The sequence below is a fragment of the Corapipo altera genome, unplaced genomic scaffold (assembly GCF_003945725.1).
Source record: "Corapipo altera isolate COAL_440 unplaced genomic scaffold, ASM394572v1 1, whole genome shotgun sequence".
NCBI classification, from domain to species: domain Eukaryota; kingdom Metazoa; phylum Chordata; class Aves; order Passeriformes; family Pipridae; genus Corapipo; species Corapipo altera.
Window position 1 is genome coordinate 17,378,816 of NW_020884873.1, and position 125,771 is coordinate 17,504,586.

At 41.6% G+C, this 125,771-nt stretch overlaps 4 protein-coding genes across 8 annotated transcripts; 2 read left to right on the forward strand and 2 right to left on the reverse strand.

Moving 5' to 3' along the window:
- Nucleotides 1–7,474: 7,474 nt before the first annotated feature.
- On the reverse strand, nucleotides 7,475–30,312 carry SLC25A17 (solute carrier family 25 member 17). Of its 3 annotated transcripts, XM_027663182.1 has the most exons (11): nucleotides 30,194–30,312; nucleotides 29,391–29,521; nucleotides 28,165–28,195; nucleotides 20,303–20,363; nucleotides 19,187–19,253; nucleotides 16,571–16,722; nucleotides 15,423–15,539; nucleotides 14,592–14,737; nucleotides 12,612–12,707; nucleotides 8,584–8,666; nucleotides 7,475–8,121 (listed from the first exon to the last, which is right to left on the reverse strand). In XM_027663182.1, the coding sequence occupies exons 2-11, from the start codon at nucleotides 29,438–29,440 to the stop codon at nucleotides 7,974–7,976; spliced, it is 951 nt and encodes a 316-aa protein (XP_027518983.1). In that variant the 5' UTR covers nucleotides 29,441–29,521; nucleotides 30,194–30,312; the 3' UTR covers nucleotides 7,475–7,973. The 3 variants fall into 3 exon arrangements, with proteins under 3 accessions (XP_027518983.1, XP_027518973.1, XP_027518992.1); XM_027663172.1 differs by lacking the exons at nucleotides 28,165–28,195; nucleotides 29,391–29,521; nucleotides 30,194–30,312 and adding an exon at nucleotides 24,659–24,789; XM_027663191.1 differs by lacking the exons at nucleotides 28,165–28,195; nucleotides 29,391–29,521; nucleotides 30,194–30,312 and adding an exon at nucleotides 21,597–21,829.
- A 2,813-nt stretch (nucleotides 30,313–33,125) lies between these two features.
- Nucleotides 33,126–57,483, reverse strand: ST13 (ST13, Hsp70 interacting protein). 3 transcript variants are annotated; one of them, XM_027663150.1, is made up of 12 exons: nucleotides 57,403–57,483; nucleotides 50,263–50,320; nucleotides 48,966–49,035; nucleotides 48,790–48,860; nucleotides 48,205–48,271; nucleotides 47,544–47,628; nucleotides 45,001–45,111; nucleotides 43,679–43,781; nucleotides 40,329–40,445; nucleotides 39,588–39,651; nucleotides 38,348–38,448; nucleotides 33,126–34,924 (listed from the first exon to the last, which is right to left on the reverse strand). In XM_027663150.1, exons 1-12 carry the CDS (start codon nucleotides 57,477–57,479, stop codon nucleotides 34,796–34,798), a joined length of 1,053 nt encoding a protein of 350 aa, XP_027518951.1. In that variant the 5' UTR covers nucleotides 57,480–57,483; the 3' UTR covers nucleotides 33,126–34,795. The 3 variants fall into 3 exon arrangements, with proteins under 3 accessions (XP_027518951.1, XP_027518942.1, XP_027518961.1); XM_027663141.1 differs by lacking the exon at nucleotides 57,403–57,483 and adding an exon at nucleotides 54,851–55,014; XM_027663160.1 differs by lacking the exon at nucleotides 57,403–57,483 and adding an exon at nucleotides 54,410–54,568.
- XPNPEP3 (X-prolyl aminopeptidase 3) lies at nucleotides 55,517–73,038 on the forward strand. The gene is made up of 10 exons (XM_027663130.1): nucleotides 55,517–55,610; nucleotides 57,077–57,193; nucleotides 59,745–60,152; nucleotides 62,031–62,233; nucleotides 63,079–63,141; nucleotides 64,480–64,593; nucleotides 66,907–66,992; nucleotides 67,637–67,820; nucleotides 69,281–69,401; nucleotides 70,190–73,038. Exons 1-10 carry the CDS (start codon nucleotides 55,523–55,525, stop codon nucleotides 70,354–70,356), a joined length of 1,551 nt encoding a protein of 516 aa, XP_027518931.1. The 5' UTR covers nucleotides 55,517–55,522; the 3' UTR covers nucleotides 70,357–73,038.
- An 18,000-nt stretch (nucleotides 73,039–91,038) lies between these two features.
- RBX1 (ring-box 1) lies at nucleotides 91,039–102,832 on the forward strand. The gene is made up of 5 exons (XM_027663203.1): nucleotides 91,039–91,170; nucleotides 93,477–93,555; nucleotides 99,877–99,947; nucleotides 101,237–101,322; nucleotides 102,654–102,832. The coding sequence occupies exons 1-5, from the start codon at nucleotides 91,093–91,095 to the stop codon at nucleotides 102,664–102,666; spliced, it is 327 nt and encodes a 108-aa protein (XP_027519004.1). The 5' UTR covers nucleotides 91,039–91,092; the 3' UTR covers nucleotides 102,667–102,832.
- The last annotated feature ends 22,939 nt before the right edge of the window (nucleotides 102,833–125,771 follow it).

Sequence of the window (125,771 nt, forward strand, 5' to 3'; positions counted from 1 at the left end):
AACTAGAAAGCAAACTCCTCAGAATAAAAAAAAAAAAAAAAAAAAGATTATTTCTAGGCAGGATGAGAGCTGTGGTGTAGTTTTAGCTGGGCAGAGGAAGGATGGCTCAAGGCTCAGGTCATCGTCAGGGACTCAAATTGCATAAACCAGAGACTGAAATCACAGATGTTGGCTGCACCGTGAAATTATTTGGTGACATCTTTAAGCCAAGAGCTAGTAACAAAACTGTCCAAAATGCAAACAAGCACAGCAACAATATCTACTTTTGCCAGCCCAAGTAATTCACTCTGCCTCACAAAATCATGTCAAATCTGTGAAATAAACATGACACTGGCAGGTTTTGTGTTGGTGGCAGCAATGTGAAAATATCATCTTACCATATCCCAGGGATGGTCTGAATTCAGACAACCTTTTGCCACAATCACAGTACAAATTCTTCCTTCTTGCAATTTAATTTTTTCATTCCATGTAACTTCATGGATTCCACTCTCCCCTCTGAAATATCTTGCACTGAAACATACCACTTGACTATTTCTTTTTCTTCCCACCAAACTAACTCTCACTTGATTCAACGTGTATTTTTCCAGCTAGTGAACTTTTTTTCCCCAGCAGCATTCAAGGCAATAGGCAGCACATTCAATTCATTAACATTTTGACATGGTAACAAACAAAAATTTTGCCTGTATTAAAACAAAGGCCTGAGGTTCACCTAGGGTTTTAATTCACCACAATGATAAAATGACATCAAGGAAAAAAATTAACCCCACCAATGTGTACAAGCAGTGTTGGATGCACAGCACAGTCCAAAGGCAAGCACCCCCACACCCAGCAAGGGGATGCAGCCTTTCTATGCAGAATAACATCAGCCCTATCCTCATTTCCACCTTCTGGTGTGCCCTCCCTCCAGGCTAAGGTTTCAAATCTTCAGACTGTAATTTGATTTCTTTTGGCTCACAGAAAAGTCCCTCTGCTTCAGTTGTTGGAAGCGAGGGAGAGTAGGGCAGGGCAGCAGGGCTTGGCTGCCACCTCCTGGCGTCTAGCCTCCTTCCTCTGCTGGACACACACCAAACCCCAACGAAAACAGAATACTCCAAAAATACAAATAATACCGGCACTGCCCTCTGGCTTCCTGAATTGAGCCCTTTCTAACTCAGCAGGAATAAAAGAGACTCCTAAAGGAGAAAGGGTATGAGATCAAGTTGCTGAGCTTAAGGGAGCCGAGTTTCACAAATTAATATAGTTTTTACGTATATGAATATGTGTATGTTTATAGTTTGCAATAATATGAAAGCTTGTGGCACGCTACAGGAGCAGTTAACATCTTGCAGACAGAAGCTCAGAGTCAGTTTTCATTTCTAAAAGGTTAGTCAAACAAAATACACATTCTCAAAGGTGAGGTCAATATGCCACTCCATTACAAAAAGGCTTCCATGAATGTTTCTGCTTCAGCTTTAGATAAAACTTACGTTGATTTGCTCCAGAGAAAAGCAACAAGGAAATAATTCTTATTAATTCTTTCTCCGTTTCTTTGTCTTCTTCCCTGCTTATGAGAAAAAGAGAAATTTTCCTCACTTTATCCTCTAAAGATGAATATATCCACTAAACACAATGTTTCTGTTTTCTTGCAACATTCTGTTTATTCTTGATAAATACTCTCAGAGTTTTGAAAGCATCATATGAAATCTCCAACTTGCATCTTTTAAGATATTACAGAAAGAGTACAAGAAAAGGCTGTTGTGTGAAAAAAATACAAAACCCTCATATGTTGCCTGCTGTAATCCTGAAAATCTCAAAACTAGAAAACTGTGGTGTCAAAGTATTCTTGATTCACGGCCACAAGGCAAGCCTAGAAGAAACAATTCAAAAGAAATTAAGACATTTGTTTTGTATGCAAAGGGTGGTTCCAAGGCTTGAGACTGTGTGGACATGTGCACGAGGAAAGATTATGAGAAAAATCCATCAAATTAGTTTTCTCACATCAGCATTCATGAAAGACAGGGCTTCATAAAACCTTCACATCAGCAAGTCACCACGGCTCCTCGAGGACATTAAAAGAACAATCAACTTCCCAAAACAACAGGACAAAGGAGAGTTGTTTTTTTTGTTCAAAACAGCATCTCCGGGCCTTGATGTGCCATCACTCAGTTGAGATAACGGAACATCTAAAGGGAGGTCCTATCATGTTTTTAATCCACCCAGACATGCTGAAATCTGTCCATCACAGATGAAGATCAGAAAGGCCAGGCCAAGAATTACAAAGTGACAATTTTCAGTAAGGAAGCCACAGTGAAGCCTGCCAAAGCCTGGTTGGCATTTGTCTCTAATTCCAAATAAATCCTATTGGGAAAAAAACCCCCAACCTCATGCTCCATATCTGGATGTAAGCGTACAGAAGAGATTAGCTGTTACTAAGAATAAGACCAACGTGCACTGTGACGACAGCTGGATAACAAGCACTAACAATTGCAATTCTCCCAGTGTGAGCTGAGCACTGGCTGAAGTCAGAAAAATGTTTTCCTATGGATAAACTGGGGCTGATACCACCACACCGAGCTGGTGGTGTTTAATCCTAGGCCTCTTCTGCACAGATATCCCTGCACCCAGCACATGTGCATCAATCTGGTGTTTGGCATTAGAGATAAAGCTACAAATACAACACTGTGAAGAGGATTTCCCTGTGGTTAAAATCTGCTTTTCTGAGGTGCTGCTCCCAGTGTGACCAATAACCGTGTGTCTTTTAAGTCCTTTCCAACTCTCTTACAATGCTCACAGCAAATTAAAAGTGCTGAGTAATGGGGTATTCAGCAAGAAAAAAAAAACTCTATCCAGACCATTCCAGCTCCAAAAGAATATACATCCAATTTTTCAGCCAGGGGTTGTAAAAATGAAGACTCAGTGCTGGTACAGCTGAGAGGATGATGTGACCCACGTAGCTCATTGGTGCTGCGATAGCACCCCAGTGAGTCAGGCCCCACCATGCAAGTTCTATGTCAGGATCTCTTCACATGCTGGAGATGGATGTCTGGGAACCTCTCACAGATAGATTTTGGCCTTGTTATCACTTGTACATCTCCATCACTGCAAGCCATGGGGGCAGACTCTTTTCTTGCTGGGCTTTCTGATCTGGACCACAACCAAATTGCTGCTCTTCTCTCTCCTCCAGCTGCAGTAACTGCACTGGTACTTCCCCAGCTGCAGAGGGAAATAAAATTCATCTCTTTGCAAGCTTCTGCCCCTTACCTTGAAGTGACCGTGCTGTCCTCCAGGTTGCTTTGACACATTCACTACATTGCTACGAACAGCAGAGAAAAATTTTTTCTGCCAAATAGAGAGGTGAATAGATCTCATTTTAGTTATTATTTTCCAGAAAGTTCTGGAGTCCATTTCTTTCAAGCACAAACCAAAGAAAGAATACAGAAGTTAAAATAATTCTGTAGAAGGCAGTTTATTGCATGGTGAAGTGCCAGCTCAAAATGAGCTCTTTTGCTGTTGTTCATTGAATCCTAAAACTATCCTATTTTATCTAGTGTTATGAAAATCTGTAAGCTATAAATATTATATAAATGATATATGATGTCTCACACTAGTAATGTTTTACACTGGGTCAGCACCAACAGCCCCCTACAGATCACACAGTCATGCACAGTTTTATTCATGCAAGACATGGACCCTCTCCATACCACAAAAACGTGCTTTGAAGAGGACTCAGCAGCCCACACACGCCACCACACTGTGCCTTAAAACCCCTCTGTTTCTGTTGTGGGAGACAGCAACTGCAAGAGGCAGAGAGAAGTTTATAATGCCAATGAAGCAGCCTTTGCAGATGCAGAATTCAGCCTTGTAGATTAGGTGATTAAACAATTCTATAAAAACACCTGCTTTAGATATCCATCTTCCTCATCTAACTCTTTGCTTTCAAAGTAATACTGACTAAAAAGAAAAAAAAAAAAAAGACATAAAACGCAACAATGGGCACAGGCCCTGAAGCACTGCAGGCCTCTCAAACAGCTCCCTCTCTCCCATGGCCCTGTGCCCTCCTGCAACACGCTCATCAGTTGAGAAATGTTTTTGACATGTGGTGGAACAATAATTCCACTGATGGCAATGAATACCTTTTTCAACAGAGCACTGTGCAGGAATATCTCAATCTTGAAAGCTCACCTGTTTTCTCCTCTGAATGGATTGTGTTTACCTGCCTTTACTACAAAAGTCCAGTAAGGCCCAGGGTCAGTACTCCCCTCTTCCTTCCTCAGCAGATGAGCAGTAAGATATGTAAGGAAAGGATTAATCTGGACAAGAAGCTTTGCAGCGCAGCACTGCAGCACACTCTATTCCTTTTGGACAGACTGGAGGTAAGTCTTAGTTTTTCCTCCCACATAGGGTATGCACCAGCTTTCAGGTTTTAATAACATTCTCCAGTGCAGCCAGAAAAGGAAAATCATTTGATGGGGAGACGCTTCCAGCAAAGTACAGCCTGCTCCGGCAGCAGACACTGTTATTTAGCAACACTCAGCAATTCAACAACATTACATAAGACAAAAAGAATATATTCTATCAGCTGTCATCCTCCTAACTGAGGCTTAGTGGATAACATTTCTGTTATACAATATTATATATATATATATATATATATATGCAAATAACACAGTGAATAAGTTAAAATGTGTTAAATACTGTCCTATTATAGAGGCAAACAATCTATAATCATGAGAAACATGGTTTGGAATACAAATAGGAGCAGAATTCATTCGAAACATCACAGATACATGAGATGCCACTTGTTTTGAAATCTCTAAGATGCCACAGGGATTTCCTACCTTCAGCCTAAGTGTGAGGTGGGGAAGAGAAAGAACAGTATAGGATTAAATTTAAATCTCCTAAATTGAGCCAAGGTCAGAATTATCCATGACGGAACTTGGCTAAGACGGACGATCCTCTCTGCTGCTGTCCTTTATAATCATCTTTCCTTTCTCTCTTCCCTCAAAAATAGTATTAAAAAATTAGGGAGAAGGTCTATTTTTCACCTGAGGATAAAAATATTTTTTGTTAGGTTCTCCAGAAGTGAATTGACACAATTTTTTGAATGGAACACACAGTTACGTACTGACTGCACAGCAGAAGTATAGTGCACTGGCAACTGAGGCTGCTGCTGCAGGTATTTGTGCATAGAGCTGCTGCTGCCACCCCACCTCATACTCTGTTTCCATGTCTGTTTCCAGCTTGAACTGACACAACCCTGTCTGCTAGGAGTCGTTTTTGTCCAAAAGAACACTTCCATATTTTGTGAAGTTTGACATGGAACTCTGTCATTAGTTCTCCTACAACTATTTTTTTCCAGTGAAATGACTACAGGGCTTAGCTGAATCATGTCTTTACACTACCCCCGGAAGTTATATGTTTGCTTGTGAGGGGAGACATCAGCAAACAACAATTTACATAAATATATTTTAAAATAGAGTAAAATTATTGTATTTCGGCTTTATTTCTGGACAGTATTCACCAAGGGTGACTTATAACTTCAGTACAAAGATTAGAAATAGTCTTTCACAGTTTACTTTGATAAATTATGCTTTTTTAATTTCAAAGATACTCACCTACACCTTCGAAGCCAGAAATAATTCTAGGCATTCCAAGAGAAACGTCATCATCTGTTCAAACTACACCAGAGAAAACTAAGGCAGAGGTACCAGCTGTAACGTGAACATTTGCCTGCTGATTGAATAAATGACTGAACAATTCCTCAACCATCTGTAGTTTGGCTCAGTCACACAAGGTTAAGTAGTCTTTCAGTTATTTCAGACTAATACCTAAATCAATACTGGAGAATGGAGAAGCAAAAAAAAGTTTCAAATGCCACATGTCTACCACTAAAAGGAGATCAAAGGTGCTCCTGGCTTCAGTAGCTTTTGCTTTCATTCTTTTATGAAACTGTTTCATTATAATTAGTCAGCAGAGCCAAGTAGAGAGTTAAGTGCAAAATGTCTGTTCCTTCCAGACTTGACAGTAATGCAGACACAGCCAAGGCCAGCACTCCTCTACATGGGGCTTCTGTATTCAGCTTTTTTGCAAAAATGAGATACTTTTTTATCCCTTTGAGTCCACACTGGCAGACAGACAAGTATTTTTTGGCTAGTAAATGCTATCAAGCATTTACTTTCTTCTTATAGGTATAGCAACCAAAAAAATATTTCTGTAGGAATTGCTCCTTTGTGCCACAGACCTCAGCAACCTGAGCTGCTAAATTACAGCTCCCAGAAGCCACATAGAGTTCAGCCAGAGTGGCATGAGAACCACTTTGCTACCCCACAATGATTCTGACACCAGGACTTTTGATGTGAGGTAGCTTTTCGAGAGCCATACCACCGATTCCAAATTTCTTACTAAAAACACCAAAAAGACAGCAAACTACCTTTCCACAGGGCACCTTGTTTCAGTCAGAGTATTTTCATGGAAATGTTCAGAACTGTGATTCATTCTTTTCCAGAGGTGAGGTCTCCAGTCTTTCATTAGGTTTCATCCTTTAACAAAGTATAATTACAGCTCATTGCACTTTTTCATTCTTACTTGTCATATGTAAATCCTACTTGGACTGAAAATCATCCAGTGTTGAACTGGATTCTTCTTGTATAGGTACTCTGAATATTCTTAAAAGAAGCAATTGGCCTTTATTCTTATTCAAAAGACAACATCCGCAGAATTGCTTTCCAATTTCATACTTAAAATTAAGACTCCAAAAAAAGGTGCCATTTTGTAATTCAGTAATGTATTTCTTGTAGCATTTAAGTCTTTTCCCATACATTCTTGGTGCTAAAACTGCCATGACATTTTTCAATACTTCAAATAGAAGACTGTTCTTCAGAACAATCATACTGCAAATTTAATGATGAACACTGCCATGACATTTTTCAATACTTCAAATAGAAGACTGTTCTTCAAAACAATCATACTGCAAATTTAATGATGAACATAGCGGGATTTAATGTGGATTTTATGGTCGAGGAGTACTGACCAAAACTATGCAAAAAGAACATACACATATACATTAACTGGGACAACAGTTATGACCTTTATGCTTTATAGTCTGGGAAGATCAGTGGAAAAATAATTAAAGCACATTTCTGAGATGGCATAGCAGTTCTGAAGCATAGGGCAGTGCCCCCTGTCTGCACGAGGATGTGTGAATTCACATATTCTCACAAGGAATGGGGTTACAAAACTTCGTGTATTTCTGCGTAGCAAGTCCATTTTCTTGAGGCAGCTTGAAGGAGCAACAGGTTGTGTTCCTTCTATGTAGCCAGTATCTGCATTCAAAATTTTCAAGATTTAAAACAGGTGGATTCAAGAAGACAGAATGTCCACTTGCTTGTAATGTACATTCTAGCAGTTCAGAGACCTCACCACCAGGTACTCGGGGCAATATCACATCCTGTGCCACAAACACACTTGAAGGTAAAAGAAAACTACGTCAAAAATCTTAATCTTTATGAATTATTTTAATGAACCAAATATGAAGTGACAAACACAGGTCAAGGAAAATAACACAATTGTTTGGGGGGGGTGTCTGAGGCACCCAAGGAAGATAAAACAAAACCAGCCCCACCAGATGCTGACAGAAGGTAAAGATACAGGAATAACTGAGGACTATTCGAGGGAGAACAAGAAAACATAGTGACAGAGATTAATTCTTGCCAAGAATGTCAACCAAATCATATAATCATTAAAATTTTATGTCAAGTGCTTAAATAAGGTGTCTTTGTTTCTTAAAGCAGTGAGTCCACAGAACAATAGGGAATAGGCTATCCCTGAATTTGTGGCAACAGGTCCTATAGAGCATATTCCAGATTCTCCAAATACTGGAGACAGAGGTGGCTAAAAAAAGAAGTAGAGGAAGTGAGGGCCCTTTGTTACCCAGCCTGGTCTCAAAAAAGGAATGTGTTTTCTAGACCCCATAATCTTTGGCATAGGCTCCTTTATCAATGTTTGCGTGAGTGCTTTAATCCCATGACTGTGAAGGTTGCAGCAGTCAGTTTCTCATATACCAGAAACATCAGAGCAGCAGTAAGGACTGTCTGCAGGAGCTTTGCTTCAAGGCCTTTGTAGAGTCCCACTAATCCAAAACGCCTAAGGAGGAGAAAAAAACAAACAAACAAGAAAACAAGTGTGAATAGCTTTCTATAAGTAAATCAGTACACCACAATGAAGAATTAATATCACGAGTTAAAGACAACTGTAGGAATCTTAAACCCATTCTTGATCTCCAGTGCCAGCTACCTTTAATAATATTTTAAAGAGAAAATTCTGCAGAAATTAAAGGTCTTTTGTGCAAGAAACCTGCTTTTCAAGATGAGAGTTGGAATGAATTGGTATCCATATGTATCCTTAATGCCACTTACTATACAGATATTTAGGAGAATTTGGGCTTGTGGACTTATTCTGCAAGATATTACAAAAACCAAGTTGACTGAAATGGTAAGTTTAAGGGAGGCAAAGAAACAAAATTCAGATCCAGCAACATTTTCACCATATTAGTAATGCCTAAGTCTTCTATATCATGGTAGGAGAAAAAAAAATGGGAAAGCTCACCTCACTCTCTGTTGAAGAAGGTAAAGAACATTTCTAAGACTGCCTAGTGTTCGGTTCTCTGGGTTCAACCTGTGGCGTCCAAACTGAAAAAAAAAATGAAGAGCATTTTCTTGTACTATTTCCCCACAGTGCCTGGCAGAGAATGCCACACATACACGAAATCTGGAGAGCCTATCTTAAACTTCTTTAAACATTTTCCATGTCATATGGCCATCAGCTCGGAACAGAGGCCAAAGCTCACAAAGCAAGCATTAAAACTGTATAGGTTACAATAATTTGTTTTAGTTTTAAGATGGATTCTAACAAAGTGTTACACATGGCTGTATCTCCTCTCTTTTGGTTGCTGTGGAAGAAAGAGTCTTCAAGATTTCAAAAGCATAATTTGCAGAGTCTTAGTAGGGATATGACATTCAAAGCAAGTTCCTTCTGGATTGCTCAGCTTTCACTTGACAAAGATTCACTCACACATCTTCAAACCATTACTACATTGAGATTGCACAGCCTAACACAAAATTTATCTGCCCAACAATGGTCTTGAAGCAAAACACTTATGTGTGGACTGCTGTGGAAGAATCTAAAATTGCTTGATCCACCTACCTGGTCTAAATAATATTTATTTTTTACTCACCGCACTTGCCTATCCCCAAACTGGTTTTCAGTAGGCAGAATAGCTGCTGCTGTAGTTTTGTGTCTCAGAGCTAAACTAGCAACTTCAGTAACTCCTTTTCTACATTCACTGATACTCTCATCTGATCCTGTCAGCAAGCTGTAACTATGAATTATTAATATACAAGAGTGGCACACTTTTGTATTTATAACAGCACAGCCTAATAGCTTTTGAAGCCTGCATAAAGCCTCTGTGCTAAGAAAGGTGAACTTGAACAACTGCAAATGGATGATTTTGTTCCCAAAACTTGCTGAAACAACTGCTGCATCTTAGGCATAAGACATTACCATTGACAGCAGGTGAAGTATGCAAGCTGACTTAGGCAGTTCAGAAACTTTAAGAAAATGCCAGGATGATACTGTGTGTCTCAACAACTCAGATGGAAACAGCAGCAAGAGAATGCTAGTGAAAATCTCCCTTTATTAGCTAAAATATGTGCTCAAAATCCACAGTCTTCTCACCAGCAACTAACTCATTTGGTATTGATTAATCAGTATTAAGAATTACTCTCAAAGGGTCAGACCCCCCCCCAAAAACCGCTAACTAGGTTCCTAGTTACAGTGTTAGTCACTGCCCAGATTACTCATAGCCTTCCAAACTATACCATGATTAGGTGCTTCATTCTCCTCTTTTCTCCACCACTGGACAATTTTTGTACTGCAAACAAAGATTCATCAAGAGAGAAAAAAACACATTAATTTCTCACTAGGATGTTAACAGTTCAGTGGTTACTGAAGGAGACTTCCCAAAGGGACTAGCATTCTCTATCAAAGAGAAAAGAGACTTTAAAGAGAACTTCAACCAGGATCACTAAGAACATTGTATTGCTATATCTCCAGAGGCAATTTTAATTTATCTGCTTTTTACTGACACATAGGTTAAAGAATAGTTTCACTGCATAATGAGTAAAACCAGTGTCATGTATGTCATGTGTCATCCTGAAAAGGAGATAGACATACGAAACAGCAAGGCTGGAAGCTGCTACTACTGCCAATTAATTACACAGGATAACTGTTCATTTTATCAAGAAGAGTGCTGTGCCAAACAGTTGAAAGCAAAGGTGCAGAACCTTCATTACAAAGAACCCCAATAACTTTCAAACAAAAGTAGGTTTCTAAAGGTTAAAGGCTGAAAAGGAAAAAAAGAGTCCTATACTTCTACTTTGATGACAGAATTTAGTTATGATGTGTAAGTTTATATGAATTACGTTGAGCTTGTATTAGCTTCTGTGTAAATCTGCTAAAACTGTTTCAAAAAACTCCCTACAACTATATAAAGCATACTGCATGCAGAATGCTATTTCTGAAAATACTAAACCTTTATTCATAGTCTTTTCCTTTAGCATCACTTAGTGTGAGTATTGAAAACTTCAAACAGAACAATGCTAGCTTTAGATTAGGAAAAGCATCATGAAGCAGAGCAAGTCTGAACTGGACAGCACAGGTACAAGAGATGCATATTTCCACTGTTCTCAGCAGATGTGTTCAGGGTTCCTGGCTATTCTTTCATAGAGCAAAGGGACCGAAGTCACACCTAGTGACTGCAGAACTAGAGAGAGTGTGCCTGTGTTCCTCACCATCAAAGGGAGAGGACGGTCCTGCATGGAGAAGTATCATATAGGCCACTTCATTTCACAGCGGGCCACTGTGAGAAAAATCCCCCCTCCCACCAGGACACTGATGGTTTAGCTGTGCTCCCACAGAAAGGCAACTCATCACTGCTTGGGAAGCCAGCAGGGAACTGGCTCACTGCAGCTGAGGTGAGCAGGAAGCTGCAGCTGGGCAGTACACCAAGCTGGCAGCACAACTTACCAAAGCTGTCGTCCTTCTGTCATCGTGAGACAGAAGAATTTCGTTCAAAAAGCTAAAAGGAGACAGATGAAACATGAAGCCACAAGACTGTAGCCACTTCTATAGCAACCATGGAAAGGAACAAGGGCTGAAGCTCTTATAGGGATGTAGCCCCAGGAAACCTGCACTGCCGTGCAATGCTCAGGCTAAAACAGAGCATTCCAACTTTCCTTCCAGTTCTCCTTTACACCAGCAGAAAAAGCATCACAAATTGAAAGCAGACTGATGTTGCAACTTATCCAAACAGAGCTATATTTACTTAAATACTTTTTGTGTCTGTCACTCCAGTAATAGAATTCTTGCTATTAGTTTAGCTTCTGAGGAGTGTCCAGGCTGTTAAAACAGGATAAGACATTGAATGAAAGCACCAGCTCAGCTGATCAAAAATTATGAAAATTTCAGGAAAGATGGCAACTGACAAAATTACACAGTAAACACACTCAAGTCCTGTTGCTTTGAAATACAGCATCCAAAGTATCTTTTTACAGGCTATGAAAAATCAAAATACATTTAGTTCATTCTAATTAGAGAGGAGAATAACTCAAATAATTAAAAAATTGCTTGAAAATTAGCTGAAAATTAATTCTTCCAGATGTACAATTAACAAGAAAATTCCTATATTAGAGAAGTCTGAAAAGTGATACCCTTAGCACAGAAGGCTCGTTTTCAATAATTCAACTAATTCTCAGAATTTATACAAGTTTTAGAACATAATGGCTTTACCATTAATTGAAGGCTTCTCCATACTTAGGAAAATAGCATCATATTTCATGTGGAAATGTTTATTAATATTTAACTGTTATAAAAACAGATTTAAAAGCACAGAAATTAAGGTACAATATGCTTATGCATGGCCAGGTCTCCTCCTTCCTCCCTGCTAACAAGTTTGGTCTTGTGTCAATATTCCAACAATATTGGTACATCCTGAAAGGAGCAGCATTATCCAGCATAGATATGAGCCAAAAGTAAGAAAAAGTGCAAGTGTTACCATTACCACTACAATTGGCCTACACAGCCAGGCAAGTGCTTAAAGATATTTATGAGGGACCTCAGCTTCCCCTGATGAATCACATTCTGGATACTGACAAGGTCAGACCATCATCCAAACAACAATGCCTATGAACAGAACATTTCTTTTATTACTCTAGGTCATCTGGAAACAGATTGGGTTTAGAAGATTTAAATTTAACTTCCCACTTGACGCATTTTCCTTTTATATTCAAAGAAGTAAATGTACGTTCTTGTAGTGCGTAAAAGCAGCGTAGTGCATCGGTTTCTGTACCGATGCACTATGCTGGCAATCCTACCAGCTACATGAAACAAATGTGCACCACTAACATCAAGTTCTATCAGAATCCAAGAGGAGAGACATCCTAATCACTGGCCTGCACCGTGCAAAAATACCTCCCAAAATGATGGGCCCATTAATTCAAATAAAAGCTAGCCACGTGAATAACACTTGCATGATACAGAACAAGTCAGAGTCACCCTGAAACAAAATTATTACTTACCCTCAGAATTGACTGTACTGTCTGCAGAGGATAAGTGAGGGTCGTGGCAACTGCTTTGGCTATTGCACCAATGACAAAAGCATCCAAAGATGTGAGCTGTTCAATAGATAAAGAACATATTTATTTCCACATGGTACCAAAACAGCCAGTTACCCATATATGTTTGGGGATTCAGTAGTGGTACCTGTTACCAGATTATCTAAGGATCTTTGGCATGAAGATTTAATGAAATCCCTAGATCTTCTCAATTTAAAGAGTTAGTTATAGTTCAACCAACTTACTTGCCCACAACTAAAGTTTATTTTTTTACTTCTACCTGCTTGTGCATTTATATAAGGCCATACAACTAGACCAATTTAAATCACCAAGAGTAGACAAAAGATAAGGAAGTATAATTTAAACATATCATCAATGGGCATTTCAGGTTTTGCAACTAAAACTAACAAGTCACACGGTGCTTGTGAAAAGGTGACAGTGAAAGACTCCTTGAACATCACCCTGTAATCCTGAGGCATAATTACTACACTCTCAGGCAGAATTTTAGTCTTGATGACATAGGCTGAAAATCTCATGCCCTATTACTTAAGAACACCTGCTGGAAGCCCATTCTCACTGCCAAAGCCCACACTGTTCCAGGATGCATCAAATATATTGTTATAACCTATACTGATTACAATGCATCTCAGTCTACCAGTGTGGATTAATCAAGGAAAATAAGTAGGTGCCCATATCAAAACGTGCTTGAAATTTCCAAAATATATTGATTGCAATCACAAAAATGCTTACACATGCACATCCTAAAAGGATCAATCTGATATATTTAAGACAATCAGGAAAAGACCAAACAGGAAGAAAAATATTGTCCAAAATAAAAATTACCATTGCTAGGGAAAAAAAGTATTTTCCTTCTCCACTGATCACGGATAAAGAAATGCCCTAATTTAAGGTGGAACTAAGGAATTTAAAAGAAACACAGGAAATAAATATATAAATAAATATGTCATTAGCCAAGAGGCAAACAGCAATGCAGAGGGAAGCTCAGCTCATCACACAAAAAATGTACTGTCCATAATGTAACTGTGTAGATCCATCAGGCACAAATGGAGTGCTACAGCTGCAGTACTAACTAAAGACAGTAAAAGTCTGAAGCCTCACTGATAGTGCAAAATCTCATGTAAAAATAATCTCACTATGTCTTGAGGAAAAACAAGACAGCTTTGAAACATACTGATATGACCTAATGTTTTAAATCAGACAATGCATCCTAAAATCATAAATTAACAGCAAAGAGCCAGAGCTTAAACATATATTATGTTATGACATTATCTGAAAATGTAACGCAAATGCTTTTCAGTTTGCCAGAACATAAAAATATCATGACTTCAGCTGAGATTCTACATCTGATATAGTGAAATACAACAGAATAAGAAAAAAGAAGGGAACTATAAATCAGGGACAGAAAAGTGATTATGCCTCTATTTAGAGAATCAGGAAGGTATGGTTGCAGTATGGTTCAATTCTAGTGTCCATCCATGGAAAAATTACACTGAAGAATTGAGGGCTTCAAGAAAAAAATGTTATTAAAATGACAGGGCCCAGAAAAAAACTGTGATACTTTGAAGGTTCTATATACTTGATTTACTGGAGAAAGTGTTAAAAGTAGACTTATAAAAAATATATTAGAATTGAAATCTCTAATTTAAATCTAGACTTGTGAACAAATGTAAACAAATGCGGACAAGAGGTGCAGTTCTATTGTTACAGGTAGAGGAATTAATCACAGGAATATCTTTCCTAAGGACATGAAAGACTGACACCTCATTTCATGATGCTAGATCCTTTTTAGATACACTAACTCAAAAAATCCCTCCAAAATACAAGAATGAAAACCAAACCTACACTTCTGAATTTGTTCAAGTATTGCATATCAAAGAACCTGTCTTAGAGCATGTTCACCATCTGGCCTCAAAACATACTCACTTGCAGCTGCTTTTTCAAAAGCTTTCGTTTAAAGCCTTCATAAAACATGAACTGTATGGCAGGATTGAAGACCAGAAGCAAGGAGGGGAAAGTACCGTTCCACAAAGCTAAGACTCCTTCATCTCTTATTATCTGATGAAAGGCATCTGAGACAAAAGGTGGGGGAAAAAAGATCATTAAAATTTTGAATACAAAACACCATAAAAGGTAAGAGAAGTTATACTTAAAGCCTAATACTCAAAGTGTATAAAAATTCACAGCAGACTTTTATGCAACTATTTTTACCTTCCATTTTAATCTGGAAGTTAACAGAAAGGTACTGACAAAGGAGGTTCTTGCTCACATCACCACCAACATAAAGCTTATCATCTGCAGAGACACCCTGCTCTTTTTAGTACAAGCACAACATCAACATTAAAGTCTTCTAAACCTTCTTCAAAATTACAACAATATTTATTTGGTTGGTTGGTTTTAAAAGGAAGGCAGCCTGAACATGTGGATGATTAAGAGATTAAGGTGAGTGAAGTTTAATTTGCAGATTGTCTGCCCAAACTCAGACTCCCAGCTATCACTTTACAAGGCTCACTACTGCTCCAGTATCTCTATGATAACATACAAAAGGCATTTTAGTCACAGGGGTGCATACTGCCAACTCTTAATTACCATTAGAAATAGCAAAGTCCAGTTTCCTGTAAAACTCAATGACTGCAAAGTGACAGAAGCATAGATATTACAGGGTGAAACCAGTTATATGAACAAAAGTCTTCAAAGTCCTTGATATATTTCATTTCATGAACTTTTCTTTGGTTGAAGACAACAACAGGTGCTTACCTATTATGCCTCTATAATTAGTTGGTACAATGTCTTCATTTCTGAATTTTGCTCCCTGCAGCTTCAGACGTGTGTTCACTACCCAAAGAGGAGTGGTCAAGAGTACATTCACTACACCTAATGCAAAACACAGCACAAAGAAAAATCAGCAAGAACCAGAAGATTTAAAATTTAAACCAGATACGATTTCATTATAAGGATATAAACTACAGACATTGAAGGAGAGCTAGACATTTAACTAACAAGCTGTCACTCTAATTCCTGTAGCCTTTGTTCAAAAATGCAATTACATGGCATTTTACCACAGTGATATAACCAACTTAAGAACTTCCTTACTTACTTCCGTCAACTTTTTAGCCAGTCACTGTGCCCACACTGAAAGAACAAGAAACTGCCAACTACTCACCCCTCCAAAAAATAAAAAAAAACCCAAATCAAAAATCCAAGACCTCAAGACCTTTTTTGCAGGTTTTTTTTTTAAATCAGCTTGTTTCTGTGTGGTCACATGTGCAATTGTTCCTAAAGAATATTACTGGCAAACACAAGCACACAGCGGTAATTTTTCACACTGGATTTGCTAGAAAGGTCTTTAATGTTATCATCCCTTCAAAGAAGCCACTGTACCATCCACACAGGAGGATGGAATGAAAAAAGAACATATGGTCCCACCGGACCTGCACGTTATCTAGGGACTTCCTGTCACTTTCAGGTGATAACCCAAAAACAAGTCTGAAAACTGACACCCAAATGCTTACAATAAAATTCCTTACCTAACTGAAAATATTTCAGAATTGCATATCTCTTTTTCTCTAAATAAAAAAAAAAAGCCAACTATTACCTCTCCCTGTCACTTATCTTCAACATCTTAGTGATGATGCTTAGATACTGGCAAACACCACATCAGACACAAATACTATACCAGACCACAACAGCATCGTGCTTTGTGTCAGAATTCACAACAGGAATGGTTTATGCATCTCCTTACGAGGTGGGAAGGACATAAAGGAGCAATCAGAATGAAGCAAGTCTGCATACACTGGGAGGTCTGAGCACTCAGCGTGACCTCCAGAAGACTTCATAAAGAAAAACATTAGACAGAATATACCAAAAAATACATTCTTGACAAAACGGAGATTTTTAAGTATTACCTGCAACAACCCCAAGAACCAAGTCTTTCCCAGTAGTTGAATGCTGACCTTTTACCCAGAGGGCTTTAAGACTATTAAATGTATAAAAATAAACAAAATTGGAGCAGCAAAGGCTGGAGATAACAGGGAACCATCCTCGATATGGTGCCAACCTAATGGAAAGCAAAAAGACACAGTAAGGATCAGCAAAGTATTTATGTGATCTGGTTGATCTTACATGTTGGTGGAGGATCCCAGAGATACAACACTGTATGTAACATAAAGTACAAAATAGATGTTTTTATATCAATGCTAACAAACCATACTAAATTAAGGAAAAAAGCAGTCCAGATTCTCACATAAAATTTAAAAATGGAAGACTAGTTACTGGAGTTGATATACTTCACCAAGAAGAGTTTTGGATACGACCTGGGGCACGAGATCCGCAGGCAGGAGGAATTTCTAACAGATGCCTGGCAGTAAATTCTGGAGAAAATTAGTCAGGTCAGTGAGAAAAAGACATCACACCTAGTTAACTTTAACTGTATTAATCACAGATGAAAACCCAAATATCATCTAAATCTGTCTTAAGAACGATTTCGTAACAGCTGACTAACAAAGCTCCCTTCTCTCACAGGCCTGATGAGCCTGTAAAACAGGGATACCTCAACAGCTGTCCTAGATTCCCAGCATGTTCTACAACACATCCAAAAAAAGATAATGATACACACCTTCACTGGAGTTGCACAGAACAGGTAGAGAACTGGTATCATGTTAAAAGCAAAATAAATCTCCTCCACAGCAGTAATTATGGAGGCTCTTTAGTATTCATTAAAATATTGGGAATACATAGAATATAAGGATCTCCAAGGAGGCTGTAAAAGATGCAAGGCTGGTAAACACACAAAAAAATCTGACTGATTTTAGAATGTAAATGCTAGTTTTTTGTCTCAAATCCATCCCTCCCATGTAGCTGGGAATACACCACATTATTAAGACTGCTTCTGAAGTTACAGCCTTAGCTATACATACAGTTATAATTTCAAATTAAATGACTACACAGTTATTCATAAGTCATATTAAAACAATTTTTATATTACCTATCTCTTCTGTGCTGGAAAAGAAAAAGAGAAATCTGCTGTGGGGACTATGCCCTCTAACTGAGCATGTTAGTTTGTTTTTTCTTGATCTATTAAAAACAATTTCTGAAGATTATCAAATGAAACATCTTGCAGTACAAAACATGAAACTAAAACAAAACCCATGAGTTTACTTAAATGACTTAAGTTGTCAGTGGTAGCATCTGTAATTCACACACAAATACTTCTGCACACAAAAAAACCCTAAGTTTGCATTCCAAACTGCAACTTTGAGAAAAACTCAAGTGTACGCCAACAAACACCTTTCAAATCACCCAGAAAAAGACAAAGTGTAAGTAAGAAAGCAAAGTTGGTGATAAACTTCTGCAGAAAGTCCATTAGCTAAACCTATTTGCTTTATCTAGATGAGAACAAGCAGCTCACAAAAGTACATTATGAGACAAGACTCTAAAGCTAATGTGACAATACGTTTATGATCTCACATCACATTTCAGTTTTGCTGTTGTTTGGTGTGTTTTTGTTACTCCAAACACATCTCTAAAATTAGTACCATTGCTTAGCCAGGCCTTCCCAATACCTTGGAAGAAGCGATGTCCTTCTCTTGCCAGAGTTACTGATTTTTCAGTTTCACAGGAAAAGTAGGATGACCACTTTTGCAGTCTCTCCACCCCAGTTAACTTCTTAATTTTTCTTTTTAACTGTTTTCCTTTCACCTTTTTTTAAATGAAGTTTATGACAAAAGCAAAAAAGTTGCATGACAAAAGCAACACAGGATCGTGAACAAGAGAGATCACCAACTGGCAGAGAACTCCTCATGCGTACAACTGCCAACTGCCCAAGTTCAAAGGTGGCAGAACATTATGGGCCAAGTTAAACTTTTGTCAAGTTTAATGTCCTAGAAGCTCTATTCTACTTAGGAGTTTCAAGGATTCCCTTAGGAAAATACTTCTAACAGGGACAGGCATACAACAGCTTTTCCCAGCCAGCTCACCTCAGACTGTGGCAAATACAAAAGTGCAGCACAGCTGAAAACTAACTGCTTTTAGACAGATCTTGAATCCCACCAGCATAGAGTCACGTGTTATTTACTTCTACATGTTTAGGAGCAGGAAAAAAACCTTCCAACTGGGAAATGTGTCTCAATTCTCCTTTTGAATATGGCTTGGCTGCCCAGGAGTTTCATCTTGGTGATGAGACATTGACACACCCCAGAATGCAGGCAGACAGAGCGGGTTGATCAGGTACGTGAAGGTACGTTTGCATTTCTGAGGAGGCACAGCTACCTCTCTAATGAAGGCACAGTTACATCACTGAACAGATCAATTGCATAAGGTGCTCAAGAAAGTTAATCCTAATTAGCTAAAGATGAACACATAAGATTATGCAAGTCATATCACACTTACATGGAGACATTTCGATTCAGAAAAAAAAATCTGTCCAGACAGATACGAGCTAACTAATCCACTTTAAAAGCAAAGTCAAATTAGTTTTAGAGCTTGTCTACACGGAGATAAGCAGAAAATCAGTATCTACTCACAAGCCTTCTTCTTTGATTATTTCCAAAAGAACTGCCGGTGTTGTCTTAGATTTCCGCTTCTCATCAACTGGAAAACAGAAGAATCAGACTTTTCGATTATTCCAATTTTTAGCACTATTTTTCAAGTCCTTATCCTTGTTATTCTGAATATACCCCAGAAGCACTTGTTTCGTCTTCCTCATACCGGATAGATGCTCCCTATTTCTGCAGCAATTCCATAAAACATCTCCTTATTTTCATTTGCTAGGTGAGCCTACTTCCTTTTTTAATTTTTTCCCAAACCAGCAGGTTCTGCTGTGCCCCAGAGTATCTGTAGTTACCAATTCCTGATAGTTGTGACATGAACTGAAGGTAGGCTTCCCCTAGGTAGGGGACTTGAATTGGGCCTGCCTAACTGCTCTCAGAATTGTTCCCTGGACACCAGACTAGCACCACTAGCAGAGCAGTCTCCTGCAAACAGGTGTTTGCCAACAGCCAAGCCTTAGCAAAACCCTGTCTCTTCCTGCACTGGGAGCCGTCCAACAGCAATATGGTGCTCGTTTCTCAGCCACATACTTCTGACAACCTGGCTGATGATCTCCCTCGGGTTCTTAACAGAGCTTTAGTCACAGTAATAAAATGCTTGGTGATTCTGTGACTTTTGACCAGAAGATAGAGAGTCAGAAAAAAGTTTATGCTCAGATGCATTTTTGTAAATATTGGATATTCCTAATCCCAGTTCTAATCCTGACTTTTTCCTTTAAACTATCCTCAGTAATAATTTCAGACTAGTTTTTCATTATAGTGCCCCTGCATTTTCAAGTGTTTTCATCAGCCAAAACCAACAACACACAAATATAATCCTGTGCAATCTCACATCTTTGTTTTTCTCTTTCGTCTTAGATAACCATTTAAAACCCATGTCTGGCCACGGATCACACAGCCTTTTCAGCTAATTAAAAGGTTGCCCAACACTTTCAAAAGGAAGAATTACCTTCAGCTGGAAAAATGGTGTTAGTGTTAGACACGTAGGATTCCCGTTCACGTAAAATATCCCCCTACAACCACCCTTACAAGCGCCCAAGTCAAGACGAACAGAAACGCCATTGTACAAAGAAACTAGAGTTTGACACTTACCCTGAAGTCTAAGCCTAGCTGTATCCAAAGGAAAAAATACAGTCATTGCAGTCATACTGCCCTGAAAAACAAAATAAACTGGCTATATGGTGTATCAGTTGCTTGTGCAGTGCCTGCTACACTCTTTGTAGCCCTTCACTTCTCACCCAGAAACCAGTCTGCTGAGCAAGTTTAAAAAGGGGATAAACTCCATATAGAACAATGTCTGTATGAAGCGGGTTTTGGTCCCATACTTACAAATCAGGGGTTTTTTTCTCTTGATTAGATCAAGCTATAATTAAAACCATTAAAAGCTTTTTGCCCAAGGAGGACGTTTTTGAAGTCCAAGAGCTGATAAAGTGAGCATCAGCAGACAAATACACTGCATTTTTTCTACCTCCCATTAGTCTCAATACCCAAATTCTAGTTTAAAAAACAAAAGAAGACTGACACAAACAACACTGTGTTACAATAACCTTGTTTTGAATAAGAAAACAACGACCAAACTGAAATTTCTGTTCATTAAAAAACTGATAGTACATGTTTTTCAGGACTTAATCTAGCTTTACACTAAATTCCAGTTTAGGCAATAAAGATCAGCTACCAAGACACTCTCAGTGGCATGAATTACATATAATGAATTCAATAAATCATGACCTAGATGTCACCAGATTCATGTCTTGGGAATCCAATGCCCTCTTCACTTCCTATGTGATCCAACCATTAAAGCCTCTAAATGGAGAAGCTATCAGACACCGTCCTTTACAAAAGGTTAAATACTGTATTTGCAAATACCCATATCTTCCAAACAAGCAGCTGTTCCCTTTCTCTCCCTGCCATCACTCACCTTCTTCAGTTTTTAATACTCCAGCAATAATATTGCACAGTTTTTGGAAAAGAGATCTAACAAAATAAAAAAATAGGCCCTGGCTTGGTGTAAACCTGTTTTCCATGCATCAGGTGATTGCTAAAGCTGTGGCACTCTTCCATTAGCAGTCATGCAAACTGTTTAAATGGTGGGAAGGTCTGGGATACAGCAAGGCACCCAAGTGCTGTGTTTAAAGCACAATGCACACTGTGACTTGAGCTCTTCTAGAGCTGTTACACTATATATATGTGAGCTTTGCCTCTGGAAACACTCCCGCTCCCGAGCAGGCTGCTCGGATTTATCTCTACTGCCAGCAACAGAGGATTATTTTTCGGGTGGTGTTTCCTCACTAGGGCAACTCTTGGTTGAAGTCTTAGCCAGATTTAGGTTTTCCCAATTTTCATAACACCAGGCAGCAGACGAAGGGAAACACTTGGCCACAATTACCTGGTTATTTTAACCCATTCAGTTTGGGCTCTTGCCAAAGCGGTTGGTTCTGCTCTCCCACGCACTTGTCCTGTGTCTGCTCATTCTCAGTACCTACCATGTACCCCGCTGGACAGCAAGTAGGATTAATGAACCCACCTGACTGAAAATTTATAAAAAATATATTTCAGTTAGGTTAGTGCCAGCACGAAAAAGCGCCAGAAAGAGCCAAAATACACCTCCTAATGATGGCTGCACTACCACAATTTCGAAGCCAACCTCAAAACTCAGTTACACACACCTACACACAGAATAAGACTGCACAGTCACTACAACTTCCAGCCTTCCCCTGCTCAATTTATCCTGCTTCCATCCTCATAAAGTGAGATCCATCCTGAATCCTACTCTCAATGCAATCCACCATACAGCAGCAACACACACACACACTTGCACTCAAAATCAGAAAATGGAAATGGGGAAATAGCTGGGCTAGTGTCACACAGGACAAACAGGTGGACGCAAGGCACAAAACAGACTACAGGAAGAGAACTACAGTGATCATCTAGTCCAGCTGCCTGACCGCCTCAGGGCTGACCAAAAGCTAAAGCACATTGTTTAAGTACATTTTCCAAACGCCTTAAACACTGACAGGTTTGGGCCATCAACCACTTCTCTAGGAAGCCTGTTCCAGTGTTTGACTGTCAAACTGGCTTAAAACTTACAGGAAGCTGTAGTTGAAGAGAAAGTCATGAGATAACTAAGCTGACCTAATAGACCACTGCAAATAAAAGACATTTCATACCCTCTTCCCTCCTTTGGCTAAATTGAGGGAAATAAACTCAGAAAAGCCAAGTTACTTTTCTCCTGGGCTGACAAATAGAACAAGGCAACTAAATGATGAGAAGGCTGCCAGAAGCATCATATGAAGAAGACAGGATTTCACAGCTAGAAGGAAGGAAAACGAGACGGATGAGCTGGACCAGTCCTTTCCCCAGCAACAAAAGCCCTCAAGATAAGAGTCAGATTCCTTGCTGAATCACACTTGAGACCAGCACGGAAAGTAAGTCATAGTACTGACTGCAGGAGCAGATGCTGACATGTATGACCCTGCACTGTTGGAAGGATGAGGCTTTGCTGTCAGCCTTCCCACCACCTTCCTGTCAGCCCTGAATCTTGGTAGTTTGCCAAGTCATTTTACTGCTGAATAATCACTAGGACAGGTACAGACTGGTTTATGTAATCCCAGGCTCTTGGTCAACTGTATCTGCACCCCTGCCTCCTCCAGTCTGGCAGCATAACTTTTCAGACACCTACACGATGGTGCGGACAAAGAAACTAATCCGGTTGAAAAACAATTTTTTTCCGCGGGGCTACATCTTCAGTCAGATCAGTTCAATGATCAGTCACAGTACCAGACAGACAACTGTACAGTAGCCAAGAGGTGGCCAGAACAAATGGCCCGAGGTGACTGCTGCCAAGAAGAGCTGCACAGGACCAAAGCCTGACATTCGGCTTTCTAAAAAACAGTAATAACAAAAAATTTAAAACATATACAAAGACTAAATACTATGTTTCAGACAACACTGAGAGTCAAACAAAGCAGCCTGACTACTGCTAAAACGCTCCTATAAAATTCACATCCCTATAGCTTTTGCAACAAGAAGGTTACATTTTAGCTACATGCAGAGTAAAGAATACTTATGTAATTCGATTAAAGTTTACAGGAAATCAAGCACTGATTTTTTTTTACTGCTCACAAAACTATTCCTTTGTCTCAAGTTTGACTAGGTAGCCTAGAAGGTATGCAAGCTTTCAGTATATTAGAAGATAAACAAAATTTATCATGTTGTGATCTGACATGTGCTTCTGACTCAGTACCTCAACACAGCTCTGTGTTTATGGCTGGATTTATGACTTTGGTTCACACCACAAACTTCATTCAGGGGCACAGCCTGATTACACCAATGTGTTTTCAAGGGTGAGAAGCTAACAGTGAGGGCTAAAGAGCACTACTGACTTCTGTAGAAGCCAGTAAAAGGAGTGAGTAGTATTTCAATAGCGAGATAATTCTGCTTTCATTTTTTGAAAGCAGAAACAAAATCCCCATTGCCTTTGATGCTTAAACAAGCTGACTTAAAACAATTGAAGGAGCAGACAAAAATCTCGTGTTTATTTATAATAAAAGCAAAACATCCTTTGGTCTTTTTTTCCTTTTAGAATCAGTCTTTATCACAGAATCACAGGATAGTTAGGACTGGAAGGGGCCTCTGGAGATCATCCAGTCCAACCCTCCTGCCAAGGCAGTCACCTAGAGCAGGTTATGCATCCAGGTGGGGTTTGAATGTCTCCAGAGAGGGAGACTCCACGACCCCCCTGGGCAGCCTGTTTCAGTGTTTATCTTTCAATAACATTTAGTGACTTTCACCCTACAGAAGACACGGAGAGTTCTTTCTATCCATCAGTATGCCCAACCAATATGCTACATGCACCAAAATCCCTAATCTGTTGCAAGTAGAAGGCTGATTTGCTTTTAAGATATTAAGATATTCTGAAAAGAAAAATCCAAGGGCTGGGCATACTAGGAAACCTACCAGAATTAAACACTACTTTCTAATTTACAAGTGTCGTGGGAAAAAAATTTAATTCAGTAACTGATACAAATCTCCTCGGGCTGCACTGCACTCGCCTCACATTTTGATTAACATCTGTGCGCTGCCTCACCCTTCGCAACTCTTAAGCATTTGTGAGGCCGTGGCAGGACGACGATGCCCGGTGCAGCTCTCGGACCGCACAGCTGAGGTGCTGCCCCTCTGCCTGAGCTCCTGGGAGGCTTCGATTCTCACCACCGCAGTGATGCTCAGCTCCCGACGCGCCTCGCCGGCTTTCTGAGGGGGCACCCCTGCAGCTCCTGCCGGCCTCAGCAGAGGCTCCGGCTGCTTGGGCCCAGCGCTGGCCCCGAGCTGCCCCGAACCCCGTGCCCGGTTCCCCGTCCCGCCGCAGCCCAACAAAGGCTGAGGGCGGCCCTCGCCCCCCGCCAGGCCGGCACGGCCCCCTCCCCGCCCGGCGCCGGCTCGCTCGCTCACCACGGCCCCGGACACGGCGTGCACCAGGCTCTCGTAGGAGGCGACGGAAGACATCGCGGCGGCTCTCGGGGTCTGCTCCGCCGCCCGGCCCTGCGGCCCCGCGGCCCCGGACAGGTCTCGGCTGCCGCCCACCGCCCCCGCGCCCGCCATGGCGCCCGCCCCCGTCACGTGCCGCCGCTCTGGCCCCGCCCCCCGCCGGGGCCCGCGATGGGCGGGCGGGCGGGCGGGAGGGAGGCGGAGGGGCCGCTTGGGGTGATTTCCGTGGCTTTTGAGAACAATATAGGACCAGGGGATCCGGGAAATGCATTGTTCTTCCTTCCTCTGAAACTACAATAACGCCTTTTCCCTTCACCACCAGCTTCGCTTCGAGAAGAGGCGGCTGGGCGGGGACCGCATCAGTGTCTATCAGTATCTGGAGGGAGGGTGCCAGGAGGATGGAGCCAGGCTCTTCTCGGTGGTGCCCAGCAATAGGACAAGAGGCAACGAGCAGAAATTCATGCACAGAAACAGGTTGTCCAGAGAGGTTGAAGAGCCTCCTCACTGGAGATATTCAAGAACTGTCTGGACTCGATCCTGTGCAATGTGCTCTAGGATGGCCCTGCTTGAGTAGGGAGGTTGCACAGATGACCCACTGTGGTCCTTTTCAGCTTGGCCCATTCGGTGATTCTCTTTCCCAAACATTTAACATAAGCATTTAATTACAAAGAGGAAGCAATATTTAACTTCACATTCTGATTCTGCATTTTTCTAACTGCAGCCCCTTCTACTTACATAAAGTCCGGTATCTCTAAAGTAACACTTTTTCAAGATGATAATTTCTTATTTCTTATTCCATGTGGACCAGTCAAGCCCAGTGCATTTTCTTACAGGGGTGGTTTAGCCTGGCGAAAAGGAGACTCTGGAGGGGGGACTCCATCACTCTCTGTAACTACCTGAAAGAAGATTGTAGCAAGGTGGGGGTTGGTCTCATCTCCCAAGTAACAAGCTACAGGAAAACACAGCCTCAATTTGCATCAGGGGAGGTTTATATCGGATATTGGGAAAAATTTTTTTCACTGGAAGGGTTGCCCAGCATTGGAACAGGCTGTCCAGGGAAGTGGTTGAGTCACTATCCCTGGAGGTATTTAAAAGACATGCAGATCTGGCACTTGGGGACATGGTTTAGTGGTGAATGTGGCAGTGCTGGGTTTGCTGTTGGACTCAATCTTAGAGTCTCTTCCAAACTAAACAATTCTGTGATTCTATTTTGTTTACTCCTTTTCCCTGTCTGCAAGTCCTCACTCCTCCTCCACTATCATGCCGAGAGACTGCTCAGGGCCTGCAGCCAAAGCACACCACTACAAACAGCCATCTCGGGCTCGTCACACCCTTTGGTGGCTGAGGATGGAATGAGAAGTCCTACCAAAACAGCACTAGACACAGGTAGCAAAGCCAAAGGACAGGGGAGCCACGGCTCACAGTAGTTAGTCAGGGCACACAGCGACAAGGCTATTAAGTACAGTTTGGGAAAATGTCAATAACCCTATAGCCTTCGCTTCACCTTTAATGTAGAAGAGGTTTCACAAGGTAGGAAGGATCTCAGAAAATTAAATGAGGTTGGACATGTCATAATTCATAAGGTCACTTGGGATGATACCTGTGTCTGTTCCTCTCCTTTTGGGTTTTTTCCCCATTCTCATGGGTTTCCAGATAGCTTCAAGGTTTTGCCTGTATTAATAACCCTTCCCCTTTTCTTAGCTTCACCTGTACTTCAGAAAAAAAAAACATAACTAAAGATAGGAAGGAATATTTTCTTTAGCTTTGTATCATGCTACTCCTGGGCTTTTTGGTTTTGGTTCTTACTCCCTCATCTTTTGTTCTCTCTTTCTGAAGAGAAAAACTAACTTCATAACTTGTTCTTCATATTTGCAATTCCTAGTTCTTCGACCTCAACTCTCCAGCTGCCTCTTGCTTGAGCTGCAAGAGCTCTTAGTGCTTACACCTGTGCCAGGAATCAGCATACCATCCATTACCTAAATAAGGACAGGGCAGTTGAAACATTACATGCTTCCCAAGAGTTTCTACCACACAGCTGGATGAGCCATTTCTTTTTGGGAAGATGTCCCTTCATCAGGTGGCTAACAGACCCCTTACCTTTACCCTTCTGTGGGGAAAACACCATTATCTTCTCTGAGAGACTGGGGATGTAAAGAACATGGGCTACGCTGCCCAAGGCAAGTTTAAGAAAAACATTTTTCCAGTGCAGTGTTCCAGCATCCCTGTGCTCAGACATTAGATGCCGATACCAGCAACCTAAGAGGCCACAATTCTTTTATTCAAGGTTGATCCCATTGGTAGTCCCCTTTTTTTTTAATGTAAGATGCCTATGATGGATGCACTCACTGATGAACAGTACCTTGCTACTTTGGTACCATCCCTGCAGTGCAAACCCAGAGAATCATCCTAAGCTGTATCTTACCCAGGAACAAAGGAGCTTAGGCCATGTCTTTTTAGAAGCCCACAGTACCAGTCTGAGCTGGAACTAGTTAGATCTGAAACTGCTATAGCTGCACACCTGCACATACACCAAAAGGGGGTTTGACTACAAGTCAATCACTTTAAATATCTGCAGCCCCATGAGGCCACTGAGCTCTCCCATATGGCAGTGGGCTGCTTGGCAATGATTTCGCCCTTGAGCAGGGATGCCTCTTAAGGTTAATTCTCAAGACTGAAAGATCCCTTTACCCAACATCTGATATCTATAATGTGGTAGTGACATTTTACATTAAACCTAAAAGTATAATGTATACCAGTGCCAGTTTTTTATATAGCCAGCTATAGCTTAATTATCAGAAGTGTAGCAAGCAGTAGACTGTTTGACTAGAGTCTGAATTATTGTTTATACAATCATTTAAAACACTGTCAAATCAGTTTAATTACCATTTAATTATTACTTTATAACAATTCTATCATCATCATATTTTTATTTAGTTGTCAATTAATTATCCTTTGATCATCATTTCATCATTAATAAAACCTTTTTAGGTAACCCCACACTGATGACTTAATTCACCTGTGACACCCTCCTACAAGCAAAAGACTCAAACCTTAGTTTAGAATTAAGACGTACACAGGTCACTAGCTATCTCCTGACACTAAAGCAGCCAGGAGCAGCTTAGGCTTTACAAAACCAGGGGACAATTACGCAAAGTGACTTTGCACAATCAGGTCCATGAGCTTTTGGGAGAAGTGCCTCAAACAGGACACAAACTCCCATTATTGCTGTTCTTTGTGATTCTGTCCCTCTTGTGTGGAGGGAAACTTTCACCAAAGAGTCAGTTTGTACTGCAGAGTGGATTTCCACCCTCATTGTGCACCCAAATAAATCTATACTATTATTATTCTGTTTAGCAATATTTTAAATACAACACTATGCCCTGTATGTATTGCAAAACAATATCAACAGATAATGTAACCTGAGTATTAACAGGTAATGCAACAACTGCAATATTCCAAAAGCAACTTACCTTATCGTTGGAACACATAGACCTAGTGAAGCTGTCCAAGAAATACAAGGGAAACAATACAGATTAAGTTAAACAAGATATGTCAGTGTGTTCTACAGTGAAAAAAAAAAAATGGAACCTATCTAAAAACCTAACTGCATAAAAAGTTTCGTGAAGACATGCCCTTAGGTCTTCACAGAAATACCACAAATTCAGCAGGTTCCCAGGCAAACACATAACACGCACAAGTGCGGTTTAAGGAAGGACAGAAGGTCCAAGTTACCTGCTTTTCCTCAAATCTGTCAATTCTACTAGAAAGCCTGGAAGAAGTGAACTAATTAAGCAACAACAAGTACAAACACATTCTCTGTACACGAACTGCATCTTAGTAATTTCTTGTTTGCGTAATTCTGTAGATTCCCATACAAGGAGGTAATTGGTCTTGAGAAACTTTATCCTTGGTGGATTTTGACTGGACCACAACTTTGTTTCTGATTCATGACAAAGAATGAGGACACTGTTGGTGACTACAGAGGTCATTTTACTGCCTCTGCACTGTGTCTTACCTTAGAAAGTACAGGAGAAACTCTGAACTTAAACTAATTCTACCCTACTACTCTCCTTTCTCCTAACATTAACTTAAAAAAAAAAAAGATTCAGAAATGCTTATGTCCTTTATTTTTGCTTAGGAATTTGATTCATTAGAGTGCAAACGTGTTAAGGCAGAATTTAATGACTACTTTCAAAATGACTTTCTGAATCTGTTGCAAAACTTTATCTCTCAGAGAAGGTGGATAAACTGGATTATACTCCCAGTACCTCATAGATAAAAGCTACTAGAGATTAACTGAGACTGCATGTACTGACAACCTGAATTCATTAGAGCAACTTGATCACACCAACTTGTCAAGATCAGGCCTAAGACCATGGCACTACTAGCCTATTCCAGAAGGAAGCATTGTAATGACAAACATATTAAAAAGCCCATTTTTCAAATACATGTGTGCACACTTTGCCTGAACAGATTTTGACTGAGCCTCTGCGATGATGCAGAATTTTCCCTATGCACTTCATCTAGGTCAAGGAACATCAGAGAAGCTGAAATTCTTTTCAATTTAAATTACTTGACTTTGTCATTATTAGTCTCCTGTTACGGTCCTTTCTCAACTGCCTTGCTAGACCAAATGTCCTTTAGTCACTTTTAGTTTTACACAAACTAAGTAACTGTCAAACACAAATTTTGTTACCTTGATGTTGTTGTTTTTTTCCCCCCAAGCACTTGATAAATGTCTAACATCTGTTCTAATTGCAAATTTTTCTGGTCTTCCAGGCTAGTAATTCATTCCAGTTCACAATTTTTTTTCTTCTGGTTTGATAACTTTTCACACAAGAGACAAAAGAAAAAATGTAACAGATTACAAAATCTGTTCTGAAAATCTATTTTTTTTCCAGGAACTTCTCTTTATAGGATAACACACAAGAAAGTGAGGGAGAATCATCCTGTAGAACAGTTGTGTTAATTTTTCCTTATAAACCCTTAGCAAAAAGCCATATTTTAGACCCAGTTTTTAAAAATCTGAAATAAGAAAGCACAGGTGGCACTTAGTGCTTTCTTTTTTTCCAAATAAGAACTAGACACTAGTGGCTGAGCATCAGCATGAATTTTCTCTAATGAAAGGCAGTGCAGCTGGCAGCAGCTCAGACACTTCACTCTCAGTATAGTACCTTGATATTTTTCCATCTAATTCTGATGATTTCTTAACAACTTGTACCTTCAACCTATTTTAAAAGGTAATTTTATTTAACATGGTGCTGGTTTTTATGTGATTTCAGGTATGATATTTTTCTTCCTGGAATGCAAAATGCAATTTCAACTAATTTCTAGTAACTCTTACTTACCATGACAATGTTAGAAAATGAAACGTTTCAATTGTGGAATTCAATCTACTACTACCTGCTTTAGACCTCACCTCCTTGTTATTTACTTTACACTTGAGTAATAGGTACCTTGTCTTTCTGAATACCTTTGTTCTACACAAATCATGCTTACCATCCGACTGCTTCAGCTGCTGTATTTCAGGAAGAAATTCCAAGATAAACTGCCAACCCAAATCCTGTAATCCTTCACATTTCATTTCTTTACATACAGTAGCAACTCATATTCCTTGTAGCCACTGAAATAAATGGTTGTACATTAAAAAAAATCCTGTGCAACAACAAAGATACCAAAATTTGTAGCCCACTTACTTAAAAAAAGAGCCATTAACACATTCTGTAAATACATTTATTTATTGACAAGATCTCAAGCTTGTCTGAGGTCATCCATCTGGAATATACCTTTCAAAGTGTATGTACATCAGACAGGTACAGCAGTAACGCTTTGTTAGAAGGATTACAACACCTGGATCTGGTTAGTCATCAAGATTCAGATTTACAGGAAAGTCCTCAGCATTTACATTCAGTGGGACTTCAGGATCTCCAGTCAGTAGGGATGAAGGAAGGTTTATCTTACATGTAGTTCCTGTTTGTGAGGACCACATCAAGTGAATATGACTTACCCATGCTCTGATTCACAAGGTGATCAATAACTCGTAGCCCAAAGTCACCTGAATTTTATCATTGCTCCACAGCACAGGTCCACCAGCCACCCCCAACCTGCTTCATTTCTTTGTCACATTAAAACTGTACTTCGTGCTTCCTCTGTATTTGCATTTTCTTATATCACACTACTGACCTCCTATAACTTGTCTTGTACTACTGAACGTGGAGGTGTCTGCATTCAATTGGACACTGCCATTTTTTACTCCACTTCAGCTCTGTGGTAATTCAGAACTACTTTGCTACATTTCTGTCCTTACTCCATCATGTATGAAGCAAGATCGAGGCCCACACTGCAGAGCTCTGAATAAGGTTCACAAGACACCTTTCTTTAGTCATCAGACTACTGTCTTCCAGTCGAACTACCCTTCAGCTCCAGGACACCAATCCACTTCAGTACCAGTAACTGACAGTACCAGACTGCCCTGCAGCAATTGAAAGGAAACAACCCTCTGGCCTCTGCCGCCAGTTCAACAACTTGCTTGCCCTACAACCCTGAAAGCACTGAGGCATTCCTCAGCTTAGATGCCCTGTGGGATTGCAAAGGGACTGCAAACACTTCCAGTAAGGAGCATGCCATGATCCATGGGAAGGTACATGCCAAAGCTATCCTGGCTCCAGCTCACTCAGGCTAGGTCCACAACCTCCTATCCCACTGGGTGAAGGACTCTGCTTGGACAGCAGTTACCATGAGCTCCCATAATAATATTATTTGCTCTTCCATCTCACAGAAGAAGGATGTACAGGTATACATCAGTGTTACTTGTACAAGTTTTATGGAAAAGCCCTGAAAGTAACAAGCAAGAGAGATGAAGTGGCATTTAAAGACATTTTAAACTACAGATAGTACTTGCAACAAGCTGTTTCTATAACATGGTTTTACCTTTACATGGCTTTTTAATACTCATTTATTGACCCATTCTGCCTCTGGCCTATCATTGCTCTGCCCAGGCTCATTCCACCTGCTTTCATTCAACTTTGAGACAGTCTGGCTCCTGCCCATCTGATCACTGCCTTCCAACAAAGACAATCCAAGCCATTTTGACAGAGCATTTATTCGCAGGGCAACACCGAAGCAAGAGAAATTTTCAGAAAAATTCTGGTAAAGGCACCAAGCTTTGCATTCTCCACATTAATATGCAATAGAGGTCCCTGTGAACAACAACAGCTTGAATGAGACAACTGAGCTGGCACCTATTTTCCCTTGGGGCAGCAGGTGAATGACAGAGGACAGTCAAGTCACTTGGATTCACACACACAGTAACAAGGCTATGACCCTCTGCTCCCAGTCAGCTGCAGGTGTATCACTGTACTCCTTGGCAGGCCACGTCACCTAATCCATGGCACAGGATCAATCAAACAGTGCAGTACAGGACTTGCTTCACAAGGCAGAAAGGCACACCTGAACTGGGGTCAGCACCTGGCAGCACCCCACCTTAGCTGACATCAATACCCACTTACAGCTTTGGGAGTCAAATTGCCAGAGGAGCTGATTATTATTACATTATTATTATTATTACAAGAACCACCCCTACTCTGTGCTGCAACAGAACAAGGAACCTGAAGGAGCTGCCAGTAAATACTGGAGCAAGCAATGAGAAAAACAACATCCTCATTTAGCTACTTACATCCCACATTTGGAACTTACCGTCTTTGCTCATCTCCTGTGCAGTGAGCTTTCTGTACCTGCACCTCTGTTCAAATGAGTTTAGCTGCTTACAAGCCCCATGCCAACTCAGGGAACTCAGATGAGGTCCAGACAGCTCCTCAATTAATTTGCAGGTAACACTAAAACCAACAAAAGTTCACACACCAAAGAAGTCATAGGATGCACATTCCCAAAGAACGGGAATTCAGCTAAACTGCTAACGTCAACATCAAAATGAGGGATAATGTTTTCTTTAACCAATCAACTCTGAAAAAGGGTAACTGATGCATAAGCAAGCAGGCAGGACACATATATGACCATTTCTAATATCTAAGGATAACTTCCTACCTTTGACTACTAATAGGTAGACAGATACAAACAGCCAAGACAGAATAACAGGAAAACGTAGGGAACAAATCTGTATTCAAGATACTCTAACACTCTAATTTGTGCACAACACATAAGCACCACCCTGAATGAAGAAGTCAAGTTTCAGCCTATAGTGAGAGGTGACCTACTTTGCGTATTGCCTCTTGGGAACAGGAGATCAAGACCGTGAACAGAAGGCAGGCACACAGTAACATGCAATTGTAATTTGAGTTCATTTGGTCATGAAGACAAGCCCTTAGGCATTTAGTTCCAATTTAAACCATAGCTTTAACAGTTTAATTAAAGCACTTCCACATTTAATTTAAGCAGAATAGGTTTTATCAGAAAGTTAAACAAACCCAAAAAGTTGTATTTTTCAAAACCATACTTTATTTTTTAAATGCTAAGAGAAGTATTCAGAACTATATTTCTTAAGCAAAAAGATTCACATTTCATTCTGCAAGGTCATTAGTATGAGAAAAAGCATTTGGGGATTTACCTTTTTGCAACCATTGTTGAGTTCCTACACCAAACCAGATTTGTTTCAAAATGGTAACATCAGTTACGGCTTAAGATACAGAATTACAAAGAAGTAATACAAACCTTGAGACTCAAGTGTTGAACAGGTAACTAGGGTCATTTTTTCTACAGAAAGATGTTTTAACTAAGACAAACAGAAGCAACAACTTTGTCTTTATTGGTAGACAAATCCACTGGACATCATCAGCACAGACACTGCTTCAAGGATACCCATGCTGTTAAACTGCAAGTGTTAAAGAATGTTCTGTCTGCTCCAATTACTTCACCTTTTCCTCCATATCCCATACCTACAAACCATGGAGGTATGAAACCACAACAGCTTTTTGTTTTGACTTTTTCTTTTGGGGCTTTGCTTTGTTTCAAAGAAGAGGATACAAGAAAAGACGGAAGACTACAGAATGCAGTGAAGAAAGAGTCATCACCTCTAAAGAGACAGCAGGACTTTGACCAAGACACTTTAATCAGTAAGCATGTAAGGACTCAAACAGAACCCAGAGCTGCAATTTCGTTGGGAATTCTCCCCTTCACCGATTTATAACTCTGCATGTACATGTTCTGGATGGCTTGCATTCAGTGGGACAGAGGTAGTGATGGGAACAAGATTCCTTCCCTAAAGTTTCCAAATAGATGCAACCTGGTAAGCATGGCCCCAAGGAAGGGTGAGTGCAACCAGTGGAGGCCCTGCCAACTGGGAAAGGACAGGAGCACAAGCACAGGCAGTGAGCTGCTCTCCCAGACCCAGACTATAAATAAAATGTTACATAAAGGTGCTGGACAAGAATTGAACAAGTAACAAAACCTCTGTGGCCTCTGCAATACGTATGTCATGCCAGGCTGTGCAAAGGATAGGTTTGTACCTTTCCTGCACAGTTGTGGTGATCAAAAATGATACAATACTTGCAGTACTGCCAGAAGTTCCAGTGTGTAACTAGCTAGCATGATTATACTGATAATAGCTATATAAAGTCAGTCACCTATTTAAAAAAAGGGAAAAAACCCTGTATTTGCAGACAATTCCTTTATCCAGTTAATACTTCAGACTTGTCCCACCTTTGCTACTTGTGACTAGGCCAATTTTTCTGTCCAAAGGGGATTAAGACAGACTTCAACTGTTAAAGTTCTTTCCTCTTAAAAAAAAAAAAATCTCTTAAAAAAAAATTAAAAAAAAAAAAATTTGCATGTTTTTATCTTACACTCCTGAAATATTACAATTTCTCACAGAAGCATTCATTCAGAGGAAACTGTCTGTAACACTTATAATAAAAGCTTGCAACTCTTGGACAAGAAGGGATGGTTGAAACCAGGTTATCTGAATACAATTTGGGTTTCTATAAACCAATAATTGAATAAAGTAAATGCTTGGGGTTAGAGAGTAGTTCTCCTTAGAACTTCCTCTTCTTAAAAAGATCAGAGGTAAAGTGGTTTGTTTTATTGCAACACTGGTTAGCCAAATCCAATCCTTCCCATTCAGATATGATTTTTAAAGAACCAGGGATTTTATGGTTTACTGCCAAATTTGGCAGACAATTTACTGATGAGATTCATGACCTTGGGATTGTTCTGGTACTTGGACATATTTGCTGGGTTCTGCGCAACATCTTGGAATGCAACCATAACTTCTGGATCCTGGAAGACAAAAAGCGAAAAAAAAATTAGAGCATTTGTAAAACAAGCCTACAAAAGTTAGTGGTTACGTGGTTCCACATGAACCTAGTCTTCCTCAGTTTTTAACATGGCAAGACTACATTAGACTCTTGGCAGGAAGTCTGTAAAGAGAATCCTGTTGTTAAAGCTGTGTCAGTAAACACCAGAGTCATTACTGAACTGGTTACCCTAATAGCTCACTGTGTGAGAAGGGGAATAGGATAAGAGTTCTGTTTCTCCAGAACAGGAGCTATTAAACACAGCTACACCTACTGCATTATTTCTGTTCAGGCATCTTTCAAATGCATTTTGAAGAAGGAAGCAGCTCCATGTGTGTAGCATTCAAAACTGTTTAACAAGTCTGATCCTAAACAGCACTTGGTAGGTGTGGACTTGCCCTGAAATTACCCAGGCACTTCAGGTATATTTTATACATGTTAGGAACCAAGAGTCTAGTCTTGGTTCCTAAACCAACTGGAGGATTTACAAGTGTGTTGTCTTCCTCACAAAAGATAATCTGCAAAGTCTATGAAAAATGGAATGCTGAAGTTCAGAACACAGAGACTAGACATATTTTCTCCACTTTACTGTTTTCCCGTGCAAGAGAAAAAATGAAGGCTTTCCAACCTAAAACTTCTTGAATTCATTTCAAAATAGGGCATGTGATTATAAAGATCATGTCACATCATTAAATCTGATTTCACCTATATATGAATCTGCAACAAAAAGCTGAGTAAGCTTAGTCACTGGTTTGCATCAAAGCACACCTAAATGAATGTTAAATATCCAATTTTATGCTACATGTTTCATGGTCCTATAAATTCACAGCAAGCAAACAATTCTGTACTTGTGCAACTTGGAAGCTCTCAGCCTTAGATGGTGTTCATAAAAATGTTATACACATCCAAGGTTTCACACTGATAAGCAACATTAGCAAAATAAAGTTTAAGACTGAGGATATCAACACTTTCATAGGGAAGTGTTTAGTACATAAGGTGGAATGGCAACCATTCTATAAATGACACTAGGGAGACATTCAGTTTTCTAATGTTTTCCTAATGACCCAGTGTTTAGTTACAGGAGGATGAAAAATATTCCTAAGAAAAAAATTATCAGTGGTCTTTTGTTTCCAACTTACATATTTTGGTGAAAGTCTGGGTCTAACATATATCTACATGTCAAATAAGGAATCCATAGGTTCATCTTGCATGTCACTCCTTATGAAAAGAACAACTATGTGACTCAAATCACAAATGTCGTGATGTGTCTATGGAAAGCAGTTGCACATGCAAGATAGGAAATTCTAAAGAATTCTCTAGACAGGCAAAACAGTAAAATAAGAGAAACACTAAAATTTCAGTCAGTTTTTCTGGAGACTAAAAGGCTTAGGGGAAAATGAGCTAAAATTACAGGCATTAAAAGTCACTGCAAACTGTCACAACTTACTGTCATTAAGAAGATGTGAAAAGAAATGCTAAAGAAGTTCTGCTGCTCTGAGTCTTTAGTGCTTAGAAGACTAATATCAGTGACAATAAAAAAAAAGGAAACATCCTAAAGAAATAAATCTTCTGCAGATCATCCAGTCCAGCCCCACTACCAAGGCAGGATCATCTAGTGCAGGTAAGATTCTTATCTTTATGCCAATGGTGAGCAATAACTTTCCTAAACACATCCATAAGCAGCCATACCTGGTTCTTTGGTTGCTTCTACAGATAAGATGAAGTTGACAGCATAACCAGTTTAATTTAGCTCGTGTTCAGGCACACAGTTGTCAGGTTTACTGAGATGTTAAAAGACTCAGGCATATTTCAGTGTTAACTCATAGAGAATAGTCTCAAAGATGATGAGATGATACCAAGTCTAAAAAGACTGAGGTGGTGGTCTTTACTCTCAGAATACTCCAGTTTTCAGCACTAACTCCTCACCATGAAAAGTCTCTATACACTATCAGTTAAAACAGCAATTTGGGAGAGACTTGTGTGATTCAGTATCTTCAGAATTTTTTGTAACACCTCAGATAACAGACATAATAGCTGCCAGATAACATTATCCATCAACATATTTCACAGCTGCACTGAGCAGAAGCCAAGCAGTAGAAACTACTGGCTTTTAAGACTAAAGCTACACTGTCAATTCAGAGAAGACCAGAACACAGAGTTGGATATTTTAGGAAAAGGTGGCAGTGCTAAATAAATCATACCCAGATGTAAAGTCTGTACAAAGAGGTCAGCAAGAGACTCAAGGCTTTGCTGACAGGTTGTACATGTTAAAGCCTGCCTGCATTATCAGAAAACATTGTCAACACACACATTCTTGCAACAGAGTCCTACCCTACGTTGGAGTATATATATCAACATGCAATGGAGTCTTCTTAAAGGCATGTGGTAAGCACATAACATTTAGCTGCACCTTAAAACTGTTTTCAGCAACTCTAAGTGCAAACTCCTGTATTACAGTATAAATTAGCCAGGTAAGGAACACAACTACAAGTCAAGAGCCTTCTCTGGATGGTTTGCATTCAAGTCAACATTGTTGACTGTGGTCATGTAAGTAAAGGTGTGTCTCCCAACATCAGCAACTATTAAGGGAACCCACGAAATCACATGGGAAGTGATGATTTTTTTTGTGATTCCAGGGCATTCTGAGTAAGGTACCCTTGTGGTGCCTTTGTTTCAATGAGCTGAGAACAACATGTAACTCTAACCACAGCAATCCAGAAAAAGAAACAATTCTCCTTTATACTTGATCATATTAGCATGGAAATACAACTACATGGCTCCAATCTTTCCTAGCCCACCTGCTCTTAAAACTGATGTTGTCAGATACATTCCATTTAATCTGCTGGAATACTTTTCTTGAGTAGAATTAGTCATGACATTAAGCAATTACTTAATTGAGCAATTAATCAAGTCTACTAGAGAAGTAAGCTTTATGAACACGAATTCAGAAAATGCCAAGATGCAGAACTATTCTGATACTACTTTGTCTCTTGAAAAAACCACACACTTAACCCCCTAAGAGAAAGGCAATCCTCATCTCAACATTACTGCAATATCTTATGTTACAGCAATAATTTTTTGTTTGGGCAGTGAATGGAAATGACCATTTGAGAGACTTTTTCTAAAGACATGACAAACTGTAAACAGCACACAGTGTTGCCTATCATAGACCAGGGTATGCGTGTGTGTGTGTCATCTTTAATTAAGCTCCCACTAGTTTGAAAAATAGCTAACATTGAATCCAGACAGGTTGGCGTCACATACACAAGGAAAGAATTTTACAACAGAAATAAGCAAGCCTTCCATTGCTTTCCAGAAGGTCACATCATCTTCCCTCCCCTTAAGCTCATAAGTGCTGTTCGTCTCTCATTCAGAACATGTAGCTTTGATTTTAAGAAATACTCACCTGCATGGCTGCAAGAACTTCTGGATCACTGAGAATCTCATTGAGACCTGGCATACCTGCCATTCCTGGCATACCTCCAGGCATAGCCCCAGGAAATCCACCTGAAAACCCAAGACAAGAAAAACACACGATGAAAAACATTTAACTCATCTGTACAGGAAGCTCACTGAGACTAAGACATACTGTCCTTGCCACATCTCTAAAGCCATGTCTTCCATAATGCTACAGCTGGTCCACTGAATGGAAAGCAGGGTCTTCAACTTCTCTTTCTGTGAAGACCTACATCTTATTTCATCTGTGTTTTTAACCCAATTGAATAGGAGGCTTGTAATGAGTACAGTTACTTTTCTGGTTAACTTAAATCAGGTGGGTCTAAAGCCCAGGAAAATAAGGAGTTTGAATGCCTGAGGTGAACAATTCAGGGCAAAGGCAGATCAGCAGTAGTATAACCTGGTACATTCCATATTTGGTGGGAACTTTAGGTTTGAAAAAATTATACCACCAAAGGGAAAAAAAAAAAAAAAAAGCTTGAGGTTCTCTTACTGAATCCTTAATCAGCAGCTTCCCTAGCTGTGCTGAGCATGGTACATATCATCTCTATCTGGCTGCTGATCCAACTGGAGCACACACATACCCTACCTCAACTACATCTCAATCTTCAAGAGCATTAGTACTTTTGTTTCTCGCCAGTTCATTCTACCAAAAAATAACACGGAAAGCCTGATTTTTGTGGAACTGTCAAGGACAACTTTTCTATGAGATAATCTGCACTACACCTCCTTTAAGAACCTCTTCCGTTCAACAACAGCTTGCAACCAGCATAGATTTCCATAATATTCAATCCAAATTTTCAACTTTAAAACCATTGTTCTTAAGCAGAATGGGTCCAAGGCACCCATTTTAATTTAGAAAACATTTTTATTGTAGATTTTCAACACATTATCAAGCAAATTCTACTTCTTTGTTTACCCAGACCTAAATCCTTTCATTCTATTAACTATCAATTATTGATTTCTGTCTTCCCTCTACTTGCTACACAGCATCAATCTTCTTTAGGAGAAAGAATCCCATCCCTCTTCCCACTAGTGCTCCAAGAGTTATTTGTAAACAAGTTCTAAACTTCATAAAATATTTTTCTCTCTGTCTTGAGAACAAATGCTGTAAAAACTGTAGTTATAATACTCCATATGGAAACAAGAGCCACCTCTACCTCAAGTATTGGTGCTTAAAAATAAAATACCTGGGAAGCCACCCGGGAAGCCACCAAACTGAGCTCCTCCTGCCTGTCGTCTTGCTTCTTCCTCCTGCAGATGAAAGCACATCATTCCACACAAAACAATGGAACTGCAGCCTGTTTGTTACTGCTCAACTGGGTTTAGGAGGAAAAAAAAATAGCCAAGACTGTTTCAGGCAGGTAGGCTACCACAATAAACAAAGCACTTCACTATGTACAAAACCACCAACAAGAAATAGCTGTCTACCCTTCTTAATGTATGTTATTGTAGGTAAGTTACACAGAATATGTTTTTACTGAATATGAACTGTATGATTTGTTTTAGTTCCCCAACTGTATTTTTAGAACTCCCACCCCCAGTGTATTAAAATATATCACTACAGCACAAAGAAAAAACAAGTAAACTCCATCAGGAATTGAGGAAAAGAAGCAGAGCATTATCCTGAACTTAAACCCTCCCATTTTGAGATACGTAAGTGAAAACTGTTCCAGAACAGTCTTACAATAACTGACTTTTTGAAATACAGGATTACTAGAGATTCCAGAGACTGGTTTTGTCATAAGTTATAAAAACAGATGCAGTAAAACGCCCTCTTCTCCAGGTTTCATTATTGGTCAAGTAATCGAGACAGAAACCATCTCTCTAAAATTTAAGACTTTAAATTTAATTTTTTTTTCTCTGCAATTCATTATAACCAAAATAACACTCTCCAAACTATTAAGAAATATTAAAGCCTAAACATTCACCCTCTGTGCTTTCTCATGCTCCTCCCGTGCCTTCTTCACTCTCTCCATTCTTTCCTTGATTTCCTTTTCTTCACGCTTCCGCTCATATTTTCGTCGATGTTCTGCAATTTTCTGAGCCTGTAACAACAGAATACCAAAACTTCATATACATTTCTAGTATATCACACAATGTATTTCAATACAAAATACATGCAGGCTTTTCTGCTTTCACCAGAAAATTAAGATCTGATTTTACATCCTAAAAGCCTCTTTGGTTTAGGAGCCATTTGCTACTTTCTTCCCATGGCAATCAGTTATTCATGTCTACTCAGCCTTGACTGCATTCACCAGAACATGCACTCTAGTATACTTTTTCTGCAACAGTTTGGGGACTTGTGCCATAGTCAGAACTTAAACACATTATCATTCCATGTCCTCTCTTGCTTTTATGCTGAAATATTGATTTCTCCAGGGCTAAAACCAGCAAGTACCCTGGAAAAGGGCACAACAGAAAGTTGTGCACACACACTCTATAGATAATGTTATGCTGTTGCAGATGCCTCTACAGCACATAAGCAGACCAAAGAATTCCTCAACCAAACCAGGAAAGGGCTGGTGGGGAGGAATTTGCCTCCTATCACTAACTTTTTCTCAAGTGTATCTCCCAGCGAAAGAGAGGAGTTAGCAAGGAATCCCCTAAGGCTCCTCAGTCAGGGCTCATTTAACAACAGAACTAACTGCAGCACTGCTTTCCTGAAAACAGAACGTATCTCTACAGATCACTGCAAAAAATGGCTTGTTATTTCACAAATCATGTACAATGGTTGCTCTCCAACACTCCTGTAACAAAAAAAAACACACAGCAAAATCACACTGCAAGAACAGAGATACTACTATGACAATGGATACTCTTTTATTCTTTTAAATACTCTTTAAAGGAAGAAATTATTTTATAAGTAGTAAAGCTTTGATATAACTTATTTTAGATGGGAGATACTCATTCAAGACCACGTTATTCCTGAAGTGTATCTGCCAGAGAAAGCACACTGCAGGCAGCAGGACTGACTGAGATCAAATGCAGTATGTGCTATCAGAACCTCATGTTACTGCCATTCAATGGCTCATTAAGAGAAAAGTGTCCTGTTTTCTTTTTAATGAAGCATAAAGAGTTTCCAAAGTTTGAACTTTCATTATTTCAAAGTATTTATCAAAATGAACTAAATATTTTTAGAATTTGACTCAGACTCTTAGCTGAAAGTGCTACAAAGTAAAAAGTTCTAGGAAAGCTTGAAGCAAATAAATTAGGTGAACAAATCATCTTAACGATTCTGAAAATCACCCATGAAAAGATGATACTTTTTTCCTTGAGCTACATACACAAATTCCCATGCAGTTGGCAAACAGACCTCAATGTATCACAGATACTCTGCTGTTTCATAATCAGCTGATTAATGGGGAAATAGAAGGTTCCCCCTCAGCCAAGCATTAAGTATACCTTTTAAAAAAAAGAGTTGAGACCTAAGACTTAATTACATTAACCACAGATCAATAATCTCCAACACAGAAGACTAATAGGTTGTGAAATGGTTTCCATTGTCATTTTGCTGGAGACAGCATCTTCTACAAAGACATGGTAGAAAAATGGAAAGCTTAAGTTATTAGACACAGGAATGTTTACCCATGTGGTGGGTTAAGCTTGGCTGGTTGCCAGATGCTCACTAAGCCGCTCCCTCACTCCCCCTCTTCAACAGGACAGTGAGAAAAAATAAGATGGAGAAGCTCCTGGCTCGAGATTATCTCAAGACAGAGATCGCTCATCCACTACCATCATGGGCAAAACAGAGTCAACATGGGGAAGCTTAAATTAATTTATTGCCAATTAAAAATAGTCAGACAATGAGAAACAAAGACAAAACTAAAACCATCTTCTTCAAAAAGGTCAACTTTACTGCTTCATTCCCCCGCTCTTTCACCTCCTCCCCCAGCCTTGAACAGCACAGGGGGATGTGCTGACCACAGTTGTGGGCAGTTCACAGCATTGCAGCTCTGCCACTCCTTTCTCCTCACAGCTTTTTTCCAGCCTCGGCTCGTGGTCACCTCACAGGATACTGCCCTTCACAAACTGCTCCAGCATGGGTCCTCCCCACAGGGTCCTTAAACAACAGGTTGTTCCATCATGGGTCCCCCAGGAGCTACAGCTCCTGCCAGAAAACCAGATTCTGCACAGGCTCCTCTCCCCAGGCTGCAGTTTCTGCCAGGAGCCTGCTCCAGTGTGGACTCTCCATGAGCTGCAGCTTCCTTCAAGGCCCATCCTCTTGCTCTGGCATGGGATCTTCCATGGGCTGCAGGGATCCTCCATATGTGCTCCACTGTGGGCCTCCATGGGTTCAAGGGGGACAATCTGCTTAACCACAGCCTTCTCCAAGGGCTGCAGGGGAATCTCTGATCCCATGCCTAGCACACCTCCCTCCCTTCTTCACTTGGTGTCTATAGGGTTGCTTCTCTCATATTTTTCTTTATTCCCCTCTCTCTCACAGCTGTTGTGCTGCATTTTTTAACCCCTTTCTTAAACATGTTATTACAGAAGCACCACCAGCATCACTGACTGGCTCAGCTTTGGCCAGTGATGAGTCAGGTCAGGAGCCAGCTGGAATTGGCTCCGTCTGATACCGGCGCAGCCTCATGTCTCTTCTTACAAGAGGTAAGCCCTGCAGCCTCCACCTTCCCCCAGACTTCCCATGTAAACCCAATACAGCGCAACTGCTGCCATCTGGGGTCTCTCAACCACTTCAAAGGAATGCGCAGAAATAGATGAAAAAGAAAGCCTGCTATCAATTGTGTTACATTTGTTACACAGAAGTTCTTCCTTAGAAGAAGGCTGGTGTCAGCCACACGAGAACAGCTGAGAAAACCAGTCGTGCAGAGCTGAGGCTGCCCTCATGGGGCAGACTAATGAAAGTACAAACCACAGCAAAATGCTTCCTTTGGAAAACATGCTTAGGACAAAGCTTTGATCAATTCAGAAACATCTTGGAAAAAAATCCATTATCAGTGTTATCTTGCTCTTCTGAATGTTTTTAGTCTAGATTCTAAAATACCTGGCAAACTTCAACTGCTTCAGATTCTTCTGTTAAAATTTTAGAAAGAAACATATTTCATATTTCACTTACATGCCCAGTCTTACAAACTCAATTTCTCTACACAGCCATAAACAGCTGTGACTGAAGACAGAGGATTTAAAACTCAGTTTCCAGTGTCAGATGACACATGAACACATTTTCACCAGTCAATGCATATTAGTGAAGAACATGAAGGCAGCACTGTCACTCAGAAAAATACAGGAGAGATCTCCAACATTCTTCCCCACTTACTCTTGGTTGCACCTCCTTCAGCATGGCACTAGCATCTTCATCATAATCCAGTTTACAAGCTAATGCGAGATCATGAGCAGCCTCCTCCCAGTGGCCAAGAAGTCTGGAATGCAGAAGACACCAACATTCAGAAGGAAAAAGCAAACTGAACACCTACAGCTCTTCAAAATATTTAATCATGCAGCATTCAGAATTTTTACCTGGAGTTACAAGGACTTATGGACATTTAATAATCATGGTGTTTCCTCTAAGCTGCACACTACAATACCATTAGATTCTTGCTTGCTTGTTCAGACACTTAGAGTAACTTTTGTTTGAAGTAACAATGAGTAAAAAACCCTCTGTGAGCTGGTGTCATTGTCTGCTATAAACAAGAAGGATCTAACAGGAAGAAGGTACCTAAACATGTGAAGCACACTAATAAAATATTCTGCACTATTAGGCTCATGTTCAGTGTAAAACTAAACGTTCAGTGTTCTGTACAAGTCTATACCACTATTACCTCAAGTTTAAGTAGACTCTCTTTACTCAACACTCAAACTTCCTAGCTGCCTGGATGCACCATGTCTTAGTTGAAGAAGTCATACAAGCTCCTGTGCACACTTACTATTAATTTATACAAACTGTGGGTAATAAAAAATTTAAGCAAATAGTAGTATTACTAAATGGTCAAAGCACTTCTGCTCACAGACAGAGGTATTAATTCAAACTATGCTCCAATCTTCTCACTCTTAGGCTCCACACTGCGTATTAAAACTGTAGACATTAACATACTACACTTTGAACACTTAAGTTCTACTAACATTTACTTCTTCCACTTTCATACCGACCATGAGAAGAGTTACTGTTTGCTTAACACCACTCTCAATTGCAACAAATGGTTCCTTAATAAGTAGGTATTTCAATTTACTATTTAAAAGAGCTCTAGGATCTAAGGAATAAGGACAGCAGAGATCTCCAAGAATTACAGGTTAGTAAAAAAAAACTTGAACCAGGTGAAACCAAAAGACCTCCAAACAAATAAAACCCACAGCCCTAGGTCTCATATTTCAGAAAAGCAGTAAGCCATTAGAAGATATGTTAAAAAAGAGATAGAGACAAAGAGACAGTGCCAGGACTGCTCATAAATTGCCATCAATAAATCACCATTGTCCTTTCTTTCCTCTAAGCCACATACTCAGCACAGTGGTTTCTTGGCTCACAGTTACTGCTCTCAGGGACAAGACAGACAGTTCAGAGACACAGAGAAGGAGAGAATATATAAACAAAACTGTTCCCTCCAAGTAAGTAAAGACAGTATCAAGTAAGGTGCAGTTCATTACCTATGTGCTTTCCCCCTCCATTTGTAGGTCTGTGCTGAGTCAGGATTAATCTTGATGGCTCTGTCACAATCTCTAATGGCAGCATTTGGCTTCTGTAGTTTCACAAAAACACTGTGGGAACAAGAACATTTATTGTACATATTGAAATACCAAGTTACTAACTTAAGCTGGAAATAATTTTGGATGACTAACAGGCAAGCTAGTGAAATAATATATTTGAAGAGCTGAGTTAAAAAAAGATTTTGTAGCGGTAACAAAGTCACTAAAATTTAGTCTCACCCTCCCAGAATTGTAGGTGAATCATTAGCAAGAACTGAAAGCATTTGTTGTTCAGACTCAAGCCTGGCCAGCAAGAATAACTCTAGTGCAGAAGGAAAGGATATATAAATGCAAAGGACAGTTCAGCCCCACCAGTGTTTGGAGTCTATAGAAAATGGCAATTAGCAATTTGAACAAAACAACAGCAATATTCTGCATGCTATATTACATAGTCTTTAACACAGTAACACAAAGAAAGCATGAAGAGTTATACAGGCTACAAGGATCAACAGCTCAAGTCATGAGGAGATGAGGCATCAAAACTAAAAGCAGCAAAACAAACACAAACCTAGCAAGCAGCCCCAATCCCTTGTCAGTTAAGTGTAATAACTGCAAATTTTAGAATACACAAGCATATCAGATTGACTATTAGAGTGGTACTTTAGGAGGTTCAGGCATTTCAAATTAAAAATCTCTGAAGGAGACACTAGAAAACATTCCTGAATTGACAAGAGTATTCAATATTCAACATACTCCAAGTCAGAACTTCTGTCCTTTTACATCTACTTGAAAACAGTTTATCAACAATTATAATGCCTGTAAGTAACTTCATCATTAAGGTTTGTTATAAAGCAAACACAAAGTCACACATTGTCTTCTAGAAACAAACAGGTAGACAAAGTGTCTGTGTTCCAAAGCTACACTTCACCAGTGACAAATGTTCCAATGCTGCTGGCAGCACAAACCCCCCAGAACTGAAATCCAAGGGGTGAATTACTCATAGCATTTGGATCAGCATGGCAAGTTTTACAATATCTTAATATATTGTTCATTTCTTTCTACAACAGACCAAATTAAGGTAACTTTTACATTTCCCCTAACATTCTTATTTTTCATTGCTAAACTCTGAGAAGATATAGTACTGTAAGAGATTTTAAAAACACTGTTTTGATGGCAACAACAACAACAATGTATTAAGGTACACAGGTGGTGTTACATGCAAAAAGTTTAATATGGAAAAGAAAAAACTAGCAGGGCAGGTACCAGATAAGGTGTACTAGAATGGAACAGTTAAAGGACACTAATTAATCTCATGAAAGTCACCAAAAGTTGAACATTTATTTGAATTATACTTTGCTATGGAAAAGACCTGGTAAACTATCAAATAATCCACAGTTAGTGGGGCTTTTGTGTAAAAAGAGAAAGAACCCCAAACTTCTGCTTCTGCAACCCATACTTGCCCAGAATTAGATAGATAGAGATGTTTGTGCATTATGAAGTTAGGGTTACCACACAATAAATCTGACAAGTTTCCAATGCATCATCTGCAGTCTGGCAGATGTAATTAACAGTAAGGTGGGTAGTGAATGGGTTGAGATATAGATGTGTCCTATTCAAACATAAGAGTGTTGAACAGAACCAGGTCTACTTCACAGTGAACAAATCCATTTAGCAGGTATGACAGGGAGAGAATTCACAGGATTCATAATTAAGTCTGCATTTAAACAGGATAACATTTCAATCATCATCTTAATCCCAGAATAAACTTCAGATTTTACAAATGTAAAACCCAGCATTTCTCTGTCTCAACATACTAAAAACCATAATGCTGAGGAATACATTAGGTGCAGGCAGGTTGATGTGGAGCTGCAGGTTGAGCTCTGGGTGAAGAGACCTTTGCACAACAAAAGGCCCAGGGACCTGTGGCTCAGCCAGGTGACCGGACACTCAGAGACACTGCAGGAGCTGAGGACTCCAGACCTTCCAACACTTAAGGCTGTGAGGGCATAAAAACCCAGGGCTTCCTTTGTTCAGGGTCCCTCTTTGGAGGGAGCTGTTATTTTGTTATTGAACCATGATTAAATTATTTTAAGGATCCAGATGTCTGAGCCTCTGCTATGGGAAACCCAGGGTCAAGACAGCAAGGACACCTGGACTGACTGTGTGGGGTGTGTAGCTATGAAGGGGCTTCAGGCCCAGGGCAGGTGGTGTGAGTGTGACTGCTAGAATGGCTCCTGGAAGGTCAGACAGGAAAGTTTCCTTAACAATATTACCACAGTGCATTTTGGAACACCATTCTGTATTTACTCCATTACCAAGACCCTTTATATGGCTGCTTCAGCCAATCTGGTGAATCACATATAAGGAAAAATGCATGAAATGAGCTCTTCTCTTTGCCTCATGTGATTTAAGTTTACGTAGATCCTCAAGTTGCCGTTATATTTAGACACTTTAAGGGAAATAACAGAACAGGCAGAAACATACATCAGTAGTTTATGACTCACCTTGCCCTCTTGGCATACAAGATGGCCAAACAAGGATTCAGCTTGATAGCATCTGTGAACAAGTCAACAGCCTTCTGAAGTTCACCTAAATATAAGTACCAGTGAAGTTTCAATCATTATGCAATGAAATTACATCCAAATTCCCAAACCTGCCTTACAGGGTGTTACGTCCCTAGGCACTTCTTAGATAGAAAATTATCAACAAAAGAAAATCAATTTCTCCCTCTTGCTATGGTACTGACATACACACTCCAAAATTAATGCTGGATGAGAAGAGAGACTTTTCCCAATTAAACTGGGAACATTTAACTTTGAATGTAATCAATTAGGATGTCACATCTTTATTATACAGCTTTTTGCTGCATTAAGACAAACCACTAGAGACACTAATCATAATGTGCAGGGAAGTACTATAATGATCAATTTGTAATTAAGATGCTGCAGTGCCTCATTCCCCTCTCCCGCCTTCCCCAAAACTATAGTGACATTGGGAAGGCAGTACTTAAGGAAGCTTTCATATTCTGGATAATTCTGAATATCGAACAAGCAGTGGGTTTTCTCTTCCTTGGAAGCATTCAGAATGATCCAAGATATTTACTTTTATTTTAAAGGAGCATGAAACCCAATGTCTTTGAATATGTACTAGAAAACAATTTATCACCTTCGCTTAGAGCATTTATCGCTTCAATCTTCTTTTCATTAGCTTGATCCGCCATCTCTTCAGTTACCTAACAAAAGAAAATGAAAAACACACACAAAATCCAAAAGCTGTAGATTCCAGGCCAGACTTACCATGCTAAGACAGCATCAAAGGAAAGAGCTTCAGTTTTCCAATTCCCGAATATTTATTTTAATTTGCATTGAAATCACAGTTAAAAAAAGCCACAAAACCCTTTATTTTCAGCTTGAAGACATTATCCAACAATATTTTTGGCTACAAAATGAACGAAAGCTAAGTTCAATAATGGCAGAATTCTACATATCTAGTTCTCATGGGTGTTTTGACAAGGTTCTTTGTTGTTTTCTGACCTGATCTTCCTTGTGGAACTTTTTGATTGACTCTAATCTTGAATAAGAAAAACTGTGATTTTAAGCTAGTAAGTTTTCTGTTTAGAAGAAAAAAAAACAAAGCAACAGCTGGCTCTACAGATAATACAGTACTCACCCCCCCTCAGCTGCTATCCTTGATTAAATGCAAAACCTCTCCCTATCTTTCCTACTGCCACACTGAAAATATCGTGCTTACCTCCACATTTTCATCCCCCATTTCCTGAGGGTCATCGTTGTCTGGTTCAATCACTCCCTCATTGTCAATTTCTGGAGGAAAAACAAAACACAAGACTAAGCACCATCTAAAGAGAGAAGATTTTCAGAATAATTTTCACATTGGCAAAATGCAATAAAGTCATCTATTTTCCCTACCTAAGTCACTCTCTTCACTTTCTGGTTCTGGTGATTTAACCGGCTCCTCTGGCTGTTCCTCTGCTTTGCCCTGAGAGAGAAATATATTTGTAAGCATACATTATTTCTGACTGATATTCTATTTCCACTCTCATAAATAACAATGTATTAGAAAAATCAGATCACTCTACAGCTGAACCATTTTATTTTTAAGATACTAATCTCCTTTTTTCCTCCTCTCAGATTAAGTCTATCACGTATGCAAATATTTCACAGCCCAAATCTGGACTCATGAACTTCTGTAATTGGTAAAGCCTGTCCTTCAAATTATGTGATTCAATAATCAAAACCAAATAATCAAAATAAATCCTAATTCAGTACCAGTTTTGCAATGATTACTAATCAACCTCTCCAATCTTCCTGCCTTCCCTCACACATTCTCTGGATCAAAAAATCTCACAATCTAATACTATTAAGCTAAGGTCCTTTAGCAAGGAGCTGATGACTATGATTTAAATATTGTTTCCATTTGCCAAGGTCAGAGATTGTTGCCACTTATACATACTTAAAATGTTTTTTTCAAAAATTTTCAAAGGTTTTTTTATCAACTTCTAACTAAATTTCATCTGAAACTCGTAACTTAGCACATTCTGCTTTATCACAGACATAAGCTGCTTGTCTTCAGTGTCACAGACTACACTCAGTACAGACACACAATCCCTCCATACAGCTCAAAGCAGCCAGTAATTCCAGCATCCACGGTGTTGTTAAATTAAAAAAAAAACAAATCCATTTTTCCAAAAGAATTTCATGCTTGAAAAAATCCTGACATAAATACCTACAAGGCAAATTTATTATGTCCCTTAAAATAAACAGACAAATTCCAATGAAAATCTCTTCCACAACACTGTGTTAAAAATTTGATAGTTCAACTGTTCACTTCATTACTTATCACGCTCGTTAATATTTCTTCTCATGAAAAGATTATAACTTAATCCACTAATGACTAGAGAAGAGGTTTATAAACAGACAGTGCGAACATAAAAAAAGAAGTCAAGACTCTGTTTGGCATTTGCATTGCAGAGAACATCAGGCATTCAGGATTAGGGAAATGGAGCATGATAACCCTTGAAATAAACTAGGAAGCCATCTGTAACAAGTCATCTACAACACACAATGGGCAGGCTTCAGACTGAATTGTCACACTCACCCACCCTATCTGAGTGAAAATTGACAACAATTTTTCCCCTTCTGCTGCTCAGTAATTTCTGCAGCATCCAAATATTAATTTTCAATGATAAATTTTTCTGTATCTCACCTTACTTGTCTCCTCTGTGGAGGCATTGGCTGGAGCAGGCGGAATTGTGCCTCCCATACTTTTCAGTAAAATAGAGAAAAGAAAAAACAAAACAGTAAGATTATCAAAATAATGTCATGTATTTTATTGAGTCAAATCCTGATAATCTCAGCTTTCTGTTGTAACACAAAACATGATGATCCAATTCACTTTCAAAACAGCAAACTGTGCACACATCCCCCATGCTTTTTTCAGTGCAATACAAAGCACACTGTCTGTTGTACAACTCCACTGAGACCTGGACTCATGAACATCACCCTTCACCCACTCACCCCTTCTCACCACGAAAAGCTGCCTCCTTGGCTTAAATGGATTTTCTCCTTTAAATGTAATTTATGTTTGAATCAAAATAAATATTATGATTATAGATATTACTAAAATTAGAATTATTTTTGGAACAGAGGTCAAACAAGTAAAGAGAATGAGTCAAAATGCTTATGCAATTAAAAAAAATTGCTGCCTAGGAAAAAAAAAATCATTTCTCTTATGTATTGCAATATTCATGCCTTCCCTCAGCTACAATCAAGGAGTATTCTTTGTAGAGACAACATTCTGTCAATATAGAATAAACTTTTACATGATATTGATCTTGGTTAGCAGCCAGGAGTAAGCACAGGCTGAATTCTCCAGCTGTTTCATAGAAGATCTAATCATACCTAATGGCAGCATGCCACAAGGAGTAACATTCCCATCCATCCTCTGCCCTGCATTCCCATCTACTGATGGTTTTCAATAAAAATGTTTCTATTAACTCAGTGGGCACGACCAGCTCCTTGGGGTCCCATACAACTGGTTTGATGGGATGCAGGGCAGAGGAGAAGGACGTGGGCAAACAGGGGTGGACAGGAGGAACTGGAAGGGTGCAGGACTATCTACTTTCAGGAATTAGTGCAACATAAAACTATATCCTAAGGATAAGAAGTTATAGTTCCTTAAGTGAGGCTACTGCAGCCCATTCTTCCTTCTTTCCCCCCTCCTGTCAGCAGCACCGTCTCACAGCCGGGCCCCAAACTGGCTGAAAACAAACCCGGATGAGGTGAGACATTACCAGGACAGGGATGAATGGGGGAGAAAGAGTAGAAGAATGAAGAGGAGACGACAGGATTGACAGGTCCTGGCACAAGGCCCTGCAGCAAAAGGCAAGCAAACAGCACTAAACTACTCCTTGTTTACACAGAAAAACAAGGGACAAACCCCAGCATGTGGTGAAGCTATTGCAAAAATCTAGATGTGTCCCTGGAACGTTGACATTACTTAATCTAAGTTACACTGCAAGGACTAAACAACTGCAGTCTGAGAAATCATTACAGAGCTAGGCAGAACACACAGAACATGTAGTAACTGTTCCTCCTAAATTTTTACCCTCGTAGGTTGACAATAGAACACATAACTCTACTAGTCTGTAAAAACCAAAGAGACTTCTTTAAGACTACAGGGACCATCTAGTGAAGCCTTGGAACGTTTTTTCTGCACGAAGAAAACTACAAATTGTGAAGCATTTTAGCAGTGATAATAGCTAATATCCATGTTAACAGCTGGTTTTAAGTCCAGCATCTAGAATCACCTCAAGACCAAAACAATTTAAGTATCCTCTGTCTTCTTCACATCTCCCCCAAACTATCCAAGCTTCGAACAGTTTTGAGATCAGTTTAACTAATATACATGCACATTTTATAATATGCTATTTCAACAACTTCCAAGGCTTAACAGTTTCACTCAGTCCTTGGAAATGCTTTTGCTATTCTGTTATTCTCTATTTAAACTAGTTACAATTCCAGAGCAATTCAAAAGCAAATTACTCTAAAATCTCTCAACTCAGTATTTGATTACAATGATTAAATGCACAGCAAGGATATCTGCAAAGTTTGCAATGTATTTAACCTCAACACTATAGGAATACACAAGGTACTCTCAGAGGAAAAGGCAGGTACTGAGCTGTATAAAAGGAACACACACACAAATAGATTCTGAATTAAACCTTTGTTTAATTAAAAAAACCCATAAAACATAATAAACTAAAACAGAGTTGTGCAACGCCAATAACAACTCCTGGGAGTTGTCAGGACTCTATTGCAACAATGACTGCATTCTTCCACTCATCACAGCCACAAGAAGTGTGGTGTTTATGACTTGCTGGATGAACTGCAACTGTTATTTCTGCATCCACTTTTATCACTGACAGCAAAATTACCTTTAGAGAGAAACTGGATTACCATGAAATCGAAAGGGTCAAAGTCTATTTGACCAAAACAACAACAACAAAAAAAAAAAAAGGCAAAAAGCCCCGTTCATCAATTAGGGATTCTGTGCTTTACTTCTAAGGACTGCTATTGTTTCTTTGTTCAATTGCAGGGTTTTGAAACACGTTTCCTTTAATGACTCATTTCATAATAATTCAACTAAAACATTTGTATTTTTATGTAATTATGAAAAAGTGAGCATGACTAAAAGGGATGTCAAAACACTTTCCAAACATAGTCACACACTACTGTATGTTTTCTCTACAAAGAGCATCCATACAGAAATTAAATACAACATCTAGACAGAATAAAGATTAGAAAACAACAAGTGCATGAAAACAGGTAAGACTTAAAGTTTCTGATGCAATATTAACAGTTAGTCAGAAATAAAGCATCTCCTTCTGGCTTTCTGAGCAGTTAGCATAATCTAAGTTAGAATCATTAGGTTTGAGAAAAAAAAAATCAAAGCAATTAGCAGCATTTTAGTTGAAAATTCAGTGGGGGATATAAGAGTTATTGAGCTTATTTCCACCTGAAGCCAGGCCACGCTGTTTCAAGCAGCTTCCAAAGAAGAAGGGCCTATAAATCCACTTAATAGTCCTACGGCAAGGAACACTACTGCGGAAAAGCAGAGGGAAACCCACCAGACTTCCAGATAGTTTTACATGAAAAGTGATCTGGCTACCACTACCATCTACCAAGTGTATAATATTTAGCTCAAATATGTGAGGAAAATCAGAAAATTTCAGAGAGCTGTAGAAGGTTCTACTCTGGAGTATTTTTCTACTTCTGACATAAAGACATCCAGTGAAGATTTTACATGAAAATACACTCCACAGCTCTAGAACCTAATTTTTATACTTATAAGAAAAGCACCAAGCATAGCTCTAAAAATTAATCTCGAAAATAGAGCCCTCCCCATTAATATGGAGAACGGGAATGGAAAGGTGACCATCTAACTAACACTTTCTTTGGCCAAAAGAAGTCAATGTTCTCCCTCTCTCTCAAAGTACTCTGTCTGCACCTTCAGAATTAGGCAACAGAAGTAATGGAGGAAACCTAGGGCAAGGCGCTGAAGTCTTTTATGCAGCAGCAAAAGGAACTAAAGACCTTCAGCAGGGTAAGACAGATCCATCTCCTTCCTACACGTAGGTGCAGCTACTCTCAGCACTGGAAAGCCAAGTTAAGTTAAATAGGAGTGGTTTTACAACCACACTAGTATTCAGATGCATAAAAAAGTTCAGGCATCACTGTAAAAAAACACTAATAAATAGCTCATAGTAGACATTTTCATTACAGGACATATTGTAAAATGCCAGTATTAACTTATATATATATATATATGCACACAAAGCCCTGCTGGTTTTTCAACTAATTACAAATACTACATAGCAGGAAGTACAGTTAAAATACCTTCAAACTAAAACAAATTTTCTAAAACAAATCCCACTTTGTCACTAGATAAAAATCTTTTAACCTCCTGTTGCATAAAGCGTGCACCTGGCAAGAACTTCCTTCACTTCTCAAAGTTCTTTAGAGTAGCAGCCATAAAAGCCAAGCAGAGGTACTGCAGCTAAACACAGGGGCCCTGTGGGTTCAATACCAGCAGCAAAGGACCTCAGCCCTTCCAGCCTGGTGTTTGTGGGCACTCAGGGTGGAACCCAAACATGATTTTTAATTGAGAAGCATCTGCTACGACAGGCCCCGCGCAGCATAAACAGCAGATGTCTGAAGAGGCTCACGGGGAGCACAGACTTCGACTACTTTATACGTGGAACTTCAAGGAGCAAAACACGCTTCGGACAGGAACCGCAGCTGTCAGGTATTTTATGCTTTTGGGTACCAGGGTGTAAATTAACGCCACTCACCTCCCCACAACCTCGGCTTCTTTTTAAGACAGGCTAGCCAACTCTGCTGCGTAATGCGAGAATTAGCTCTGTAAGTATTACTCTGGGGCTTTCCAGCCTGGAGAGCTGAGCCACTGAGATGGCCCGGGGGGCAGGCTTTTTGCAACAGGAATAGCCGGCGTTAACGAAACAAAACTAACAACAAAAAAAAACCCCCACAAGTCTTTTTAAGGCGCCAGTGGTGCCCCCGGCGGGCTGGGCCGGGCCGAGGAGGCCGCAGGGCCGGGCTGGACCCGCGGGGGCGACACTGCGCGCCCCCCACCCCGGCCACACGGCGGGGCCGCGTCTGCACGCGCCGAGGGGACACGCCCCCCTCCCCTCACACCGCGTCCCGCGCCACAACACCCTTCCCCCCGCTCCTCCTCCCCTCACGGCCGCCTCCCGCCACGGCCCGGCACCGACCTCTCCACCCACTCGCGGAGGAAGGCGAGCTCCGGGGTGTGCAGCAGCCCCGGGTTCTGCTTGCACAGCCGGACGAAGGCCCGCAGCTCGCTCAGCTTGCGCGCGTCCATGGCGGAGCGGCGGCGGCAGCGGCACCAGCGGCGGCCCAGGCGCGCTCGCTGCCCTGCCCTGCCCCGCCCCCCTCCCCGCCGCGGAACCTTCCAGCCCGCCCCGCCCCTCGAGGGCCCGCCCATCAGAGGGCCTGCCCCCGCCCATCCACGCGCCGGCCCCGCCCACTGCGGGGAATGCCACGCCCTCTCCAGGCATTGCCCCCCACATTGCCGCGCCCACAGCCCCGCCTGGCGCCATGGAAGCTTCCAGCGCGCCACGCCCCCCGAGGTCACGCCCCCCGAGGTCACGCCCTCCTCGCCGGGCCCCGCCCGCCCTCCGCGGCGCGGCGGCGGGAATTTTCTGGAGGTGGCTGCGGTGACCGCGTCCAGCTCTGTTCTCTGCTTAGTGTTTCCCTCCGCTCGCTCTCCCCCGCCCTCGCTGGCGCGCCCTGGCCCGTGTTCCCCCTCGTGGTCGGGGCAGGCAGCCTCCGCGGGCGCCTAAAGCCGGCGCGGCGCCGCTCATTGGCGGCGGGCGGGCGGCGCGCAGCGATGGTGTCAGCGCGCGGCGCGGGGAGGCCCCGCCATGCGCCCTGTGCCCCGTGCCCCGGCCATGTCGCGCCTGCGGGGCCCGGCGCTCGCCGCGGCGCTGAGGGGCTGGCGCGGCGCCGCAGGTCAGACACCCTTCCTTCCCCGCACCGCCCCACCCGCGCCCCCAGGCCCTGCCCCCGGCCCTGCGCCCGCTCCCGGGGCTCCGCTGGCGACACCTAGTTCTCACTGCTCAAAGCCCCGCTTTCGCCCCTCGGTCCGCTGTCGGTGCTGCCTTCAAAACGTTGCTCTGTTTAATGCCCGCTGTGTTCTCTCGTCTCGTTGCGAGCTGCCCTGTTTGACCGCTGTATACGTGGAAAGACACAGTGGAGACACTTGTTTTAAACTAAGCTGCCCAAAAAGCTGCAGTTGTATTTCACCGCCTGCGTCTCCAGTCAGGCATCACATAGTGAGCGCTTCGTGTTTTGACAACTGGTTGTCGTGCATAAGTGATCTTCAGTTAGAGGCCAGTCATGCTGGCTCCCCCTGTAAATCCACGGTCTCTATGTTTTGCTGTAATCCCCCGAGTCTCGGCTCCCTGAAGGGCATCTGGTTTGTTTGTCTTATCCTTGCTTATGCTAGTGAAGACTTAATTACTGTGTTCTAAGAATCCAGTGCCGTGCTATGGCAACACAAATTGATTTTGTAGTAGGTGCATGGTAAGTGACAACCAGTTTTCAAGACACCAAGTAGACGTTTACCCTCTGATTATCTTTTCCTTCCTCGTGTCTTGATGATTTGTATCTAGGCACAAGCAGTTTTTCAGCTGCAAAAGGCTGTGGCTGAGAATTCTAAAGTTGGTAAAGTTTCTGACAATTCATGTTTCATTTTAGCTTTTGTCTTACCATGCCCACTCCCAGCTCCCAGATGTATGCTTATGCTTGTAATTCGCTTTAAAACTTGACTGCTTTGGCCATGTGTGGATTTGGAGGTGGGATACATAACTCTTCAGTTTGGCTAATGCTGCTGTCCAGTAAGTTGAATACATAAATAGGGACTCTGGAGTATCTTTCATACAGGAAAAAAAAAAATCACATTGCTGTATAAACCTGTTATTTGATGATTTCTTTGCTGTGTTATTAGTGAAAAAGAGAACTGGAAAGGCCTTGGAAAATGTATAGTTGTTCAAGGTGAGGGATATTTTTTGAAGACATAGTCAAGAAGAAACAATATACAGGTGTTGTGCTTGGAGCCCTGTGGTGTTTGAGGGAAGCAAGGGAGGGATAGCATCAAGTACCTCCTGAACACCAAGTGTATGAATTGGGATGTGCAAACCAACAGAGCTTCCTGGGTTTTCTTGCTGGATTGTCGGGTTTAGCATCTGTTCGTTTCTTTCAATCTGTTTTATGAGTATTTGATCACTGGTTGAGTAGTGTGCACATTGTTTCATAAACTGTGGTGGTACACGACAGATCGAGAAGCTAAGCAGGGATATTTCTGCCATGTAAGTGAATGAATGCTACTAAAAGTCTGAAGACTGTAGTAGAATTCAGCAATTTTCTAACTGGAAGGGTTTTTCTCACCTTGACGTGATGCATTTCTTTTCCTCCAGTTTGCAAGTCATGTGCTCTCCGAAGATTTTCCATCCAGCCTGCCCAGCAGAAGAAGATTCCAAACCGGTATTTGGGCCAGCCCAGCCCTTTCACACACCCACATCTGCTCAAACCAGGTAAGGTTTGGGCACTGTGTGAGTGGGTTATTGGTATTCATTCTTGTCTCTGCATTTTTGAGCACATTGATTTGCTGCATCATACAGTTGTCTGGAGTTTCAGCTGTTTATGATTACCTTCATTAGGCAGTAATTATATTTAGGAACTAATTTCCTTGTCTGAGATGATACTGGTTCCAAAAATAGGCTTCCCAGGTTTGCTTTTTTACCTTTTTCTCATGGCATGCTCAGGGTCCTTACTTGGGTGCTGCAGACCTTTCGTGGCAGTGGCATTTTGGGAGCTCATTGTCCTGAAAATACATATGATTTTTATTAAGAGCGAGTCTTTTGTGCAAGCTGAACTGCCATAATGTTTCATATAAAGGTGCCATTCAGAAAAGGTGACTGGGGAGGGACATTGATAGGTGGACACCACTTGTCTAAAGAATGTGCCCTCTTCAGACGGGACTCTGTGAGGAAAAGGGGAAAAAGAGACTTGTGACTAGAAGTTTGACAGCAACAGTGAAAAAGAAACTGAGGTTTTACATTTTTTTGAGATATAATGAAAATAGGTAGCACATAGGTATGAGATGACCACAACTAAATCTAGAAAACTCCCTAAAATATTTAAATATATTCAAGAGTATGTCCAGGAAAACATTCTTTTCTGTGTTCTTCTTCCACAGGTGGGTATACAGGGAGAACAGATGAATATATAACCATATACTTCTATACTTAATTGTAGAATAATTCAGGTCAGAAGGAAGCTCACAGGTTAACAGGTTCACCCTGTGCTCAGAGCTGGGCTTACTTCAGCATTGGATCAGGTTGCTTAGGGCATTGATTGACAGCTCACTGTAAGTGAGGCCGACCCTTTAAAAGTACTCAAAGCTGAAACAGTGGAAGTGAATTCTAGCTGCTCGTAGTATTTTTCCTTTTAATAAAGGAGAGGTGTTTTCCTTCAAATAATATGACATTGTTTTATTGCAATTATGGTTTTAAAAAGCAAATGCCTTTAAGGCAAAGAGAATTTCCACGCCTCACAGTGGGAAGACAGCTGGGATTCCCACGTTCCACCGTATTGCAGCTTCTAAAATTCGCTGGACTGTGGCAGTTAGAAAGCTGACTGGAATGCAGTGGAACATAGGAAATTTGCAGTATAATATTGCAGAATTGTGAGGTCAGATTGCACTACAGCAGTTTCTATGTTCTCTGTAATTTCCAGATCTATATAGTAAAACAAATGTTGTGGTTTTATTTCTTTGTTGTTTTGGGGGATTGGGGTTTTTTAACGACTTTTACACCTAATAGGTGTTTGGAATGTAAGTTTTTGAAAAGGTCTAAGATTTAACACAAATACAGCATACATAGTTTTCTTAAACTCTTTTGTCAAGGAAAAACATTTTGGATAGAAGTTTCCCCTCTCGCTTGTGCAAGAATCCACTTACAGTACAAGTCAAATGTAAATTTTTATTCTAGAATTAATACTGCGCTATACATTAAAGAGGAAGAAAAGATTACTGAAGTAGAAAGTGAAAAGTATCAAAATGTAGTCTATGTTAATATAAGATATTAGCCAACGTACTGATTAAGGCTCTTGTATTAATTTAGATCATAGTTAGGAAGTCTCACGTTTTTAAAAATACGTACTTCAGCTGTTGTTGGTTGTCCTTTCAACTTCAGTCTGGTTTTGGTGGGTATCTTGATTGCTGTAGTTCATATCTTTTGTGACTGGAACAGTTTAAAGTGTTCTTTCATCTAAGAGATCATTTGTTTCGTGTCATTAGAAATATAATATTTAACTTTGGAAAAATCTGAATTGTTAAATATTGAGAAAAGCTACATCTGCTCTGGAGAAGATCCCTTCTCTTAATCGGAGTCTGCCAGCCTGCAGTCCGTGATTTGGTTCTGCCTGGAATCTTGTGACTGGTTAGACTCTGCAACCTCTGTGTTTCTGCATGATCTCCCAGAATCTGTAACACTCGATCTGCCCCTTATGGTTTAGAGCTAGTCATTTTATGAGTTGACTTAGTGTGTATTTGAACAGACATTCTAGCTTTATCTGAGGGAATTAATGCTCAACCTCAGGACACAAACTTCTGTTCAATGTCCAGATGCTGTAAAACCCATCAGTTTTTAGCAGTTAAAGTTCAGTTTGCCTCACCCCTTCCTTTTTTTTTTTTTTTTTTTTTTATTTTTTTTTTCCCACCCCCCTTCTTTTTTTTTTTTTTTTTTTTTTGCATGTCTCTATGCAAACATCCATCTGTTTTGGATTTTTGTCTAAATCTACCAGGTTTGTGATTTCTGCCTTTGCACAGAAATACGTAACACAAAATCCAGTTGGCTGAAATAAATTTCTATCTCCACGTGATGGAGAAGCAGTTTGAGTGAGAATGTGCTAGAGGGATAGAAGCTGAAGAGGTGCACAGGAAAGCAATGGAAAGGCTTGTGAGGGATTACAGCGAAGCCATGCACATATAAGGCATCAGGGAGTAGGCAGGAATCAGGTTACAACTAATAGAATGTCCTAAGTGCCTTGAATTTCTCCATCTGATTTGTTTTGTATTCACAGGAGAGGTAACCCCAGGATTGTCACAGGTGGAATATGCTCTTCGCCGGCACAAACTGATGGTGTTGATCCAGAAGGAAGCCCATGGCTGGGATGGATTGGACCACACAGTGATTCTGCTGTCCAACCCCACATATTACATGAGCAATGACATCCCCTACATTTTCCACCAGGACACTAACTTCCTGTACCTCTGTGGGTTTCAGGAGCCTGACAGCATCCTGGTGCTGCAGAGCATTCCTGGCAAAGCGCTGCCATCCCACAAATCCATACTTTTTGTGCCCCGGAGAGATCCAAAGCGAGAGTTATGGGATGGGCCCAGATCAGGCCCAGATGGGGCCATTGCTCTCACAGGAGTAGATGAAGCTTACACTATCGATGAGTTCAGGCACTTGGTGGCCAAGCTGAAAGGTAACAAAAAATAAAGGGGAAATGGGATGAGATGTGGTTTTCAGAGTCTGAATGGTATGGGTTTGGGAGGTGACATCAATTCAAGACTATAATGAACTTGAGGAGGTGCAGTGGTATTACTATGACAAAGGCAGTTGGAAGTTTTTGTTAGTTTGCTGAGGGCCACCATTGGAAATACAGTTTTCGCAGAATCACAGAGTATGTTGAGTTAGAAGGGACCCATGAGGATCATCAAGGCCAACTCTTAGCCCTGCACAGGACCACCCCCAAGAATCACACCATGTACCTAAGAGCATTCTGAAAATAATAGTTTTTTCTCCCCTCTGAATTTCTTGTGCAGACTGTCATGCACATGGATACACATCTGTGAAATGTTAAGGAACAGGATAAGCAAGAACATATTAGTGTTCTAGTCATATCTGTTTGCTGACAGAGCCAAAACCAGATGAAATATAGGAAACTTGAAGGTACGTTATTCACAGTAGACTTGGAAAATTATCCATACAGGGAGTTTGTTAGTCCACTCACATTTTTTTAGCTAGATGGTGACTTGCTCTTGAAATATGAACACTGCTGTCCTCTAGAAATATTCCTTTGCATTTAACATCACTGTGTAGCCTCAGTAGTTATAATCCAGGGGAACTTAAGTGCATTATAAAATGAAGCTGAAGAATGCTTATGATAATATAATAAGGGCAAGTGCTTGGGGGGGTCAAACAACTAGAGAGAGTGAATTTTGGAGCTTTATGGGACCTAGTTACTTTGTTTCAAAAAAGGATATATCGAAAATAGATAAGTCACAGAAAGGGCCACAGGGATGATCAACAAACAGTATGGAGTATGTGAGATATGTGCTGGATGAACCCACTTAGCTTGAAAAAGAGAAAACAGAAGCCAAGGTATGAGATGTGTATGGTTGTGGAAAGCACAGAGAGGATACATGGGAACAATTACTTGATGGTTTTCATAATTTAAAAAAAAGACAACACTGAATGAAATGATCACATGGCAGGTTTTGGCACCTTCTAAGTTGTAGATCACTCATGGAAGGTTTGGAATGTGAAAAAATTTTAATTCTGTGGGAGAAAGATCCATGAAAAGCAGTAAATCAGTATCATGAAGATGCAGCCTTGAATGAAGAAACCAGAAGGGGGATTCTGGGGAGCATGTGCTAAGGGAAATACTCTTTCATAAACACCCAGCTTCTTAGACACTTCCTGTAAGCACTTGCTAATGGTTACCATCACCAAAGAAGGGGGCCTAGGTGGGCATCAACTGTGACTCACAGTGGCTTTTCTACTAATTTCTGTTTAAAATGTTCCTGTGGGGAGAATGTGGGTGCTAACTTTGATATTCTAAATAAATGTCCACATAGTTAAATGTGTTTGTCCTGAGTTAGTTTATCTCAGAATGGTTGAAATAAGCAGTTGTTCCCCAAAGTGTTCTGAAATATAGTTGATCATGACCCTGATTCCATGGGTTTTGAAAGGTAAATTGCCTTACATCAGTGGGGACAGGCTAAATGACAGAACAATTCAGAATGGGCATCACTGCAGTGCAATGCCTACTTAGATTACACAAGTGCAACTTTGACAAGATGTGTATATTCAGTGTTGGTCTTAAACCCCATTATTTGCCCAGAAGTGGTGATTTGTGAAATCTACTTGCTATGAATTGGTAATCTTCCAAACTTAGAAGAGATTGCTAGTATCCTGTGACAGTGAACGTGTCTATATGGTCTGTCAATGCAAATTCAGAGGAAATTATTTGTCTCAAATATAGCAGCAGGTCTAATTTAGGAGGAATGAGTCTGTTCAGTGTGGGGAGGACATTTCTACATTTATTTTTGTCTGTGTCAGCTTTTGTTTTGTATTCCAGGTGAGTCAAACGTTGTTTGGTATGACTTGACAAAACCAGTGCATACAGAGCTGCACTCTGACTACATGCAGCCGCTGGCTGAGATGAAAGCTCGGAGCAAAAACCGCATCCAAGGCATCCGACATTTAGTGCAAAACCTTCGACTGATCAAATCCCCGGCAGAGATTGAAAGGATGAAGATAGCTGGACGGGTGACAGCAGAGGTAATGGGGTCGTGTGCTCTCCAGATGAACCAGTGCATTCTGTTGATGGGGTGACATTGGTTGGAAGGATACCTTTGGTCTAATCTGTTACTGAACTGCTGTGTCTCAGCCATTGGCTGGGCTCGGCTCCCTTCACGTGACAAGGAGAAATGGGAAGGCTGCTTGGACAACCAGCTTCTCTCAATCAGTGTAACTCAAGCAAAGACAAGCCAGCAGCTGTTAGACTTTGTTTAAAAGCATTATCTGTTCAGGGGTAGCCTTTTCACTCTCTTAACAACTTCTGCTCTGCTTCCCCTCACCATTTTCTTTCCTGTCTATTCTGTTTATTTTGAGGAAACAGAATTTTTGTGAAGGCTTTGCCTATGTATGTCTCTATATTCCCCCTTCTTCCTCAAATACCTTTTGAACTCATTGGCCATTTTAAACAAATGTGACAGATAACTCAAAGGCAATTATGTTTTTGTAAATATTATCAAAATAGATAGCCTAATAGAAAAGAGAGGTACAGCTTGTCCTTCTCTGAAGGAAAAGCTGCGTAAGGCACTCATACGTGAAGGAATCCATAGGTGAGACAACTCCTAAAATGCCAACCCATGGGATCAGCCTCAACCATCTAATCCTTTTTATCAAAAACTGGAGTCAATCAGCTCCTAAATAGAGTTTCATGGGGAACAGATCTTAATTGGTTCTAGTCTTGACAGCACTTTGCACTTTCAGCTGCCTCTGGTGTTCTGGGCCAGCTGATCTTGAGCCTTCCTCAAAAGACAACAGGTTAAAAAAAAAAAAAAAGAGCTTCCCTCAAATTCAGGCTCTTTTGCTAACTGAAAGGCCCTTCTTTTTCATAGGCTTTCACAGAGACAATGTTTGCCAGCAAATCCCCAGTGGATGAAGCCTTTCTATATGCAAAGGTGAGTACTTTATAGCTGAAGGTGAGATAGAAGGGCTGGATGTTGGTTATCCTTCCAGCAGACGAGAAGTGTCCGATCTCTTTATAATGTGTCTCCCACCATAGCACATTTTTTCTTCACCCAAATCTTGGACATGCAGAAGAGTCAGTGTGAGGAATTCTTCAGCAGTACTTCTAACACCCTTGTTGAAGAAGCGTAGTGGTTGTCTAAATTTGCCTGCTATTGATGTATTTTTCTACTATATTTGAATACCAAACCTGCTAAATAGTCAGAGATATAGTTGTTATCTTATCCTATGATACAGTTCTGTTGTGCAGAATTAAAGTAGTTATAACACCTGTTTATAAAGCCTGCTTCTCTTGCCTCTAGCCTCTTACTACATCAGATTACCACAGCTATCTTGAAGCAATTTAGACACCTCTCAGTTACAAAATAAGGACTAATTGGCCTGCACATTTGGTAAGGAGCTTCATGAGGAATTGCAGTGAGATGCCTGTTTGAGAAACATCAGCAGGATTTGACCCTCTATGATGACATAGATGGGCCTGTGCTGCCGTGGCACTGAGCAGCAGTACTGAACAGTAAAGAAAACTAATTAAAGTGTATTTTACAGATCAATTTTTCACTCTAGATCAGGATTGTAAAACCTGCTTTGCTCTATGTATGCATCTTGGAGTGTTCTGTCCCATGTGATCTTGGTAGTTATAGAAAAGAGGTGCTATTAATATATTGAGGGTCTTTGTAGATGTAAGTTCAATTCGCTTCCATGCTTCCATCAGCTTCATCATTCAAGAAGGGTAAAGATCATGAGGCCTGTGTTGCCTTTTTCTTACATCCTCTCAGACATCAAGGTAGTGCATGTTTTCAAACCTTAGTTCAACAGTCATGGAAATAGATATTTCTGTAAATATGCTGGTACTTCGTAATTTTAAAAGACAGCAATAAAACATGACTATTGTCATGCTGACATTTAGGATCTTTGAAAATTCAGAATGTTATATTGTAAATAAGCATTATTTCATGTAAGAACAAATCCTTACCTGGATGCAGGACAATGTAATGAATTTCATGTGGTATTGAATAGCTTGTACCAGAAAAAGCTTCCATGACGCTAGATGCAGGCTTAAAACACTCTTGAAAAGTGCATTGTTCTGTATTTTTTTCTCCAGAGTTCTTGGATAGTATTCAAGGCTGCTTTCATTTAGTAAACTCACTTTCCAGTTTCACTTTGTGTTGTACAAATTAAGAAAACAGTTGTAGGACATGGATTACCTAGCCCTAGGGCAGTTAATCACCTGAAACAGCACTAATGTTCTCCTCTCTGAATTATTGTTCCAGTTTGAGTTCGAGTGCCGGGCTCGTGGTGCTGACATCTTGGCATACCCCCCTGTTGTTGCAGGTGGCAACAGATCAAACACTTTGCACTATGTGAAGAACAATCAGCTCATCAAGGTAACCCATCTACTGTCCAGTAACTTGAAATGCAGAGCTGTGACACACATGTATGTCCCCTAGTTGCTCTTTGTTTTGACTAAACATATCAAAGCACTTAAATATAAACTGAGCAAGGGAAAGGAGTCGTGCCCTGGTTAGTTTTTCTGTCAGTGGCAGATTAACTTCTCTTCCTGTCCTCTCTGCACTTGCTGCAGTATTTTCTGAGCAGTGGAAGGCCTTGCAAACAGGGTTGCAAATAATGTAGTGAGTACGTCTGCTCTCACATCCTGCGCAGCAGGGTGTGGTGCTGGGTGGGTCACTGGCCTCACAAAAGAGAGGAGCCACTGCAGAGTGAAGGCACCTTGGGAGATCTTCTGCTGTCACTTGCATTGCTTAGTCTTGCTTTGCAACTTGAGAGGCAATAGTGCATTCCTGCTCTGGTGAAGCTGAAAAGCATTTTGGTCTGCACGTAGCCAGCAAAGCAGGGAACGGGAACAAGGAGGAAAAGAATCAGCGTTAAATGTGAAGAGGTGGATTATATGGCTTTAGGTAAATTAATGTGTTTTGTCTTATTTTGAAGATTCTCCTTATTGAATTGAACCCTCTCCAGCTTTCCTGACAATAGACCTTTAAATTCAGATAAATATTTTCAGGAGCCGTATTCCCCCACTGCTCTGTTCGCTATTCACTTTTCAGAGGAGCATATTTTTCCTCTGTTTTAATGCAGGATAAAACTTTCCCACTAGCATTGTCTTTTCCTGAAGCTGGCATCTAGCAGACCTTGAAATGATCTGCAGAGACAAATGTACAAAAGATATGACAGGCTGCTTTTGGCAGAAAGAAGCCTCCTTTGTTGTTCTGTCATCCAAGGTCAGGCGTGCTGATGTAACTCCAGTTGCTTCTGTTAAAGTTGTTCAGTTAAGTGACTGTCGCTTGTTTTTTTTCCAAACTATTAAGTAGGAGGTTAAACCCGTAAATTTGACTCTTTCCTTGCCTTTGTGTGCTGCTTCCTACAGCTCTTGTTTCCAAACAGGCTAACAAAGTGTCTAATTTGGTAGGAATCTGAATGCATCATTCAGTTGACCATTTAGTGGGCTCAGCTTTAAAGAAAGAGGACAAGAAGCACAACATAAGGCACTTGCTGAATAATCAAACCACAGGCAGAATTCCCTTAGCCAATAAATTACTTAGCTTGTTTAATTGCTTGGAAGATGGCAGGTGCTATAATTTCAGATTTTCTGCAATGGATTGAACCAGCTATTCTGAAAAAGTTAAAAAGTACAATTTAAATGGATAGTTAATGGCCTGTCTATTCAGTGGGATAGTGAGATCTGCTCACTGGTAATTTATCTCCTGTGTATCTGTTTGTAGCACTTGACTGTACACAATGATAATAGATACCACTGAAAGTAACATTAACAGTGAAATTCTGCTTGTTATTCTTTCCCTGAATTTGCTAGAATTATTCCTTGTCATCCACATCATGGCTGCTGGCACAGTCATGGATCTGTGGAGTGAATCTCTGTAATAAAGTCCCTAGATTACATGTAGTGTAAATCTATAGAGAATTTAATCCGAACTTTTTACAGATTCCACTGCTCTATTTGTTGTTAGCTTCTTTAAGGAGGGAGAGCAAAGCAGTGGTTTTGTTCTTGGCTCTTTATCTTCCTTCTGTGTGACTTTTTGGGAGATGCGTAGTCAGTGATTTAATTGACATGGAACAGTTTTGCTGAAGTGAATCAGAGGTTCACATCTCCAAAAGCTTTTTCTTCATCACCAGACAGATTCAGAAAGATATCTTAGAAAAGGATGGGGAAGATGATTCAAGCTATTCAATAGTGCATTTACAGCAGCGATACACTGTCAGAGAAATTATTTTGCTGGGTCCTCCTATCCTATGACAAGGCTAAATCTGTAGCGGTTAGTGATCTTATGGATAGCTCAGAAATAAATGGTTTTTTTGCAAAACCCTTCTGGCTCAGTCACTAGCAGAGGACTTCTAGTGGAAGGAGTCACTGGTGTAATTTGCAGGAGTAAGCAACCCAGGTGTCAGTGGGACTGAGAGAGCATAAATGTCACGGTAAATGTAAGGGTTCAGACAGTAGATAAGCATAACAGTCAGAGACTACCTCGCAGAGAAACAATCCAACTGGAATAGCCTGTTTAAAACCAGTAGCACCTGGGGTGTTATTCTGCAACAAGAATTCACACCTCTGCTACTGCTTTGTGAAAATAAGTGCATAAGCTCCTTTCCTGCTCTCGGACAGAAAAAAATCAGTTCAATTAATAGCTGGACTGACCCACACAGCATTTTTTCTTGTTATTCTGCAGGATGGTGAACTGGTCTTGTTAGATGGTGGATGTGAGTTGTCCTGCTATGTGAGTGACATCACACGTACCTGGCCTGTCAATGGAAGGTATGCCACAATAAGGTTTTTTGAAGAACACTGAGAAGCTCTTAAATAATTGATGGATGGAGTGTATGTGTGTTTAATCTCTGTGTGAGTAGTTTTAACGTGTCCCATTCTGTGGTTCTTCAAAGTAATCAAATTATATAAACTAATCTTTCAGCATGAGAAACTGAATTCCCCACTGCCTCATTAATTACTACATGAATATGGGTGATCATTGCTATTTTCAGCTATTACAGCATGCTTAAAGTGCAGAGAGGGCTTTTTTGTACGTTTAGCTCTGGCTGACTCCAGTTGTATGTGACAAAAAAGGAGTCTTAGTTGACATGTACATAGCTCTGTCAGTCATGAAATTGCTGGTGCGATATCTCTGTGTTTGTGTGTTTGTGTCCTGTATTTTCTTTTTCCTGCAGTAGCTTGGCCTTACTTTTCTTGGGGGTTAGGTTCTCAGCTGAGAAATCCTACCTCTACACGGTGTATTGAAGGGCGCGTTGCAGGGATGCTTTGTCTGGCCTTTCATATAAGGAGACAGTTGCTTTGCTTTCTGACTTTTCCTGCTCCAACGTTGCACTGAATCTGTCCCAAAGATGTGTTCTGAGTAGCAGTTTAATTGTGAGATATGTCCTTTGTTCCTTCTCAATGGTCTTCAGGTTCACCAAACCCCAAGCAGAACTATACCAGGCTGTCCTGGATATCCAGAAGTCCTGCTTGAGCCTCTGCTCTCCAGGCATGAGTCTGGAAAATATCTACAGCCTCATGCTGAGCCTTATTGGACAGAAACTGAAAGAGTTGGGTGTCCTAGAGAGCAGCATCACTGACAGCCATTTCTTCAAGGTACTTGAAGATTTTTACTCCAGTTTACCCTTACTAAGCCTGATTATTTTCTCCTTGGGTAGTGTTAGTTGCTTTAGTTTGGGTCGGGAATGTGTTTTTGAGATGTCTCTTCTAATTTTTGCCACACACTGTGCTATAATTCATGTTGTGGGCTGGTCTCAGCACAGGCCTGGATTTCTTTCAAGACAGGGCTAAACCTGGAGATGTGTTTCAACAAATTAGTCTGAAGTAACCCCCCAGTCTTATATGCACATAGTGTGAATATTTGTTCTCAGCTCTTGCTCTCACTCTGCAGATCCATTCCCATTGCTCTGCATTATTTGCCATTTTGCAGATTCAGCTTTAGACCACAGTCTGAAGAGAGCTGTAGGGACATAGGCGCTAACACAGAATTCTGGGTCCAGGACTGGCTGCAGACAGTTATTTGTAGTTTTCTGATCTATTTAACGTTGCATAAATCTGCAGTACCACCAAAAGGTGCAGCCCATTCTTCTCAGTCATTCCCCCTGCTACCTCTTCTGCACCATTTTGTGTCAGTATTGGGATTCACCTGGTAAACAAGACTGGGAAACTCGCCTGCCTTAGAGCTGAACGTAGGGATAAATAAGATTGGTTTGCAGTTACATAAGTTTATCCAGTCACACCCACTGCAAACCTGCACGATTGCTGATGCCAATACAGGAAAGACGGCAGAACCAGGTGACGGCACTACCGCTTTTTGGCAGCCGGACAGGTTCCTGCCGGATTTAATTGTCCTACGGTGCCGGTGCCATGGCAGCGGCGGAGGCTGCCGTGCCGTATTCCCTCGGCAGGTGGCAGCACAGCCAGGCGGGAGCGGCGCCTGCAGCTCAGTCCTCTGGGAATGAGGAGTGTGGGGAGGGAGGAATGAGGAGGGAGGAATTAGCTCTTTGATTCCCCCTCAGTAGGGTGGGTGATTAGGATAGTGCGGGGGGAGGCGGTATCTGTGCCCTGTAGAGGTGGATTAAAATCGTGCTGTAGCTACCGAGTGAAATCGGCACAGCGTTTGCTCTGCCATGTGTAGGACCTCAGTTCGCCACAGCGCGGAGCAGCTGTATCCGCTGCTGCCGTTGTCAGGGTCGGCTGACGGAATCATGCAGGGCTTGGACGTTTAAGGAATAGAAAGGGTTGGGGCAGCAAAGCTCAGCGCACTGAAAACTGACGTCTTTCCTGACATGCTGAGATGGAGATGGGCTTGGGCTGTTCTTTTCAGCGAGGGGGAAGGGCAGTTTGCAATGTGCTCATAATGGGCAACTAGTACTGGTGGGTTTTGGGGGCCATCCAGTTCTGGTAGATATAAGGCAGTCCCTGGTGATCTGGTCATGACAGTAAGACTGCTAGTTAAGCACACGAGCATTCTGTCTCTTCTTCCTATCTTTTTTGTTGGAACGAGTTGGGCTGTGTTTAACTGCCTCCGTGACACCTGTTCTGTCTTCTGCTAGGCTGTCCGAAAGTACTGCCCGCATCATGTGGGCCATTACCTGGGCATGGATGTTCACGATACCCCAGATATATCCCGGTCACTCCCGTTCCAGCCAGGCATGGTGATAACCATTGAACCAGGTAACAAGACATGCAGTCAGTGGTGGACAAAAACATGCAACACTGAGGATAACAGTATTGCTTTCAGTGTTTAATTGGTACCTCAGACCAAAGCTTTCAGGTTCTTTCTGGTGAAACTGAAAATTATTACAGTATTGGAAAGCCTTAAGTTATTCCCTTTCCAAAGTCATTACAGTATTAGAACACCCCATTTCCTTCCCAAACACGGCCAAGGTGGAAGTAGACTCAGGCAGCAAAGTATTGTGGAGCACAGATGCAGAAAAGCAGGGTTGGTTTGCTTGTACTGTGTTCTGTGTTCCTGAGACTGAACCTCTACCATCGCTGGTGGTATAAGTCTCAAGTATTACAGTCTGCAATTACAGGCATTCACAGCTTAGCTTTGCAAATTGGGCATACTGCAATGAATCGTTCTTTTTACTTGTCACTGTTTTTGGAGCTGTCAGCTTGAAACTGATATTTAATGCTTAACTCTTCTCTCTCTCTATTCAGACCATTGTTAAAATCATCATTGTGAATATAACATTGAGAGCAAGAAGTGCAGAAAGGCCAGGTGTAATTGTGGAAGTTTTTATTAATGTGCTAATGTCTGAGGGCACAGAGGGACACTTTCCTTCCTTTGCCCACCAACAGCCATGAGTGAGGAGAAAGACAGTAACTTGCCGTATTAAAAATTTTTGGGATCAAATGTTATGTTGCTGAAAATCCAACCCTGTTCTCATGGCGGTGGAGTAAGGGAAAGATCTTGTTCTGGTGAGTGTTGTGTGCTTTAATTCCCTTTCTTCTTTCAGGCATTTATATCCCTGAGGATGACATGAGTGCTCCAGAGAGGTTTCGTGGCATTGGTGTGCGCATTGAGGACGATGTTGTGATAACAGAGGAGGCACCTCTTGTCTTGTCTGCTGACTGTCCCAAGGAGATCTACCACATCGAGCAGATCTGTGGCCGCAGCTCATGATGCCCCTTCTCTGCCTCTTTCATCCTCCTCAGGATATGCAGCCCTCCAGGGATGCAGATCCCTGTAACTGGCTGTAGTTTCAAGTGATGGAGGGCATCAACAGTTGATGGCTGTTTCCAGGACTGGGGCTGGACAGTGTAGTGTAAAAGGCATGGGTACTGAGGGATGAAAAAGCAAAGCAACCTCTTCTGTATGCATTTTTCTTCTGATTTGTGCTGATGTTGAGCTGTTATAGGACATGGGGGTGGATTCATCCCTCTGCTGTGTGGATCCATGTGTTCTGGTCCTGCTGGGGGTTTGAATTTTTTCAGTGCCAGCAGCAGGGCTTCTGCTTGGTCCCTCTCCAGATGCATAGGTACAACTGCTGAGACCAAGGCCCCGTTTTTTCCCATTCAGCAGTAGTTCACAACAGTCAGATTCTAAAAATAAAGCTTTGATAAATGCTGTTTTGGGATAATAAAGTGTGTCAGACAGATTTGATTTTTATAGAGCCGTGTAAGGAGGGGGTTTGGTAATCAGGAAGATGGGTTTGGTGGAGAGGTGGTTTTCTCTGAAGCCTGTGGAGAATGCTTTTAGTATTTTAAGGATAAGGATGTGTTTGGGCCTTGTTCAGGCATATGCAAAAGAGGCCTGCAGTAGGGAAAAACACCGTGTCTTGTCTTTCAGCTTATTGGAGTGTTTGATAATTTCAGAAAGGCTGAATGCTCAGGCATTTGGACATACCCGTTCTTACTGTCTTCCACATTCCCTTCTTTCTGTCCCAAAGGTCCATTCCTTTCTTCTATTCTGAGTCCCTGTCTACCCTAAGAAGCAGGGCCATGTTGGCTGTGCTGGACTCCACTGGTGAGCTGCTGGCTGTCACCTAGATGTGAGGTGTCCAGTTCTGGGACAATCACAGCACCTTTCTAGTTTATGCTTACTGTATGCTGAAAGTGCCAGCAGCTTCAGCAGTGTGTTTTTGAAGAGTATGTCCTATGGCGAGTGTCAAGTCTTTACACAGCTTTTATGTGGAATTTAATGGAATTTAAAGTAATTCTTTTCAGAACTCTGAGGGCATGATCACAATTGCCTTTTGGGTTTTGCCAAGTGCTCTGTGATAATACTTTTGAGGCAGCTGCTAATATGATTAGGGGCTGGGCTGGGTAAGGAGTAAAGAGAAGAGTTGTCTACCCTCAATATCATCGCCCAGTATTACCACCCAGGCTAATGTTTGCCTCTAGTAAATACATCTACTAGAGGCAAACACGGCATCTGTGTATTTACTGAAAATATTTTTTAATCAACTATTTAACATGTCTGAAAAATGCTTCTCATCAGTGCATCTCCTGTTATTTATGCTTGCTGCTGCATCACCTTACTTCCTTTCTGATGGTAGCTTTCAGTGCTTTAATCTGTTATTCTAAATTTTCTTTTTCTCTTCTTTTCCTAGATTGTCTGTTTTTGACCCACTAGAATGTCACTGCTTCCTAATCCATTTTACTTTCTTATCAACGTTGCTACCTCTTCCCCAGTTTGCCCTAATTCCCCATAGTGAATGCAGCCAGAAGCATGTGGGGAAGGTGGTCAGGGTTCTGGAGTCTGATCCCTGGCTCTGATGCTGTGTGATCTGTAGTGAAATCTGTGTGCTGTTTTGGGGTTTGTTGTTGGTTTTTTTCGTTCTTTCCTGTATTTCATTTCACTTAGTGAAGGCCAAATGGACAGTGTCTTGCATCTCTCGTTGCAGTTTGGTGGAAGCTGGGTGCACACACTGGGGTTTGAATTTTGGCACCTGAAAGGCAGCCAAGACATGCCATAATTGTATTTTCTAAACATGACAAAAAGAAATGCTTTTACAGGGTTTAGTGTATCAAGTTTCTCCTAGTTAAGAGGATCTGCTAATCTTTGATGGTAGCATTTGCTAAATATTCAGGTGTTGCAGTGATTGTTAGAAGGAAGGCTTGCTAAGTGTGGACACAGACCTGATGAATACTTTTGATGAATACTTTCTGATCTGTAGCATGTTTGTTGTTCCAATTACACCTGTTAGAGCCATATCAACTGGGCCAAATATTGGAGATTTTGGAACTATGTAAGCAGCTTAAAATAAATTAATCTGAGAGCTACATGTGTGTGCTGGTCTGCACATCTGCCCATATACCTAACAGAGTTAATAATTGTACTTACTGTAAATAAGCCTTTTAAGTACATATTTGAAAAGGTTATTTTTAAAATAAATTTGTAGAAAGTCATTTCTCAGGCCATCAAGTTGCATGGTTGTTGAATAGATATAAGTACCTCCAGAAAAAGCATTATTTTTCAGGGAGATTTATAAATTACCTGTATCTTGTCTTGGACTTGAAATAACATTGCCAAATGTAGGCACACACAGATTCCTACTCCTCTCAGGAAAGCCCTGCAACTTGTGAACACCAGTAGATCTTACGAATGCTGTAGATGAATGTTTCTGTCAGTAAAGAAGCGTTTGTGGCTCTGCTGAGTGGGGAGTAATGGATCTGCTATGGCTGCTGTGCCTCACTGTGCTGTGACTGATTTAGGCCGTGCATATTCTGTAATTCTTCCTTTGGTATCATGACCTGTAATTCTTCCACTGTGTTCAGCTATTTCTTCAGTATAAACCTCTGCTGTTCTGAATCCATTGTTCCATTTTGCACAAGGTAATAAATCTACATCCTATGAACCTAAGTTTTTGAAGGCCTTTTCTTACTTGTTGCAGAGATGAATAATCTGGAATTTACACACATGCTGCAGTGTCCCTTGAAAACAACAAATCCTTCAACATTTTACATGACCTTCATCAAGAAACTCTAAAGAACCCCTTCTCTGGCTGCAGACAAGGCACATACCTGTGGTGTATCTCCCCTGTTGCTGATTCCATTCAGCCAGACTTACTGTCTGCCTCTGCCACAGAAGAGATTCCTCAGTCCAACCACTTGGGTGCAGGAGCAGCTCTCAGTGGCGGCACAAGTCGACAGCTGCCTGATGAGGGTGTTGGTGGGATCACTGGGAGCAAAAGAGAAATTGAGGTCTGCACAAGTTCACTTGGGGACAGATTTTGTTTCAACTACGGCACAAGTCTTAAGGGCATCAGAGTATAAGAGAAAATGAGAGCCAGCCATCCCTATGGAGAAGCTGCTTTGCTTCCAGAGGAAGCCTGAGAGACTTCTGGCTTTCCTGTTTCACCACTTACCAGGGGACTGCTTTGCCCTGCAGAGAACTGGTAAAGTCCTGTTGTTAAAATACAATCTGAGCAGAGGTACCAATTCGCAGATATGCTTCTGTCCTAAGAGTGGAAAGAAATTTGGCATTTAACACAATTTGGCACTCTATCTCTTTTAGAAAAATAAAGTATGTTTTTCTTAAAAGTGCCTTCGTTATTTTGCAAAGGAACCTGATGGTGTAGGAAGTAGCAAACTGAGGGAGCACAGAGAGGAGAATGGAGGTTTTGGGGAATGTACAATGCAATAAGAGAAGTATCAGGAGAAGGTTGTGATTCGGAGCTGCAGGTAAGTGTGCAGGGGGATGGGAGAGCAAGGAGAGAAAAACAGGGCGTAAAATGGCTATTCAGTACATTGTCAGAATGGTGCAGTAACTCCAGAAAACTGGTTATGCTGTTTCATAACCCTGATTGATTTGTCCTACTCAGGAGGGAGGAACAAAGGAGTCAGATTGTATTGATGAACTTGGTCTTAACAGTTAGTTTAATTATTTCTTTTAAAAATCAATAGAATTATCATATGAGAAAGTTTTCTGCAGTTTTGTGTTATTGATCATGTGTCATATTTTAAATAATGTGAAGGGGAAAAAGTATGTTTCTAGGCAAAGTCTTCATTATGATGGAGGGAGCAAGGCTGAGGTTACATGCTCTTATGCTACCCAAATTACTGCTTTGGAAATTGAGTAATTACTCCCAGGAGAACTACCATAAAGCAAAAAGAGATAGGGCTAAACTTGGGGGAAAAAAATCTATATGAGATAAATGACAAAAATTTTTTAATTATGAGGAGATATTTAATACTTTGTGTAATTGAATAACAAAACTCTGCACTGCAATAAACTGACAGTTTTTAATTTGTTTGAAACTGAGTTGTGCAGAAGCCTGTACGGGCATCTCTTCATTAATATGCAGATCTAAACTGCATTTAAGTTTATAATTCTGACATCATTACAGCACCTCTGTTAAACCTGCTCCCTACATGCATCCTCATCCTCTGCTTGATTAGAAATCATTGTTTGGACACTGTCACAAGTGTGACTGTGTCACTGTCACTGGCTTCAGGAGTGGGTCTGACTTATAAAATGCATTGTGTTTCAGAGGTATAACAATAAGTTACATTCTGCTTTAAAATGTATAGTTGAAATGGTCAGTGAGGCACTATGGGCTCAATGATACTCAATTTCTCCTCTCAGGTCCTTTCTCCTTCTGAGAGTCTGTTTTGCTGCCTTAATTGCTGCCAACTCTGAGCCTTCCTGCCTAGCAGCCAGTGGAGCAATGAACCCTTGTTTTCCTGGGACAGCTTGGGCCTCAGCCCACCTGTTTCTCTGAAGCACCACCCGATATTTGGCTAACCAAAACCAGGCTCTTCAGAAGACAGGCAGAAAGGAACAAGGAAGAATTTGCAGGTCCTCCATTTGTGTTACCTTCACTTGCTGACTCATACCATGTATGCCTTTTTAACTACCATGACAGAGTTATCCATTAACAATGGCAAAGGAAACAAATAATTCCTGTCTGGGTAAGCCTGATGAAGAGATTTTTGAACAAAAAGTTAACAAGCAAGTTGGTTGTAGATCCAGGAGTGAGAGTGACTATTATAGGCTTCAATATGTTCCTTCCAAGGGGGGAACAGGTTGGGGAAACAAGTAGCACTGCAGAAGCGATGTGCAATATTGGTTTGGGAGCTTTTTGCAAATGCTGGTCTCAGACATGCTGTGGTGGGCCAGAACTGACAGTGGTTAAAGCTCTGTATTGAGTTTTTTCCTCTCAAGACCATGAAGACCCTGCAGCTTTTTAAGGGAATCTCAGTTTTTCATGAGTCAGGCAGGAATATCATGGCAGCAGAAGTTGAGAACACTCAGCCTGTGGTTCAACTAGAAGGAGTTGGCATTACAGCAAAAACTTCTGGAAATGCAACTCTTTCCAGGGAAATAGGCTCACTGCATTTTTTTTTGCTGAGTAAATCAGGCCAATGTGAACAATATTGCATGAGATGGAGAGAGGCTCAGCTTCTTTTTATTCCCAGCACAGCAAGGCTTCTCCCTCTGTGCACCTTTTGGAGATTAATGCAAAATGGGATAGGCCACTGATCCAAGTTAAGATTAAGCAGTCTGACTCTTGTACCAGGAAATAGTTAGCAGATGTCAGGTAATCTCTTATCATGTGAATATTTTACTCAGAGAAGTAGTGCTTTAAGTTTGGGCATAATATACTTTGCTTTTTTAGTCTAATTTGCACACAGAGTGTAATATATAACATCAGTTTTGCCTGTGGGAGCTATAACCAACATCTCTGTAATTAACAGTATTACATCTCAGTCATGTACACGTAGCAAATAGAGTCATTCAGAGAAAGCACGGTTGTTAATGGCACAGCAGGGGTTGGGATTTAAGTTTTCTCGGTGCGGGTCTTGTTCCAGGCTACAAAACCTAGTGTTCCTGGTACTGCCTGTGAACACTCTTTCTTTTTTCCTGTTGGCAGACCAACCATTTTTATTGAGTGGCCTCTGTGGAGTCTGTAACTTGTGTTGACATTTCTGTGCTGTTGTCCTAATGTGTCATCAGGATCTGCTTAATGTTTTCAACATTGCTTCTTGGATAGACGAGGTTTGATGAGGCATCAGGGATTAGGAGAGTTCTGCTGGGGAGCCAGGTCTGGCTGGCTCCTCACACACCGTGCGTGTGCTCCGTCAGCCCAGCTGCACGTGTCTTCTTGTTCTCTTAGGGACAGAGAGGCACGGCCCTAATCATGGCTCAGGAATCTCCAGTCTTTGCACCCCCATGCAGCTGCACCTGTCACGGAGGCCTTAAATCTCCAACTGTCCTTCTGCTGTTCCCCCTCTGGACTTGTAGAGGTACCAGTCTGCAGCCAAAAGCCGTAGCCTCCAGTGTGCTTGTTGCACTGACCTGTTGTCAGATTCGATGAGGTGCCTCTGAGGTTCCTATGATGCACTGCGGATATCTGGTATGTATGTTGCTTTCTAATTTATGCTTTACGCTGTTCTTTTTTTCCAGGAGATGAGCTATTTAACAGCTACATGGGTGTTACTGTGGTGACTGTAACCAGGCAAAAACATGCTGTTCGTATCGAGATAATTCTACATTTGTGGACTCAGATATGATTAAGAGGTTTTTAAAGGCTTGCTCTATTCTTTGCTCTTCCCAGCAGAACAGAGAGAGGTTTCTCATGAACTTTCAGTCACACACCATGAAGTAGAAAGGTATGATTCATCTTCAAAAGCATGTGTGTATTAATATCTATATACAAACACCATATATTAGGCAAACAAATGTTGTGACTTCTAGCTAGTTAGATATTTAGAAGATATTTTCTCCAAGCATAATTAAGATTGTTTAGATATTTGACTCTTAATTTCTTTGTGCTTTAATTGGATTTCTTATTAAATTTAATTTTACCCTAGAATTTTCAGGGCTTATAATTCTTGGGGTTTGAATAATTGCATTATGCCTGTCATATATTTTACTGTAAATCACTGCCATGTAGCCTTAACTTTGCCTCCATCTTCAGTGGGTTTTTTTTCACTTTTGTTGTGTAATTTCCCTGCACTATGAGGCTTTTTGAGGAGACAGCATTCTGTGATTCTCACTTGAGGAGTGCCCTTCCAAAAGAAGGTGTGAATGTGCTAGCTGAAAGATGTGATTATTATTCTTGAAATTTAAAACTGTAAACTCTGTGAGTTTTGAACCCAAATGCATAATTCTAACTTAGATTCTCAGAGAAATAAAATAGTACAAGTGTAGCGATTAATGGGAAGAAGGATTGTAGTGCAAACCTGAATTCCTAATATCCTGATAACTGTAAATGAATCTTGGCAATTAGATATGAAAGCTATTTCCCTCCAGTATGCAACTTTCTCTGCAAGTTTAGTGAATGTTAATAATAAATTAGAATGTAAATAATAAGAAGACCAATAAGCTGTTTCTCTAAACTCATTATGGACAAGAAATGCACCAAATGCCACATTTCTTAAGGACTCGATTTTTAATGAGTCACAAGCTAACAGAGGACTGAGTTGAAAATCCCCTAGAATATTGCTTGTATTCTTTTAATGGAGTCAGTGAATGAAGGGGTAGGAGGGAGGACCCCTTTGATCAAGTAGTTTGAGCACCTTCCTATTGCAGCCATTGCATTTCAGCTCCTCAATTTAGCGCTGAGCCTGGTAGCTCGTGTGTGACAGCAATAGATTCCTCAGTAAGGCATCAAGCCTTGATCTAAAGGCTGGGGGAGGGAGAAGGACAAGGTGGAGAATGGTTTCTTTCAGTCATTTGCTCCAGCTGTTAACCACCCCATCATCAGAAATCTATGCACTTTCTTTTTCCTACCCCCGTAACAGGCATTATAGGGAGGATAAGGACCAACTTTATATGTTTAACGAAGAGCTTGGATAACTGCTCTGGGTTCAGTTTAGCCTTGACAGTGGAACTGTGACTGTATTTCTATAAAAATGTCTAAAACTCTGAAATTCATTCTCATTTCTCGGAGTCCCCAGAGCTGCACAACAGGGCTATTCACACTTTAGCGAGGAAAGCAAACCCAGAAGGACAAAGAACCAGAGAGGAAAGGAAGAAAATGAGCAATGAAGAGATGTGTGTGTTGCATGACTCTCCTCTGGTAGAAAAGATCTTGGATGTGTACATACACACAAAAGAAAATCAAGTCTTTCAGTAAATAGTGCCATCTCCTTTTTATTCTTTTTTTTCCCTAGTACTTAACATAATCTTTATGTCTTTAAAAAATTAAATATAATGATACAAAAGGGGCTGCAAAGTGACTCCTTTGGACCTGGATCCGTATTACACTGAAACCTGCCCTGCCTGCCCCTCTTTTTGCCCTCCCAGTTGTTCCCTTAAAATCAGCAACTATGAAGGACACAAGTGTAGTCCAGACATTATCTAAGTCTGGACAGCAGCCCTTTATTCCCTGAATTACTTGGCTTCACAGATCTCTGGCTACTCATGCCCATGCAAAGTGGAAGAAAAAATCCAAACCTGAAGAGTAAGTAGAAAGGAGAGAACTGAGTAATCCTGTGAATTGGTGTTGCCTGTTGGGTGACATTCTGAATTCAGGATCTGGTGCTTCAGAAAAAAACCATTCTTGTCTGTGTTCTGTTATGTTTGATCACTTTAACCACCACAACAGGAAAAGTCTTCCCTTAAAATCCCCAACTTCTGTTTGTTGTTCTTGCTTCACATTTGAAATCTAACAGGCACAATACAAATTTCTCGTACCTCCAACTTTCTTCCATCCCACTTGGTATATTTGTATTGATCCAGCTACAATATATTTAACAGGTGACAAACATACTGTGGCAGAGATGTTCTCATCCTATCGTCTGATATTTTCAGAACATTTCCATTGGAAAGCTTGTTCCAGATCATACGCTGGAAGATGTGAATGCCACTGAGCGTAGTTAAAAGAAGGGGTGACCTTTTACAGGATCCATAACCTGGATTTTCTCTGGAAGAATTTTGGGGAAGGTCTGGAGAAGACTTGACACAGGCAGCCTGTCCCAACTCCAAGCACTGACCAGGAGGATGTCTCTGTGAGAACTTTATTCCACACCTGGAGAAGAAGGGTTGTAAGCCCATGTGCACCCACCATGTGCTTTTCTGCACCCCTCCCATTTCATCTCCAACAGGGGGAAGCACATACACCCTTACTTTCCTCTCTTCAGTAATTAATCCAAGAGAAGTGCCTATATCACACAGCAATTGCAAACTGAGCACACAGTGATGGACAATCTCTATTGCTTCTTTTGAACTCACTATTTCCTCTATCTTTTCAAGTCAGTCGTGTCATCATTTTGCTCTCCGTGTGCCTCACTCCATTTTGAATTTGCTCTTCAAGCTCTTCTATTCAGTCTCTCATAACCTGCTTGCACACAAATCGTTATTTCAGTTTATCGAGAGGTAACTGGACTGATGATAATATTTAATCTGTTTCAGGAAGTTTTTAGAGGTCACCAGCATCAAGGAACAACAATTTGCCTTAGGCCATTTATTAAGTGTATTATTTTTTCAGTAGAGTATTATTTTACTGCAAAATAGAAGAATTCTTGAAATTTATGCTTGTTGCAGACATCATATCCTCTTACCCAACTTTGAAATAGTTACATAAACCAGAAGATTAAAAACATTTTTTATTATAAAAATCTGGGCAAGGAAGAAGGCAATTCTTTATTTCTAGCTTTTTTATTCAATAAACACATTTTAAAAAAGAATAGCATTTCAAGCAGAAGATGAACTCCTTTACAAAAGCTAACAATATGAATTGCAATTAATTTTGTAACTGTTTAATATATAAAATTTTTAAAGTATCCTTTTCACTGCTCCCAGGTATAAAATCTTCTAAATAAATTGATGAGATTACTGGTCTTGAACTGGCATGTTCCAGTCTTTGACTGGAAGTGTGATTTCTGTACAGGCTGCTATTGCATGTCATTCCCTCAGCTGATCTTCACAAAGAGACCAGCTGAAGTATTGCTGAGCCTGTGGAAACAGAAACAAGTGTTTCCAGTGCTATCCCAGCAATGTTTTAGTTGTTAGGAAAGGACTTTTGCTTCCATGAATTCCAGTCCTGATGGAAGTGACTGATGTTCTCTGTCATACTCAAATGAGTATTTGAAATATTAAATATTAATGATGCATTCAAATCATGGAAAAAATTTCTTCCAGCTGATCTGGCCTCTGCTTTACTTGAAGGTTGCTCTCCATGGGGCTGTGGCTGTGCTAGTCAGGTGCAACAGGGCAAGAGGCTCTCTACGAGCTTTTGGAATGGGGGCAGAAAGAAACGTCCATTCTGAGAGAGCACAAGGTCTTTCTCGCACACCTGTATGGATGTGATAGTGCTAATGGCAGAAGCCACAATTCCCTTTTTAATTAAAACACTCAGTGTTACAATAAAAAGCCACTTTCTTCACTTATTCTGCAATTTCAGTTGAAATAAACTAGTGCTAAACTAGAGTTTACACTAATGCATGCAGTGTTCATGGAGAAACGCATTATCCTTTTGTTGGGCAGTTTGTATCTTCTGGGGGAAAAGGAAAGATTTGACCCTTGACTGCTTTCCATCAGTTTTCTGTGCCTCATGGTAAATTGAAAAAAAAAACAACCTTACTTCTTTTATATACTCTTTCCCTGACCATTGAGAGATTGAAATGTCCTCAATGTAAGTTCAAAGCCAACACACATGTACATACTGTGCCTTGTACACCAAGTCTTTTCAGTGTGATTTGAATAAAGCATTCAAAATACTGTAGAATCATCTGTTAAAAAAATAATATAAATGGCATTGTTCACAGCCGGTCTATAGGAGTCCTTCAGACTTGTGAGCAGTCCACTGCATGGCCATAATGTTTAGAGGATGAAAAAGCAGTTGTACTATTCATGTTCAGGTTCCCTGAACTTAAACTCAGAGGCAATTTATACCAGGTGGAACTGAGGACTTGCTTTCATCTCAGAGAAACATATCCTTGAAAATTGTATATATACTTTGGTGACAATATGTCTGTGAATCAGGAAGAGAGAAAAAAATTGAACTTTGAAAATTTGTATGCATTTATTATTTCTTGACCTGGAAATAGTTTGATTTTTTTGTTTGTTTGTTTTAAGTTTTGAATAGTTTTGAATTTGCAGAGGGATGGTTTCTGCAGAGTTCCCTGGTGTTAGTTCCATTAGCATTTTATAGGCTGCTAATGTAAACTCTTGAGCTTTCATGGCTCTCAGTATTAGCTTTTTAATATAACACAGTTCATATTGGCTCTTATTGCTGTTTCATTTAGGTTGTGTTTTTTATGTGACTCCTCAACTGCAAGGAACATAGCCTACACTTCTTGGAAAATTTTCTTGTCTGTGTAAACCTGCTACTGATGTTATTTTTTTCCTTGCATATTGTAAAACTCTAAGAGCTAAACTTGCCTGTATTTGTCATGAAGATCAATTATTCTATACAGCAAACCCAGATCTCATATTACAGGTGGGAACCCAGAACTTTTAGATAGCGAATGGAAGTCTCTTCCACCTTTGTACCATTATTTTGGTTGTTCCACAGATTCAGAAATCCATAGCTGAATTGTCTAAATAAATTATTTTAGCATATAGTACTCCTTATTCAAAGGATAGGTGTAAATAATTCCCAGCCAAATGTTAGTTATTGGCTTCTAAGTTAATGCACTTTTTCAAGTGATCCTAGTATCCCTCTTTCGGGCATCTGAAATTGTTCAAAGCAACATGTGGTTTCTCACTCTCCTATAAGAAAAACATAATTTCTACATAGGGTGAAGAAAAATGTAATTTAAATAAAAGTGTATTTTATTTTGGATATTAATGTCTATAACAGCAGCTTTCCTGAACACAAAGAGAATTTCCTGTCTAAAAAGACCTTTTTTAATAGTTATTCTTGATAAATTTCTATGGACAATTTAGATAATTTTTAAAAAGTCTGTGTAAGGTACTGAGCAGAGCAAAGCTTATGTTTTCATGTTCTCTCATGCATTAATGTGTTTTATCAGAGTTCCTGGGAATCTGTCCAGCTATACATAGTAAATATTTCACATACTAATAAAGTGATTCTCCAGCAATTCAACCACTCAGCACAGATGAGACTTAATTTACGATGAATGCCTACACCTGTTCAACAGTGAAATAGGCTCCTGACAAAAGTGATCCTTTCATAATATTATTTATCTAAATTTTTTAAAAGGTCCTATCTTCCTAGATTCTAATCTTATAAAGATCATAATTTCAAAAATATTCCCAGGCCTGAATTTTGAAATTTCATATTGAAGAAGGAAAATTTGTGATTTTGACCTAAAATGTGTATGTGTAGGGTTAAGATCAACACCATTATGGGAAGGCATAAAATATGCCTATTACTGAATTAGGCATTTGTTTTGTGTATCTAATGATAAAATCAATATGTGGCTCCATCAGAGGAGAGATCCATCAGCCTCTATCTTGCTAGCATTCAATCAAGAGATTGAATTTGCAAACTTCAAGGGGGAGAAATGTTTCTCCATCTTTTGACAATCCATATTACACTAATTCAGACAGCTTTTACACAGAGCTGCACCAGTTTACTCAAGCGTCGTCTTCAACATCATTTCATTAAATCAATGCAAAAGGTTGTGTTGACCTTTTAAGTATATATTTAAATCTGATCAGTGGAGCTTAAATCGATTAGGAACTGATTTTAAGACGACTCTTAAGGCAAATAAGTGTGTCCACACAGGGTTTCTCAGCTGTTCAGTGAATTGATGTGAAACCCAATTTAAATTAAGGCACTGTAAACAAACCATTGTTGAGTTGTATGTGAGTCCCAAATGCGCCCTCCAAGTTCTTTGAGAACTTTCTAATTTGAACAGAGAACCTGAGGGAGATACAGTTATAATGGAGTGAAATCTGCTCATCTCTGTCAGGAAAGGAGGGATGACTATAAAACACAGTAAGAAGTTTCCAAACAAATATTCAAGGTTCAGCAAAAAGCTGCATTTGTAAACCTGTTCACTGTGAAATGACAGATGTTTTTTACTCTTCTCTCTTGGCACTGTAACTGCAGTGAACAAGGCAGACTCTGGTAGGAGGAGGCCTCCTCCATATCTTACAGATTTAAAAGATACAAAGTGATCTTAAAGGAAATCCCCTGTGACACCGAAGGTTTTCAACCTTCTGCTTGCCTTCACAGCAGCTTTGGTGTTTTCATAGAATAGATTATTCCTCTCTCCTAAAGCATCATCAAAGACCTTTGCAGGACGGCAGAAAAGCTCCTTGATTTTCACAGCCCTTAAGTCTACAGGGGGAATTTCAAAGGTTTTGCTCTTGGAGCAAAGAAATAGGAGTTGCAAAATGAACTTCACTTCATATTGATTGGTAATGCAAATAAGTTGGAATAAAATGGATATTTGTAGAAGGGAAAGATTACCCAGTAATTTCTATACATCAACAAACCTACAACCTGGGTTTTAATGACTGAGTTTAAAAACACCAATATACAATCATAGAATCATACAGAAAAGTATACTGTGAGAGAAAGCAGGTGTGAAAGGAGTAAATAGAAGGAAATAGTGAGGTAGATTGAGGGAAAACTGGTTTAGTATAAGCAACTACCTTAACTATTAATCTGATAACATGGGAATTCAAGTTGCAGTCGTGAACTTCGGGGGCTATTGGTCCCTCAACTTCCCCCATTGCACTCTTACCCAGATATATCGTCATCTTCTCCATTTTCCCCTGTCCTAGAACTGAGGAAATTAAGTAAACATAGCTTATACTCCCCAAAATGTTTTAATTATTTGAGAATTTTGCTGTATGAAAGGAGAGTTTTAAGGGCTCTTCCTCAGCTTCATACCCCTTTCTAACCAAAGGCTGCTGTTTGATGGGTATTTACAGGAGCTCTCTTTGCCAGTCCAAACCCCAGCAGGAGAAGAATATCTAAATGCAAAAGTAGGTACTTTATCACTGGTTGTATGAACAAAGGGAGGTAAGAGAATGGGCCTTCATCTTATTTCCTCCAGGGATTTAAAAGGGTCTGGTGACTGCAGATGGTTTGGATGTGTGTGGTATTGGCAGATTTCTGGTCTCTTTCCAGTTCTCCTGGTTCCTCAATAGTTATAACATTCCCATTAAAACCTGTGCAAGTGGTTGTCTTGAATGGTTGCAAACTTGCAAATGGTTATGGTATGTGAGTGAACTTGAATATAAGGATCTTCCATGATAAACTCATGTAGAAATACTTTTCTACACATTGAGGTAAAAGAGTTAGCTCCTTGTTATCAAGTGTAGTAAACTCTCACCCAGTATAGAGGTTTCTACATGTCTTGCTGATATCTTCCTGGAACTGTTGCATCTTGTTCTGTTCTTTTATTTTTTAAACTCTTGTTGACTGAAGGTGGGTGGAAGTGTATTCCTAGTGCTGGATATGGCTCTTTCGTCTTTCTCCTAGCACAGATAGGAATCAGTGAATCCTTAAACTGGGTTGAGAAATACAATTTATGAATGTGGTGAGCAGAAGGAGAAAGAAAAAACCACAAACCCCCCACCATGACTGGAGGAGGGAGAAGAAGGGACTATGCCACTCTGCAGTGGTAAACTACCAAAAGCAAGAATTGCCAAAGCAGTAGGCTCTGCACCTTACACTTCTCTCCCTCGCTCCTATTTTCTGCATTTCCTGAAGTTGTTGGAATTGGGGAGCTCATGTGTTCTGACCAGCGAAAGCTCGCTGCTTCAAGTGGCCCTTCTTTGCATTGGGGTTCTGGAGATCCAGTTGTGCTGAGTTTTGAAACTAAAGGAAAGGGTGTTAACACAGCAAGATACGTGCAAGGTATGTGGACCTGCAAAGAAGTATGACTGTTTATTAATTTACTTTGTTGTTCAGTGTAGAACTGGCAGGCAAACTATCTCTTGCGGGATTTGCTGACCTAAATGCTGTAATGAACTTTCCAGTGAAGTCCGAAGCAAGGCTAACCTCAGTATATTGTCTTTATCTAGGGACTCACGGAAGACAGTGGTTAAATGCCAGCAATATTTAAAATCTTGCCTTCTGAGGACCGTCTGAGATAGGTACCACAATTTTTTGTTCCTGCTGGCAGTCAGAGGACTGACTCCCTCACTCTTGGCTTCTTTTGTAATATGCATATAGTTTTTGCACCAGAAATTACCATCTCTGTGGGCCACCTAATTTTTTTTTCCCATTCCTTTCTGTCTTTCCAATAAGAAATGGTATAAAATTAGTTATTTTTTTCCCTGAAATCACATCTGAACTCACTTCAACCATCTGTCCCCCCAAAAAAACTAATAAAACCAACAAAAAACCAAATCAAACAAAAAAACCCAAAAAACAAAAACCACACACACACAAAAAAAAAAAACCAAACAAAAAACAAAAAACCAACAACCAGAAAACTTGGATCTTCACAGTTTTCAATTCCTAAGTGGTACCTTTGCTGTGATTACTAGGGACTTCAACAAAATGCTTTTACCAACATCTCTCATCTCTCCTATTGTGACAAAGAAGGATGATAAAGGCTAACTAATTGTCTTATTGAGCAGGGCCTGCAGTTAGGAACTTGATTCAGTTGAAAGAGATCTTTGGAGCAGTTTTGGATACTGTATTTTTTGAGAAATGAACAAAGAATTAGTACGGGAAGACAAATGCAAAGCTACACCTCAGTGGTTCTCACCTCCTTTCAAACAGCATCAAAATCTTTGACTCAATGGAGTCAGACCTCTCTTTTTGATATTGGGGGGGTTTTTTGACTGATTTTAGTGTTTATTCTCTCTGTATGACTCTCTCCCCACATTTAAGACTGTCACAGAGAAGTTGTAGATAAGAATATCTGTAAACAGTGTTTTAGTGTCTCCCACACAGCAGTCTGGAACTGCCTCTCCTTGTGTTCGTGGATTTTCCAAATCAGTAGGAGTTCATTGATTTATATGCAGGCAAGCTTGTGTTACTACTTTGGTTACTCTTGTAGTTTTTCCTGGCTACTGCTAATTAGCCTGGCAGATCTTCCAATGTTTCTTACATGAAGTAGTATATTAATATAGCTACTTGTACTGAGTTATCATAATGTCCTTCTTTTTTTTTTTTTTTTTTTAATCCTCCTTAAAAATCTAAAAGGCACTTTGAAAACCCTTGTCTGAGCAAGGAAGGAGACCCAGCCTGTGATCCGATACTCAGATGATATCTCTAATCAGTGGTGCTGTCCTGCACTTGGACTATCCCATAGCCTCTTGTCACCTCATGCAGTTCTTCTGGGATGTTCAGGTTAAAAATAATCACTCCCTTGCTACCACTTTCCTGTTAGTTACCCTCTGAAAGACTTGCCCTCTCTCTCAATTACAATCTCAGCCTGTCTCTGACATCTCATTGGGATCCCAGCTCAGGTTAAAGAAAGATTCTCTCTCAAGCCCTCACTCCTGTTTGTGCATTTTTTTTTTTATCTGCTGTAGGCAGTCTCACTCTCCTGCTTCTTCTTCAGCCTTCTGAATAACAGAGGCGGCTGGGCTGCAGTGATCTAGAGGTGTGGCGACTCTTGGGCCCACGCCTTGTCTCCCCAGGCTGCAGGCAGCACGGAGAGCCCTGGCTCCCGCGGGGACCTCCGTGCAGGCTGGGAGCCCGGCTGCAGAACATGTCCTCTCCCCTGAGCAAAAGCCGGGATGCTGATTTCTCTCGGGAGGTGGCAGCACAGCCAGATGCGATCAGCATCTGCAGCTTGGCGCCCAGAACTGCAAAGGGTGGGTGGCAGGGAGGAGGTGGGGTTGGTGCTGGATTCCTTCCGAGATGGAGCTCCTTAGTTGGGAGCAAGGATTAGGATGGGAAGCACGGGGATGTTGATGCATAGGGGGGATAGCTTCAAGCCCTTTCTTGAAGCGGAGTGGAATCAGCCCAACATCCTCACTGTAACACGCTGGGGTCCCTCTATACTGATCACACTTCTCTGTATCAGCTGCAGCGGGTTGTGGCATGGGGCCGAGATGCCCACTGTGGGGACAGTGTCACGTGCTGAGCCTACAGCCACAGCCCCAACTGCTTTTTTTATTCCTGTGTGGGGAAAGGCTCTGCAGGAGATCGGGCACAGTCAGTACAAAAGGCGATTTTTCCAAGCCCCTACTTACCTGCAGACCACGATGGCTGCATGTTATTTTATCTGCAAGCTATCAAACAGCTTAAGGTTCATGAGAAAGGAAGAGCAACAATTAGTCACCATCCCATTAAATGCTACAACCTGCTCCTCTCTCAGAACCTCATCTGTTCCTTTTAGCCTGTTTGGAGGCTCCAGTAGTCTCCTGAGGTTTTAGTAATGGATTACAAAGCCAGAGGTACTATATGGGGTATAATGTGACCATCATCTGGAAAACATACACAGAGGCAGGAGGTTTGGGTTTCTGCAGAAACCAAGCACACTCTGGTCCAAAAATCTATGGGATATATTGCTTAACCTACCCCTCTGGCTCTGTTATTTGAATTTGGCTTTCCTATGCCAAGCACACTGAATCAGGTGGAGATGCTACAGAGCCTTGTATAGAGCCTTGGTGGGAGGTTGTTTGCCTACTTTGTGAACTTTGAAAGTTTTGTGGCAACACAGAATAACCGTAGATTCAGCTTTGCCCCCACAGTAATTTGTGAATGCTATCTGTGGATTTGTGCATCCAAGAGAAAAGAGTGCTAGAAATCCTAACTTAGCCAATTCAAATGGTTTTACCAGCATCAGCAATTGGAGGGCAGCCAGCCAGCCCTACAGTTCTTTAAAAAGTAATAAAATGCACCTGATTTTTGCTCCTTGGATGGCAACCACTGGCTGGCAACTCGTCTTATATACCAGGTAATTCCTGCTTAATGCTGCTTAGGGCACTATTGAAACCATGCCTTAAGCAGGCAGCACTGAGAGGGTGAAGCACAGAAAGGCAACAGAAAACTCAAGGTTTATAAGCATCAGAAAGGGGCCACGTCCCTTTTTTTTCTCCTGTTTTCTCCTGGAAGTCTTGGAAGGCCCATTCTTACTCTCATGACTGTACAGTAAAGGAAAGTTGTTGCTCCGAAGCGTGTTTGAAAGTGCTGCAGTTCTCTCTTTCAGAACAGTTTCTCTCCTAAGTGACACAAGTGCCCCAGAGAGATCCTGTAGTATTGAAGGATGAGTTGTGGTGGCTGGGAAGCAGAATGCAAACAGCTCAGGCAGTGCAGACAGGAAAGCAAATCCACCTTTTCTCTCTGCATTTTCCTTCTGACACAGTTCTAGAGGATCCTCCTGCCACCATGTAGATCTCTCTCTTCTGGAGGGACAAGTTTTGCCAGTATGACCACCACCAGGCCTTGCTGCAGAGAGCCTGGGCTGCGAGCAGCTGTTCCATGGCAGTCCAGTCAGGCACATGCATTCAAAGGGTGCACACATGGAGGAGGGAAGCATTTGAGGGATAAATCCCACATGGGAAAATGTTGGCTGCAGAAAAATAAACAACAAACCACCAACAGAATGAATGTAAAGGAGAAGGGCAATGAGCACAATGCAAGACAGTTTTTGAAAGGTGGCTGCACTGAGACACCAGGTTCTTGGTACCTTGCCTTTGCAACAGTCTTTGACAAGTGGGAGAGAGTTTGTCTCATTTTAATTGGGACTAACCATATTCAGAGCGGTTGTCACATGTCATCTAGTCTGTCTGTCTCCCTGCCTTTTCAGCTTGGCAGTCTCCTCTTTTTCCCCTGCATGTCCCAGAGATTTGAAAAATGATCCATTCTTCAAAGCATCGCTGGTAATTTGGACAACAGCGTTATATTTCTTTCAAGACTGATGCTTTTCAAAGCTGCAGCCTTTCTTCCTGCAGCAGCTGCTGACACCCCTCTATAATATATAGCCTTAAGAGGGGGAAAACAGGTCTGAGGGTCTGACTTTTCCTAGGAGGACAGAGATTAGAGGTGGCACTAAAATCAAGAGAAAACAGATTTCATGTACAGCAAAGAAGCTAACTTAGCCCTTTTTATGAAGTGGAGGACTATACCATCACTAATTTGCCTTTGCAAAGCACACTTGAGATGTCTTTGTGCACTTCCCATTGTTGGTGTTATGTATCTGCATACATGAATCAGCAAATATTAAATAAACATGTAGGTATATGTTCTGCTCTGCACCATGTTTGTTACCTTTTTTTTTTTTTCCTGAAAACATCACCACCGTTTTAGGAAGACTTAACTCGAGATCTGAGTTGCTACATTGTTTTTGCTGCCAGATACAGAAAAATAAATCCAGGCCATATGATTGTTGACTGCATGGCTGTTATCCACCGGCAACCACCTCCCCGTGGTGACATCAGCTGAGGTGGGGAAACTATAATTTTATATTGCAGCAGTCACTTAAAGTGAAAATGAATGTTAACATTTCTCTGGTATACATATGCCCTAGTCTACATGTTTGTTCAAGGTCCTGGATTCCTACTGAGAAATGTCCTACTGGGGACATTACCGTACACATTTAGGGTTAGAATTGATGTTTCTATTAATAAGAAATCTTGCAAATTTTGCTTTGAAAAGAGCTATTTTTTTGAAGGTAGAAAATAAATTTTCTCAAGCACCCACTTCCTATTTTCAAAATATTCCTTTGCAATAGTCCTGAACACAGAGCAACAGGACAGAAACCTGAATTCTGTGTAGCTTCATGTTATTGTGAGCAACAAGAGCCACCTCGGTAACCGAGCAGTGTCCAGGGAAAGGAGCGGTTCAGTGAAATGGAAGCTCCCTATGTAGATAACTAGAGGTGTTAAAGGGTGTGTAAATGAGGGAGGGCATTTTTGTTCTTCAAACTTACCTTTATTGTGTAGGTAACTTTCACGCTCAGCCTGACCCTGCAAATATTTAGGTATGGACTTAAGGCACAAGTGTTACATGTCTTTCAAATATGAATCCCGATCCAAATATGAAAATTATTCCAGCACATCCAATGGCAGCATCATCTTGTTCTAACCCCAGGTCCCTTCTTTAGGTTAAGGTTTATTTGGAGACTGCAAGACACCCATCCCAGCAAGCACTGGATCTCAGGTAAAAGCCGTATGCATACAGCAAGACAGATAGGATGGAGCCAGACCAGGATGGTGCTGTTTGGCCCAAGTGCTTACAATAGGTACAGTACAGATATGTCTTGTCTGTATATGTGCAAGAGAACGCTCTTTTTGTGCTTCTACAACCTCCTGCTTCCCGCATCCATGGAGTGACACAGTGTACAAATGGATTTGAAGGTGTTGACTCCCTAGAGACATCGCACGTCCACAGGGACCTGCAAAGCTGGGTGACACTTCAGGACCTGCATTGTCCTTCTGGGGAGTGTAGTCCCCTCAGTTTCTGTATCTTGCGGACTACTACCTCTGACCTTCTCGGGAAAGTACTTGGAGCTGTACTGACGGAGGAAGCTCCCAGTACCAGCTCCCGGGCCCGTGTTCTCCATCTTTGCAACAGAACAGGCAGGGCTTGGTCAGCTCTGCCAGCAACAGTGAACCTGTGCTAATTGTAACTATCGTTAGCCCAAATCGCGCGCCGTAAGTGTAGCCTGGACGCTGCGCGTTCTGTCTCCGGTAATTCCATGTTCCGTTTAAAAAAACCTCTGGAGTGCAGGAGAACAAAAGGACCACAGCAGGAACCCCGCTGGACCCACCTCGTCCCTCAGGCGCCAGGGGTCGATTAGGGTGGGCGAAAACAAGCCATAAGTTTACTAAGGGCCGAAGGAGGAGGGCAGGGAAGCAAATCCCGAGGGATTTCACAGAGCTGCTGTATGAAGGCTCAGACAGCCACAAGCACTGCAATGATGAGGTAACTGCGCGCGGCCCCGCCCTGACCGCCGCTTTACGGAGCGCTCACGTGACTGCACCCACGTGACCGTGCTCCCGGCCCCGCACCTGCCGGCGAGGGGGCGTGACGGGCGGGGGCGGGGCCTCCGGGGCCGCCCCTCCCACCCCATCCCGTTCTTCCGCACCCCCAGCCCCGCCCTGCTGCGCACGCGTGAGCCGACTCACGCACCCAAAATGGCGGCCGCGATGGATGTGGACACCCCCAGCGGCACCAACAGCGGCGCCGGCAAGAAGCGCTTCGAAGTGAAGAAAGTGAGGCCCTGCCGGCGCGCTGCTCCGGCTGCTCCCGGAGGGACGGGGAGGGGCAGGGGTCGGCCTCGTGGCTGCGAGCGGGACGGAGGAGGGGGCGGCTACCCACTCCCCTCACGGAGCCAGGCGCCCGGTTCCGTACCGGCGCGGCGGGGGGGGCGGGGCCTGCGGGGAGCCCTGGCGTGCGTCCGGGCCAATGGCTGAGGCGGGCCGGCGCACGTGCAGCGGGCACTGACCAATCAGCGGGCGTGGCCGGCGGGGGTGGGAGCGGGGGGCGCTGAGGGGGCCGCGCCGGTCGGGAGCTCTGGCATTGCCTCCTTTCGGGCGCAGCCGCCGCGACGGGCCTCGGCTGCTCCGTGCCTGGACCCTCTGGGCATTTCGGGACGGGGAGCAGGGGTGGAGTGCTGCCGCCTCCCCGTCAACCCCGGCCGCTGTGGCCCAACCGCCCGAGTTGTCCCATGTGCTGTGTAAAATGTAAATGGCTGTCGCTGACTTTTTTCTCCATCGTCTCTAAATCGAGCCATAACAACGTGTGTGTAGTCAGAAAATGCTCTCCTGTCACCCTGGCTTTGCCTTCTCGCTGAGAGCAGCCATAATACCGCTCTTTGTCCAGTGCCACCAGTTTGTCAGCTGGATCGTGGTAATAGTCCGAACCTGGTCACGAAGGCATAGAGAAGTAGGGGGAGGCTGTGTGGGCTTGTGTTAAGGTATGATTTGAGGAAAAGTGATCCCTGAATTGGATATCAGTAAACGTTTCCAGGGGTTCCCACCTGTAGATGAGTTTGTTTGAAATGCAGCTGCCATCAGCGATGATGGAAGCCCCAGATCTGTGCATGGCTGCAGATCTGTGCAGGAGGAGGTGTTTGGGTGACATGATTGTTTGCCCTTTGGAAATAAGGACAGATGTAATAGCACATGTAAGGAGCAGGAAGTGGCACCGTTTATGTGTCAGTGGCATTCCTCCTCCCCAGCAAGGTACCAAGGCCTTTGTTAAGTGTGTGGCTCAGTACAGGTCTGTGGGTCATCAGAGCAGATCACAATGGGACAAGAGATTAAATACCTGAGTGTGTGTGAGAAATAAGGGTGCAGAGAACTTTTATCTCAGCTGCCTTGAAGTGTGGATGAAGTCCATGAGAGATGAATACCTCAGCCAGAAGGCCAGCTAGACTTGAAGTTGGAAGATGGGGAGAAAAAATGAGATGACTACTGATGCATGTCCTGAAAGATCTAGTAGTAGCGTGAATACTTTTTGCATCAGCACTAATGAAAATTTGAAGTGCTTATCGAAGTTGGTATTGCTTGTCAGTACTTGGCAATCTGCATTCCTCCTTCAGAGTCACAAACTGAGGGAAAGCAATGAAAACATTGAGATGGAAATGGAACACAGTAGAGAAGATTTACTATAGTAAAGTCGATACAATCATATACTAAAAAAATATAGAGGAAAAAAAATCTAGACTATTTAAGTAGTAAATGAAGATTATCCTGATTACCAATACGATTATCCTGGTTTGCTTTGAATATTGAAGGCAAGCCCATTTATTTAAAGAGTTTACAAAAGGCCTGATTATGGATTTTATGGGGAGGAATAAAAAGGCACTATGTTTTTCTGCATAGTGTGTCTTAAAGTCCTCAAACCCTTCCCCTGAAGTAACATGGGACAGTGATACTACTTTATATATATATATATATATATATATATATATATAAACAAAGTCTTTGAAAGGTTAATTTGGTAGTACTTTTAAATTTTTGTATCCAGCCTTGCTGATAGATCATTGCTTATTAACCTTTTGTAGAGGAGATTGTTCAGCAGTCTGCAAAGAGTAGAGTTAGAGATTTAGTTCTTGACCCCATCTGCTCTGGGGAATGATTACTAGAAGAACTGCTGCAAATAGTGGGAATTCTTCTTAATAAAATGGCATCTGAATTGGCCTTTCTCCAAGGGACTGTCCCTTCCATCAGAATCACGGATTTGGCATGAGCTGCATCCTTGCCTTTGGATCTTGAGTAGAAATCCAGACGTTTTCATTTGTTTCACAAAAAATAAAAAAAAAAATAAAAAAGGAGAAACTGTGAGAGTTATCTCATTTTTGAAGTGGGAAGGAGACATTGGGTCTGGGAGGTTTGTCAGAGGAATGTAACCTAAACTCATGATGAAGAGTTACTCCGGACTTCTGCATTTATTTTTTTCTTAATATCCTACTTTTCTATTTAAAAACATACATGGGCTCTTGAAGAATAACAAGGATTTCTGTGTACTGTAAGTTGAATCAAAACTGGTTTTTTTTTTTTCCCCCTCTCTCTAGTGGAACGCCGTAGCTCTGTGGGCATGGGACATTGTGGTTGATAACTGTGCCATTTGCAGAAACCACATTATGGATCTATGTAAGTAAATGGTTGGGAACACAGCTGACAGTTTGAACTTGTGTTCAACAGCTGAAATTTCCCCAGTCGAGGATATAGTTCAGCAAATGAAGCTTTCAGTTAGGAACTAAGTCTTCTACTCAACTCTATTTTATGTAACACTGAAGTCCTATAATCTACGTTTGTGACTTCTGTCACCACACTGCTTTTCCCCTCACCTTTTTTTTGTAAGGAGTAGAATCACTTGATGCCACATCAACAGACAAGATGATGTTGCTGAGTGTATTTTGGATGCAACAGAGAGAAAAAGAAGTAATAGTAAAGAGCCATGAGGAATTGAAATTATTCAGGGTCAACAGACATTGCTCACAAAGAGAGGTATTATATTTCGGAGTTGGGGATGTTGCTATGAGTATCAACTTTTTGATGCTACCCATGAAGCCTCAGCAAATCAATCTGACTCATCATTCCACAAAACCTACCTTGTCTAACTAAGTCAGTGTGTTCTATAGTAGGGGGAATTTTGTAGCCACCTAAAGAATTAATTGTTCATTTACAAAGGAGAGTAATCAAATCCCAAAATAAAAACCAATGCATTGCTACTATTGGTTTGATTTTATTTTTTTTCTTCCCCCCCAATAATCTGGATGGTTCATTTCTATCACGAAATAGGTGTGAATGCATGAAGTCACTGATTTCAGTCCTTTTAAGTATTGGTTATGAGAATAAATCCTTTTTTTCCGTCAAAACTGACAAGATACTGTTGGCACCATCTTGTTTCAGTCATGAGGGACAGAAGACCTTTTAATATACCCCAGACAGAAATTTTCCTATATTACTAAGATATGAGGATAGTGGAACCCCCAAAAACAAGCACAGGTACAACTGCAGTGCCTGGGGATGGCCTGGCATGATCCCATTGCAGTATTTTGTTGCACTTTGGTTTTATGTCGTTGGCCTTGGAACTACATCCAATGGTAACTTACTGTCAATAAGCCTGTGTGAAAATGAAATATGTCACAAAAATGAGACTTCAAGTTTATAGTAACAGCTGGTGGGAGATGCACAATGTATTTAAATACACTGTATTTAAATAATAATTACAAAACTACTTTCTGAAATTTTGTAGGGTTTTTTTTGGTTTTGGGGGTTTTTTTATAAAGAGAAAACACTGGTCTGAAAATGGGTTAAGCAAGGTCAGTTCTCTTCTTTGGGACAGATATGTTTATATTTTGAGCCAGCTACTGCCTATCCATGCCTCAGTTTATTCTTGGTTAAAGGGAATGATAACATTAAAAGGAACAGGGATTATGAAATATACTGAGATCCTTTGATATAAAGATTTCCTCTTCAAGTGCCTCTAACCAGTATCATCTTGGAAAGTAGTTTCAAAAGGAGGTGGACACTGGACTACTACTTAATCTGTCAGGTTTATAATATATTAGAGAGGAAAGCATGTTGCTGGCAGGCAAATGGAATTTCAAAGATTTGTTAGAATGTAAGTTACATTTATAGAAGTTACAAATATATAGAATAAATATACAGAATCCTTTAAATCAAGGTAATTACTCACCATAAGTGGGATGCATTGTAAGGTAGTAGATGCTGCTTTTTCATTCTATGAATCTACCTCAAAATTGATAGTGCTTTCCATGACAGACCAAATACAGTCTCATGTATTTGCTATTTTTTTTTTATAAATAGCAAATAGGACATATGGGGATGAAGGAGAGGTGTGGAGGAGCTGAAAGAAGAATGGACAGATGCTATTTACCAGTAATGAATTTTGTTTGTCGGTTCTTACAAACAAAAAAATTCAAAAAGTCCTACCAAAATGTGGGTGGGGATTGAGAGTGTGTAGGTAGGTTAGGAAAAACAGTAAAGGAAAAGGGTATAGGTAATTTTTTTTTTCTTTTTTGTAGTTGCTCAAGCATTACTTGTTATTAATTTGTGTATGAGCAGTGTTATGAAAAGCCTGGACTGCAAATGACAGACCAAAATTGACAGTATACAGAGTAGAAGGGATATCTAAATTGGTATTCCGAGATCAGTGTTGGCTCTGGATTTACTTACTTCCTTGTTACAGATCATTAATGTTGTTAAACAACCCTTTAATTAGATTTTCAAACATAAGATGTGAAGTGATGGCAAATTGAGGAAAAATTAATAGAATGTGCAGGGAAGAACAACACAAGATTCGATTTGAGAAGATGCAGGATACAAATGACTCCCACTCCTAGCGACGAAGGGAAACCTTGAGTGGGAAAACATTAAAAGAGTGATAAGTAATGCCAGCCATGGTAATGGAAGTTTGTTAACATTATTAAGTCAGGCATCAGTGTTAAGGTGTCCTGCAGTTGTCCTTGTGCATGTGCCTTATGGCTCGGTAATAATGTGGCTGAAGAATTCCCCCTGCCCTTAGTTTGTTTTGTATTCAATGTACAGAAGGAATGAGTGGATTTTCAGTGTTTTGGTTTCATTCTTCTCTGGAAAGACCCAGGTCCTGTTTAGACCTTACTTTAGCCTTTCTTCAAAGGCTTGCTCTCTGGTGCTGTTATTGCAACATGGTAAATTGAGAAGTGTTGCCTAAACATTGCATTTAGTATATTGGATTATCTTCAGGTCTTAAAATATGGAATGTAATATTGTAGTAAGGTGATTGGCATAGTTTTGAACTGCAGAAAATGTGCCATCAAAATACTGTCCCCTTGCTTTGACAGTGAGATGCAAAGTACCATGTTTGATATTCCAGCCTCACAAAATAGTTACCTTGCATAGAATCCAAAGAATCTCAGAATGCTTAATAGATTGAATATTTTTGGATTTATGAGAAGACTAAAAGAATGGAACTAAGGATATATAGTTGCTAAGTCATAAGTAGGACTGGAAGATGATAGCTGTGTACATGTATTTTGGGAGTGTGATACTAACAGCAAATACTGAGAGTCATATTGTAAGTAGAAGGAATCAGATGATGATGTGATATAGGGGAGCTTACAATAAGTATTTAGTAAAATCTGCAGATCATTCCTAAGTAACTGCAGGGAACTGCAAGGGGGAAATTCTTAAGTTTGAAAAAGTAAATTGAAGAGCTCATTCTGCATTCTGGGGTACTAGACTAGGCCAGAATAGGCTATGTCAGTTGGAAGGGACCTACAGCAATCATCTCTTCCAACTTCCTGGCTGCTTCAGGGCTGACCAAAAGTAAAGTGTTTTATTAAGGGCCTCTTAAAGACTGACAGGCTTGAGGCATTGACCACCTGTCTAGGAAGCCTCTTCCAGTGTTGGCCTGCCTTCTATTGCTTTGTAATGTCCAGACTAAACCTCCCCTGGTACAGCTTTGCACCATTCCCATGCATCTTATCACTGGATACCGGGACAGCTGCTCCTCATAGGAAGAGTAATAAATGTAGTTAAGTTTATTAGCCTGGTTATTTGGTTTTTCTGTCTATTTTCTGAGTGTGGTGTTAGCCAAACTGTGTGTATTTATTTATTTCTCTTCTTCCCAATAACTGGATCCCTTCATGACAGTTTTAGAAGGCAACATGAATAAAAAAAGGGAAACCATACAGTGGTTACCCTTGTTTAAGCAGAAACAGATTTGAAGAGCTCTTACGAAATTTACCAGTGCAGTGGGCTGGTTTTGTAGCTGCAAACAAAAGAGATGTACTTTACTTCTGTTTCCTCCTGTTATGGCTACTTAAATCCTGAGATACAGAAGATTTCTGCAATAGAAAATGTATAGAAAGTGGGACAGTTATGATGCCAGGATTCAGAAGCTGCCATTATATAAGATGTATTTCCATAACTCCCTGAGTTGAAATGCCTCCCTTGCATCTTTCACAATTATTTACAGGTATTTCAGGTTTTAGCTGTATCTTTCTGCCCTCACCTCCAGACACTCTGTCAAAAGCAAGGCAACAGAAGAGTTGTTCAGTATTCCTCCATTACCTGTTACTGTCTGACTCTTATTGCTTCTCTTGGATCAGCAGATGGTAAATAGCTTCTCTTTCAGAATCATCAGCTTTCATTCTCTGACAGATACTGTTCATGTGTTTTATTTCTTTGTTGATATATTGTCCTTTTCTGAAATGAAGCAGGTAGGAGACCAAAAAGTGGTTCAGCTTTTGGAAAGCCCTTTCTTGGCAGCCAAAGGTAGCAGTGCCAGCAGTGGTCTCCAGCCTGTTTGATGAGGGAGTTAAATTTGGGTTGGAAAGGGCCTTACGTCAGCACTAGAGGACTTCTCCTCAGCTATTTCCATGGAAGCTCATCTGTCCTCTTAAGTTTTTTAATGCTTTAGACTGTACTAGCTTGTCAGAGAATGTTTGAGTAAGACTAAAATAAATTTCAGTGATGCTTTTCTTCCTTTCCTAAACCACCTTTCTTCGCTCTCACTCCCAGTCAAAATGCAGAGTCCTTTAAAGCCAGAAACAAAAATTTATAATTGTGTTCCAAAGCATGCAGCTCCCAGGTTAGGGCCACTAACTGAGGGGGAAAAAAAAGACAAAATGACATAAAAATGGACTTCATGTCTAATATGCCAAATGTTTTGTTTTCAGCAGGAAAAGAGAAGAAACAAAATAAGCGTTTCTTGTGTGCTGGAGCATTTTCCTTGCTTTCAGCAGAGACTTCCTGAGCTAAACTTTGCTTATCCGTTGGACTTTTCTCCTTCAGATGAATGTTCTCACTTTTTTCTACTACTCCTCACCATTTTCTACTATTCTTCACTATTCAGTTACTTTACAGACTCATGCCAGGTGTTCAAAACTTAATATAATACACCCCATGATCATGAGTCTATACTGCAGTAACAGTAAAACTGTTGCATTGATCTCAGGTGTAAAATCTTGTGCAAATATCCAAAGTAATTGAAGTTCTTCGAGGGTCTTGAGCATTTTCCATTTTCTTAATCAGATTTAGTTTTATTGCTCTTTGTATTGAGAGCTTCAGGAATTAAGACATCAAACATTTCAGGTGTACTGGATTTTGTTCTCCTCTATAGGCAAGTAAGGGATTGAGCTTTGGACTTCTGCTGTGGTGTATCACACTGATGTAAACCACGATAAATACACTTTCTTTCAACTCTTGCAGAACAGCTATTGTTACTGAGTTTCCTTAGATGTCAGTTTTTGTTTTGAGTAGTTCCTCACGACTAAGGTTAACTGACCTCTCTCATATCTCAGAAAAAATGGGTCTTTATTTTATTTTTTTCCCTCCACACCTGAAAAAGCACAAAAAAATGAATAAAGGGATGAATAGGACAGAGCAAATACAGATCACATTTTCTGAGCCAAACCTGTGGGGTTTGAAAGTTTTTGAATCTGAGCATATTCAAGCTCACAAACAGTGAACATAGAATTAGAGCTCATTCAGACATCATCTTTGCCAGGGGAAAAAAATAATCTGCAAAACAAGAAAGCAGCAAGCCTGTGTGTTGAGTTCTAAGCTGATTGTCTATCAGCATGTCTTTTTAAATCATTAGGGCTTGACTCTTAAAGAAAGCATCCTTTAGCAGGAAGTAAAATGTTGGTCTCATAAGTTTGTGCTGCTGACGGTGGAGGAGTAGGAAATATCCTTTTTTCTTCTGAAGTTTCTTCTTGAGGTGGAGCAAAGTGAATTGTTCAGGCTCTAGAATGGAGAACCACATTGCAGGATTTATTTTCTCACTGCTGTTCTTCCTTCTTGCCTCACTCTCTCTTGTCTCCTTCATCCACACCACCTGACACAGAAGCCCAAAACATAACCCAAACCCATAAATAGTTGGGGGGTTTTGTGAGGGTGGGTACTTAGCTCCAAGGTATAAAAAGACTAAACCATAAATTTTTAAACTATTGTGTTGTTTTGGGGTGTACTTGCCTATCACAAGACTATAGAATAAAGACAAGCGAGCTCCAGATTACATGAGCAAAGTAAGTTATAAATAGAGTACATAATGTCTGACAAGACAGTGAATTTATATAGAGAGAAACCTGGGTAAGAAATTTATGTAGCTTCAACTGATCATGAAAAGATATCTCTTAAAATACAGGAGGAAAAAATTAAAAATATTTATCCTTGAAATTTGGGAAGGAGACACATGTTGCCAGCAGATGAACTATGTACTCTTGCCCTCTGCAACTTCAGAATACTAAAAAAGTAGAGGAAGAAGGAAATCACAACTAAGTATATTTTGGTCTGGTACTTTTGAAAAAACAGTACACATTAAACCACAGCTCTTGGCCCTTTCTGATGTAATAAGTCTCCCCCTGCCCTTATACTTGCTAATATGAAGAAATCTATCACTTGGTGTTGCATGCACATCTTCTACTCCCGTGTTTATCTGTTTAATCTTTGTTTTCACAGGCATAGAATGTCAAGCAAACCAAGCATCGGCTACCTCTGAGGAGTGCACAGTTGCATGGGGCGTCTGCAATGTAAGGAAAACTGTTTTATTACTGAGCTCATGTGTGGTGATGCTATCCCCCTTTTCTGAAGACTCGGGACAGAATGAGTTCTATGAAATGTTTCACGTAATCCACCACAAATAAGAACTTCAAACTCTGTATGTTTAGTAGAATTTAGAAAGGAGAGAGAGAAGAAAGTAAAGTGAAAGTTGGAGAGATGTAAAAAGGAAGACACAGAAATGAAGGGAGGAAGATAGACCTTTACATTTTATTTTTTTTTAAGAATAATAGATCTTTCATTCTGAGCATAATTTTTCTGATCAAGGTTTGCCAAGGAACTATGCTTTTTTTTTTTTTTTTCCCCTGGTAAAAGGATTAATTGGATGTCAGCATGCTTGATTGGTCTTCATGCAGGCTGATTCAAGGAGTCAGTGTGAGGTAACTACATGATTTGCTTCCAGTTTTGGAGGAAAATCAAATTGATACTAATGGTTTGTCTCCAGCTCTTCCAGTGTGTTGCCATGTATGCTCCTTTGTACATGGTCCCACCAGCACGTGAACTCCAAACTTGAATACCTCTTAGCTAGCCTTGGCCTGAGTTGGAAGATAACATTTTCCATAATGAAATAACTTCCTCTGTTCAATCCTCACTAAGCTGTGGGATCGAGTTACAGCATGATAATGCTGGAACAAGATTATAAATGTTGCAATTCTGTTTGCGGAGGACAAGAGCAAAATTTTTAACCATGTCAGAATATTCTAGTGTCAAAATTATATTGTTGTGTGCAAGAGTTACCACAAGTGGAACCTTGGTTTTAAGTAGCTGTATGGAGTATTGAAAAGGGTGTCCTTATTAAACACAGAGTTGGTTTTCTTCTTTCTGATTTTCCAAATTCCTTTTTATTCAGGCTCTGGTTTCTCCTGAAAACTGACAGAAAGCTTCCTTCAGCATGTATACATTCATATCATCCCTGCTACTCACTCTGAAATCCTCTTTCTTTTCTTTCTGATTATGCTTCTTACCAGCATCTGCTCTGCCAATTTTAGCAGCTGCTAAACTCTGCGCTCTCTCCTTCATCAGAAGTCAGTCAGTTGCCACTGTGTGCCCTGTGGAACAGGCTCCCTGCTGCCATTTCACTAATATTTCTCCCCTCTCTGAAAATGTGGATCAGTTCCTTGGTGTTTACCAGCGAATTGGCTGATCAGTCCTCCCCACTTTTGCCAGCAAACACTTGCTACTCTCTACTTGCCGTGGTAACTTTCACACTGAGATATCTTCGTATGTTCTGAAATGATGGGATCTGAACTTTGTCTTCCAGCACGCTTTCCACTTCCACTGCATCTCTCGCTGGCTCAAAACTCGCCAAGTATGTCCACTGGACAACAGGGAATGGGAGTTCCAAAAGTAGGTATCCTGCACAGATGTCAAGATGAAAAATCCAATTGTCCTTCTGTTAATATAAATGATCAGTGTAAGATTTGTGGGGCTGAGGGCAGAGTTGCTGCTGGGAGAGGCTTTTTCCTCTGTCTTGCTGTATAGGGACCTTTCCTTAGCCTCCTGGTGCTAAATGAGCTCTGAAGGAAGTCCAAACAGCTGTGGGGTAAGTGGGAGCTGTTAAAAAATAGTGATTTCTATTGATGTTCCCTCTAAAGGATGGAGAGCAGAAGAGAAATGGAATTCACTAAAAGTGGAGCCTCAGGGGAATGCTATACTGCCGTTTGAGCAATTTAGGTTTAGAGAATTACCTGAATTCAGCTGCTTGGGTTCCAAAGTGTTTCTGCTGAGGTGCCAGACATCTTACTGGGCCCCTCTGTTATCTTGGTGATTTCGTTTATAACTCAGAGCCTCAGAGATTGTTATAGCTGATTTCCTAGCATCTGGAAATCAAGTGTCCATGTAACCATTGCTGCAGCTTAGGCCCATTTAGTCATAATTTCTATATTGGCAGACCTTTGTATTTTTCAAAGGTCTGTTTTTAGAATAGTAATAGGAGATCAATCAATAGATTTTTGAGGCGTAATTGTTTTTTGAGAAGTATTGAGAATAGTTAGGAAGTTTGCCTGACACTCACTTTGTTGTGCACATTTTATCCATTAATCTTTTCTTAACTGTGGATTGTCCCTCTCCCCACCTCCTTTATTAAAAAATTACATTAATTTTAATCAGAGTCCAGATGGAAACAAAGCAAAAAAGATAAAAGTATTGAGGATTGTCTTTGGGATCTGGTTCACAGTCAGTTGCGCAAATCATCATTAACATGGCAACTCAAGTACCATAGTTCTGATACTAAGATGTTTTAGTGAACACACAATGAAAATTAAGTCCATAGTGCCTGGCTAGTGACTTAATATTGCATGGGCAGCATGATGAGAAATGGAGACATGAATTAATGTCTTCTGATGCATGCTCAGTGTTACTTCCAGGGCTATGACAAGCTTTGGCCTTGTTTTCATGCAGGACATATTTGAACTGGGATTCAGGGCAAAAGATGATACTAAGGATCTCTTGCACATGGTATTGTGGATTGCTCAGGCTCTCTTCTAAGTGATGTCTGGATAGACTTTTAGGGGAAGTGAAATGTGGAGAACTTCCTAAGATTTCCCTAACATAGCATTTTACCTTCATCCCATTTACATGTTAATTACCTTGTGGCAGAATGAAAATAAATCCACCCAAATCAGCACTACCATGAATTGTAATTCTTAAAAAGTCATTAATATATTATCTATTTGCAGGTATGGGCACTAGAGAGATGGTCACCACGCTTCTCGTTATGTCATCAGACTCAGTTGTTCTTGTCACTATGGGTTTGTTTTAGCAACGTGGAAAGTCAGTAATGTATACGATTCTTCTTTCATCCTAATTTCTTTGTTGTACGCCACTGAATAAAATCTTGCTGGAGCTTCCTGTCAAAGTTTTTTGTCCTGTGTTCAGGAGTGGGCAGTTGGAGCATGAGGGAGGGGAATTATCTGCAGACCAGGGACTTAAGCTAGGCTTAATTCTTTATTTAGCTGGGCAGTGCTTCTTGTTGCTACGCCAGGCTTTTGGCTGAGTTTGATCCTACTCCCACACAACTGAGAACCACACCTCTGGCTCACCGAGGTCAGCGTTAAACTCCACCGTGTAGTGCGATGGGTGCAGGACTTGGCCTGGCTAAGAGTAATTTGTGCAATAGCATTTCATGTGGACATGCTTTCTTACAGCTGAGTTGAAATGATGATCTATACAATTAGGGGTTGTGTCATCATTAGAAAGTACTCTCTTGCTTCTGCCCTTGCAGAAGCTTCCAGCAGAGGAAATTTTCTCCAACTTCCCAGTTCCAGTGGTTTAACCTTGGGGAACACTGACTGTTACTTTTTGTCAGTGTTCATAAAGCACTTTCATGTGTCAGGTGAAAACAAATAGAAACTTCATGTGCTAGACTGGCTGGAAAGCTAAAAGTATGCAGTGTATGTACAAACTAATTTGTGGTTGGCTTTCTACTGGTATTTTTCCTAGTTCAAGACAAACTGGCCCAAAGTTGTTCCTCTGAAAACTATATGATGTTCTGTTTGGTGTGTCTTCTACCAAATGGCCTGGTATCCTGCTCACAGCATCAAATTTTGGCCTTTATGTCAGAAGCCTCAGCAGAGCTGGGATCTCAAACAAGGTCCAAGAAATTCTTCCAGCTACAACAGGCTGTGTCCTTTTGTGCCAGCAGTGGTAGACATGGTAGCTTTCTTTCCTTGGCTGTTCATGATGCCACCTTTGGATCAACACTTTTGCTAGTTATTGAGGATGGAAAATTTGATAGCTGATGCTAAACATTAGTGTATTGTAGCGATAGGGGATAAAGATGGTCATTGACAGAGCCAAAACTCACAGGTTTTTCAGTAATTGCTGGGGCTTGCTTTAATCTGCAGCAAGTAAATGTCAGGATTATTTTGTCAGCTGGTGTCAGTGCTCTGAAATGAGATGGTTCACTGTTTTCCACCCTGAAGAAGAAAAGAGGAGCAAGTAGGATCAGGAGAGTTTATAGACAGTTTATTTACAAGAATTCTTGGTAGAAAGTCCATCTCAAGTTTGCCAGTTAGTTTTGGTGATGGAGGCAGGAATGGAACAGAAGAGAAGGAATGGAACAGATGATCTCAACAGTAGTCAAAGTATTCATCCACGCAGCAGGGTGTCCAGGTTAAATGCCATTCCCTGAAATTTGAACTCCTATTTAATGTCCTGTCCAGATGAGTGAAATGACAGATGTCTCTGGTTTTGATTGTCCATTTTATTTGCAGTATTTGATTTTTCAGGACCTGGAACCCAGATGCTCACTGATTAAGGAATTTATATCCTTGAGAACTTTGTTTTGGGTCCAGCTATGTCATTCTGATTTGTCCCTCTTTAGTCTGTGCATAGTGCCCTGAGCATATTTTTTTGGCTGGGGACAGACACATCAGGCATTTCAGACACATCAGGCATTTCCCTCTTCTTAGTGGCTTCATGTGCATTTGCTTGAGGCTGTGCCTGCAAAAAGACAGGGGGGGTTGGTATTTTTTATTGCCTTTTTTTTTTAATGGATCCCTCCAAATGGCTGGCTACAGGCACTCTCCCCACACACCCTTCCAACCTCTGCTCTGCTGCAGTGTGTAAAGCCCTGACTGTTAAACTTGATTTCAGATTGCTTTTGTAGTGTCTCTCCCAAACCTGATTTTCCCAAATAGAAAAATATGGAGTGTGAAGCACCAATTGCTTACAGACCCAGGAAAGAAAATCCTTTTTCAGCTGCTGCCCATTGCAGTGGCCCTGCTGCCACTTCCCCTGTCCCGATCTACAGCTGCTCCAACATTGGGCTGCCGGCAGTCCTGTCTTCTGTAGTGCATTAAGGGTTGTGTTTGGAGGGAGGAGGAAAAGCTTCAGCAAGTAACCTTAGAGAGAAGCACTACAGCACAGGCAGTGCCAGGTGAAGGTATGAGGGACCTCTTGTATCCGAGGGATCTGTTTTATCCAAAGGCACAAAGTGCCCCGTTTCCCCAGGGCACGATTGCTCACTCAGGCTGGCGTTGCTCTGTCCTGACTTTTACTGTTTGGCCTCCATCTCTGCTAGGCATGGTGGTGGTGGAAGGAAGAAAGGCCATGCATTCCCACTGCCTTTTTTCCTAAAGCAACGGTAATTTTTGACTCAGCTGCCCCTTTTTGCAGTATATGGAGAGCTTTTTGGGGAGGAAGGAAGAAGAAGGCACATTTCTAAGTATCCTGGGGGGAAAGTAGGTGTGCAGGGGAGAAAAGGCTGTGTCAGTGCTGTTTGCCTATCCTAAAAATGGAGAATGCATCTGAACTGTGAACCCAAAAATAAAATCAGGAGAAAATGACAGTTGAAACTGCAGAGAGCAGCATATCCTGCAGCTGCCCGGCTTAGAGAAAAACAAATCACTGGTAGACCCACTGTGGAGCAGAAGGCAATTTTGACATTTCTCATTCTTTCTGCAAGTTTGTCAACTGAGGTGAGCTGCATCCCTGAGCAGGCCCTGGCAGAGAGCAGCCAGAACAGACCAGACCAGGCAGTGCCTTCCTTCTCTACCTTTTGCAAAGAAAACAATGAGCTCCAGGTGCTGTGTGACATGGCTGTGCCTCATGCACCAAATCCCTCCGTGGTCTTGCATTAAAATACCAAAATGGGGATGATGTGACACTGAGATGGCACAGCACATTGGGCTGCATGGAAGTAGGAAGGGACAAACGGGACTTTCCCTGTCAAAATCGCACCACAGACCATGCATTAAAAAATGTCAGGCTGTCGGGAGTCTGCTGGTTGAAAAGTGTCTGATGGCTGAGAGAAATGGCTGAAGCCTCAACCAGTTTTCCAGGCTTGTAGCGACACACCATGGAGTGAACTTCATGATCACGTCTCCTGCCTCAGACAGATAGGGAGGGAGTTTCAGATGTGGAGATGCAGATGTTTAGGCTTGAATGAGGAAGCTTTGCAATAGTTTTGGGTAGCCCTGTGCAAATACCCCTTGCAGAGGAGCCCCAGGAGCTGCTCCCACTGCTGTGTGGTCGGGTGCGATGGTGAAACCCAACCCACGCATAAGAAAACACACTTTCAAGGGGGGAGCTGTCTGTGTGCAGGCAAGCAAAGGGGCCAGCAGCCATCAGCCTAATGAAGAAGTTAATGGCATCCCCAAGTAGTCTGGGGCCACAAAATGCTCGGCAGAGCTGATGTGAAAATGAGCCAAGCAGCACTGGCAGTGTGTGAGCTGGAGAAAAGCTCTCTCAGGCAGAGGGCTGAGCATCCAGGAGAGGAGTAAGCACCTGAGAAGATCTACCCTATTACTGGAAAACTACCTTCTCTAAAGGCATCAGGGCAGAGGATGGCAACAACACCACTTCCCTGACTGACTCTGCCTTGAGTTTCATTCCTAGAGCTAAAAAGGAGCAGCCAAGAATGAGTAGGAAGATAAAGAAGAGATGGGCAGAGGCAGAGACCAAGACTAAGTCACTGATTGTGCTTTCTCCCATCATCAGACAGGCAAGGAGATGTTCTGGAACATGGGGACCACCCTTTGTGAAGAGCACGAGCTCTTCCCCTTGTCAGCATGGGAGTGATCCCACATTGTACTTGCACAGCAGGAACATGGTGCCATCACGGGACATCAGAGAGGCACTTGCAAGGTGCAGAGCTGATGCCTGTGAGGTGTTCCTTGTCCAGCACGCTGATGGTCCTTTCCCTGGCCCACCATAAACTCCCGTGCTTCTGCCCTATGGCAGCTGCTTTGCCACCCGGTGAAGGGATGAACCCCTCAGGAGGCTTTGGATGGGCTCAGTGGGCACTGGCACCCCAGATTGCTCAACCCAGTCTGGGTGAAAGCCATCACTGCCTGGAGATCCCCAGGTCACAGCTGGAGAGAAAGAGGTGACGCTGCTGAGGGTATTTTCCTAATGAAGATTCCCCTGAGGGCTGGAGGGGAGGAGGAGGATGGGTGTGGAGAAGCATCCTTTGTCTCCCTGCTTTGCGTACCCTGTTCTCCCCACAAAACCTGTGGGAAGAGTGAGCTCTTCTTACCTGCTTTTACTTTTCCTCATAAGCTCACTCTGCCGATATCACTGCCAGCTCTAATCTGCTGTGAGGAAACACACCGTTCCCCCCACCAGACACTCCATACATTGCTCTGTTCTCTTCCCCAGCACAGCAGGCTTTGCAGTAAGCCTGTTACTGCTCACTGCGGGGCACCTCGGTGCACGCCCCTCACCACACCACCACCCTCTCCCCATTCCCCAAGGCTCACTCTGGCCTGTTCTCTGCTCTCCTCTTTCATTTCCCCTCTCTCTGATATGGTTCCCATGGAGATCCTGAGGTACCAATGGTGCCTGTCCTCCACAGCCCGAGGGACGGGGTTGGTGGGATGATTTTGGGCTCACCTGGGCTGACGTTGCATCCAATCCCACAAGTCAAGCTACAAGTTGCTGAAATTTCTGTTTTGTCTCTCTGCCACTTGACTTCTTCACAACAACAGGACACTGGCCTGTCCTTTCCCTCTTTTTAGCTGCTTTCCAGCCTCTCCCCATTGGACACAGAAGAGGCAGCTCAACAGGTTTTCTCATCCTGCCATAAACAGCAATGTTCCTGGCTGCAATAAGGAGGGAGGGGGGAACCATTTGAGATTGTGATTTAAAGATCTGTTAGAAAATAGCACCAGCTGATTCTGGAGAGACCAATGCCAAGTGTGGGGATACACCACTGCCTACTGCCTTGCTGAATTTACCTGCTCCACTACAGCAGCCTGGAGTTTGCCTGTTTGCTGCCTTTTCTTCCCATATTGCTGTGAATATGGCTCAGCCACCCGATTTCTTGGTCCTTGCATGAAAGGTGAGTCCTGACCTCACTGCTCCAACACATAAACCAGGAAGAGGGCAGAGCAGTTTCCTCTGGAAGGGTACCAGACGTAGCAGCGCGATAAGTATCAAAACTCAAGATAGGACTGCAAAGCAGTATGACCCTGGGGCATCAGGGTTTTCCATCCATGGGGCATCAGGTAGGTGTTTTGAGTTGATCTGCTGTCACAGGCAGATGATTCTGGATGCCAGCATGCTGGTGGTGCCTTTGAGAACATGTCCTCTTCTGGTTGTGTTGTTCTTCCTCTCATCTCCTCTTTATCTTCCTGTACTGGATCTCAAGTGGATGCTTATGAACTGGGGAAGGGTATTAAAGGAGGTTTTCTTCTCTTGAGATGTAGCCTGCTTAGTATCCTTTTTATTCCCCTTCCTCTCCCATGTCCTAGAAGACATCATTTTCAATGCAGATCAAAAAGGGCATTCATCTGCCCGCTCGCTCGCTGAGAGAAGTGGTGTGCTGTTGGAGCAGTGTTTTCATTGCAGTTGTATTGGATGCATTGAAAGGATTCATTTTGATTTTTAGACATGAAACGTTATGATTTTTTAATGAAAAACATGGGCTTGAATGTTTTGTGTACTCCCCCCTCCCACCTCTTGCCAAATGTCAGTATTGTGGATTTTTTGAAGGGCGTGTGTTTGCCAAGATTCATCCCAGAGCTGCAGCCTTTTCTGTAAAACATGAGTTCAGTTTTGCATGGTTTCAGTGTGTAAGTCATTATGCTTGTCAAAAAATCCTTTCACTCACGTTCAGTTTTGGGAGTGAGAGATTGCTTCAGGTGCCAAGGCTCTCGCATGGCCACGCAGAGTGAGTGGCTATCCATCTCCCCGCTCAGCCAAGCGGAGACCAAAAATTTAAACTCATAAATCACTGATCTGCATAATGTTCAGAGATTGAAGTCTACAAAGAAAGACAATAGTTGTGTGAGGATCACCCCTGAGCCTCTGGTTTCCCCAGAAACCTTCCAACAAGATAAACTGCTCCCTAAAGGGACCTGTGTGAGGAGCAACACAAACTTGTGCTCCCCAGCAGATATTTGGGTGTCTCTTTGTGCCACTGTGGAGTAGTAAGATGGCAAAAAGGTGTTGCTCCCAGGTAGGAGGCAGAATGGGATACTCCTTCCTTTTTCAGTCATTTTAGAACAGATTTCATTTTATCCATGTAGGTTCTTCTTGAAAGGGTTGAGGTAAGTGCGAATCTCAATGGGTCTATGGACACAACTTCCAGGAGGATAAAATTCAGAAAGACTCATGCTAGATTTGCTTCAGAAGATTTTTACCAATGTCTCAGACCTTGTTCCTGTGCCTCCTGGTGTTACCCATGAGCATCAGCCTCTTTTCAGATAGCCACCAGCTGTTTATAAAACCAAACAACAACCTCCTTTTTTTTTGGTTCAGCTGAGACCTACCTTTAAAACCTGAGACTGGCACCCAGAGATACTCCTGCTGATGGAGAAACAGAGCCTATCCTTATTCTGTTCCCATATTACATATGACATATGTCTCAATAATTGATTTCACTGTTTCTGCAACCACTGTGCTCATGCAACATTTCTGTCCCAGATTGTGACCACCTCCACCACCTCACCAATATGGCTCATCCTGCTTACAGCTGGAGACCTCTGACAGGCAGGGTGGCATTCATGGGAAAGGGACACATCAAATCCTCAAAATCACAAGCAGCTGCAGCACTTGGGCCAAAAACCACTGTTATAGCCCCAGCCATTGCTTGCTTTGTGGCTGTTACCTCACTTGATGCTGTAGGTTGCTTCGGCAGAATGGAGCTATGGAGCTATGGGTGAAGACAGTGGCCCTGGAGTTGAGGCCACTGTTGATCAACCATCTCCTGAAGCACCAAAAGCGGCTTCTGTAAGATGAGGTAGCCTCATTTACTTTCTCCTTTCCCACTTGTCTCTTCTGGGATCAGTATACGGTTTTAGGCTTTTTCCCATGGGCTCATTGTCAAGCTCTTTGAGTTGTCTACAAAGGTAGTATCTTCGTTAGTGTTTAATAATCTCTGGTCATCTCCGAGCAGCAGCCCATGAAGATGTTGTGCTTCTGACAGGAGGCACCTGTGGACAGTTGCATCTATCAGGGTAGCACACACTCGTCAGAGCTTTGCACAGAGAGCGGATGTTCCTGGAATGAGGATGATGAGCTCAACTCAGCTCCTTTGTGCTGCCCATAAATCACACTAGAGTATATCAAAGCCTTGAACTGTCAGTGCTACCTAGATGTAAATAACATAATTATCCTAACTAAAATTAAGAGTTTATCAGACTTCCTGTGTTGAATCTTTTTATTACAGCCTTTTTTTTTCATCACAGATTTGATTTGCCATAGAGTTTATGTGACTTTGGATTATAAATCTCTGGCTTTCAAACACTACCTGACATCATAAGCTGTTGCAGCAGCTAATTGGCAGCTGTTCAGAGGCTTATTTTGCTGAGGAGAAGGCTTTTTTCCTGACTGCCCTGAAACGTGCTGGTCCCTTTCAAAACAGGTTTTCCCATGCGATGAGTGATGCCGGATCCATACCAAGGTCCTATGGGATCACAGCATGGATGTAACCCCACTCAGCTAAAGCAATGAGCCTGTGCCAAGGAGCACATGGGGTGGCGGGTGTGGGGAGAGGAAAGGGCTTGAGCCTTCCTTATCCCTGCAAGGTAGAAGGTGGCAGCATCATGCAGAGAATGCAAGGATGATCTCTTCAACCCACCATCCCCACCAGTGACTGCCATCCTGGATGCCTCCATGTTAGGCGAGGCTGCTCACAGCAGCTCCCAAGGTAGGAGCTTCAGAGGGGCACCTGCACAAAGCTGTGCTAGCATCACAAGTTATTTATAACATGGTCAAATATTTCTAATGATTGTATCAGGCTGCAGAGTTCAAGTTGTATGAAATAACCTTTTTTTCCCCCCTGTCAGAACAGCCACTGAGCAAAATTACTCCTGCAACAGCAAAGCACTTGACAAAGCCCAGTGCTGTGTTTTCCACTGCCCACCTCCCTGCAGCAGAAGCCAGAGGACAGTCTGCACAGACATTTCAGCATGAGTTACAAGTGGTAAAAAAAAAAGGGGGCTGTACTTCGAACACACAAAAAAATGAGCCTTTTCTCACACACACCTTTGCGCAGCATTAGGAGACATGGAACGTTATTGCTTTTGTCCCAGCGGAGCCTGGCATGACAGGTTTGTCTCAGATGTTTTTCCTGCCTGTTCAGTGCCTTTCCACCAGGTCCACGCCTCCTGAAGGTGATTCAGAAAATGAAACATGACAAAACAAAACTCATTTTAATAGCTTGTCTTGGCCAAGGCCAACTAGGAATATAGCTGTGTTATTATCATAAGCTGGAACGCAGAGCTATTTACTTCATTAGCAGGAACAACAACAAAATAGCAGCCCATGGTGTTGGCAAGGGTAGAGCCATAACTAAAATATTGCATACACAATAGAAAAAGACTTGGAATAAACTCCTTATTATGGATCTAAAATATTTTTTCTTGGGCAAAATAGGCTTAGAAAGCTCCAACATCTTGTGAGAGGTTCCTTGAAAAGTGGGGTTTTATCCAACGTCTGACTGTGCAAACCTCCGACACCCCGAGGAGATGCCTCCAGACGAAAGCCAGGGGCTGAACACTGGCACTTCACTGATGAGTGAACGCTTAAAGGCTGGAGACTGAAAAAGAAGAGAGCTAAAGCAATTTATAAAATGATTTTACATTTTAGACAGAATACAGTTCTGGAACCAGGGCAAGCATTGAATGTGTGTTTCCATTCCCAGACATTGAAAAAAGAGAGCTGCAGGTAGATTAAAGTAAGAGTAGGCTGAATTCCTCATCACAAGACTAATATAACCAGATTGGGGTTTGGTTTGCTTTTTTTTTTTTTTTTTTTTTAGTTAAAAGACTCTCCATATGATTTTGACAAGTCTTTTCACTGACTATGGACAACTTCTTTCAAGAAGGAGATTTCATTCCCCAGCTGGACCTGGAGCAGCTCCTCACAGCAATGTGCACACGGAGGGGTTGCATTCTCTGGAGAGAACACTTCATCTGAAGTACAAAACACGAGGATAAAACATAGAAAGATCTGCAGTAAAATCTGCTTATCTTTGAAAGAGGAACAGACTGTTTATCTGGTTGTAACAACAAAATGTCCTTCTGTTTTGTTCCAAATTTTCAGTCTATCTTAGATTATCTTTTGCATTTTAAGTAGATCAAGCTGTCCCTAAATGCCCCATGAACATACCTGAAAACATGTGCTGTACCTCAAGCATGTACAATATTGTCTTCTTCCTCCTCAGTCCACTGGAGAAATCTTTTAAAACAGCCCTTGAATCAGCCTTCCAAGTGAAGGAAGGGTTCCCTCTGCGGGATTTCAGTTTTCTCTCTCTTCTGGACATGCGGTCCATCCACCCTGCTCTGCACTTCCCCATCTCCCCAGCCATGCCTGCTTCCAGTACACTTGCAGGCACTGCCAGAGGAGACCTTTCATCAGCTGTTCTGGTGAGCCAGAAGGTGGCTGTGGGAGGCGAGCACCAAAGATCTCCAACAGCTCCAGAGACCAGTATGAAGAGGATTCCAATGGGCACTGGGGTATGCCAGGCTGTGCCACCAATCCTCTGACACAGCACACTGGGGAAAATGGCTTGTTCCTGGGGTCATAGGTTCTCCTACTCCCAGTCCAAACTGCTTTGAGCAAGAGATATGACTGCATGTGCTTCCTCCAAACCATGTATATTCATGCCAACTTTCGGAGGAGATATAAAAGCTGACAGAGCCGCTCTGGCTTCCTTCTTTCCTTGAATTTCCACCACTGTTTTCCCCCACACTGGTGCTTTGGGTTCAGCTGCAGCATAAGCTGTATGGAGGCTTGAAGAAGGCAAGGTAATGTATGTGTCCTGGAAAGGATGAGCTTCGAGGTATTTAGTCCATGGGCATGTTTGAGTGCAGAACAGTGTTCAAAGGGACGGCAGGAAGAGAAATGCAGACGAGTCCCGGCTCTGCCTTTGTGGAAAGGCTGTGTGCAGCAGGGAGAGATGTAAAGTTCTGCCACACCCACGCTCTCTCGATCTCACTCTGCGGCTTTTCCAGGACGTCAGGCTCACCCTCCACCTTGGCTTTCTTGTCGGCAGGCTTGGGAAAGCAACACAAACATCTGTAGCACGGGGTTAGAAGTGATTACTCAGAGTCTACAGCACTCCGGATCAGAAAAGTGCAGGGAAGGCACTTTTATTATTTAGGTGCTAAACATTTATGGTAACTCAGTCCTCATGTGTTTGGGTGGCTTTCTAAGTTCGTTTAAAAAAAAAAAACCAAACAAACTGCCACGAATCAGTCACCAGTAAAGATGTTTCGCAGAGATGAGCTAAGGTAGGGAAGTTTCTCTAGTGAGTCACAGCAAGATCACAAGTAATTTGTCAGTGACTTCCTGTCCTTGGCTGCTCAAGCCATTTCCCATCCCTCTGAGTGGCCTCCGGGCAGCTGCCTGCTGCTGGTGGCAGCATCCAACATCCCTGTGCAGGGCCCGGATCCTCACCTGTTTTCTGTGAGTCACAGTGCATGGGTCCCTCTGCAAGCCTCTGTGCGTGTATCTTTTTTCCTCCCCTAAATGTACTCTTCAAAGAGATTTATGTTGGGGCTGAAATGTAACCTCTTCCTTTAACAAGATGTACTGTTTCGATACAAGGAAAACCAAAAATCAATTTGCTTACCCTCCTCCTGCACACACACTGTTAGAAACACGGACTAAATTAATTGCAGGAACATCAGGCCCCAGAGGGGTAGAGAAAAAAAAATCCAAAGCCTTGTAGTACAACTGTAACACCATTTCATGCTCTCTGGGGTTTTCACTCACAGTGACTCTGAATCAAGGTTTTAGTCAGACAGAATTTAATGCCAATTTTTATTCCGCTCATCCCATACCAGGGACATGTGCTTGACCTCTGCAAAAATACACTTCAAGGCTTCAATGTATCAGTGCTTTTTGAGTCTCAGGTATGAGCAAGCCCCCAAAATGATTTGTTTCTTTGGTCCGCTGTGAAACAATGAGCTTCTCCTTCCTTTCTTCTCTCTGGCACTGGTTTAACAGATAGGCACTATCCATCTGTGCCAAGGTCCCAGCTCTTGGGCGAAGTGATGAAATTTCTTTAAATAAATTGAACTTCCAGTCTTTCATCATGCTGAGAGGAAATCTGAAAACAGCACCTAAAAGATGCTGGCTGAAGTCTGTGGAGATGTTGGAGCTGTAGCTCAAAGAAGATTGTACTGCACTGTGCATCTCAACTGGGAGTTAACTACAAGGGTTATTTCTACAAGAGCTCTTCCCTGGTTTATGGCTGGGACAAATCTTATAGGTGATGTGGGAGTTTTGGCAGAGGTCTCTCTTACTGTCAGAGGTGTGGGAGCCTCACAGCCCGATGTGGGGTTTGACATTGTACCGAGGACGGGGACTCCCCACCACTGAACTGCCAATGGGAGTATTTTGGATCACCTTTAGAGATGATGATGATTTGGAGGCTACAGCAAATTGCAGTGTGTCTGGCTGCTGGCACGGGGCAGTGAGCCCTGCAGATGTGCAAGGAGGGATCATGCTGCAGCCTCTTTTGGAAGGCTCTATAGGAAGACCTCACCCTCCCACCAGGAGTGCTACAATCACCGCAACCTCTACCTGTTCCTTTCTGAGGGTGAATTTTTCGGGTTCAGTGACTGAGATGGTGGTGCAGGGAGCAAAGCACTCTGGTAAAGCTCTCCAGGTGCCTGTGAGCAAAATGCCTGGCTTGGAAAACAAATCCACCGACCTTTTATTGCAACCAAGCATCTTAAAACACATGCTGCTCAGTGTTCTCTGTGGACCTTCTCTATAGAATTATCTTCCTCTCAGAGCATGTTGGAGCCTGGACACGTCAGTCCTCCAGCCTGTGGAAGTTTGCTGGGGAGAGCCATCCTCGGGGAAATTATTCTCTGAGCTCTGAGTGAGGAACCTTGTCAGACAAAAACAAGGCAAGCAGTTAGCAAAATTCTGATCGCTTGTTTTGCCATCAGTGTGTGTGCCTTCTTGCACAGAAAGATTTCTCAGCCATCATCGAGGCAATTGCAACCCCCATACCGTGCCAGTAGATTGTTCTGGCTTTTCTATATAAAGGAACTCACTTTGAATCCTGCTTCTTTAAAGTATTCACTTCCTCTGACTATCTTTTTTTTGTTGTTGTTGTTGGTTGGTTGTTTTTTTCCCTTGAGCAAGTGGAAGTAATTTGCCTGTTCTTACAAAATCTGTTTTGCTCGCTCCTTCCTCAGGATTGACATATCACTGCTGGGACCAGGAGGTGACTAAGGGCTTTGCTGCAGCACAAACACCGAGCAGAGCCCTTTGCAAAGTTGCATGTCGTGTAGCGGGAAATGCTAAATATGACAAAACAGTTTCAGCAGTCAGCGTTTCAGCAGGCAATTATCCCAGTCCAGGATGAATCACCCCAGAGCTGCTGCAACCTCGGGCAGGTGCTGCCACCAGAGCCCTCCCACCACCTTCCCCATGACCTTTTCCATCTCCTGCCAATGCTTTATCCAGCAGCAGCAGCATGAGTAGTACAAAGCCACAAGCACTCTGCTCTCCCAAAACATCTCCAGCGTGATGGCCGGAGCCTGTCTGGCATGGTGGGACATCGCCATGGACCTACTAGATGGCACCAGCAAAACAGGAGAGAAAATCTCTAGCTGGAAAGTTTTAGGGGGTGAGAGGTCTCTCAACCAGCTCTGGGGTGACCAGAAGATGGTTGGGTTTATAGTTGGAGACAGGCTGTTTAGAAGAAGAAAGAAAAAAATACCCCTTAGTGATGTGATAATTCATTGTTTTGTCCTGAATTCAGTTGCTGTTCTTCCAACTTCCTAAGAGGAAAATACAGTAAAATAGGGATTTTTCAGCCTCCTTTTTTTTACAATAAAAGATAAGATCAATACTGGGCCCATGTACTGACCTGACCCTTGCCATGAAATCCCTAGTAGGAGGGTAATTCCTTTATGGGACCCTGGACTGCAATGAGTTCAACATTTTTCATATTTACAGCCCTTCAGATATCCCAAATCTCTGGGAGCTCAAAAAATGTTTCATCCACTTATAACCTTTCTTGTAAGTGTATATATATATATATATATATACACACATATATATATACACACATATATATATATGTATGGAAATTATACTCTGAGCTCACTGATGGGGAGCAGGGGCTGGCTTTGGGGTAACATCTAAGCCTGTATGCAGGTATTTTTCATGTGAAATGCTGCATTTAAGCTTATGCTTTTTCCTGTTGTTTGTCCCTAAACAGCCTTCAGACCCTTTGTTTAGGAGCAGGACAACACTGAGAAGAGGCCAGCCATGCAGCCACAGCCCAAGAGAGGTTTTTTCCTCTCTTTTTTTCTTTTCTTTCCTGGATGCTGAATGAAGCAGCTCTTTTGTGAACAGCAGTTGTTTACATTCTTCCTAACAAAAGTTGGGATTTCCTCTGATGCTAATAATCTTGTCATTAATGTGTACAGCCAGCCAGAGTACTTGGAATATCTTTTTAATAATGTCTGGGCCAAATTGAGTATGCTGGATGCTGGGAGGAACAGCCTCCCTAAAGTCAACAGAGTGCCACCAGAACAGGGAGGCAACTTTTTATCACTGCCTTCTTCAGTAAGCGCAAATTCCATGCCTTGCTCCCCATAAACCTCAGGCCAAACACTGGACTGCATTTGGAGGTTTTCAAAGCACCCACCATCACCCTTTGACTTGCTGATACACATTGGGGTCCCTGATGTACAGGAGGTGATCAGCCAAAGCGTGTCAGACAATTCCCAGTTATCCCAGGCATTCAGACACGTTTTCCACAGTTGTATTTGTGCTGTCTAGTAAGTTAAGGCAGTGTTTTCTCTCTGTTTGAGCATTTCTGTGCCAACTTAGTTTTTAACTTCTTTTCTCTCTGAGGGGCAGCACTTGGCCTTGGTCTCAAATGTGTGGTGAGGTGAGAAGACTGACGGTTTTCTGCATTCCCATTTGCAGGTGGTGATTATCCTAAGGAGGAGCACAGACATCGGGGACAGCTTCTGCTGGGTATTTGCTGCTGTAAAGGGAGCGTCTTCCTTTCAGGAACTGGTCTTGGCAGGCACCAGCCTGCTGTTGAGTATCACCCCATGGGATCACAATTCGCACTGGAGGATGGGGTGGGCTTGGAGCAGGCTGTGATCACCAGCAAGCTCAGCAGCATGGAGCAAAGCAGCTGCAAGGGGTTGGCTGTGACCAAAAATGGGAAACAAAACAGACCCCTTTTTTTTGTCCCCAGCATATCCTTCAGAAAAACTGCTTGGTTGCATGAGCTGCTGTGCCCCTGTGCTCCCATCATGTCTTTTCCTCATACCCAGGGAGGACAGGAGCATCCCAGTAAGCTCCCAGCTCCTGAGCTGCTGATGGCCCTCTATCCCTTGTCCCAGACCTCTTCCTATTGCTGCACCAAGGCCTAGATGAAAAAGAAAGGTCCTTTCCAGAGGAACTCAAGCAAACAGATACCCAATGTTTTGGTTCTGCCCATAAAACTGAAAGGGTTTATCAAAGTCTGCTGTTCAAGTACCCTTTTGCCATTTAAGCAGATTTGTTTAAGAATGCTACGTTTAAGAATGTTCTGTGTTTTAGAATACTGAATCCAAGAGCTAAACTAAAAATATTAGAATATCTAAAAAGAAAGTAATTTACTTTGACTATTCAGAATAAATGAACACCAGCAATCAAACTACATGAAAACACAGCTAAACCCATAACCTTTGTTTTCTATATTTGAAAGCATTCTGAGCAGAGCTCAGTTTTTCTCCCCAATAATCTCTTGATTTCATGTCTGTACATTTTTGTTATTAGTCTCCTAGTAGCTTTTTTTAGATTACATGTTGAGAAATAAGATTTCTTCAGTGATAATCTCAAACTTACAGAGTAAACCATGAGTTTCCAACCAAACAGCTCTTCCCAAGTCAGTACAAGATGCAAAAGTTTGAAATGCAACAAAGGTAGAGAGAGGTATTTCAATGCCTTTGAAAGCAAATGTCTCCCTGAAATATTACTATCAAATGCAGAAGTACTACCATTTGTAAAAGTTCAACACAACTTCACCTCATACAACTGCTGTGGCAGAGGGGTCAGAGCAGCTGGAGGAATATGCAGAAGGCGAGGAATAAAAACTCTCTTTGAAAAACTCTCTTCCTCCAAGAAGGAATGCGGGTTCAAGTTGTGATCCTTCCTTAAAGTAGTCATCAAATCAGAAGTGCTATGATCTGACAGGTAAAAGCTTTAACTCCTGGGCTGGCAGGAGTGACCACCAGGGTTTGAAATGTCCCTTGGTGATGAACAAGCAGGTGAGCAAAGGTGGGTGCAGTTACCATGTGCACACTGAGGCTTCACCATCATTGCTTCTCCTTTCCATTCATCCCCTAGTTAGGAGCACCAAGAAGGAGATTGCCCCTGGGCTACCCACAGGTTTGCTCCAGGGCAAAATTACCTTTAGGCCCTGAAGGGTTCCTGGTCCATCCTCTTGCTGGTCCCCCAAGAATTGGGGCAGGGGAACACATGGGCAGCCTTACAGCTCCTCTCACTGCCACAGCCAGCCTGGCTGGGTCATGAGGAGCAATTTGGTGGGGTTTGCATCCAAATCAGGGCAGGGGGTGAAGTAAGGATTTTTCTCTTTCTCTCTGATGTTCTCAGAGCAGCATCACAATGACACAAAATGGATACAAAATCGACAAAAAGTCTTTTTTAATCATTTAAAAAATAAAAGAGAGAAACAGTGGACCACGAAGGTTTCTGAAAGTTTTTCCTCACAGTGTCTTGTTTCCCTCTTGAATTCAAAACCACCCACTAGTGATTTAAATTAAAATCACTGAAAATATAAAAGCTCCCGAAGTGTTTCTGATTGAAAGAGGTGGACAACAAACAGATCGTAAAACTGCACACAGTCACCATAGCAACGGGGCTTCCAAAAGGCCGCAGGGGAGCCTCAGCCTCCAGGAGCATCTCCAACATCCACTGCACCAGGAGAAACAGGAACATCCCAAAAGAGGGATTGAGCGTTGTCCTACACAGGGAGCCATTCAAGGGGACAGGTGGGAGGCTGCACAGACGGGGTCCTCCCTGCCAGCCCCCTTGCCAAAAGAATCACTGAGCCGATGTGGGGATTTTGGGATCTTGGGAAGAGACCTTCAGAAGCATGGCCTTAGGACAGCTATTGAGTTGTCTGCGCTTACTATGGGCCATGGGGATGAGAGGTGACCTCAGCGTCTTTGCCAGCCCAAATTTCTAGATGAGACTGAGCTCTGAAGAAATTTAAAAAAAATAAATAAATGAAAAGCCAACACAGGCCAGAAACAAACCAGCTTGGCTCCATACAATCTTCCCCGTCATGCACTGTTTAAAAAAGAAGCACTGGATGCTCCTGATTCCACCATGAGGCACAGTTCACAGAAGAGATCTCACATCGTAATAAGAAGATGAGTAAGGAAAAGGGTCATTCTGCTGCCCAATAAATATAGCCAATGCTATTGATAAATACTGTCAATAAAGTCAAAGTTCTTAATACTTTTTTTAGTATTGGTCATCAGTGAATATATTGCTGTCAAACAGGCAGCCAAGAAAGGGAATGAGATACAGGCCTGGAGGAAAGAAGTGGTAAGAGAGTAACTGGATGATGTAAATGTTTTCAATCTCATTGTACAGGAGGAATTTCACCCAGCACTAAATAATGGGAGTAGTTAATTTGGGGAATTTGTGATGGATATGTCAGGGTCCCCCAAGTTTAAAAAAGGTTAAAGGAGTTCCTATCAACAGAAAGGGGAAGACAAGAGGAGCCAAGAGAATCACAGACCAGTCAGCTTAACTTAACTCTCTGGAACAAATAATATTAATTTATTTGTAAACATCCAGGAGATGGCAATGAGATGAGAAGCAGCCAACTTGGATTAGTGAAGAGCAAGCTATACCAAACCAACGCCCTTTTCTCCCAAAGCAGACAAGCAGCAGAATGTCTGGAGGTGCCACAGCTCAGCTCCAGCCAGGCTTTGGCCCAGACTCATGCAATGTTTCCCTGAACCAAGCAGAGATACACACTGGATGAAATCAGCAGAGGGCCAGTGGCAAAGCCCTGTGCTATTCTGATCTTTAGCAATGATTTATTTTCCAAACGAAAAGCCCTACTGGGCAAGGGTGAGCCAGGATCTGGTCCAGGCACAGGCCTGTACATGGTTTTCACATAAATTATTTGCCTGAAAGAAGAAAGATTAGGATGGTTAAACCTGCAGATGACCCAAAGCTTTGTCAGGCTGCAAGTAACACAGATAACTCTCCCTAAAAATAATACAAAAGAGGCTTTATAAAATAAAATAAGACATTCAGATTTCAGGTATGCTTACTAATAGCACCTCAGAAGACCGAATATACATATAGATGAGATCAGTCAAAATCCTTAGCTACATATCACCTTAAATCAGGAAATTGCTTTCTACCAGAGCACTGTGCAGAGCTCACCTCCTGATTTGTGCTGTCTCTGCAAAAGGGGAACAAGAGCATCTTTTATTTTACATTTTCATTTTTTATTTTTAAGGCCCTCATATTGCTTCAGGCATGCTATAATTCACATTGGTGACAAAGAAATGTGAAAAGGCTTCACCGCATTACAAGCAAGCCTGGAGCCTCCATGAACTGGGAATTCAAATACATTTTGACCCTTGCTTGGACTGGACATTGTGGAATGAGAATAGACCCAAAGTAGAGTCAATACTGAGGAAACCTGCCAAATACTGGTTAATGTAACAGTGTTTTGTAGGTTTAGGTCAGAAGCCATGAGAGTAAGGAAAAAAATTTACCCCAAGTTAGCAACCCAATTGTTTTCCATTAAAAAGTTCACAATGTTTTAACTGTAGGAGGAACTGGCACAAGGAAAATGTACCAAGGAGAAAGTTTGCTGAGCAAGATAACAGGTATTTTTCTGAAAGTTGTCAGATTTCCACTGACAGCATGTTATACTCTCTTCACCTCTGCTACAAAACTGACATCTGCCTTACTGGCAAGGTTTCCTCCCATACATATCTCTATATTATATTACAGATGAAGGTCTGATCTGGCAAAATTAAAGGTCACTTGCTGGTATGACTTCTCACCACAACTTGTGAGGGACCTGGATGACAGACACCATCCAAAATACCAGGGTTCACAACTGGCCGACAGCCTTACAGTGTGAACCCAAGGCCAATTTAAGTAAAAGTTACACCAGTACAAATGATAACAACGTGGGAAACATGGTACTTTTGTATCATTCATTCTCCAAAACAAAAACACCAACATTACCTCTCTGCCTTGCGCTGGACAACACATGCAGAGGAAGATAAACTGGACTCGAGTAAAGGCTCTCACCTGGCTGGGCAGGCTGCAGCCTGCTCTGGGACCACGTCAGGCTCCAGCCTGTGTGGTCAGAGGAAGCCTTCAGTGCTGTGTTTGGCATAACAAAGAAATATGGACATGAATTAAACTCCTCAAGGAATGATGTAGATGAAATGACATTGTTTATTTTTGCCTTTGTTTCAATGAATCAATTCCATCTCTTCTTGTTTTTCTGTTGGTATGAGTAGGGGAATGGGTGTGTTGCTGGGAAAAATACCCTTGGAGGACTACTAAAATTAAGTTACAAATTAATTAGGGTGGCAGTCTTTGGAGCTGAAAACAAGATTATGCAGAAATATCTGGGTTTACCTAAGCATCCTTCTGCTTTGGTAGGGGAGGAAAACTGGGCCACTTGTGAAATAGGGCATATACAGACAATAAATGTTAATACATTTAGAAGTAAGCTTAAGGAAGATATGTTAAAAGAAAATTACCCTGGAGATGTCTGTTATGTTACTTTCCCAAACAGAACTAAAACAAGATTACCATATGACCTGGGTCATACAGGTTGACAAAAAAAACCAAAGAAGACTGGACATCTCTCTTCGAAGTGGAAGAGATATTTTCTTCAAAGGAAGGATATATATCCTTATATCTTTTGAAGATCTATGTTCTTTACCCAGGGGGTCACTGCATCTGCCAGAAAGCTGGCTGGCATTTTAGCCTGAAAAGACTCTGCCTCCCCCTTGAAATCTCCCTAGATAAATTTAAATCTAAGTAATTCCTTCAGTGGCAACTTCACCAATTACTTTGATAGATATATAATCTGATGACCAACCATTTGAATCTACTGATTTATTGATTTGATCTTAATCATGATCTCAGTGTGATCACTTAACTGGTCTGCCTTTAATTAGCTTAGTAAAAATAATGAATTAGTCTAGCGATATCCTTGCTCAGGTGTGCCTTCATCTGTTCATCCATTTTAATCACTTCTGCAGGGAATATGCAAGGTAGGTTTACCCTATCAAATAGTCACTGAAGTCACAAACCCGAGGGGAGCAGTAAATTTGGGTAGGGCATATGCCAGCAGCTCAGCTCTGCATCTCTCCTGCCAAGACCTCACACACCCTGTGAATAAGATTATTTCCAGGCATGTTTAGTCTCCAGCATCTCCCAAAGATCCCGCTGCACTGCTGAAGGAGTGGCAAGGAGGGTTTCGTCTCAGATTTTAAAGGATGTCTTTCTCCATGGTGCACAGCCAAAGAGGAGAGGACAGGGCATCCTGGGCCTTACATCGGATGATTTTTCCTGCCTTAGCCCTCACTCGCAAGGACACAGAGCTCTCTCTGACTCTTTTAAAGTCCTTAGGAAAAAGCTGCGACTGAAGTAAACTGAAAGTGAGATTTTGAACTGTAAGATTTTGAACAACATATTGCTGGGGTGATAAGCACCCCATCCTGTTTTTTATTTTTTGCATTATCATAGTTCTAGGATACCAGGAGAGATCACACACCCTGTGGGACAGGTACCACACAAAGAGCAAGTGGACTTTTATGTGAGATGGATGTGTGGTGGAAGGAAGGGAGCAGCTGAAATCCCACTGAAAGGCTCTTCATTTAGTATTTGCACCTAGATAGTTAGAAATTTTGAGCAGAAGGGGTGAGACTTCATGTTTGCCGCAGTATGTGAGCGAAGAGAAAGAAGGAACTGAGCTAGTGCCCATGGAGTAACCCACCATCAGAGCACATGTTCCCACTGCTCCCAATGCCCAGGTGACTCTTCTTTCAGGATTGATGCTTTCAGATTCAGGTCAAATGCATAACCACAATAGAATCAGCAGCAAAAAAAAAAAAAAAAGCAGCACACATTACACAGGCCATCACACTGAAAGAGGGTAAGGGATGCAGCTTTCCTGACCACTCAGTTAACTAATCTTGTTCTTTATGGATATTGCTATCTGTTAGCTTTGTGAGGAGATCAGAAGACATCATCTGAAATGGCCTAAAAATTACAAACATTATTTTATTTATTCAATTTTTTTTAACTGGAGAAGCTGTTAGAGGCCTGGTTTGAAGCCAGTTTAAGTGAATGGAAGGATTTATTCGGGCTTTGTTTCCAGGCGTGGTGGCTGTGTCTTTTAAAGTCATTCTTCTGCTTATAACAGGACTTGTCCCCGTCAGATTTTAATCACTTCTTCCTAGGTTAGACACTGGGATGGGTGGATGATGGTCCCTGCTGCAGTCACATACCATTTGTGTGTTCTGGCGCTCAAAGCCAGGCTGCTTCACTGTTTCCACTGCCGACTGTTTGCAAACGCAGGAGAGGAGCTGGGAATGAACAGAGCAATGCAGAGTCGGGGAGGGAGGGGTTTGGTGGCTGGGCTGGAGTTAGTCACCGCAGACTTCCATTTCCAGATTGTGAGGAAGGACTCAAGCCATTTTAGGCATTTTCTTGGACTTCCTTCTCGGCTTTTAATTGAAATACCCAGAAGGGATGGAGGAATCCACAAGCCCATTTTGCACTGATGTGGGATACTTCTGTGCAAGTACAGACGCACTTGCCCTCCATATCATAATGTCAGACCACTGTAGTTAATTCTTGGCTTGGTTCCTTTGCATGGGAACAGGGAATCTTCCACACGTCTCACCTTCTGGAAGCTGATGTACTCCTCTGGGAAAGGTGCTAACCATGGTGAAAATAATTTTTAAAGATTTTTCTTGCAGGGGCTAAATATGCTCAGATGGCTTGAAAACTCAAAACAAAACACATTTAATTTCTATACCCCTGAGGTATGTAAATATACATATGTATTTGTATATATATGTCTATGAGTGTCACAGATAGGAAGACATATGAACCGGCAAACTGCAAAATCACAAGTGGCCTGAGACACCCTTGTTTCTTTTCAGCGGGAACTCAGATGCCTACATCTAGCAGAGCAAACAAGAAAAAATTCTGCGTAGCTGCCAAGACAACCGGTACATCCAGCTGCCAGACTTTTTGCTATGCTTCTCACTCCGGTGCTCTAAGTTTTGCATTTCCCCTTGCCCAGCAGCACTGTACTTTTTGCTGGAGCAGCTGTTTGGGACATCACTACCAGCATGTCCTGGGGCAGACAGGTGACAGGCACACAACAGCACATCCAGCGTGGCCAAGGCAGAGTCCCTTCTGTCCATTCCCAAACGTGGGGGCCAACACTCACCGTGCAGGGCAGCAGCAGCAGAAGCCAGGATTTTTTGCAGGGTTGATGTTACAATCCATTTTTCTCCTGCTGAGACAAATGATTTTTTTTCTGTCCAGGGGATCTCAGTGCCCTGGTCACACAGAGAAACCTCTCCTGTGCTTGGTGCTTGGCCTTTCAGCACCATGCAGGATGCCCGCGGCCAAGCCCCTTCACATGGAGCCCACACACCTGCACAAAATATTTATTCATCACATATATGATGGTGAAAGAACCAAAGTTTCTGTCATTTTGTGATGCTGATCCTGCGTCTCACTCTTTTGTGTTTTGCTTTCTTGAAGCTAGTTCTTAATTAGCAACAAAGTTGCAGTCACATAAACACCGAGGAAAGAGGAGTAACATCAACCTTGAAATAGTTACTTTTCTGATCGCTAGAAAAGCTCTCTACCTTCCCCCAAAAGTTAACTAGATGTTTCTTTAGTTCTAACAGAGGAACAAGTCCTTGCTGAGAAAATATCGTGCCAGCCATGCCTTTTGCTTCTCATTGGGGCCTGCTGGTATATGAAAGTTTTTTAATGACCAGTCCTGCCATCTCAAAAGGCTGTAGTTTTACTTCTAGATGGTTGAACCTTTATTGGGGTGCCTGAGCTGGACCAGGTGACTGGCCTTTCCCTGACATCCCACTGACATCCCTGACATCCCACTGACATCCCTGACATCCCAGGCTGTTTGTGACCATCTCCATGTACTTCATCTGGGATGCACCATGGCACCCCTCTCCCATGTCTGTCCTGAGATCAAAGGGAAGGCATCTGAGATGGCAAAAGATGTTGGAGTAAATATCACAAGTCAGCTCATAAATCAGCCCTACTCTGCAGAAATGATCTTTCCAGGGCTTCAGGCAATGTAGGAGCATGAGGAGGAAAAGCATGCTGCCCGGGGCTGCCACAGCTTCTGCCTTCTTACTGCTCTCTTGGTGCCTTTAAAAGCTCAGCACCATCAGGGCTGATTCTCCCTTCTCTGAGGCTCCCAGGCCTCATGCACAGGGTGGACGTAGCATGAGAACAGAACGTCAAGGATTTCCTGATGTCAGCATCCCTTGCTAGAAGAGACCAAAAGGAAAAAAACCTCACAGGCATTGAAACGTGAGGGTTCGCAAGGGAACTTCTGGGAAAAGTAGTGATAAACCCATATAGATTAGGATGGTAGGGAACTGAGGATTAACCCTATTGTTTACACAGAGTAGTCACATTAGAATCAATTGTCTTTTGGTGCTTGTAGTTACTTATTGACTTGTATCTGCGCGTGGAAGGAAAGCACTCAGGCCAAAAAGCCAAGAAAGTACAAGGAGAAAAGCAGAAAAAGAAAAAAAAGAAAAAAAAAAACCAACCATACCTATATTTCCTGTGGA

Excerpts from the sequence above, each read along its gene's own strand:
- XPNPEP3 (XM_027663130.1), top strand. The coding sequence starts at position 55,523 with ATGCGCCCTGTGCCCCGTGCCCCGGCCATGTCGCGCCTGCGGGGCCCG. Across the intron at positions 57,194-59,744 it reads CCCACATCTGCTCAAACCAG|GAGAGGTAACCCCAGGATTG; the intron begins GTAAGGTTTGGG and ends TTGTATTCACAG. Across the intron at positions 60,153-62,030 it reads CTTGGTGGCCAAGCTGAAAG|GTGAGTCAAACGTTGTTTGG; the intron begins GTAACAAAAAAT and ends TTTGTATTCCAG.
- SLC25A17 (XM_027663182.1), bottom strand. The coding sequence starts at position 29,440 with ATGTTAGACATTTATCAAGTGCTTGGGGGGAAAAAAACAACAACATCA. Across the intron at positions 19,254-20,302 it reads AGCTAGGCTTAGACTTCAGG|TTGATGAGAAGCGGAAATCT; the intron begins GTAAGTGTCAAA and ends TCTGTTTTCCAG. Across the intron at positions 8,667-12,611 it reads CAGTACAGTCAATTCTGAGG|TTTGGACGCCACAGGTTGAA; the intron begins GTAAGTAATAAT and ends TTTTTTTTTCAG.
- RBX1 (XM_027663203.1), top strand. The coding sequence starts at position 91,093 with ATGGCGGCCGCGATGGATGTGGACACCCCCAGCGGCACCAACAGCGGC. Across the intron at positions 91,171-93,476 it reads AGCGCTTCGAAGTGAAGAAA|TGGAACGCCGTAGCTCTGTG; the intron begins GTGAGGCCCTGC and ends CCCTCTCTCTAG. Across the intron at positions 93,556-99,876 it reads AAACCACATTATGGATCTAT|GCATAGAATGTCAAGCAAAC; the intron begins GTAAGTAAATGG and ends TTGTTTTCACAG.
- ST13 (XM_027663141.1), bottom strand. The coding sequence starts at position 54,960 with ATGGACGCGCGCAAGCTGAGCGAGCTGCGGGCCTTCGTCCGGCTGTGC. Across the intron at positions 50,321-54,850 it reads CTCCGCGAGTGGGTGGAGAG|TATGGGAGGCACAATTCCGC; the intron begins GTCGGTGCCGGG and ends TTTACTGAAAAG. Across the intron at positions 38,449-39,587 it reads CTTCCCGGGTGGCTTCCCAG|GTGGATTTCCTGGGGCTATG; the intron begins GTATTTTATTTT and ends TTGGGTTTTCAG.